Source organism: Mustelus asterias, chromosome 17 (genome assembly GCF_964213995.1).
Source record: "Mustelus asterias chromosome 17, sMusAst1.hap1.1, whole genome shotgun sequence".
In the NCBI taxonomy this organism is placed as follows: Eukaryota; Metazoa; Chordata; class Chondrichthyes; order Carcharhiniformes; family Triakidae; genus Mustelus; species Mustelus asterias.
The window spans coordinates 5374196-5487192 of NC_135817.1; the positions used below are offsets into that span (position 1 = coordinate 5374196).

At 45.1% G+C, this 112997-nt stretch overlaps 2 protein-coding genes across 3 annotated transcripts; one reads left to right on the forward strand and one right to left on the reverse strand.

Annotated features, from left to right (window-relative positions):
• Positions 1 to 13660: 13660 nt before the first annotated feature.
• On the reverse strand, positions 13661 to 52903 carry cdadc1 (cytidine and dCMP deaminase domain containing 1). 2 transcript variants are annotated; one of them, XM_078232181.1, is made up of 9 exons: positions 52672 to 52903; positions 49287 to 49378; positions 42899 to 43076; positions 41486 to 42064; positions 32693 to 32742; positions 30399 to 30571; positions 27902 to 28091; positions 18723 to 18777; positions 13661 to 16200 (listed from the first exon to the last, which is right to left on the reverse strand). In XM_078232181.1, the coding sequence occupies exons 1-9, from the start codon at positions 52754 to 52756 to the stop codon at positions 15350 to 15352; spliced, it is 2253 nt and encodes a 750-aa protein (XP_078088307.1). In that variant the 5' UTR covers positions 52757 to 52903; the 3' UTR covers positions 13661 to 15349. The 2 variants fall into 2 exon arrangements, with proteins under 2 accessions (XP_078088307.1, XP_078088308.1); XM_078232182.1 differs by lacking the exon at positions 32693 to 32742 and having other exon boundaries at positions 42003 to 42064; positions 52672 to 52902.
• Positions 52904 to 53252: 349 nt separating this feature from the next.
• On the forward strand, positions 53253 to 90653 carry LOC144506118 (dnaJ homolog subfamily C member 15-like). The gene is made up of 6 exons (XM_078231942.1): positions 53253 to 54102; positions 58639 to 58690; positions 76946 to 77019; positions 80549 to 80613; positions 84100 to 84170; positions 90423 to 90653. Exons 3-6 carry the CDS (start codon positions 76984 to 76986, stop codon positions 90491 to 90493), a joined length of 243 nt encoding a protein of 80 aa, XP_078088068.1. The 5' UTR covers positions 53253 to 54102; positions 58639 to 58690; positions 76946 to 76983; the 3' UTR covers positions 90494 to 90653.
• Positions 90654 to 112997: the final 22344 nt, after the last annotated feature.

A 112997-nucleotide genomic window follows, 5' to 3' on the forward strand; every position in this document is an offset into this window, starting at 1 on the left:
ATTATTTATGTCCTTTAGTGCACATGTCCCTAAAAATGGCCCGTTGTCTGATATGATGCCTTCAGGTATATCAAACAACCTGAATATTGTACTTATTGTTTCTGCCATGGATGTACTCGAGGTATCTTTCAGTTGTCTAATGATTGGAAATTTGGAAAAGTAATTTAGAAAGTCATCACCATGCGGAGAGTGAATAAATCCATTGTAATTTCCTGAAAGGATGTCCCGAGGCATGGTACATTGGGGAAACTATGCAGACGCTGCGACAACGGATGAATGAACACCGCTCGACAATCACCAGGCAAGACTGTTCTCTTCCTGTTGGGGAGCACTTCAGCGGTCACGGGCATTCGGCCTCTGATATTCGGGTAAGCGTTCTCCAAGGCGGCCTTTGCGACACATGACGGCGCAGAGTCGCTGAGCAGAAACTGATAGCCAAGTTCCGCACACACGAGGACGGCCTCAACCGGGATATTGGGTTCATGTCACACTATTTGTAACCCCCACAGTTGCCTGGACCTGCAGAGTTTCACTGGCTGTCTTGTCTGGAGACAATACACATCTTTTTAGCCTGTCTTGATGCTCTCTCCACTCACGTTGTTTTGTTTCTTAAAGACTTGATTAGTTGTAAGTATTCGCATTCCAACCATTATTCATGTAAATTGAGTTTGTGTCTTTATATGCCCTGTTTGTGAACAGAATTCCCACTCACCTGAAGAAGGGGCTTGGAGCTCCGAAAGCTTGTGTGGCTTTTGCTACCAAATAAACCTGTTGGACTTTAACCTGGTGTTGTTAAACTTCTTACTGTTGTCACTTGTATTGTCAGGTCAATTTTCTACAGTAGCTCTCCATAATGTCTTCAGCCGTGGATTATTTGTTGCTTCTGCATGAAGTTGGTTGTGTTTGTGTTGACCAACACTCATTAGATCAACATTGAGTACATCATTTACTTTGATATCTACCCCATTCATTTCTAGGTCCAAAACTATTTTGCTGGCTGGTTTTCAGTAGCCATCGAAGGCATAACACTTTATCCTTAATCAGATGTTTTGGTCAATTTCCACAAAGAATTGTTTACCAAGTAGGTACATGTGGCGCCAACTATCACAGTGATACCATAATGTTTCACATTCTATATTTGAATAATTGGATTGTCCTTGTGCTAGACTTGGAGTCAAAGGCAAATAGTTTGCTATCTTGTATAATGTATGCTCTTAATTCTTTTTGAGATGCCTCTTAGACTGCCTCTGGTTGTGGCACTGTAGAACTCGTCTCTTCCAACGATGCCGGTTTAAGTCACTCAAACACATCTTAAAGTTAAAGTTTATTTATCAGTCACAAGTAGGCTTACATTTACATTGCAATGAAGTTACTGTGAAATTCCCCAATTCGCCACACTCCAGCGCCTGTTCAGGTACACTGAGGGACAATTTAAGAACAAAGAAAATTACAGCACAGGAACAGGCCCTTCAGTCCTCCAAGCCTGCACCGACCAGGCTGCCTGACTGAACTAAAACCCCCTACTCTTCCAGGGACCATGTCTTTCTATTCCCATCCTATTCATGTATTTGTCCAGACGCCCCTTAAAAGTCACTAATTTAGCATAGCCAATTCACCTAACCTGCACACCTTTGGACTGTGGGAGGAAACCAGAGCACCCGGAGGAAACCCCCACAGACAGTGACCCAAGCCGGGAATCGAACCCGGGTCCCTGGCGCTGTGAGGCAGCAGTGCTAACCACTGTGCCACCGTGCTGCTCAATAGTCTTCCTGCCATATATATGGAACATTCTTCCTTAAAAGTTCTGATGATGCTTTACCTGCAAAGCTGGGTACGTATGGCAGTAAAATGTTGAAAAATACGAGACATCACTGAAAATCCTCTTTGTTTAGAAGTAGGCATGTGTCATACATCTTTAAGTTTGCCTGGGTCAGCTGGAACTTGAATAAATAGAACTGATTATGTTAACCTGACCTACATTTGCGTGGCATTTCTTGCTGTTGAAGAACGTGCTGTTCACAACGTGCTGTTGCCATCAGTGAGTGTAAGGTTTGATCGTACCCTCCTTCGGTTTTTTCCATCACTGCAATATCTTGGCAATGCATATGCATCCAGGAATAATTTCTGTAATTCCATCCATATGCTGCAGGAAGTGATTCTGACTAATGGATAAACCAAATGGTAATCTCTAGAAGCAACATCATCCAAATGAAATTAGTGGTTTCTTGAGATTCCTCTACCAAATTAGCCAACCAATATCTGGGTTTGGCATCCAACTTGGAGAAAAACTTTGCTCCTATGAATTTGGGAATCAATTCCTCTAATTGGATTCTTGCATAGGCATCTCTTTGGAGCAAAATTTAGACATCTTGGGTCCAAACATACCAGCCTGCGCCATCTTTTTTCAGTATGCATGTGATTGAATTGTAGCAGTTGTTGTGCTGATGCACATGACATAATGCCGTTACACTCCATGTCATTCAATTCACTCTTCAGTTTCTCTTATACGTGCACACTGTACGTTCTAGGAAGGTCAATCGAAAGAATTGCATCTTCTCTGAAGTGTTGCAACAGTATCACCTCTAAAGTTTCCTATAGCATCAAATCTGTCTGGTTGTGTCTGTTGTCGGTCAGGACTGAGTTAATGAGATTATTCTTGGTCTCTTCTGCCAGAGCAGGTATATTAGTGATTGTATGTATTGCTGCAATGTTGAGTTCCGTACACACTGGTAATCCTGCTATTGATAGCCCATTCATCCACCAGGTAAAATACTTGTGGTTTCTATGCAGACTTGCCCGAGCTGCGTTTCAATGTCAATGTAGTTATACAATGAATGGGTGACCCATTGTACATGGTTAGTTTGATTGTTTCATAGGCTGCATCATTGATTTCCAACGTTCCAGGTACATTCAGAACTCTGGTAAGGTGTTCACACTCACTTCTGTGATTATGTTGGCTGTGAGCATGTGTTTGCCGCTTTTCTTCAGGCATGTGAGGCTCATAGTTAAAGTTTATTTATTAGTTACGAGTAAGGCTGACATTAACACTGCAATGAAGTTACTGTGAAATTCCTCTAGTCGCCGCACTCCGGCGCCTGTTCGGGTCAATGCACCTAACCAGCATAATGTGGGAGGAAACCTTAGGAAACCCACACAGACACGGGAAGAACATGCAAACTCCACACACACAGTGACCCAAGCCAGGAATTGAACCCGGGTCCCTGGCGCTGTGAGGTAGCAGTGCTAACTAACCATTGTGCTACCATGCCGCCAGTGACAACCTGTAATTGTTTGACTTCACACGCAAATTGTGTCACACTCACAATCTAGAAAGTCTGTTTGCTTCCCAGTTCAAGATTTCTCCAGTCTGAATCTTTACCCTGGTCTGTTTTGCTACTAACCTCATGTAGATGCTTGTGCTCATGTGGGTATTTGGCGCACTCTCTGTTGTTGCTGCCAACGCATTGCACATGCTTTTTATTTGATTGTATCTTATTGTAACTTCTGGCCACCAGGAACCAGATTTCCTGCATGAACGAGCCCAATGTCCTTTTACATACATACTAGGCCAAGATTTTGGGACACATAACGCTTCATGGTGGGTGCAGTAGGCTGCACATCACACACGGCTTTCTTACTTTCTGCTTCCTGACTATCACGCCATGTTTGTGTCAACATTGTGACATTTCGTTTTTTTCAGAAAGGTCTTTTTGAAAGACTTTAATTGTCCTTGAAGCTGTAACCAGCTCCATTATTCATTCAGCTTCTGAAACATTGCAGCCCTCACCAGGGCACCGGCTGATGAACTGATTGATTCTCATGTCTACTGTCTGGCCATCAGCTCCAATGCAGCATGTTCCATAGCTTAACACGATCCTTCTGATCCTCTTCAGTCAGCTGCTGTCTTTTCCCGTTTTGCATGCAGGAGTGGCACCTGACTCATGACCCTGTTGCTTTTACTGCCAATTTAAATCTGACTTGCTCCCATCATGTGGAGATGCTCCATTATGTGATTATGCTCCCATTGTGTGGCTTTTGCTACCAAATAAACCTGTTGGACTTTAACCTGGTGTTGTTAAACTTCTTACTGTGTTGCTCCCATTAACCACAGATCTGACTATTCTACAAATCAAGTACTCATTGTTGTGCAAAGCACCATCTGTAGAGGAACTCTGCCTCCTGGAATTTCAATGGATATGCAGCCTTAAATATTAAATCAAATATTAATAGAATCCCTACAGCGCAGAAGGAGGCCATTCAGCCCATCAAATCTGCACTGACTCTGTGATTATAGCATCTTACCCAGGCCTACCCCTTGCTCTTTTCCCATAACTCCACACACTTATCCCACTAATCCCATAACCTACACACCTTTGGACACTAAGGGAAAATTTAGCACCTAATCTGTACATCTTTGGACTATGGGAGGAAACCGGAGCACCCGGATGAAACCCACGCAAACATGGGGAGAACATGTAACCTCCACACAGTCACCCAAGGCTGGAATCTAACCCAGGATCCTGGCGCTGTGAGGCAACAGTGTTAACCACTGTGCCAACATACCTGTAGTTTGTCCAGTTGTCTCCAAAATCCTACTGTTACCACCATGTTGTGTTTCTATATCTGCTTTACACCATCACACCAATCTTACAGCAAGACTAATAAACTATACACAGGTTTGGATTGTTTGAAGAGGCAGTATAGGATGGTTCAGTCGATAGATGTACTTTCGGATTCGGCAACTATTACTCACAGCTGCAATTCCTATCCCACCCATCCTCTCACTCTCTTACACACTCAGTCATGCACACATACGTGTACGCACACACACGCACACACACATACACTAGTAGCTGCTTGTCACATGCTGTTTTACAGCCTGGTAATACATATTCCCTCAGTGATATCACAACAATGTGAAGCTTGCGATAGTTTGGCTTCACAGCACCATCCATTGTGGGTATAGTCGTGTAGCGATCATGTCTCCGAACTAGAAATCACTGGTGAGCAGGAGAACAGGAGTTTGTAATCCTATCTTGAGAAATTTAATTCAGTTTTAAGAGTTTCAAAATAAAAGGCTCGTATCAGTAAAAAGTACAATGAAAGTACTGCACAATTGTAGAACCTCCAACTGACTCCCTAATATTCTTCCTATTTCCTTATCTGCTCTGGCTTTGTGTGACTCCAGTCCAACACCAATGTTGTTGACTCATCGCTGTCTACTCTGAAGTGGCCTAGCAAACCACTCAGTTCTGGCAATAGTTAAGCAATAAATGTTGACCTTGCTATTGGTATCCAAAACCTGAGAAACAAAGTAATTGGCTTCAGTAAAAGTGCTGGTAAAGAAAAAAATAGGAGAGAACCTTCCAACAGTTACCAGTAATCTGAGTGGTTTGACATTTTTATATGGGGAAAAAAATGGTTGTTTGATGGGATATTTCCAGTGACATGAAGTCAGGAGCTGCCTTGTGGGAATACATCCAAGTTTTGATTAAAATCAGCTGCTTTTCGATTTGCATGTGATGCTAACTCCTCTATAATTCAGTTGGTTGGATAATTTTTTTCCAATTATTTAAATGGATGGATCAACAGTTTGGGCTTTTCCCTCGTAATTTTCCATGTTTATGGTGGGTATTATAAGCACATTGTATTTTTTATTCGTTGAAACATATGTATTGTCTTCACTCTAACCCTGGCCTACCCCAACTCATATTAATCAATAACTGAACCTCACCACGAGTTGCTTACTGGAAAATATGTTGGTTTCTCACTAAGTCCTTTGTCAGTCCCAGAAGGTGGGAAATTCTACACCTCTGAAGTAAGACGCACAAGGCCCATTTATATTCTTTGGTTGATGTCAACACCAATTTTTTTTTACGTCTGTCCCATTTTTGGATTAGGAACTTCACTGCAGAAGTCTTTCATCTTCCCCTGCCTGAGATACATCTGGAAATTCGTGTAATCTCATAGGAAAATCTTCCCTGCTGTGTCCTGTTTTTATACAAAATACAATACCCTCACACATTAGGTGGGGCCTGCCCTATTTCTGATCTATTTTCACTCTTGAGGGTTGTGTGTACGTTCTCCCCAGCCGCTAACTTTGTTTATGTGAAGGGTCATTGCTGCTCTAGGAGCACCCTCTAGTGGCTTGTCTGAGAACTAGAAAAATTCTGTACTAAATGCCGAATTATTGGAAGACTGGCTGCACTAAGATGTTCTGTCAATTTACCACAGTACATTTAAATACTGCTTCCACTATCTCAGGATGTCTACCATTTTCACAGTCAATGAAGTACTTTGTGTAGGGACTGTCATAATATAGGAAATGTATAGTCAAGTTGTGAACAGCAAGGTCCCACAAACAGGACTGTGGTAATGCTTATTGAGAGATAAATAGTGGCCAGGAACTCCTATACTGCTTCATCAGTGTGGCATGGGAATTTTTATGTTCATCTGAGGGAAGATGGGTTCTTAGTTTAACATCTCACCAAAAGATGGCACGTCTAACAAGTTAAGTTTAAATGTATTTATTAGTCACAAGTAGGCTTACATTAACATTGTAATGAAGTTACTGTGAAAATCCCCTAGTTGCCATACTCTGGCGCCGGGTAGACTGAGGGAGAATTTAGCATGGCCAGTCCACCCGACCAGCACATTTTTCAGACTGTGTGAGGAAACCGGAGCACCCGAAGGAAACCCACACAGACACGGGGAGAACGTGCAAACTGGCAGTGATCCAAGACAGGAATTGAACCCAGGTCCCTGGCGCTGTAAGGCAGCAGTGCTAATCACTGTGCCACCGAGCCGACAAGCACTCCCTCAATATTGCACAGTCTAGATTGTATGCTCAAGTGATGAGAAGGCTTACCATTATTTCTATGAAGCAATTGTATTGCCATTACATCTTTTGCATTCCCTCTCCTTCCCTGGAGGGAATGATTAATGCTGAAAACTATTTATCAGCAGCCCAGATGACGCGGTGGCATGTGGTTAGCACTGCTGCCTCACGACGCTGGGGACCTGGGTTCGATTCCTGGCTTGGGTCACTGTGCGGCGTCTGCACGTTCTCCCCGTGTGTGCATGGGTTTCCTCCGGGTGCTTTGGTTTCCTCCCACAGTTTGAAAGATGTGCTGGTTAGGTGCATTGGCCGTGTAAATTCTCCCTCAGTGTTATGAACAGGTGCCGGAGTGTGGTAATTCAGGGATTTTCCCAGTAACTTAATTGCAGTGTTAATGTAAGTCTACTTGTGATGCTAATAAGTAACTAAAATCATGCCTTGCCAAAGAGATAATGGCCCATATTTTCCTTCTGTAGAAATTGGGGAAAAAATTATGAACTTACCTGCATTTAAAAATCTTGATTGAACTCCTGATCGCAGTAGCAGCCTTCGGTCTGCGACAGTACAGTCCCGCAGGCCCCAGCATGGCTCAGGCGAATCTAGCCATGCACCCTTCAAACAGGGCCATTTTGGGAGCACTTATTAAGCTTCTGCTTTGAAATAGCAGTTTTGTATTGAAGACAGAGAGCAAAAGGATTCCCTGCTACTTTCAAGGTATGTTAAAGCATTTTTATCATTTTTGCTGATTTCTTTTAAACAGTTAATGCTATTGGTATTAGCTCATTTAAAGTATGTTTTTATTTTATACGATTGAGATTATTATTCAATATTTATAAGTGAATGTAGGTTTTGTTATTTATTTTAAATCTGTGAAATTACCATGTAAATCTGCATTGTATGATTATATAACTTTACATGTGGTGTTTAAAAATATTTGTATGTTATAATTTAGAATATGGCAACTGAAAATTTAGTCGTGAAGAAAAGTTCATGGACTTTGATGCTCTGAGTATTATAGGTAAGATTAATGAGTTAGCGGCGTGGATTGACATGTGGAATTGTGATATTGTTCGTAGAGGGAGGGGCAGGACCGGCAACTCCACATTCCGGGGTGTAGGATCTTCAGACACGAATCCACTTTATTATATATGAAAGTATTTTTTAATGGAATTAAAAGCCTTTTACTTTGTGCATTCTAAACATCTTTTAAAGACATTTACAAAAGATTCTTCTAAAGAATCTCTCCGACATGTCTCCTGCCTCTGCTCGCTGTAGCTAGAACCAAAGAAAAAGCTGTGTAAATAAACAGGCATCAATACTTACTAACATCGGCAAGCACATGAAGTTAGCGCTGTCCCATTAGGTCAGAAGTGGGGATGTTCGCCGATGATTGCACAATGTTCAGCACTATTCGTGACTCCTCAGATACTGAAGCAGTCCATGTTCAAATGCAACAAGATCTGGACAATATCCAGGCTTGGGCTGACAAGTGGCAAGTAACATTCGCACCACACAAATGCCAGGCAATGACCATCACCAATAAGAGACACTTTAATCACTGCCTCTTGACGTTCAATGGTGTCACCATCACTGAATCCACCACTGTCAACATCCTTGAGGTTACCATTTACAAAAAACTCAACTGGACTCACCACATAAACACAGTGGCTACAAGAGCAGGTCTGAGGCTAGGAATACTATGGCGAGTAACTCACTTCCTGACTCCCCAGAGCTGTCCACCATTTACAAGGCACAAATCAGGAATGTGATGGAATACTCCCCACTTGCCTGGATGGGTGCAGCTCCAACAACACTCAAGAAGCTTGACACCATCCACAAACATTCACTCCCTCCACCACCAACACTCAGTAGCAGCAGTGTGTACTATTGACAAGATGCACTGCAGCAATTCACCAAAGATCCTTAGACAGCACCTTCCAAACACACGACCACTTCCATCTAGAAGGACAAGGGCAGCAGATACATGGGAACACCACATCTTCAGGTTCCCCTCCAAGCCACTCACCATCCTGATTTGGAAACATATCGCCGTTCCTTTGCAGTTGCTGGGTCAAAATCCTGAAATTCCCTTTCTAACGGCATTGTGGGTCAACCCACAGCACATGGACTGCAGGGATTCAAGAAGGCAGCTCACCACCACCTTCTCAAGGGAAACTAGGGATCGGCAATAAATGCTAGCCAGCCAGTGACGCCCATGTCCCACAAATGAATAGAAAAAAAAGCAGAGGCCATGATTGTCCAAAACCAACTCTGCTGGGCTAACCACATGCTTCGGATGTCAGAGTCCCAACTGCCAAAGCAAATCATCTTCACCCAGCTCTAGGAAGGCACCTGAACAAGAGGATGACAAAGGAAGCACGTCAAAGACACCCTGAAGGCTCACTTCAAGAAGTGCTTGGGATACCCTTGCTCAGAAGAATCTCACCTGGAGGACACTTCTGATTGAAGGGACACAATTTTTCGAGAACAAGGAGCTTGAGAAATGAATACCAGCGACCTCCAGTCCATGGACCAATTCCACCTTCCGGAAATGCTTTCCTAGGGTGTGGTCAGAGACATGATCCTAGAGTCGGGTGCATCAGGCACACAAGGACCAACGGAACCCATGATCAGTGCCACACAGTTTCTCAGGTGGACAATCATACTTGTTAGCGAGTGATTGCTGACGAGAAGATCCTTGGTTTTCATCTCCAGTGAGATTTCTCCTTTATTTGCATTCAGCAGCTACTGCACACTTGGGATTGAAGGGAACAAAATGTACTTTATGCAGATTGCTGGAAGCCCTTTCCACACAAGGATCAATGCAATGAGCTGTGACTGGCCTTTTAAATCTGATTTAATAAAGGTTTGGTGCCTCTGAATTGTAGCAGGAATCACATTCTATGGGAGTGACTGACCTTGTCGATAGGTTATTTCTATAGATGACTTTGCTATAGCACGGTGAAAAATAAATATTTGGTTTGAATAGGTTTGCCTTTCCATTGCACATCCATCAGTGCTGACTCATCATTAAAAACGTATTGTTCTGCTTATGAAATTAAATTGCTAGTCACGTTTCCACTTCAATTTCTGGCTTCCATTGTCATATTAATGTATTAACTTGTTGATTCTTTATAAATTTCTTAATTCTATGGTGTCTGCTGCTTCATTAATTCACTGATGTCTATGTGGCTGTGCAGGTGCTCATCAATAACTCTTTCCTGTCCTAAACATAGAATATAGAAGCAGGAGGAGGCCTTTTGGTCCTTCGAGCCTGCTTCACCATTCAGTATGATCATGGCTGATTGTTCAACTCAAATAGCCTGATCACACCTTTCCCTCATATCCTTTAATTCCCTTCACCCCAAGAGCTATATTCAACTCCTTCTTGAAAACATACGTTTTGGCCTCAATTGCCTTCTGTGATAGCGAATCCCTCAGGCTTACCATTTTCGGGATGAAGAAATTCCTATTCATCTCTGTCCTAAAAAGTTTACCCCATATCAGGGAGACGATAGCCTAGTGGTATTATCACTCAACTATTAATCCAGGAAACCCAGATAATGTTCTGGGGACCTGGATTCGAATCCCGTCACGGCAGAAGGTGGAATTTGAATTCAATAAAAAAAAATCTGGAATTAAGAGTCTACTAATGACCATGAAACCACTGTCGATTGTCAGGAAAAAACCCATCTGGTTCACTAATGTGCTTTAGGGAAGGAAATCTGTCGTCCTTACCTGGTCTGGCCTACGTGTGGCTCAAGAGCCACAGCAATGTGGTTGACTCGCAACTGCCCTCTGAAATAGCCTAGCAAGCCACTCAGTTGTAACAATCGCCACAAAGTCTTAACAAAGAAATGAAACCGGACAGACCACCTGGCATCGACCTAGGCTCCGGAAAAGACAACAGCAAAACAAACAGCCCTGTCGACCCTGCCAAGTCTTCCTTACTAACATCTGGGGGCTAGTGCCAAAATTGGGAGAGCTGTCTCACAGACTAGTCAAGCAACAGCCTGACATAGTCATTCTCACGGAATCATACCTTACAGATAACACCCCAGATACCACCATTACCATCCCTGGATATGTCCTGTCCCACCGGCAGGACAGACCCAGCAGAGATGATGGTGGCACAGTGGTATACAGTCAGGAGGCAGTTGCCCTGGGAGTCATTAACATCAACTCCGGGCCCCATGAACTCTCATGGCTTCAGATTAAACATGGGCAAGGAAACCTCTTACTGGTTACCACGTAGCATCCTGCTTTGGCTGATGAATCAGTATTCCTCCAACACTTGGAGGAAGCACTGAGGGTGGCAAGGGTGCAAAAAGGACTCTGAATGGGGGATTTCAATGTCCACCACCAAGAGTGACCCGGCAGCAGCACTACTGATCGAGCTGGTTGGGTCCTAAAGAATATAACTGCATGACTGGGTCTGCAGCAGGTGGTGAAGGAACCAACAAGAGGAAATAACATACTTGACCTCATCCTTACCAATCTGCCGGCTGCAGATGCATCTGTCCATGACAGTACCAGTAAGAGTGACCACTGCACAGTCCTTGTGGAGACAAAGTCCCGCCTTCACATTGATACAACCCTCAATCGTGTTGTGTGGCACTATCACCGTGCTAAATGGGACAGACTTCGAACGATCTAGCAACTCAAGACTGGGCATCCATGAGGCGCTGTGGGCCATCAACAGCAGCAGAACTGTACTCCAGCACAATCTGCAACGGCATACCCCACACTCAATCATTACCATTAGGCCAGGGGATCAACCCTGGTTCAATGGAGAGTGCAGGAGGGCATGCCAGGAGCAGCACCGGGCATACCTAAAATTGAGGTGTCAACCTGGTGAAGCTACTGAACAGGACTACTTGCATGCCAAACGGCAAAAGCAGCAAGTGATAAACAGAGCTAAGCAATCCCACAACCAACAGATCAGATCTTAGCTCTGCAGTCCTTCCACATCCAGTCGAGAATGGTGATGGACAATTAAACAATCACTGGAGGAGGAGGCTCCACAAATATCCCCATTCTCAATGATGGAGGAGCCCAGCACATCAGTGCAAAAGATAAGGCTAAAGTATTCGCAGCAATACTCCTCCAGTGGTCCCCAGCATTTCAGATGCCAATCTCCAGCCAATTCAATTCACTCCACATGATATCAAGAAACTTTTGGAGACATTGGATAATACAAAGGCAATGGGCCCTGATAACATTCCAGCAATAGTACTGAAGACTTGTGCTCCAGAATTTGCCGCTCCCCTAGCCAAGCTCTTCCAGTACAGTTACAACACTGGCATGTACCCAACAATGTGGAAAATTGCCCAGGTATGTTATGCGCACAAAAAAGGACAAATCCAACCTATCCAATTACCGCCCAGTCTACTCTCGCTCATCAGTAAAGTGATGGAAGGGGTCATTGACAGCGCTATCAAGCAGCAGCTGCTCAGCAATAACCTGCTCAGTGACGCCCAGTTTGGGTTTCGCCAGGGTCACTCAGCTCCTGACCTCATTACAGCCTTGGTTCAAACATGGACAAAAGAGCTGAATTCCAGAGGTGAGATGAGAGTGACAGCTCTTGACATCAAAGCTGTACTTGACCGAGTGTGGCATCAAGGAGCCCCAGTGAAACTGGAATCAATGGGTATCATGGGGCAAACTCTCCGCTGGTTGGAGTCATGCCTGGCACAGAGGAAGATGGTTGTGGTTGTGGGGGTCAGTTGTCTCAGCTCCAGGACATCTCTGCAGGAGTCCCTCAGGGTAGTGTCCTAGGCCCAACCATCTTCAACTGCTTCATCAATGACCTTCCCTCCATCATAAGGTCAGAAGTGGGGATGTTCGCCGATGATAGCACAGTGTTCAGCACCATTCACGACTCCTCAGATACTGAAGCAGTCCATATTCAAATGCAACAAGGTCTGGACAATATCCAGGCTTGGGCTGATGAGTGGCAAGTAATATTCGCACCACACAAATGCCAGGCAATGACTATCACCAATAAGAGACACTCTCACCACTGCCCCATGACATTCAATGGTGTAACCATCACTGAATCCCCCACTGTCAATATCCTTGGGGTTACCATTGTTACCACTGGACTCACCACATAAACACAATGGCTACAAGAGTAGGCCAGAGGCTAGGAATACTGCTGCGCGCAACTCACTTCCTGATTCCCCAAAGCCTATCCACAGTCTACAAGGCACAAGTCAGGAGTGTGATGGAATACTCCCCATTGCCTGGATGGGTGCAGCTCCAACAGCACTCAAGAAGCTTGACACCATTCAGGACAAAGGAGCCCACTTGATTGGCACCACATCTACAAACATTCAAGCTCTCCACCACCAATGCTCAGTAGCAGTAGTGTGTACTATCTACAAGATGTATGGCAGCAATTCACCAAAGATCCTCAGGCAGCACCTTCCAAACCCACAACCACTTTCATCTAGAAGTACAAGGGCAGCAGATACATGGGAACACCACCACCTGCAAGTTCCCCTCCAAGCCACTCACTGTCCTGACTTGGAAACATATCGCCATTCCTTCGCAGTCGCTGGGTCAAAATCCTGGAATTCCGCCCCTAACGGCATTGTGGGCCAACCCACAGCGCCTGGAGTGCAGCGATTCAAGGCAGTTCACCACCACCTTCTCAAGGGCAACTGGGGATGGGCAATAAATACTGGCCAAGCAGCGACGCCCATGTCCCACGAATGAATTAAAAAATATATATTCTTAGACTATGAACCCTAGTTCTGGACATCCCTACCATCGTGCGGTTCAAGTTTCCCAGTGTGCAGAATTTTTAAAAAAACAACATTTGAAATTTAAACTCTCCAGTTTATTTCTTTTTTAATCTTCACAATAATGCTATATATTGTCATCACATTCTTTGGGAACATTGATACATATCTTTCATTATTGTTCAAGTACTGACTGCCTTCATCCTCTGTTGCATTGTCACAAGGTCAATTCATATTATAGATCCTGAACACTTTGGTATGTTATGACAGAGCTGAAGAAATTTCAGCAGATTATAAAGCATGCAGCAGGAAAGGTGATTCAGTCTGTTTTGCACAGTGCACATTAAAGAAATTAGAGCAGCTCAAGTTATCATGGAGAACGTAACATATTTACATAGCACAAATCCAGAAACTGTAATGAAGAGAAAACACAGTTCTATACAAATCAGCCATATTGCTGGTAATGTTAGAGGTCTAAAATATTTAGGTAACTGGGAAGGTCTGTGGTGAGGGGTTTTCTGGGCTGTCATGGATCAATGCACAGACCCTGTAGTGAAGCTGCCAAAAAACTTTAGAAAATAGGAACAGGAGGAGACATTCAGCCTCTTGAACCTGTTCTACGCCATTCAATTAGGTCAAGACGGATCTGAACCTCAGCTCCATTTGCCTGCTATTGCACCGTGTCCTTTACTGACTGTGCGTTAAAATCTTCAAACACAAGTTTAACATTTTCAAGATGAAATAAAGAGTTCCAGATTTCTACCACTTTGAAAAAATGTTTGCTGTCATCACCCCTGAATGATCTGGCTCTAATTCAACGTTATGCCCACTTGCTCTGGACTCTAAGGAAATAATATTTCTCTTGCTACCATTTCAACTCCTTTAACCATCTTATACACCTCAATTAGGTCTCACCTTCTCCAATGAATACACATCTGATAGGATGTTTTAACTGGAAGCCATGGGGGAATGTGATATCAACAAAACTGCCCATTTGTTTGCTGGTTAACGACCCAATGCAGTAGTCAAAATACTGAAGCACAGATATTAAAGACACTGGAAAATCTTTTTGCCCAAAACAAAATGGGTCAAAGGTAGAAGACTCATGAACATCAATCCCCAGTTGTCTTTCAGTTGAATCAAGCATACATAGAAATAGCATATTTTTAAAAACTCTTCCATAAAGCTTCAAACTGTTTACTAAGCTGTGGTTGATTACTTCTGCTGATAATTTCCAAACAGCAAAGAAGCCGAGGGCAGTTTGATATACCGGTCATCCCATTCAAGACTCACAATCAACATGAATGTATTGAAGTGCTGCAGCAAAGAACGTATAAATCCTGTGGACAGATGTGATTGTTATGAAAGTTTGCAATGAGCAGTTAAAGAATCTGGCAGAGTACATTGCCAAGCCTGCTTTTAGATTGGTGAACTGTGGAAGGGTTTGGATATAGAATGCTTGCTCTTAAACAAAATCTCTATAAGGCGCAAAGTAACACAGTGAGAAGCAACACAGTAGTTGGAAAGCTATTGTAATATGAAAAGAACATTAAATGAACTATGGTGCTTAATCAATGATTTGTGCAGAATTAAAATGTTGCGTGTTGCTGGAACAGTAATAGGGTAGTATTCGTCATCATTAGACATCACCTGCTTCATGCCCATATTATTTAGTTCAATAACATTCTCAGGTAGTTTATTCCATACGTCAATTAGCCTTCATGTAAAGGAAGTCTTTTAGACTTCCCTTCTTACTCTAGCCTCCCTAGATTTTTGTGCCTCCAGGTATTTGAGTTACCACGGAGGGAGTCCTACTTTCCAGTGAGGAGCCAGGTGAAAGCTGGCTAGGGTGGTGCAATAAAAGGGGCTGGCTGACATTGTGAATTCTGACCTCTTGTGATGAGTTATTCAGTTCCTCAGTGGGTGAAGCATCTTCATTTCTATTACATATGTTTCGGCGAGAAGAGGCGTGTTCCGTTATCAGACTGGCAAAACCCTCTCTCATGGTTGACTGTATTTTTTCCCCAAGGTTTTCAAATCCCACTTGTAGGCTTTCTTGTACTTTGCAGCCCACGTCAGATACAGCAGCAGTCAGGGAATTTTGAAGTGATGCTCCTATGTTGCTCAGTCCCTGGGTAAAAGAGCTTTCCACCACAGAGACTGTCTGAGACGATGCTCCCTCCCTACTAGACTGCAACACAGCCAATTGTTGGTCCAGCACATTTTGGATATCAGAAAAGGAGGTATTTAGCCTTGACACAGTCATCTTCATTTTATCCACCATATCATTCATCACAGTATGCATTGAAGTCACAAGACTCTGCAGATCGAACGGTTGCTCCACCACCCTCCTTTTGAAAGCTGGTTCATTGATCTCCAAAGTTAGCAGCTCCTCGCTTTGAGATTCAGGTTTAGGAGTCTTGAGTGGCCTTTTCAAATCACCTTTGGCCAAGGGAGATTGGGGGTCCTCCACATTTGCCATGCACCCTAGTGCTGATGATTCTACAGATGGCACAGATTCTGGGCTGGAGCCCATTGCACACATGCTAGCTGTATTCATTATTCCTGTGGAGGGGGTGCTCTGCAATGTGGAAGATTTGTTTTGTCCTCGCTTCCCTGTGGAGGAAACACAAGTCGAGATAAAGTGTGCTGAAAATTATTGAGCGAGAGTTTAAAGCTTATTTATTAGTGTCACAAGTAGGCTTACATTAACACTGCAATGAGGTTACTGTGAAAATCCCCTAGTCGCCACACTCTGGCGCATGTTTGGGTACACTGAGGGAGAATTTAGCATGGCCAATGCACCTAACCAGCATGTCTTTCAGACTGTGAGAGGAAACTAGAGCACCCAGAGGAAACCCACGCAGACACAGTGAGAACGTGCAAACTCCACAGTGACCCAAGCTGGGAAGCAAAACTGGGTCCATGGTGCTGTGAGGCTGCAGTGCTAAACGCTGTGCCACCATGCCGCCCCTACAGTCGTCCACAGTATTGAATCAAGTACCATGAGGAAGACAAATGTCCTCCATGGAACTGCCACTAACACTTTAATTGTCGGCATCCTGTCTTATTCAGTGAGGTACATGCTAGGTGTGACATAAAATTTGAGGTATTTACCAAAGTCGGTGATAATGTTCAGGGTTTGTGAGAGATCCTATGTGTGCTTAGTCCTGTTTGCTTCAGTCTATGCAAATATTTCATTTTAAGATATTTCTGCCTATGCAACTAACTCTGCTAAGCTTTAAAAAATGACTGCTAACTTGACTACATTTTAAAACTCAGAAGGCTAAAGGTTCGCTGAAAATTGACTGCACTCCTAAACGGTACACAGCAGGGAAACAAGTTTTTCATAACAGCTGGACGACTTGTTTTTCTAGACAGAGACAGCCTGTGAAGGACACTTACAATAACGAGATAAGGGTTGAGATATATTGTGGATCTTAGTGTACGTTTTCAGTTTGTTTCAAGATCTGTTCAATGTGTTCAATCTGTTCAGACATCAAGTTTCTACAAAAACCTGTTGGACTTTAACCTGGTGTTGTTAAACTTCTTACAATGTGATCAGTGCAGGGATTGGCTTACTTAGAAGCCAATCTCCAAGCTTTGGAGATCACATGGTCTGGAATGGGGGGGTGGGGGTGAGTTAATAGGTTGTGATGAACAAAGCATCGTAGCTGTGAGGGACAGCTCGGTGGATAGGATATTAGGATGTAGATAGGCTGGAAAATTGGGCGGGGATCCTGGATTCAGGATTCAATCCTGGACCGGGGAGCGGCGCAGGCTTGGAGGGCCGAAGGGCCTGTTCCTGTGCTGTATTGTTCTTTGTTGTTCTTTGCTTTTTCTTTTCATTTTGTCATGTTAATTTAATTCTTTTAAGTTTTGTTCAATGAAATAAATTAATTTTTTTAATTGGTACCGGTGCTGTCCTCTCGTCCATTCAAAGGAATGAATGGACACAACAGTTTGGCTAACATGCTCTTGAATTTGACGGAGGCCAGAGGGGCGACCTGATCAAATTGTTTAAAATAAGGTAGAAGGAAGAGGAAATCAAAAATGGCAGGGGCAGCAGATAAGTTTAAAATGTGAGCTAGGCCATTCAGGAGTAAAAGCAGGAAACAGACAAAGGATAGTAAAAATCAGGAATTCTCACCCTCAAAAGGCTGTGAATGCTGGGGATAAACTGGAGCCTTCAAGGGGGAGATTGATAGAATTTCATGGAGTAAGGATTTCAAGGGAAATGGAACAGAGAAAGGTAAATGGAGTTGTGGCTTATTAAGCATGATGCAATTGAAAGGCAGAACGGGCTTGAGGGGCAGAACAGCCTATTCCTGTTCCTAAAGTTGTTATGAGGGGTTGAGGCAGACAATAAATGATGCACTACAGCTGGATATTGTTACTCTAGTTCATATGCATGTCCTGTGGCCTTTCTGTAGATCACATGGTAATAACTCTAAGGAATCAGATCAGCACAGCAGTTCTGTTGAACATCTCTTTTTCCAATGTTGAAGCAAAAAAAAGCTGTTGGATGATAGCTTTTGGAAATTATTGAACCTTTGGAAAAGAGTGGCAACCATAACGTTGTTGAGAAAAGACTGTAGAGGACTTATGAATTCTTTGCATTATAACTAATTGATCCAAAGGGAACTTAAATTGCTAACATACACTCTCCAGGGATTCACTTCAGAGACTCAACAAACCAAACTCTGGATTTGGAATCCCAGTTGTGACAGGTGTACTTAACTTTCAACTACAGGTGGCTCCTTTACCTGACTCAAGACAGCTTTCTCTCTTTCTGATTGCTCCGAATCTACAAATGAAAGAATGGGCAGGGAGCCTGAAACAATATCCAACAAAGATCCTTTCCTGAGTCAGTATTTTGTGGCCCCTTCAACAGCAGGAGCCGGAAAGATCAAATAAACGAACTGAGGATGGGGTACCAGAATGGGCAGGAGACTAATCTTCCATGAAGTTATTACGTACAAGCAATGTAAATGTATCTTGGAAACAGCACACACATTACACAACTGTCGCTCTGTTTGACAGTGCACTGAGCACTCGTAAAAGTGCAACCTTCTACCTAAACTACAGGTTTATCCAGTCATAAAGGTTGTGTTTCACAGCAAAGATCAGATACTCACTGTGAACAGCTCGCTTAGTTGATGTTAAACTATTGTTGGTTGGAGCTTTCTGCCACTGTAAAAAAAAATCAAATTGGAAGCTTTATGTAACTCATTTAAGATACAGTATTGAATGAATTTCCTCGAAAAAATGTTCTTAATCAGTTATTTTGTTCACACATCTCACCTCACTGACTGGAAATTGCTCATCAGTTTTAGGTTTTTAAAATTCACCTATTCTAAAATATTGGTAACAGTAGATTTAAATAATGGCATTCATTTTAATCCTTTAATTAGAATCTAAGGGATCCTTGTGATGTTTTGTGTTGGGTACCACTAGACTGGTGTGGGTCAGATTTAGGGGTTCTAGACCTGACTCCTTGGTGAGATTTTAACCCATTCACAATCCATCCATTTAAAGTTAAAATTGAGTCCACATGTGAATCTAATTCCCATTTATGCAGAATCCATATTGGGATGATGCCTAGGCAAATTATAAATATATTATGTTTGAGCATATAGTCTGATTATGAATATTCAGGATTAAGACTATATTGAAGCTTCCAACACCATATATTAGGTGGCACAGGGCAGCATGGTGGCACAGTGGTTAGCACTGCTGCCTCACAGTGCCAGGGATCCTGGTTCGATTTCCAGCTTGGGTCACTGTCTGTGTGAAGTTTGCACATTTTCACCATGTCTGTGTGGGTTTCCTCCCACAATCCGAAAGACATGCTGATTGGGTGCATTCGCCATGCTAAATTCTCCCTCAGTGTGCCCGAACAGGCGCTGGAGTGTGGCGACTAGGTGATTTTCACAGTAGCTTCATTGCAGTGTTAATGTAAGCCTACTTGTGACTAATAAATAAATAAAGTGATGTGGGGCAACAGGATTTCAGGGCACTGTCCTACAATAGTAAGAAGTAGCTCTCACACTTATCCGTCCACACGGAGAATTTTGATCTCAGCTGAAGAAAATGGAAGCCAGACATTTGTGCACAAGGATTGAGCAGAAAGTCAGAGTGCGCACCCAAGCTGTTTTCATACACTTTCTAGTCTCTGGTTTCAGGCAGAAATTGGAGGGGGCACCTTACTGGCTTTTTGTTTCAACAGCAAAATAGACCAATAAACTTAACCAGTATGAGCTATTAAACTCATTTGCCTTAGCAGTGGAATAAAAATCATATTGAATATAATGAAATCATTATCTGTAGTGATTGAATATTTTGTTTTTAAGTTAGTTTTCCTTTTTTGGGGTGGAATTGGGTGTGGGGGGGAAAACAAAATGTAAATCTGGCAATGTGATATTCTCTCTTCCAAAAATGCTATTATTGGGTCTACATAGATATGAACATTATATACACAAGTATTTTACATATATACAGAATTGGGAAAACAGACTTACAGTGTGCGCCCAGTGTAATAGGACCAGGAATGTTTCTGGTTGAGATCTTGTAATAGGTGAACTTCCAATGAGTTGCAAGGTACATTTAGAGTGGAAGGATTTTTTCATTATATACTCCCCCATGCAATATTTTATTTATACAATTAGCTATTAGGGATTAGTGGGTAAATATATAGGGATGTGAGGGTGGGGCCTGGGTGGGATTGTGGTCGGTGCAGACTCAATGGGCCGAATGGCCTCTTTCTGTACTGTAGGGTTTCTATGATTTCTATTACAACTGGGAAGAAGAAGAAATGTTGAATGGAAAAGGTTTGAGGGTGGATACCGGGAGGATATTTCTTCTTGTGGGAGAGACTACAACTAGAGGATAGAGTTTAACAATAAGAGGTCTCCCTTTTAAGATGAAGATGAGGAGAATTTGTTTCTCCAAGGGTCGTTTGTCCGTGGCAATCTCTCCCCCAGAAAACAGTGGAGGCTGGGTCATTGAATTTATTCTAGGCAGCGTTAGATACAAACGAGGGAGTCAAGGGTTATAGGGTGCCGGACAGGAAAGTACAGTTGAGAATACAACCAGATCCTATGGATTGAGTCTACTCCACCAAAGGGCCAAATGGCCTACTCCTCCTAAGTCCTATGATCCTATAATTTGACATACTACTATTTAGCTAAAAATGTAGGGACAAAATATATTTTTATTTAACTGGAAATGAACACCTCAGGAAGAATGCAACATAACTTACCTACATCATCAAAAATAGTACCATTCACAGTTAACAAATTTGAAGATGATATCAAATTGAAGAAAATTGAAGAAAAATAGGATAATTCCATAAGACCATAAGACATAGGAGCAGAATTAGGCCACTCAGGCCATCGAGTCTGCTCTGCCATTCAATCATGGCTGATATTTTTCTCATCCCCATTCTCCTGCCTTTTCCCTATAACCCCTGATCCCCTTATTAATCAAGAACCTATCTATCTTTGTCTTAAAGACACTCAATGACCCGGCCTCCACAGCCTTCTGTGGCAAGGAGTTCCACAGATTCACCACTCTCTGGCTGAAGAAATTCCTTTTCATCTCTGTTTTAAAGGATTGTCCCTTTAGCCTGAGGTTGTGCCCTCTGGTTCTAGTTTTTCCTGCTAGTGGAAACATTCTCTCCACGTCCACTCTATCCAGGCCTCGCAGTGTCCTGTAAGTTTCAATAAGATCCCCCCCTCATCCTTCTAAACTTCAAAGAGTACAGACCCAGAGTCCTCAACCGTTCCTCTTACGACAAGCTCTTCATTCCAGGGATTATTCTTGTGAACCTCCAAGGCCAGCACATCCTTCCTTAGATACGGGGCCCAAACCTGCTCACAATGCCCCAAATGGGTCTGACCAGAACCTTATACAGCCTCAGAAGTACATCCCTGCTCTTGTATTCTCAACCTCTTGACATGAATGCTAAAATTAATTCCACAAAAATGAATGGCAGGTAGAAGATTGGACAGAATGTAAAGAACAACGAATGACTAAAAGATTAATAAGAAGGGAGAAATTAGAGAACGAGAGAAAGCTAGCCAGAAATATAAAGAGATAGGAAATGTTTCTACAAGCATTTGAAAAGGAAAAAAGTAGTGAGCATTGGTGAGAATGGGGAAATAATAATAAAGGAAAGAATTGAACAGATCTTTTGTGTACGTCTTCATTGTAGAGAATACAAATAACATCCCAGAAATAATTGTGAATCAGAAGATGAAAGGGAGGGAGGAACTTAAAACAATTACAATCACCAGGGTAAAGGTACTGATAAAGTTATTATAACTAAAAGCTGATAAGTCCCCAGGCCTTGATGGACGTCATCCCAGAGTCTTAAAAGATGTGGCTACTATTAGTTTTAATTTTCCAAAATTTCCCAGACTCTGGAAAGGTCCCATCGGATTGGACAATAGCTAATGCAATTCCTCTATTTAAGAAAGGAGGGAGGTAGAAAGCAGGAACCTACATATTTGTTAGCTTAACATCTGTCATAGGGAAATGCTGGAATCTATTAAGTTGGTTATAGGAGCCACTTGGAAAATTTCAATGTAATCGGGCAGAGTCAACATAGTTTTGTGAAAGGGAAATTGTGTTCTTTGAGGAAACAAGCAACATGTATAAAGGGGAACCTGTGGAGGTACTTAGATTTCCAGAAGGCATTTGACAAGGTGCCACATCAAAGGGTACCACATAAGAGAAGAGTTCATGATGTAGGCAGTAACATTTTAGCATGGATAGAGGATTGGTTAATTAACAGGAACAATGAATAGGCATAAATGGGTCATTTTCCATTTGGTAAGGAATGACAAGTGGAGTGTCACAGGGATCAGGGCAGAGGCCTCAACTATTTACCATTTTTATCATTGACTTGGATGAAGGGACCAAATGTATGGTTGCTAAATTTGCTGATGACAGTCTGGAAGAGGACACAGGGAGTCCACAAAAGGATATAGATAGGTTAAGTGAGTGGGCAAAAATTTGGCAGATGGAATATAATGTGGGAAAATGGGAATTTGCCCATTTTAGTAGAAAGAATAGAAAATCAGCATATTATTTAAATGGATAGAGACTGCAGAATTCTGAGGTTCAGAGGGATCTGGGTGTCCTGGTACATGAATCACAAAAAAAAAATCAGTATGCAGGTACAGCAAGTTATTAGGAAGGCAAATGGAATGTTGTTGTTTATTGCAAGGGGAAAGGAACATAAAAGTTTTGCTGCAGTTGTACCAGGTGTTGGGGAAACCATATCTCGAGTACTGTGTACAGTTTTGGTCTCCTTATTTAAGAAAGGATATAAATGTGTTAGCAGTTCAGAGAAAGTTCACTTGACTGATACCTGGGATGGAAAAGGGTTATCTTATGAGGAAAGGTTGGACAGGCTAGGCCTGTAACCATTGGAATTTAGAAGGTTGAGAGGTGATCTTATTGAAACACAGGATCTTGAGGGGACTTGACAGGGTAAATAGAGAAAGGAAGTTTCATCCTGTGGGACAGTAAGATGGAGGGGGAGGAGAATTTTTTAAATCTTGGGTCACAAATCTTTGGAACTTTCTTCCCTAGAGGGCAGTGGACACAGGGTCATTGGATATTTTTTAGGGCAGTGGTAGATAGATTTTTGACTAACAAAGGTGTCAAAGGTTATTGGGGTTAAGCGGGAATTCGGAGTTGAGGCCACAGTCAGATCAGGCATGATTTTATTGAATGACAGAGCAGCCTCGAGTGGCTGAATGACCTACCCCTGCTCCTAATTTGTATGCAGGTAGGAAGATCCTCATAATTCTAATAACTTTATTAAATATTTCTCAATATTAAAGATAGCTAAGAATCTACAATATAAGCAAGCTCTAAGTGGTCATGTTCAGGACAAGATAAGAATCAGTCAACAGATATTAATGGACCCATAATCTGCAAGTACAAATAAGGATGTGGTTTAGGCATTGAGCCAAGTGTACAAATACAATAAACTAATAGAGAAAAGTTATGAAAAGGTGTTTATAGGAATTAACAGACTATGATAAAACAGTGAATGTCAAGCAGGTAATTGAAAGAGGTACAATATTGTTGCATATTAAAGTTAATTTAAAATAATCAAAACTCGTAGGGCGGCACGGTAGCACAGTGGTTAGCACTGCTGCTTCACAGCTCCAGGGACCTGGGTTCGATTCCTGGCTTGGGTCACTGTCTGTGTGGAGTTTGCACATTCTCCTCGTGTCTGCGTGGGTTTCCTCCGGGTGCTCCGGTTTCCTCCCACAGTCCAAAGATGCGCGGGTTAGGTTGATTGGCCATGCTAAAATTGCCCCTTAGTGTCCTGGGATGCGTAGATTAGAGGGATTAGCGTGTAAAATATGTAGGGATATGGGGGTAGGGCCTGGGTGGGATTGTGATCATTGCAGACTCGATGGGCCGAATGGCCTCTTTCTGTACTGTATGATTTCTATTCTATGATTTCTAATGTTAGTGTCATGCTTGCAAGACATTACAACACACAAATGTTCAGTGGAACTTGAATTTCCACTGTTGACCAATATAAACAGATTAGAACACTGTGCTTTTATTCTTCCTGATGGGTCCCTGCCATGATTAACTCTCTGTACCAGTAACCTCACAATCACTACATGGAGTACGTATGATTAAAATGCATTAAAGCAACATCTCATTGTTTCCTAGTTTTTGAGCTGCTTCCTAGTTTTTGAGCTGGTGTAAAGGGGGTTTACGTATTAATGATCCTGTAAAACCCAACAGCCCAAACTTTCTGCACTTGTAGCACCCATTTTCTTGATGCTAGGGATGCTGTTTTGAATGAATAGAATAGAATCCCTACAGTGCAGAAGGAGACTATTTGGCCCATCGAGTCTGCAGGCCATATCCTCGTGACCCCATGTATTTACCACGCTAATCTTCTTGACACTAAGGGGCAATTTATCATGGCCGGTCCACCTAACCTGCACATCTTTGGACTGTGGGAGGAAGCTGGAGGAAACCCACACAGACACGGGGAGAATGTACAAACTTCACAGTCACCCGAGGCCGGCATTGAACCCGGGTCCCTGGCGCTTTGGGGCAGCAGAGCTAACCACTGTGTCACTGTGCTGCCCATGCCAGATGCCATTTTGGTGAGGGCGTAGGGTAGGCATAAAGAGCATGTGCTGGAAGTGTGCAGAATAAACAGATCATGACAATGCTGATTTGATTCTAACGGTGCAATTTTTGATTGTATCACTCCTGCTCATGCACTCTCAACTTCACATGTGTTCAACAGCGGAAAGAACCTCTACTGGCACTATTTAAAGGGATCATCAACTACTTTCAGGCTTGTTGCTGATTAATATCTACTGGCTGCTACTGACTTTGTGGAAATATTGAGAGTTTTCTTTTGGTGAAGTCTACAGGAAGTGGTTCTATACATGAAGACGTTGATTCTCACTTCAGGGATTCTGCTCAGATCTCTTGCTCCCAGTCACTGATTCTGTATTCACCAACCTTTTGGCCTGCAGCAGGGAGATTCACAGTAAGAAGTTTAACAACACCAGGTTAAAGTCCAACAGGTTTATTTGGTAGCAAAAGCCAAATAAACCTGTTGGACTTTAACCTGCTGTTGTTAAACTTCTTACTGTGTTTACCCCAGTCCAACACCGGCATCTCCACAGCAGGGAGATTGAACAGAGGCAACACAGCAGAGAGCCTTCAGCTGGAGGTCGTATCCATCCAGAGTCTTCAGGTTGCAATTCTCTTACTTCTGCCTCAATCAGTATTAGAGCCACCACGTCAAACAATAAGATGGTTCCTGGGTGATAAAAGCTATCAACTGACCACTTGTTCACAACCAATATTACCTCTATACTGACAGCCATGATGTCCCACAAAGTATCAAACAGACCACCAGAGTGCTTACCAACAATTCACTGTCTGGACTGTTTTGGAGGAGCCCTCATTTTACAGTTCACTTATGGAGTCCAAGTTGTTGTGGCAACATGTACTTTTACATGTATGTTGTAGTTTGGGTTGACTGGCTGACAGGTAACAATAAGGGCACTGGCAGTGTGGTAGTGATAGGAGGACGAATATTGTCATCCTGAGGGTGTACAGCAGATTTGTGCTTTGCAGACGCAATACCACCTCCTAGCACAGTGCCTCAGCAACCTCATAAATCGACTGGAGGACAGATTGCTGAGGTGAGAGCCAGCAAATCCTTTTGAATATTGGTATCTGTGGTTATGATGGCAGCAAACTGTGCTGGCATAACTTTAGTCTGAGCTTCCGCTGCAACACTCTAGACGTTGGTTGGTTTCTGCTGGTGCTGCAATGGAAGCTGAGACATTGGCCATCAGAAACGACATCAAGGTTGGATCCAGAAGTATTCACGAAGATGTCCACTGCTTCCATTTTAGAAAGACAGGCTCCAAGCTCTGTGCACAAGTCCTGTCTTGGTGCCAGACTACTCCATGCTGCTCAAAAATTACTATTCATTTACTTGCAGGCCTGCCAACATACTAAGAATTTCAATCAACCTTTCCAGTACACCAGCTCATCAAAAGTCTCATCTGTTTGCCCTGTAGTAGAACTCATATGTGACCTCACCCTCCAGAGAACTGGTACGCCGTTCCTCCTGCCTGATTGCAGGATACATGCCTGATCCATCACCATTTGCAGATCCTGCCTCCTCGCTACCCTCCAAAGTACACACAGTGCCAGTATCTGATCTGGTGGCGGAGAGTGAGAGATTGAATGTTTAATAACATCTGTTCCTTCTTCCTCCATCACTTCACACTCTCACTATTGCCTGGCCAGGTGGCAGTTCAAAGGTGAAAGGCACTAAATGGGATTGAAAAAGAGCAAAGGCAGGTATATAGAATTAGGTCGAGATCATCCATGATCTTAGTAAATGCCAGAAAAGGCTAAAGGGACTAAACGGCCTCCTCCTGTTACTATGGGTGGGCTGCAATGAGTGGAGTGGGGATGAAGTGAAATGTATGCTGAATCCATTTAGGATTTTAAAGTGTTTGGGTGATGAGAGGGAACTGGGATTTGAGAAGGAGCATTATGTATAAGGACTCTGCTGACTGTGGTCTCAGTCATGGCTGTTCTGAGAATGGGAACAACTATTTCTTTCTTAGGGTAAGGCCATAGAGCCATGTTTGACCCCTGATGGTCAGCTCCTGCTGCCTTCAGTTATGTTCTGTCTTCTGCAACAGCGAGGGAAGTGTGTCAGTGAGTGTGGGGCAATGTGCTTGGATGATGTAGTTGTCATGGTTGACAACAGCGTGCACAAGCTGTGAAATGTGGGTGCACCTTTTGCATCAGTGCTAATTGAGGGTAAGATTAAGCACATAGGAATCTGAGAATTTATGAGGAGTAGAACATTCAACTCTCTGCTGCACCATTCAGTAAAATCATGCTTGATCTGGTTGTCATCTCAACACCACTTTGTCATTTGTCCTCCATGACCATGAACTCTCTTATCAAAAACCTGTCTAACTCTGTCCTGAATAAACTAAATGATCTAGCCTCCGCCAGCTTTCTGGGCAAATAATTCTACATGCTAACAAATCTTTATGAAAAAATATCTCTCCTTATCTCAGTCTTAAATGGTAAACTGTGTCCCCAAGTTCTAGCTTTCCCAGAAGTGGAAACATCCTCCTGGGATCTATCCTGTCAAATCCCCTCAGGATCTTATACGTTTTAATGAGATCGCCTCTGGTTCTTCCAAACTCCAATGATTAGAGAGGCCCAACCTGTTCAATCTTTTTTCATAAGATAAGCCCCTCATCCTAACGGACACAAGTAAAACTTGGATTTTTAAGATAATTGGACCGAATCAAGGCCACTTTCACTTCTAATTTCCAGAGTTAACCAATTCAAATTGTTGTGCTAGAATTTGAAGCCATGCTCTCTATATTAATTGTCTAGTTGCAATTATTCAGGAGAATCATAGAATACCTACAGTGCAGAAAGAGGCCAGAAAGAGTAGTGCAGTTTAAGAACACAATTCACTCATCCAAAGCAAACATATAAAGTTGTATGAATTGTGTAAGTAGTTGACAAAAACAGCTGGAAGGTGAAAGATTCCAAACTTGCAATCTCATAAACAGCTTGCAGTACTAAATCGGTCTTTCTGCAGCAGAGATAAAAGTTGAAAAAACATTGTAGTTATTCAAAACTATGATTAGATGCTGTGATGTGATAGTTAATGTGTGTTAGGTAAAGGGATGAGAATCGATGGATCTTTTACAATCCCGGATTTTTGTTATACTCTTAGGGTTTGTGATGCGGTACTTACCGTAAATTTCCTCACTCCTTGTAGACCAGAGAATTTCTGATAAGATATATCTGCCTTTACTTTGCCAGCATCGAGGTCACCTGTGTATATCTGTTTGATACCGGCATTGTTTATTAAAGGTACGCATTCATCACATGGACATTTGGTAACAAAAATCATTGTTTTTTCATCAACTTTAATATCTTGACACCTGCAAAAAAAACACATTGAACATCTAATAAATGGAGGTTGCACAGTGAATTGCCCATTCTTTGCCGTGATAAATCACTAGACCATTGCTATCTATTGGCAAGAACATCCTTGGGGCTCAATAAAATTGTGAGTGTCCGCATTCCCCACTGTGTGTTCCAATTATACACACCATGAGAATACTTCAAAAGAAAACTTTTTTTTCAAATTTTGCATCTGGATCACTTGGGTTTTGAATTACACTCGCCGGATAAGGTTGTTTGGCATCTTTATTGCAAAAATCATAATATCTTAACCTTTATATCATAATAAAATTAATAAAAACATGTGTACGGTCAGGTGGATTAAGCCTTGGTAAATGCATGGGGTTACTTGGATAGGGCAGAGGGGAGGACCTGGGTGGAATGGTCATTTGGAGGGTGGATGCAGACTCGATGAGCTAGATGGCCTCTTTCTGATTCTTAACGTTACTTTAATGTGTTTTAGTCTTGGTCAATTCTTATTTGAGCTTACTGAAAATAGGTCAAGCTTACATTATGATGCAAATAGGTACAAACCAAGAGGATGCTTTCCATCAAATTACACATTTACCTGTCTCAGAAGTGTGTGCCCATTATCTTACTAATCTTGTAAGACCGCAAAGGAGTAGCACAAATGGAAAATTCTGGAAACTCTCAGCAAGTTAGGCTTAGCATGGTCTGAAATGTTGACATTGGCCAGAATTTTCCAGCTGTTCATGTTGGCGGGATCCTCCGGTCCCATCGACGGTGCACCTCTGCCAGGGGTTTTCTAGCAGCAAGAGGTGCATTCAATTTTTAAAAATTCAGTCATGGGACATGGGTGTCGCTGGCTTGCCCATCCCTAGTTGCCCTTGTTCAGAGGGCAGTTGAGTCAACAATTGTTGTGGCTCTGGAGTCACATGTAAGCGAGATCAGGTAAGGACAGCAGATTTCCTTCCCTAAAGGACATTAGTGAACCAGATGGGTTTTTCCGACAATCAACAATGGTTTCAAAGTTATCAGTAGATTCTTAATTGCAGATATTTTTATTGAATTCAAATTCCACCAGCTGCCGTGGCAGGGTTCGAACCCGGGTCCCCCAGAACATGAGCTGAGTTTCTGGATTAATAGTCTAGCGATAATTCCACTAGGCCACCGCCTCCCCTAAACCTTGTTGACAATGGCGGGACCAGAGATCTTGCTGCTGTGAAACACATGGCAGTTTGTGTTTCTTCATAGATGTAGTGTTTGTCTTATTGAGGATTTCTGGCATTTTCAGCTTTTGTTTCATGTTTTCAGTTTTACAGAAACATAGTTTTGATGGAAACCCTCTGGAGATTTCCTGCATAATTGTTGAAATATTACTTTTTAAAAATTAGTTTATGGGATGTGAACAGTACTAGCAAGGCCAGCATTTCTTGCCTATCCCCAGTTTTCAACAAAGAAAGAACAAAGAACAAAGAACAATACAGCACAGGAACAGGCCCTTCGGCCCTCCAAGCCCGCGCCGCTCCCCGGTCCAGGATTGAATCCTGAATCCAGGATCCCCGCCCAATTTTCCAGCCTATCTACATACCAATATCCTATCCACCGAGCTGTCCCTCACAGCTACGATGCTTTGTTCATCACAACCTATTAACTCACCCCCACCCCCCCATTCCAGACCATGTGATCTCCAGGGAGAGGCGAAAACCCAGAGTGAAAACCCCAGGGCCAATATGGGGAAAAAAAAAATCTGGGAAATTCCTCTCCGACCCCCTGAGGCGATCGAAACGAGTCCAGGAGATCACACTGGCCCTGATCAGAAAATGCTTCCCAACCCTATTCATTTCCACTTCTGCTTTACGAACACCATCTGAATTCCCTGCCCCCGAGACAGGTTCCCAACTATCCGCAGTCTCACTCTGTTCCTTCAGGAGGTGGTGGTGATTGACATTTTTGAACCACTTCAGTCCACATGGTATGGGTGCTATCTTTCAGATGAGACATTAATGGAGGCCCCATCTGTTCTTTCAAAGCAGACGCAAAAAGTTCCACACAACACTATTCTGAAGACAAGCAGGAGATTTCTTCTGCAATCCTGGCTGATATTTATTCCTCAACCAACATCACCAATGATAGATTATCTGATTGGTCATTTCCTTTTGTGGAATCTTGCTGTGGCCAGATTGGCTGCCGCGTTTTGTTTGTTACCCTGAGATTATGGAATGAGCCATAGAAATGTGAATCTTTCCTTCTTTCAAGTATAGGCAATTTCAGAGTATGAAAGCCAGTAATATAAATTGTTCCAAGGTGTTGAGGGTACCTACCGGAAGGTTAAGGCATTCTGCTCAGCGTGTACAATATACCGAAACTTCCTGGCTTCTCTGTCCTTCTGCTGCTTCTCATCCATCTGAGGGTAGTCTGCATATTCAGACCCCATTGGATAGGCATTATAACCACATCCAATAAAATACCTAGCTCCTGTTCCATCACAATTACTCTGTAAGTAAGCGAAGATTGATTATTTTGACAATTATAGAAATGACAAGATCCATCAGGATGTACGCAGGCTGTGCCTGATTTAAAGTTCATGCCAAAGCTCTGACTGAATTCAGGCAGATGTCCTCACTGAGATATAAATCTATGGCACTTGGCTTCATGATCCATTTTGCTTTAATGCATGTTAAAATCAATCAGCTGGCAATGGATGGAACAGTTCATAATGTTCCTTTCCCAGACAGTTTCACGGTGAGGCATTTAGTCTCTTGTACCATGGGGACTCTAAAATAATTTTCAGATAAAATCTTAAACAGACTGATAAAATATGATCACTGTGAAATGTAATATTAGGGCAAGAATAGCTTCACACATGCTTATAGAGGAAACACATGGTGAGGTGACACCATAGAGATGGTCAACCTGAATACATATAACCCAATAAGTGACTCAACCCTAAAACCATCAAATCAAAGGGAATTAAGCAGTCAGATATTAAAGGCCATATTCTTTCCTCTGTGTATAAGGCTGGTGAAAATAAATGAGTCAACAGTTAAGCAAAACCTCTAGAAAGTAATCCAACTTTTGCATTCTAACTAAAATACATTTGCGAAAAACGTGAGTACACACAGACCCATTAATGCAAATATATAGAATATGGTTGTTGTCATGGATTTTGGGCACATGGGTGGTGAGGCTCGGTTCAAATTGGTCAGGTGCCGTGCAACAGGAAAGGGTGGATGGATGGATGGAAGTTTGCAGAAAACAAATCCTTAAAGTACCACTTGGGTAGTAATTTGTTTGAGTAGGATACTGCATTTTAAAACATTCATATCCTGTACAAATATCCAAAAAAATATATAAGTATTGGTTGTTTTTTTTTGTAGTATACACATTCTAAAGTTGATCACACTTTATCCATTGTTGTAATCTGGAAAATTTACAGGAAGCTGCTGCACTATTTGATGATGATCAGAGAATTTCTCCTTGGTGACTTGGCCAATATTTATCCTGCAGACCAACATCACAAAAACAGATAATCTCATCTTTATCACAATACACTTTCTGGGATCTGTGTGTGTGCAACGTACTACCCATTTCCTACAAGTGACTACACTTCAAAAGTACTTCATTGATGTAAAACACTTTGCTTTCTTTCTTTTGCCCCACAAACTCCCTTAAAGTGTTACCCAACCCTCAACTGAAAAAAATAATGAATGATATCATATGCTTTTGCTGCTTCCTTCATTAATTGGGAAGAAATATTTCATCTGCATTTTTTGGGCCACAACACAAATTAAATTCCTATATGCTGTCAATTATTTTAAACTATAAGATCATCACGGTGGCACAGTAGTTAGCACTCCTGCCTCACTGCACCAGGGACCCAGGTTTGATTCCCGGCTTGGGTCACTGTCTGTGTGGAGTTTGCACGTTCTCCCAGTGTCTGCGTGGGTTTCCTCCGGGTGCTCCGGTTTCCTCCCACACTCCAAAGTTGTGCAGGTTAGATGAATTGGCCATACTAAATTCTCCCTCAGTGTATCCGAATAGGTGCCGGATTGTGGCGACTAGGGGATTTTCACAGTAACTTCATTGCAGTGTGAATGTAAGCCTACTTGTAGCTAATAAATAAACTTTAACTTCAACTTTAATTAAATGGCTGAGTTTATATTGAGCCACACGAGATTTATACGGGTGGAAATTTTTCCAGGCACAATTTTCAGTGGATGATATTATCAAATTCTTGTTTGCACTATTTTAACAAAGCCACAAACCCCTTTTCTCCCTAGTCTGTGCTCATTAAAAGGAGGGTTGAGGGATGGGGAGGTGCAGGGTGAAAAAGATACTACAATTAGTTGAAAGAAGAAAGGGAAAGCAAAAATCAAAGTTGCCGTGATTTTCTGCCTAAAGGTGCTCGTTATTAAGAGCAGAATTGATCAACACTCTGCACACTTGAATACTTTGCTTTCACTGTTTAGACTTTCTCATACAGCAAAGCCATCAAGTGAAATGGTGATCGTGGTTGTCGTGTCACAACCAAGCAAATGGTCAAATGGCTTCAGCAGAAAACTCGTAGAATTTATCTTTCAAAAAATATAATGAAAGAAAACTAAAAAAAACTTACCGACTTTCCTTCCGCCCAGATCACTGCCCCAACACCAATTTTTTGATCCTCTGAAATATATTAATGCTGGATGTTATTTAATGTAAAACAACTATTTAAATATTTCAGCCCACTGTCATGATTCAGCCAAAGGAATTCTTGCCTACTGTAGGCATGTATTAGTTTTAAGAATCAAATATAAAAGGAAACATGGAGCTTACTTGAACCATGTGCAAATTGGCAAAGAGTACGAAAATGTGGCTGAAAGACTGGTGTGGAAGAAGTGGGCGTCAATTCATGGGACATTGGCATCAATACTGCAGAAAGTGTGGGCTATATCATTGAGACGGCTTACATCTGATCAATACTGAGACGAGTGTTCCTGCGGATCCTCTAACTGGGGAACTCGGGAGGGTTTTAAACTAAAGAGTGGGGGTGAGTTCAGTTGTTTGGAAAATTAAGAAGATAAAGTTAAAGGTAGGAGTGCACATTAGTGATCAGTCTGAATGTCAACAGCAAACTACAGGTAGGGACAGAATATATGAACAGGAATATACAAACTACAGGTAGGGACAGGATAGCGCGGGGGAACTTGACTGTCAGTGTGACAGGCTGGGGCAGGAAACGTACACAAAAATATGCAAAACGGAAAATCTACGTTGTAAACAACAGTAAAAAAATCAAAGCTAAATGTACTTTATCTGAATGCATGAAGCATTCATGCATGGGGTGGCACGGTGGCACAGTGGTTAGCACTGACGCCTCACAGCGCCAGGGACCCGGGTTCGATTCCCAGCTTGGGTCACTGTCTGTGTGGAGTTTGCACATTCTCCCCGTGTCTGCCTGGGTTTCCTCCGGGTGCTCCGGTTTCCTCCCACATTCCAAAGATGTGCAGGTTAGGTGGATTGGCCATGCTAAATTGCCCCATAGTGTCACGGGGACTAGCTAGGGTAAATGCATAAAGTTGCGGGGATAGGGCCTGGGTGGGATTGTGGTCAGTGGAGACTTGATGGGCCGAATGGCCTCCTTCTGCACTGTAGGATTCTATTTGCATCAAGGTAGAAATGTTGATAGCACAGATTGCAACATACAAGTATGATGCATAAGCTGTTACAGAGACATGGGCCGCGATTCTCCTATCGCGACCCACAACTTTTCTGGCAGTGGGGGTGGGAGATGCGCGTCGCTGGCCTCGTTCCGGGATTTGCGAATGTGCCAGAAACGCATCTCCCAGAGCTGGCAAACAGTCGCTGGTCAGACCACGCTGGAAACTGGCGGGGAAGGCAGTTAAGTAATTTGAATTTTTAAAAATATGTTCTAAATGTCATTTAAATCTAATTATCGGGAACTTACCGGTCCCGATTGAATCTCCCATCCCCCCAGGAGTATTTCATTCCAGCGGCGTTTAGACTAGCTCCCCACGTTCGGGGAACTAGCGGGAGACCCCGCCAGAATGAAGGGGGGGGCAATCGGGACCCCCCCAGGAGGTCGGGCGGCAGGGGTTGATGCCCCCTGGGCATGGGCCAGGCTGTGGCCCCTGGCACTGCCCAAGGGGCAAAGTGTCCATGCCCAGGGGGCACCTTGGCACTGCCTACTGGACATCGGGCAGTGCCAAGGGGACAGGGCCTATTGTGGGCAGGGCCTAAGCGCAATCGGTGGGGGGTCCTGCTGCCATTCTGCAGACAGGATCAGTTCGGGATGGAGGGAAGGCAGTGATTGGGCAGGCTGGAGATGGGGTGGTCTGCTGGAGGGGTGGGGACCTGTCTCCTGGGGGAGCGCGGGGGGGGGGGGGGGGGGGGTGGTCTGGTGAGGGGAGTGGGTGGGATGTACATCGGGGCACTGCAGGGCGGGCAGGATCAGGGCTGGCCCCGGAATTGTTGTGTGGCCGTGATCGGGCCGTGGGGAGGGCTCGAGGGGCAACACTGTGGGAGTCCTGAGCTGGCCAGCGATTAAGCTGGCCAGCAAACAGGGAGACTGACAGTTCGGGACCACTGCACATGTGCAGAATTCCAGAACTATCAGACTCCGGCGTGAATAGGTCCCGCCCCTCCTGGATTTTTAATGATATTCACAATTGGGACCTCTGCAGTGCACTGAGTGGGGAGATTCAGGTGAGAAGCTGAACTGACAGAACTGTTGGGATCTAGAACAGTTTTCCCGCCAATTCAGCACTTTTGGGAGAATTGCAGCCATGGTTGCAGGGTGCTCAACATTCCAGGGAATACAATGTTCCAAAAGAACGGGCCAAAGGGGAAAGGAGCTGGGGTAGTGTTGTTAATTGAGGAAGGTTTCAGAGCAGTGCCAAGTCATGATAACGATGTAGAATCAAGTGGGTTGAAATTGTGAATAGCAGGGGAAGGAAACAAGGTTGGGAGTAGTCTATCGACCCCCAAAATGTGGCCTCTCAAAGTCAGTGTATAAATGGGGAAACATCTGGGGCATGTTTGAAGGGAACTGCAATTCCATGGGAGATTTTAATCTGCATATTGATTGAACAAATCAAACCAGCAAGGGTGGCAAAGAAGCAGCATTTTTGGAGTGCATCAGTGATTGCAGTGATTTTAAGAGCAGTACGTTGTGGAACTTACCCAGGAACCAGCTATTTTAGATTTGGTTTTGTGCAATGAAGGAGGATTAATAAGGTTAAGGATCATGATCGCATTGAATGACAGGGCAGGCCTGAAGGGCCCAGTAGCCTACTCCTACTTCTATTTCTTGTACGTACAATTCAAAATAAAATCAAGTGCTGGAAAACCTCTGCAGGTCTGAGGTGTGGAGAGGGAAACAGAGTTAACGCTTCGAGTCCAATATGATTTTTTTCCCCAGGATTATAGAGTCTATAATTTAAGATCTTGAGTACAGCACATCAAATGGAAGGTAGTGAGAGGGGTGCACATTAGGTGTATCTGTTGCAGAAAAAACTGTCAAGCGTTAGAGTCTTCCCAGATGAAGAATCTCACCCTATCAAAGATATCTCAGCGAATCAATTTAAAAGCTCCAATTTGAATGAACCACATTTTGTTCAGTGATTCTAGCAATTATCTGGATTGTATTATATAAAAACGCAAAAATAAATAATATGCACCACAATTTGTATTTACACTGTCTTTCATATGGAAAAATATCCCAAGGAACTTCATAGAAGTATAACCAAATAAATAACAAAACAAAGGAGGAATGTGAGAATGGATTTTTAAAAATATATTTCTGTAGAGTATTGTGTTATTCTATAAAGAAGGCTTTGTGTTTAAATGATTTAATGAAGATGGAAAAAGTTTAATGGAGACCTTTTGTCTGGAAGAGGAAAAAGAACTAAAACTTCTTGATACATACATTTGTAAGGAGACTTTCCTGGTCAAATGGTTTATAAGTAAGCAGGCTAGGTTTAGAAATTTGCATTAGGAGATGCCTAGGGATCTGTAGTTTTCAGCTGTTAAACTTCAAAGGGGAGTAAAAGGCCTTTTACAGCTTGCAAAGGTTTTACAAGTGAACAAGGGGCAAAAGTTTCATAAACAAGGGAAGTAAAGTTTTGTTTGACCCAAAATGGGGGGCCATAGAAAAACATTAAAGATTTTTATATTTTGGAAAAGTTCAAAGAAGTGCTAAGGACAATGGAATTATAGATGAAGGGTAAAATGGATATTCAAGGAAATATGTTAAGAGTTTGGGGGTTGGCTAAGAGAGGAAGACCTGCTGAAATTAGCTCTGGGCTGAGGGAAGATACAGTTTGAATCAACTATCCAGTCAAGCCAGAAAAGTTAAGGCTATAAATAGCAATCTTGCTAAAGTCTTGGATTTCCACAGCAGAGTGGAAGCAAATTTGAAAGGGTGTGTGGTATGCCTTATTAAAGTGACAGCAGTCTTGCCTTGAGGTAATATTACTGGATTTGTATTGTTAAACATCTATAAGGGAGTGTTGGGTGGGGTTTACTTGTGGGTTTGACCAAGTAGGGAGTCATAGAGCTTTACAGCATGGAAATAGGCCCTTCGACCCAACTTGTCTCTGCTGCCCAGTTTTTACCATTAAGCTAGTCCCAATTGCCCATGTTTGGCCCATACCCCTTTATACCAATCTTACTCATGTAATTGTACCCGCCTCTACTACTACCTCTGGCAGTTTGTTCCAAACACTAACCACCCTGTGTGTGAAATATTTGCCCCTCTGGACTCTTTTGTATATCTCCCCTCTCACTTTAAACTTATGCCCTCTAGTTCTAGACTCCCCAACCTTTGGGAAAAGATGTTGATTATCTACCTGATCTATGCCCCTCATTATTTTAAAGACCACTATAAGATCACCCCTAAGCCTCTTGAGAGTTTTTTTGGGGGAATGTTTTGTGAGTTTAAGTGTAAGAGTTTAAGTGAGCTTAAGTATTCTTTTCTTGTTGTTAATACATCCTTTACTTTTAATTACTGGGCTTGTTGCTGAGGTTAGTTTTCTTCTTGTTTTAGATACAAAAAAAAGTATGGCCCAGTAAGCCAAGTTTCCCACTGAGGTTTTGTTAACTTTGCAATTTACAGCAGCTGCGGTCATAACAAGAGATAGTAGGAAAAGTCCACCAACCTCTTGTTCAAAGAAGTTGGTACTATGGAAGGCCTTGAAAGGAGCCAAGAGGTGATATAGGCATGATTGAGAGTTTCAGCAGATGTGCTGCGGCAGGGTAGAGGAAAACAATGTTACCTAGTTAGAATGTGGTCTTTATTTTGGCGAGGGTATGGGATCAGTAGGTGAACTCAGGGTTGAATGGGCATAAATGGCACAAACTGTCTGGTCAGCCTTGAGATACTGACTCAGGAGGGGAAATGGAATCTGCAGCAAGGGTACTGAGCTTGTGATGTAGGCCAAAGATAATGTCTTTATGGTCTTCCAAACATTTTACTGGGATAAATTGTGACTCAACTGAACTGACACTGGAATTTACGCAAGCGGTCTCTGGAGGCAGGGGAGAGGTTGAGAGTGTTAACGGAGAAGAAGACCCAAATGAGTTAGCATACATGTGGAGACCTATGCACGTCAGGGTATAATTTAAAATACCAGAAATCAACAAAAAAAAACTTTATCTGCAGAATGAGACATTTCATGTTTGATAAACCTGCAGAAACTTAGCTTTCATTCTTATGAATTGGCATGGTATTCTGACTCACTTCCAAGAGTTGGAAATGTTATCGGAGGTTTGGATACACAGAATATATCCAGCACCTGTGGACAAATGTATTGTGAAGGTTTTAGTTTTCACCTTACCCTTTGAAACTACAATCTCCAGAATGCAACCGCCATGTCACCACAATCTGGCAGAAAATGTATAGGTGGTTGGATGAGGGTATATTGACCAGGAAAGACAGGGTTTTATCATAGAATCCCAACTGGGCAGAAGTAGACTATTCGGCCCATCAGGTCTGCACCGATTCTCTGACAGGGTGCCACAGTGCTTAGCATTGCTGCCTCACAATGCCAGGAACCAGGGTTTGAATCCTGCTTAGGTCACTGTCTGTGAGGAGTTTGCACATTCTCCCCGTGTCTGCAGGGGTTTCCTCTGGGTGCTCCGGTTTCCTCCCACAGTCCAAAGGATGTGCTGGTTAGGTGCACTGGCCATGCTAAATTCCTTCTCAGTGTACCCGAACAGGCGCCTGAGTGTGGCAACTAGGGGATTTTCACAGTAACTGCATTGCAGTGTTAATGTAAGCCTACTTGTGAAAATAATAAATAAATAAACTTTAAACTTACGCAGGCCCTATTCCCGTAACCCCACATATTTACCCCGCTAATCCTCCTAACCTACACATCTTGTGACTGGGTTGAAGCAGGAACAGACAGATAATCTCAAAGAAAACATTTCAATGGTTCATGTAAAAATTATTCAATTTAAAAGACATTTTTGATGCTATTTTGGGCAAAGATACTTCCATGTTACTGAGGGGGACTGGAGGTTACGTTGGGGTCTGAGGAGATCTTTATAGGGCACCTGAATAGAGGTTAATTGCGTTGGCAGAATTCCAAGTAGCTGTTTTCCTCCCATTATAAAGTTACACACGGCTCTTGATGGTGTGGTTATTTTTTTCTTGCTGTCAGTCCAAATATTACCAACTTTATTGAATAAAATTTCATAACCTTTCGTGGGCAAATTGTTGTGAAATTCAAATGCATAATCTCTTGCATTATTTGTCCAACCACACGATCCCCAGTACAACACAGTTCTTCGAAGTTTACCATAATTTCACAGCAGCCTATATACAATGGCAGTTTGCCTATCATGGCAGTGGGGCAAACTTGTTGAAGCCATAACTGACAAGTTAAAAACATAGTATGTTATTGATACTGAAAGATATAGATTTGAGATACAACAGTTAATAGTATTAGCTTGAAAACGACTCATCAAATAATTATATTCTTCCTTTGCCAAAATTTATATACAATTTATTTTGCTAGACCACCAAAGCATTTGGTTGAAGTGTAATGACTTAGTTGATGCCTCCTTCTCCAGAATTATTCTCTCCATTCTTCAGAAATATTTCCCCCTTCAGCTTTGCCGCTCACAATGGAGTTAAGGTTCCTGCAGTTGCGATCGCAGTGCCCAGTGATGTTTGCCCAGCATCAAGTCTCTACTGTCTAGAACTTCCAACCTGTTCAGCATGGTCTGGGTTTGATTTTGGTTGCAATCTTTGAGCTCAAAGCAACTCAAACACTTCCATCCAGCCCTAATTAAAAAATTAGTCCCCCTCAGTGACAAAGACAAACCTCCTAAACAGCACTTTACCGCAGAAATGTTACATTACAGTTCAAACTGTATAATTGCCAAAAATAAGTGCTCATTTTTGATTTTCTTTCCTCATGCTACTCATGCCTCTGGATTATTTGTGCATTTCCAACTGATTGGGTACTGAATTATACAGGAGATGGGCGAAAATTACAATTCTCATACGCATCTCTCCCATTTACAGAATTTAAGAGCTAGATCTTTCAATTATTGGATCCTTTTCTATCTGGTTGACATGCAATGCAAGTTATCGCAATGCACTCTAGGTACCTGTAGGTTCACAAGGGAGAGTGAACTTTTTTTGTGTTTTATTTTATTTAAATTTCAAGTGTTTTATTTTCTGCCCGTTTGCCAGGTTCTCTGAGAATTACAATTCCACAGGATACCAATAAAAACAAGCTTTAATAAAACATCTAAATACAGAATTTATAACTTTGCACTTCAAATGCAGGATTCAAGCTTGAGGAACTGAGCAGAACCCCAGCACCAGAGGGTGAGGAGTGGAAGAGAGAAAGAGAGGGCAGAAGTGGACTGGGAGAAGGAAGAGAGGGAGGGAGTTAAAAGGATCGGAAATGAGAAGGTCAGAGGTGGGAGAAGTGATAAAGGGAAAAACGAAGAGAGGGAGAAGAGGTGGGAGAAGAAAGTGCTGATGAAAACAAATTCAGATGGGGGTGGGTAGGTAAACTGAGACATAGAAAAGCTAATCTGAAGGGACAAATACAGCCAATAGAGTGTGGTGCTATGATGAGAAATGCTGGGGATGGTAGTGTTGGGGGTGGGATGGGAAAGAGGTCACAACCTTGTTCTGTGAGAGGCAAAAGGCCTCAGCTTCAAACTTGAGCCAGAAAAGAATCTGGAGATATATCTATTGTTGCTACCTGGGATGAATAGTTTTATAAGGGTCAGAAAATTTGGGGAACAAAGGCATCAGATAGTGATTGCCACCCTGTGAGGAAAGAATTTATCAGCATAAATGTTGTACTACTATTTTACCATTCACAATTATAAATATTCAAAAGAAAACAAAAAGACTTGCATGCATATAATGCCTTTGATGACCTCAGAACATGCTCAAGTGCTCTACAACCACTGTAGTTTGTTGTTTTAAGCACCAATGCAGAGGCTGGATATAGCATAAAATCTAGGTTGATACTTCAATGCCGTAATCATAGAATCCTACAGTGCAGGAGGCTATTCGGCCCATCAAGTCTACAATCCCACCCAGGCCCTATTCCCGTAACCCCACATATTTACCCTGCTAATCCCCCTGACACTAGGGTCAATTTTAGCATGGCCAATCAACCTAACCCGCACATCTTTGGATTGTGGGAGAAAACCGGAGCATCCGGAGGAAACCCACACAGACACCAACAAACTGTCCTGGTAGTGCAGGACTATTGTTTATCTGAAACATTAAACTAAGGCTACCCTCTCAGGTTGACCCAAAAGATATGAAGATATGATAAGAAAAGCAGGGGAATTCTCCCCAGAATCTCGACCAATATTTATTTCTCAGCCAACATCACGAAACAGAATATCTGATCATTGTCACATTGCGGTTAATGGAAATTAATTGTGCACAAACTCACTGCTGCGTTTTCTGCATTGGATTCAATTTGAAACACCATTGGCAGTAAAGCACTTTGAGATGTCCTGGCATTGTGTATGACACTTCTTAAATGCAAGTTAAAGTTTATTTATTAGCCACAAGTAGACTTATATTAACACTGTGAAAATCCCCTAGTCGCCACACTCCGGCGCCTGTTTGGCTACACTGAGGGTGAATTTAGCATGGCCAACTCATCTAACCTGCACGTCTTTGGACTGTGGGAGGAAACCAGAGCACCTGGAGGAAACCCACACAGACACAGGGAGAACGTGCAAACTTCACACAGAAAGTGACCCAAGCCGGGAATCAAACCCGGGTCCCTGGCACTGTGAGGCAGCAGTGCTAACCACTGTGCCACCGTGCCACCTTAGTTAGTTAATGTTAAAGATGACACTTTAGAATCATATATTAGCTTCATATATCTGTAAAAGACCAAACTGATCCTCTCACCTGTCCGATAAGCCAATAACCTGGCTTGAACCATGCAGTGTCTTGCAAAGTCTTGGAATTCATTGTTTGTGTGCTCGTCACATGCTCTGTCTGAATCACAATAAAATCTGAATGTCTCATATTTTGGAACACTACAGTCGATGGTTGCTAATAAAAAGACAAGGTCTTCCATTTTATGCCTCAAGTTAGTGAAGTGAACATCGTCACAAACATTTTCTAAGCCAACTGTTTTCAAAATTTCTTTGTGAGCCTCGCTGTTGGGAATCAAAAACAATTTCTCAAATTCCTGCAATCGATTTCTTCTGCACTTGGTAAAAAAGTCCTCAAGTTTAAAATCTGGGTCCAAGTCGACTATGCTTTGCAAAAACTCACACTTCTTTGAAGTTTCTTCGACAAACTGAAGCATGTTATAAGCCAGAGGCTGAAGCAAGGTGCAGACACGTGCACGACTATTGGATTTGAGTCTTTCCACAGCTTTAGCGTCTAACTTTGCATCTGAGCAGAAATCATTCAGTACCTTGTCCTCAGCTAGACTTATCTCAGGATCACCAGGCCAGTATGATATTCGATTGACTCCAGCTAGAATTAAATTGTTTAGAAAAAAATGATGAATAGAAATAAAAGCGGACATTTGTTTGATTGCAATTATATTTAATGGAATCATAATACAGAAGGAAATTATTTAGCACAAAGTGCCTATATTGCCGTTTATCCAATGAGTCCCAATCCTCTGCTCTTTAACCATAACCCTGCAAACTATTCCTGTTCAAATATACATTCAATAACCAATTTTGAAAGTTCATATTCACTCATTTTTGCTTCCAAAATGCATCACTTCAAATTTCTCTGCATTAAATTTCATCTGCCGTTGGACTGCCCATTTCATCAGTCTATGTCCTCCTAAAATCTGCAACTATACTCCTCACTGTTGACTAGATTTCCAAGGTTTGTGTCCTCTGAAAAGTTTGAAATTATGTCCCCATACAGGTTGTTACTATATAGGTAGAGTTGCCATAGTCCCAGATGACCATAGGCTGCTCTCCCATTTTGAGGGGGGAAGCTGGCGATTTTAATCTGAGGGTCACCACATCTAGGGGCAAGGTTGAGAAGGCGGGGCTTTCAGGAATGACTTCAGCCACTATGGGAATTGAACCTGCGCTGTTGACGCCGTGCTGCATCGTGAACCAGCTGTCCAGCCAACTGAGCTAACCGACTCTCCTAACCTCTGGGAAACAACACACTATATTTTCCTCCTGTCCAAAAACAGCTGTTCACCATTACTCTCTGCTTTTTGTCTCTTAGCCAATTTCATGTCCACACTGCCACTGACCCACGGATGCCCATGAGGGTGCAATTTTGTTAATAAATCTATTATGTGGTATTATGTGTTATTAAATATTTCTTTGAACTTACCATTCAAGACCATCTTTAAACAGGTTGAGCATGGTTTCCTTGAGAAATAGAGATCACAATCTTTCATCCTGGACCCGTGTTTGACAACAGCAATTTGGCCTGCATGCAGCTCTGTGCTTGAACAGTGTAGGCCAATAATCTTTGAACTGTGCACAACAACTAGGCCATTTCTTCGCCTCTAAAATTGAAAAACACTCAATGAATAGGAAATAAAACCAGAAATTACTGCAAATAAGATGTCTGACGTGAAAGTTCTAAACAATTAACAGCTAGGACTTGACAAACTGGATCAGTCACATAAATGCCATAGGTATAACAGCGGGCCAGAAGTTGGGTAATATGCGGCGAGTAGCTCGATTAGTGGCTCCCCAAGACCTAACCACCAATTCAGGAATGTGATGGAATACTCTCCACTTGTCTGGATGGATACACCTGCAACACACTCGAAGCTCGACACCAGCCAGGACAAGGCAACTCAAATCCAAGACCGCCACTACCAAAAGGGCAGCAGATCCATGGAAACACTGTCACTTCCAAGTACCCCTCCAAGTCACACATCAACCTGACATGGACATATATTGCTGTTCCTGCATTGTTACTGGATTAAAATAATGGAACTCCCTCTCTCCCTAAAAGCACTGCGTCTACCTACACTACATAGACCTACAGTAAGGTCACAGCTCACCATCTTCTCAGAACAACTGGGCAGGACAACAAATACCAGTCTGCCCTGTAATGCCCACATCTGAGATTTAATTAAAACAACTGAGGTACAAACAAATAACAGTGGCATTTTTCCCTTATGTTACATTATTCTTCATCATTAATGATATACAGAAAAATGGTAACTGTAGCAATTATCAGAAAATTGGATAAAGTCAAAATACTGTGGATGCTGGAATCTGAGGTGATGGTGGGAGACAACAATTTTGAATGGGTATCTCATCCACTCACTTTGATTTGATTTATTATTATCATATGTATTGATATGCAGTGAGAAGTATTGTTTCTTGCACACTATACAGACAAAGCATACCGTACATAGAGAAGGAAAGGAGAGAGTGCGGAATGTAGTGTTACAATCATAGCTACGGCGCAGAGAAAGATCAACTTAATGCAAGGTAGGTCCATTCAAAAGTCTGATGGCAGCAGGGAAGAAGCTGTTCTTGAGTCGGTTGGTATGTGTCCTCAGACTTTTGTATCTTTTTCCCGACAGACGAAGTTGGGAGAGAGTATATCCGGGATGCATGTGGTCCTTGATTATGCTGGCTGCTTTACCGAGGCAGCGGGAAGTGTAGACAGAGTCAATGGGTGGGAGGCTGGTTTGAGTAATGGACTGGGCTTCATTCACAACCCTTTGTGGTCTATTGCAGTTTTAGATAGAGCAGGAGCCATACCAAGCTGTGATACAACCAGAAAGAATACTTTCTATGGTGTACCTGTAAAAGTTGGTGAGAGTCGTAGCAACATGTCAAATTTCCTTAGTCTTCTGAGAAAGTAGAGGCGTTGGTGGGGCTTTCTTAACTGTCATGGAGGGACCAGGACAGATTGGTGGTGATCTGGACGCCTAAAAAGCGCTCGACCGTTTTTACTTCATCCTCATTGATGTAGACAGGGGCATGTCCTCCACAATGCTTCCTGTCTTGCATGATTGATACACACTTGGATTCATTAGAGAGAGAGCAACCAAAGCTGGTATTGCCATTCTGATGGTGTCTTCAGGCGAGAGAACAGAAATTTGAGGGGGGAGGGAGGTGAATGGGTATGTTCAGGTCAAATTCATTACGTGCCTGAATCTGGGAGGAGTGGAGAAAGAGAGAAAAATGCTAACTTTTATTTGTACAAACTAAACAGTGGCAAGCTGTTTAGTTTGTACTCCTTCATTTTGTTGATATTGAGGGAGAGGTTATTGTCATTACACCAGTTACTCAATGCTCTCTTTCCTGTACTCAGTCTTGTCATTGTTTGAGGTTCGACCCACTATGGTGGTGTTATCGACAAACTTGAAAATCGAGTTGGAGGGGAATTTGGCTACACAGTCATAGGTACATAAGGAGTATAAAGTAAGAAGTCTCATAATACCAGGTTAAAGTCCAACAGGTTTATTTGGAATCACAAGCTTTTGGAGCGCTGCTCCTTCATCAGGTGAGTGATGTTTTAGCAGCACTCCGAAAGCTTGTGATTCCAAATAAACCTGTTGGACTTTAACCTGGTGTTGTGAGACTGCTTACTGAGCCCACCCCAGTCCAATGCCGGCATCTCCACATTATAAGGAGTATAGTAAAGGGCTGAGGACACAGCCTTGTGTGGTACCAGTGTTGAGGATGATTGTGGAGGTGTTGTTGCCTATCTTTACTGATTGCAGCCTGTGGGTTAGGAAGTCAAGGGTCCAGTCGCAAAGGGAGAAGCTGAGCCCCAGGCCACGGAGTTTGGAGATGAGTTTCATAGGAATAATGGTGTTGAAGCATGAACTGTAGTCAATAAGTAGGAGTTTGACATAGGTGTCTTTGTTATCTAGGTATTCCAGAGTTGAATGTAGGGCCAGGGAGATGGTGTCTGCTGTGGACCTGTTGCAGCGGTAGGCGAACTGTAGTGGATCCAGACAATCTGGGAGGCTGGAATTGATTTGTGCCATGACTAACCTTTCAAAGCACTTCATAATGATGGATGTCAGAGCCACTGGCCGATAGTCATTAAAGCATGCTGCCTGATCTTTCGTTGGTACCAGAAGAATACTGTGATCCTTCAAATAAGATTGAAGCAAGTTTGTCTGCTTTGGGCGTTCACCAGAGTCTTAAAGAGCTCAGGATATTATTATTTACACAACAGACCTCTCTCAACATCCCAACCTCAACTTGCAACATTCAACCCAGTGCTAATTCTGAGATCATCTATGTACTCAACGGCAATAGCATGAGTGATTGGCAAGAGAATAATGGGTATTTGGGACCAATTATAAAGGGGAAAACATATACCCAAGAGCAACACAATTTCACTAAGAGGTTTCAAATATTTTTCAGTTTATTCTAAATGGGTCAAAAGATTGGATCATTTAGAGTGCATCCTTACAAATGTGGGTGTGTATATTTTTTAAGCTTGCCACTGTTTAGTTTGTACAAATAAAAGTTAGCATTTTTCTCTCTTTCTCCACTCCTCCCAGATTCAGGCTCGTAATGAATTTGACCTGAACATACCCATTCACCTCCCTCCGCCCTCAAATTTCTGCTCTCTCACCTCAAGATACCATCAGAATGGCAATACCAGCTTTGGTTGCTCTCTCTAATGAATCCAAGTGTTATCAATCATGCAAGACTATCCTGGGGTAGGGTGAGGACTGGTAGGAGAGCAGCTGGGAAACATTGCAGCCCAGCCCAATTCTAACCACATGCACATATTTCCAGTAGAGGTTACTGTATAACTATAAGGAGCGAAAATCTTCCAGACTTGTGCTACCTATCCACTAAGGCACTGTGGCATCGCAGCGCCCAGCTACTGCGACCACTGAATTCAGCACAGGCTAGCAGCAAACTTGGGATTTCCTCGTCCAAAGAAAACACAGATTCGAAGCTATCATGGAGACAGCATTCATATTTGAAACTCATGCTCAATTCTTAACCCATTTCCAAAGTTAACTAAATATACAAAGTATTGGAAATGATTACTTTCTGTTCTGACGATATTAAATCAACAATTGGGGACTGACGTGGTAACTGTGTACACGTCCAGGTTGTTTTTCACGCTAACATTTCATTCCTTTTCCTGCACAACTGGTATTTAACTATTTTCCCTGGGTTATTTTAGCTTTCCCAAGATTATATTTTAAATTCCATTGTCAAACTGTTAAGCACCAGTCCCACCTACTGATGATGCAACTCAGGAGTGAATTGCACAAATTAAATGACCTCCCTTTGGGATAGTAACATTCTTGGAAGGTATGCACATGTACTATTTTAAGCTGAGCGTTTCCTACTAAATGACATTCCAAGAACATGTACGCAACTGTAGGCGTTTTTCAGTCACTACTTAATCACATTGTGGCCATCTATAACATGGTTTGTGAAATCATTCAGCAATGTGGGTAAGGCAGCAACAGAGGAGCTATAATGCAGAAGGAGGCCATTCAGCCTATCAAGTCTGCACCGAATCTCCGAAACAGCATTTTACCAAGGCCCATTCCCCCACCCTATCCCTGCAAGCCCATGCATTTAGCATGGCCAATCCACCTAACCTGCACATTTTGCACTGTGGGAAGATACCGGAACACCCAGAGGAAACCCACGCAGACATGGGGAGAACATGCTGACAGTCGGCCAAGACTGAAATCGAACCCTGAATCTTGGCGCTGTGAGGCAGCAGTGCTAACCAAGGTGCCACCGTGCCGCCTCTTCAATGAAGAGGCTACAAAGGAAATACCTTGTCTGAGCTTAATGCAATCATGGGTGGCAACAATAGAGACTTAATAAGATTTACATACTCAATAGATGTGACGTGAAGTGTGCAAATAGCTGCCAGGTGGCAACAGAAGTGAAAGAGATCAACACTGCAGTTTAATATGGCTGACCTCAATTCCTTAATAGGAAATTCCAAACATATTAATCCATTCAGGAATGTGGTCCAAATGGAGCATAAATGTAACTTACATAAGTGTGAAGTAAAGGAACAGGTTAGATACACATGGACCTGATAAAATGTTGCAAGTCATAGATAAATGTCTAAATACGAATATACAAAATAGGAGCAGGATATAGCTTCTTGGCCCATCGAGCTTGCTCCACCATTCAGTAGGAATCATGACTGATCGGACTGTAACTTCAACCCCACATTTCTGTCTCCTCCCAATAACCTTAATATAGCTTTGCCTTAAAAATATCCAAAGGCTCTACTTCCATTGCCTTTTGAAGAAAAGAGTTTCAAAGACTCATGACCCCCAGGGAAATTTTTTTCCCCTCATCTCTGGTTTAAATGAGGGACCCTTTATTTTTAAACAGCGACCCCTAGTTCTAGATTCTCCCACAAGAGGAAACATCCTCTCCATATCCACCCTGTCAAGACCCGTCAGGATCTTAAAGATTTTGATCAAGTTGCCTCTTACTCTTCTAAACTCCAGTGGATACAAACCTAACCCTGTCCAACTTTTCCTCATAAGACAACTTGTCCATTCCTGGTATTAGTCTAGCAAACCTTCTCAGAATTGCTTATAACACACTTACATCTTTCCATAAATAAGGAGACCAATACTGTACACAATACTCCAGATGTGGTCTTACCAATGCCCTGTACACCTGAAGTGTAACCTTCCTACTTTCGTAATCAATTTCCCTCACAATAAATGATAACATTCTATTAGTTTTTTCTAATTATTTGCTGTACCTGTACAGTAGCCTTTTGCTATTCATACAAATATCAGTACATATACCAATAACAGACTAATTTAGGCACTAACATCCCATTAGTGCACTAGCAAAGTCACGGATTTTACCTTGGTACTGTATTCACAGTCTCAGACCGATTCAAGAATCACTTTTAAGGAAGAAAGAGAAGTTGATACAAAACTTTCTATGCACTACTGTGCTGTTTGTGGTCCTTGTCCGGCAGTGTCCTCCTGGTTTTGCAAGGTTCCTTACTGTCGCTCAACAATTTCAATAGTAAGGCAAGTCGGGAAACCTTCTCCAGGCCATATTATACAAACAAAGCAGCCCAAAACATCCATGGCATTGTCACTTCAAACATTTAGTCTGCAAGTCACCCATTCTATGCATGATTATCCGGCACTCGTTCTATGCAATTTCAACACATACATTAATATAACATCCTGTGAAAGTGTACTAAATGGCAACAAGTATGCTGGTAGCTGCTCAATTGCTTAGTAATTCAATGTATTATCGTATGTAACATATGCAATGCATGCAAAAATCCAATGTTGTGGAAATTTACACATGGTCCCCTTAATTGCCCTTTAATAAAGTTTTAGCTCAATAGGCAAAACGTATTTCACTCACATGTATATGCAAACGAAGAATTTCCTGAAAAGCATGTTAAGTCCCCTTTCGGGGCAAAGTCCATCAATTGATCTGCATTAATACCCCATTTATGTACTTATAGGCCTGTGGAATTTCATAGTACCCAGCCTGTGGCCGTATATAGTCAACATACAAAAACTGCTCATGTGCAGAAAAATGTACAGCAGTGAATCTGACTAGGATTACACGCAAAATGATTAATAATGTAAGAGCTATCTTAATCGCTGACTGAAATAATGAGAAAATTATAATAGAACCCAATGCGTTGGCGTTAAGTGATATAATATATCAACCAACATATAATCCATGCACCTTTTCATAATATTTAGCTGCCATCTTGAGTATGATCAGTTGGACAAATACTGTACCTGAATTGTCTTTTGTTCATTGTTTGGAAAAAGTTCCATCCACAAACTAAGGAGTGTGAAAAGGTTTACTTTTGAAAGCCTAGGGCTGAGACCTGGGAAATAAAAAAGTCACTGTTAAATTGCACATTACTAAATTAAGTCTCTGTGCTGATGAGATTAATTTATCAAAAGTGAAACCAGTACTGAAGTAATCAAGTGCAGTAAAATACCATGACCTGCCTTCCTACAGAAACAGCTTGTATTTATGCAAGTTCCTTGAACAGAAAAATGACCAAAGGTGCTTCAGAGATGTGTAAGCATTCAAAAAATTGAATGCAAAAACAAAGGAGAAATATTAGGTGGGGTCAAATATGTAGGTTTAAAAGGAAGATCCCAGAATAGACTGGGAAAAAGGGGTGGAGAGATTGAGGAAGGGAATTTTAGAGCATGGATCTACTGTTAAAGGAACAGCTACCAATTGTTGGGTAAAGCAAGGACAGGTTGTACAAGATGTGATAAGTGAAGGAAAGAAGAATTCTGAGTCAAGGCAGTGAGGTTGAAGGAAGTTACAAATTTTGGGATGGAGGGGTGGCAGAGCAAAAACATGAATTTTAACTTGAACATGGCCTTTGGGACCAACATAGATCAGTGAATGGGATTTTTGGATGAGCTCATATCTACACACTGCAGAAGTTGGGAGAATGGTCATAAGATTGGATTGGTTGAGTCTGGAAGTAACAAGCACATGGATGAGGTGTCAGCATTTGTTAGGCCAAAGTGTTTTTTTATTTTTCATGGGAAGCAAGTGTGACTGGCAAAGTCAGCAGTTAATGATCATCCCTAAATATCCTTAAGATGATGGTGAACCTTCTTCCTGAACTGTTACAGTCCACCTGGTGTAGGTGCATCCACTGTACCGTTAGTAAGGGAGTTCCAGGTTTTTGACCCAGCAGCAAAGGAACAGCAATATAGGTCCTAGACAGGATGGTGTGTGTTTCTGGGATACTTACAGATGGTGGTCCCATATGCCACCTTTCTAGGTGGTAGAGGTCACATGAATGAAAGGTGCTGTTGAAAAAGCCTTGGTGAGCTGCTATAGTACACTTTGTAAATGGTACACTCTACAACTATAGTATGTCTGTGTTGGAGGCAGTGAATGTTTAAAGCAGTGGATGGGGTGCCAAACAAGTGAGCTGCTTTGTCCTGGATGGTATTGAGTTTCTTTGAGTGTTGCACTCATCCAGGCAAGAGGAAAGTATTCCGTCACATTCCTGACTTGCACCTTACAGATGGTGACCAGTCACTAGAGAGCTGAGTAAGTCACCACAAAATACCCAGCCTCTGGCCTGTTCTTAAAGCCACAGTCAGAATTTTACCAGCATGCCCCCCCCGAGGCTTGTAAGATCACACCTGAGGCCAACAGAAAATGCTGTTCTTCAAGTTTTTAGGCATCCAGATCATCAACAACTGTCCTGGTCCCTCCATACCGACACTATAGTTAAGAAAGCCCACCAACGCTTCTACTTTCTCAGAAGACTAAGGAAATTTGGCATGTTAGCTTCAGCTCTCTAACTTTTACAGATGCACCACAGAAAGCATTCTTTCTGGTTGTATCACAGCTTGGTATGGCTCCTGCTCTGCCCAAGACCGCAAGAGATTACAAAAGGTCATGAATGTAGCCCAATCCATCACGCAAACCAGCCTCCCATCCATTGACTCTGTCTACACTTCCCACTGCCCTCGCAAAGCAGCCAGCATAATTAAGGACCCCATGCACTCTGGGCATACTCTCTTCTACCTTTTTCCATTGGGGGGGGGGGTGAAGAGAGACAAAAGTCTGAGGTCATGTAGCAATCGACTCAAGAACTGCTTCTTCCCTGCTGCCATCAGACTTTTGAATGGACCTACCTCACGCTAAGTTGATCTTTCTCTACACCCTAGCCATGACTGACACTACATTCTGCACTCTCTCTCGTTTCCTCCTTTATGAACGGTATGCTTTGTTTGTATAGCACGCAAGAATCAATACTTCTCACTGTATACTAATACATGTGACAATAATAAAATGAAATTAACTTCATGGGATCCAGAGTCAAATGTTACATAAAAAGTCCCAGGACAACTCCGTGTCGAATATATACTGCACCATCGCTTCTGGTGGATTTGGATATGCGGAATTTCTTCAGCCAGAGAGTGGTGAATCTGTGGAAATCTTTACTGCAGGAGGCTGTGGAGGTCAGGTCATTGAGTGTCTTTAAGACTGAGATAGATTCTTGATTGACAAGGGGATCAGGGGTTTATGGGGACGAGAAAAATATCAGCCATGATTGAATGGCGCAGCAGACTCAATGGGCCGAGTGGCCTAATTCTGCTCCTATGTCTTGTGGTCTTATATCCAGAAATGGCGATGGAGGAGCCTGAATCAGTCGTTGTACAGTACGATTTGCTTGAAGGAGATCAACTAGGACACCAAAGTTGCAGTTTTGTTCAGTCTAAAGGCGGCAGAAAGATGAAATTAGTGGCAAGGGAACAGAGTTTGAGGTTTATGTACTGAGTGATGGCCTTGGTTTTCTCTATTTAATTGGGACATTTCAGCTCATAAAATACGGGTTATCAGACATGAAGATTGATAACCGGAATGATTCATTTAAGTAATTCCATTACAACTCCTAGGTGCCAAATGGTTTGTGAGGTTGTCAACACAATTAGTTAAGGTCACGGTGGACGTTAATGCTACCAACTAGTTTAAAAAAAACTATTGACTGGCACAAAAATAGAGACAATACACATCTTTTTAGCCTGTCTTGATGCTCTCTCCATTCACATTGTTTTGTTTCTTAAAGACTTGATTAGTTGTAAGTATTCGCATTCCAACCATTATTCATGTAAATTGAGTCTGTGTCTTTATAAGCTCTGTTTGTGAACAGAATTCCCACTCACCTGAAGAAGGGGCTTAGAGCTCCGAAAGCTTGTGTGGCTTTTGCTACCAAATAAACCTGTTGGACTTTAACCTGGTGTTGTTAAACTTCTTACAAAAATAGAAGACACAGAATCCTGATGCCTTGGTCCTCTTAATCCTTGGCACCCTGGCCACAGTCTGACCTTGGCATCAGTAGTCCCCGACACCAGCCCCAGGGAGCCCTAGACCAATCCTGAAGTGAAAACCCTCACATCTGGTCCCTACCACCCCCCTCCCCCTCTTGACATCTGGTCCCAGTTCCTTAACTATGGCAGCAATCCCTGGTCCCATAGCCTCAGTCCCATGATCCTGGCAGAGTTCCCCAGCTGTGGCCTAGACCCTGGTCACGTACCTTCCTGACCTAGTCGCCAGCCCCAGTCCATGGCACCTGGTCCCCCCTGACAGGGATCAGCAGGAACGACTCACTGCCCTCCTCTTCCCACTCACCTCTGGCGTTACATTCGGTCTGTGTGCTTGTCTCCTTCTGCCCTCCAGCCCGAGCCGTGTGCGCTGGCTCCTGGAATTGATTCATGGTCTCAGTGCGGCTGCCACTTGCGGGGGGGGGGGGTGTGCGAGCTGTGGCCGACCCGGGGGCGCTGACACACTGTGAGTGACCCGGGGAGGAGAGGCAAGGGAACAGAGCCAAAACAGACCAGCAAACGTCGCAGCTTCCCCCTAGCAATCCTCAGTGCGTCATGACGTGTTATCCTCGAGTGTGACGCGGGTGGAGGAGGGGCCTCCTAAGGGGCGGGGAAGGGGAGCGGCCAATGAGAACGGGGGGGGGGCGGGGCAAAGGAACGTGGCGGGGAAGGTGGGCAAGGAGAGCGTGCCCGTGACAAGGAGAGCAGGGGGCGTGGCAAGGGGATTGGGCGGGGAAAGGACAGGGGCGGGGCAAAGGAATGTGGCGGGGAAGGTGGGCAAGGAGAGCGTGCCCGTGACAAGGAGAGCAGGGGGCGTGGCAAGGGGATTGGGCGGGGAAAGGACAGGGGCGGGGCAAAGGGGGGAGGGGGGAGAGGGAGGAGTTTAGTGGGGGGGAACGGCTAGTGTGAGCATGGGGCGGGGCTAAGGAGAGCAGCAGTTTAAAGTGCTCTGCAACCTGACAGAGAGGCCAATAGAGGGTAGCTTTTAGGTGGTGTCCTTCATTGGTATTTGCTACCAAATAAACCTGTTGGACTTTAACCTGGTGTTAAATTTCTCACTGTCCTTCTCAGTGACAGAGCTGGCGGCCTTGGAAGATGCTGCAGTTGGTAGCCACTGCTGCCGCTGTGTGTCGGCGGAGGGTGACGACATTTTTACAATATTTAATCGACTGTCAACCACAGTTGGGACTTACTGTGATTGTGAAAGTCGTTGCACGTAAGAACTAGGAGCAGGAGTAGGGCCATCTGGCCCCTCGAGCCTGCTCCGCCATTCAGTAAGATCATGGCTGATCTTTTTGTGGACTCAGCTGCACTTACCCGCCCCGCTCACCATAACCCTTAATTCCTTTACTGTTCAAAAATTTATCTATCCTTGCCTTAAAAACATTCAATGAGGTAGCCTCAACTGCTTCACTGGGCAGGGAATTCCACAGATTCACAACTCTTTGTGTGAAGACGTTCCTCCTCAACTCAGTCCTAAATCTGCTCCCTCTTATTTTGAGGCCATGCCCCCTAGTTCTAGTTTCACCCACCAGTGGAAACAACTTCCCTGCTTCTATCTTATCTATTCCCTTCATAATCTTATATTTTCTATAAGATCTCCCCTCATTCCTCTGAATTTGAAAGAGTATAGCCCCAGTCTACTCGATCTCTCCTCATAAGCCAACTCTCTCAACTCCGGAATCAACCTCGTGAATCTCCTCTGCACCCCCTCCAGTGCCAGCATATCCTTTCTCAAGTAAGGAGACCAGAACTGTACACAGTACTCCAGGTGTGGCCTGGAGGGGGGTTGAGGAGGGAGGGGGGTTGGGGGGTTGAGGAGGGAGGGGGGTTGGGGGGTTGAGGAGGGAGGGGGGTTGGGGGGTTGAGGAGGGAGGGGGGTTGGGGGGTTGAGGAGGGAGGGGGGTTGGGGGGGTGAGGAGAGAGGGGGTGAGGAGGGGGGTGGGGGGTGAGGAGGGGGGTGGGGGGTGAGGAGGGAGGGGGGTTGGGGGGTGAGGAGGGTTGGGGGTTGAGGAGGGAGTGGGGTTGGGGGGTGAGGAGGGTTGGGGGTGAGGAGGGTTGGGGGTGAGGAGGGAGTGGGGTTGGGAGGGTGAGGAGGGAGGGTGTTGGGGGGGTGAGGAGGGACGGGGTTGGGGCCGGTGAGGAGGGAGGGGGTTGAGGAGGGGGGTGAGGGGTGAGGAAGAGTGGAGGTGAAGAGGTGGGGGGGGGGTGAGGGAGGGAGATGGGTGGGGAAGGGTGAGGAGGGAGGGGGTGTTGGGGGGTGAGGAGGGAGGAGGGTTGGGGGGTGAGGAGGGAGCGGGGTTGGGGCCAGTGAGGAGGGAGGGGGTTGAGGAGGGGGGTGAGGAAGAGTGAAGGTGAGGAGGTGGGGGGGGTGAGGAGGTGGGGGGCTGAGGGAGGGAGGTGGATGAGGAGGGAGGTGGGTGGGGGGGTGAGGAGGGAGGGTGGTGGGGGGGTGAGGAGGGAGGGGGAGTGAGGAGGGAGGGGGAATGAGGAGGGAGGGGGGAGTGAGGAGGTGGGGGGGTGAGGAGGGTGGGGGTGACGAGGGAAGGGGGTTGGGGAGGGAGGGGCTGAATTTGATGTCAGCGATAGCATTCTTAGCTTTGAGTTAGAAGGTTTAAATCCTCTTTATGAGACTTTAGTGCAGGCTTGAATCTAGCCCAATATTTCAGTGTAATACTAAGGAACTGTTGTCGAAGTTGCAGACTTTCAGATGAGATGTTAAACAGAGGCCACATCCACCGTCTTGGATGAATGTAAAATCTGGCACAATTTAGAAGATGAGCAGAGGAATGATATCTGGTGTCGTGGCCAAAATTGTGCTTCACTGGTTATAAAGTGCTTTGGGAGGTCCTGAGGCACTCTTTCTTTAGTGTTAACAGCTCCTATTTACAATGAGATCTTGGCTTGGTGATCCTTAGAGGGTGGATGTGGAGATGATATTTCCTCTTGCGGGAGAATCTAGAACTGTGGGGCGGGTGGCGGGGGAGGCATTGTTTAAAAATTAAGGGGGTGCTCATTTATGACAAATTAGAATTCTTTTCTCAGTCGTGGGCCTTTGGAACTCTTTTCCTCAAAAGGCAGTAGAAGCAGTCTGAATATTTTTAAGGCTTATTGAGTAGCAATGGGTGAAAGATTATCAGGGATAGGCGGGAATGTGGAGTTGAGGTTACAATGAGATCAGCCATGACCTTATTCAATGACAGAACAGGCTTGAGGGGCTGAGTGGCTGAGTGGTTCACTCCTGCTCCTAATTCCTATGTTGGGTCTAGGGTAGGTGATTAGGGTTGTTGGTTAGGTATGAGAGTTAGTGGTTGGCGCTATGGAATTAGAGTTGGAATATAAGAAGCTACGGTTAGTGGCGGAACCCTTATTGACACCGCCATTATCATTAGATTTTTCATAATTTTAATGTGTGTGTATATACCTGCTAGTAATAACAACCTCTCTTACAAAACTGGATCAGCATTGCTTCTACTGTTGCTAACCACTTGAGTCCCTGTGTGAAATTAACCAAAGACAGCCATACCGTCAAGTTACTAAGAGCCTGAAGCTGCAAGACAATAAGGCCTGTGTTGGCCTTTCAACATATAAACGCTGAATTAGGTCAACTGGATTCAATTTCAGAAGTTTTGCAAAGTGAGTCCAGCAATTCTTATGTTCTTGTGCCTACTTCTGGGCTACTTATGAATCCATATTCCCACTAATTTGCATATAACTTAAAATTGCCAAAACAAAATATGGCTCTAAATGAGGCAACTACCTCTTTTTGACATTCAATGACATTACCAGCACCCACTATCAACATTCTGGATGTCATCATTGATGAATAACTCAGTTGGACGGTTCACATACATGTAATGGCTACTAGAGCAGGCTTCCTGACATTCCGAGTTCTCCATCACCAGCACTTCTCAGGCACGTCAGGAGTATAAGGGAATACTGTCCACATGTCTGGATAGGTGAAGCAGTGGCATTGGGAATAAAGTAGTCTGCGAATGGCAGCTCATTCACCACTTTAAGCATTCATTCCTGCCACCAAAACCAATGTACTGTGGTTGCAATGTGTACCATCCAAAAGATGCACTGCAGCAACTCACGAAGGCTTTTTTGGCAGCATCTCCCAAACCCACAACTGTAACCACCTCAAAGGACAAGGGCAGCAGAAGTATGGAAACACCACTACTGTTAAGTTCCTCTTCAAATCACAAATTATCTTGACTTGGAAGTACATTACTGTTCTTTCATTGTTGCTGGGTCAAAATTCCAACATTCTAAACCTAACAGCACTGTAAGTAGTTTCACAGCACCAGGTTAAAGTCCAACAGGTTTATTTGGTAGCACGAGCTTTCGGAGCGCTGCCCCTTCATCAGGTGAGTGCAGGATTTGTTTCACAAACAGGACATATATAGACACAAACTCAATTACAAGGTAATGGTTGGAATGCGAGTCTTAACAGGTGATCAAGTCTTTAAAGGTGCAGACAATGTGAGTGGAGAGAGGGTTAAGCACAGGTTAAAAAGGTGTGAATTGTCTCCAACCAGGACAGTTAGTGAGATTTTGCAAGCCCAGGCAAGTCGTGGGGGTTACAGATAGTGTGACATGAACCCAAGATCCCGGTTGAGGCCGGGATGTGTGCGGAACTTGGCCCTGTTTGTGAAACAAATCCTGCACTCACCTGATGAAGGGGCAGTGCTCCGAAAGCTCGTGCTACCAAATAAACCTGTTGGACTTTAACCTGGTATTGTGAAACTACTTACTGTTCCTACCCGAGTCCAACGCCGGCAACTCCACTTCATAACAGCACTGCGTGGGGGACAATCAGACCATTACAGACTGCAGTGTTCAGGGACAAGTACCACCACCTTTTCAGTCCAACTGGTGATGGGCAATATATGCCAGCCTTGCTAATGATGCCCATATCCCCAGAATGAATAAAAGAAAAATGACCTTGATGCCCTCCTGCCCTGAAACCTAAAGAAACTATCCCTTTTCTGCCTCATGTTTTTAAGAACACACTCAGCCTTATGGTTCCATGTGTTTTCCAGCTTTTACGAGGTTTTCTATCCATTCCCCCATGTAAGAAAACATCACTGGTGGGACTCCCATTGTATATGCCCAACTACTTTCTACAGATAATCCCTAGAATAATAGGTGAATGGGAGAGGGGTTCTGAGAACACATGGGCTAGAGTAGAACTGCTTGGGCAATCCCAACTAAATGTCTTGTTATTTTGAAACTGGGCTTTCATCAAAATTTTGGCACAAAGTCCAGATGATTGAAGTTTCTTTAACATATTGTGGTTAGAATATTTATACAGAGAATATTGAATTTTATGTTGAGCAGGCCTGACAATGAATCAACATGGTTGAGTTGCCAAACCCACTGCTAAGTAGTCCACAAAAGTAGGTATCATTCACCTGATACGCAGTGGAATCTCTATCAGCAATGAAATACTCCAACATAGTCTGAAAGCGATAATCTCGAACAATCTGCACTTACCTGGGGGCGGCACGGTAGCACAGTGGTTAGCACTGCTGCTTCACAGCTCCAGGGACCTGGGTTCGATTCCCGGCTTGGGTCACTGTCTGTGTGGAGTTTGCACATTCTCCTCATGTCTGCGTGGGTTTCCTCCGGGTGCTCCGGTTTCCTCCCACAGTCCAAAGATGTGCGGGTCAGGTTGATTGGCTATGCTAAAATTGCCCCTTAGTGTCCTGAGATGCGTAGGTTAGGGGGATTAGTGGGTAAAATATGTAGGGATATGGGGGTAGGGTCTGGGTGGGATTGTGGTCGGTGCAGACTCGATGGGCCGAATGGCCTCTTTCTATTCTATGATTTAGGCCTGCGTTATGGACGGTGCCTTTTGTATGTACCCTTAACTATTCAGCTGATTCAACCAGATCAGAAAATGCTCAGAACTTTCTCCAATCCTGCAATGAGACATCCCATTTACCCAAGATCAGAGAGCATAGGGGCAGATTTGTAAGAACCAAACTTAAAGCTATCAACTACATAGTTTACCGATGCCTAGTACCAATAATTGTGCAGCTAGGACTGTTATTAGTTTCTCATTTATACCATTTATCTATGTGTGGAGAAATCTGATGCAATGAGAGACAATACCTACCTCTACCTGATATGTGATTGTGCATTCCTGGTTTGCAAAATGAAGATGCAGTTTCACCAGGGAACAATGAGTTTGTTGCTCTGTTTATTTGTATCTACCTATTTTAAATTGCATTTTTCTGAACAAAGATTTTTTTTGTTCCGTTCACAGGGTGGAAAGCTGATAGCAGTTGGACTTGGTGTTGCAGCTGCAGCATTTGCAGGTAAGGCAATGACTTTGCACCTCTGCAGTTCTTAACAAACTGGTGTGGTCCTTTATCTATGCTGAAAGAAACAAAGTCTTGCATTTATATAGCCCTTAAAAGCTTCCCAAAATAGTCCGCTAAGTATAGCTTTTATTGTGATGTAGGGAACATTTAGCCTGTTTGCATACAGCAAGCTTCCACAAACAAGAATGAGAAAATGACCAGATAATCTGTTTTAGTGGTTGACAAATGTTAGGCAGACACTGAGGATAATCTCCCTTGAATTTTTTCAAACAATGGCACAGAACCTTTTACATTCAGATGCTGATGAGGCCTTGGTTGCACATCTCATTCTAAAGTCAGTACCTCTGACTGTGTAGTACTCGCTTAGTATGGTACAGAGCTAGGGTGTTAGCCTGAATCAAGTATCAAGGGGCGGCACGGTAGCACAGTGGTTAGCACTGCTGCTTCACAGCTCCAGGGACCTGGGTTCGATTCCTGGCTTGGGTCACTGTCTGTGTGGAGTTTGCACATTCTCCTTGTGTCTGCGTGGGTTTCCTCCGGGTGCTCCAGTTTCCTCCCACAGTCCAAAGATGTGCGGGTTAGGTTGATTGGCCATGCTAAAAAAAATTGCCCCTTAGTTACCTGAGATGTGTAGGTTAGAGGGATTAGTAGGTAAATATGTAGGGATATGGGGCTAGGATTGTGGTCGGTGGGATTGTGGTCAGTGCAGACTCGATGGGCCAAATGGCCTCTTTCTGCACTGTAGGGTATCTATCTATCTAAGTACTGAAGTCTCTGAAGTGCGTTCAATCAGAGCAACTTGGTCTGCCAAACATTCATCAATTTAATTAAAGGATTGTTTCTTTCCTTACTCTCTGAGAATCAGTTGAATATATTGCTCTGGCTCTGTAATGACTTCAATCAGGCCATTGAGGTTGGCTTATTGGAATATGAACTCTCTGATTAAGGAATCAATTGATGGGCCAATCAGGGAGTCTCTTCCTTGTATTTACCAGGAGTTCCTCTGGGACTTTCTGAAGGTAGACTGCTGACTGAATACACACTGTGAACTGCTGTTGGAATTGTAAATAAAGGGATTTTGGTGAAAGGATTTCTGCCTCCGAAGACTCATTACAGTGGTGACGAGGAAAAAGAGACTACCCGAAGGAACTTGTTTGCGATCAGCTGCTACAAGTTGGGGGAAAGCCATTGCCTGGCAAACATGCCTCTATTTGGGAAATTGGATGCTTTTGACCCTGCCGTGGAAGACTGGGCCCAATATGTAGAACGGATGAGGTATTTCTTCAGAGCTAATGACATAGCCTCAGATGAAAATCAGCTGGTTATTTTGCTGACCACTTGTGGACCAGCAGCTTTCGCTGTTACGTGCGATTTAACCTTTCTGGAGGCACCGAACACCAAAAACCTTCCAGGAATTGACAGACGTAGCGAAAGAGTATTATGACCCTAAGCCACCTCTGATCCTGCGAAGGTACCGGTTTTACTCAGCCTTCCGAGAGACGGGGGAGCCAGTCACTTGTTTCCTGATGAGATTAAGGCAATTAGCAGAGGCTTGCGAATTCGAATTGACATTCAGTGAGATGTTCCGAGACCGATTGGTGTGCGGGATCAATTAAATGACCATACAAAAACGTCTGTTGGCAGAGGCTGAGCTGGACTGCAAACAAGCATTACAGCTGGCTTTGTCCTTGTAAAAAGCAGCGAGCGGAGTACATGAGTTGCAGGGTATTCCGTTGGAGGTAGACACCCACACCAGTGCAACTGAGTTAAGGGACCTCCACCTGCGGGGCAGGCAGCTATATAGCCATGCTCAGGAAGGATTCACATACAAGGGAACCCAGATCTGCCCGCAGACAAGGCCGAATTAGGATTAGATAGACAGCAGCCCCTGCAGAATTCCGACCGGAAAGATATTGCAACTGTTGCCAGCATCCAGAGTCGGAGAGGAGAAACAAAATTCCAAAACCGACATTTCGGAAAATGACATGTAGGCCTGGGTACAGGAGAATGCACACCGTGGAAGCTCCACCTACCACTGACGAGGAACAACTACTTTGCATAGTAATGACTAAATTTGAACCTATTAAATGCAAGACTGGACGGATGTCTATTACTAATGGAGGTCGACACAGGCGCAGCTGTATCCGTGGTAGGGGAAACAGTGTTCACCAAAATTTGCATTGGACTCCAACCCCTATCCCTAACTGAGACTTCAGCATGACTGAGGACTTATACAGGGGAACCACTGAGAGTGTTGGGCACGACCCATGTGCCTGTTGCTTATGGAAACCCACTGGTTAGGCTACCATTGGCAGTGGAAGGTTCGGGACCAAGCCTATTGGGACAGAATTGGCTGAGGGAGATCCAACTAGACTGGGTAAACATTTTTCAGTTGGAAAATGGTCGCCTGAGCGAAGTCCTGCTCAACTATCCGGAGGTCTTTAAGACTGTAAGACATAGGAGCAGAATTAGGCCATCCGGCCCATCGAGTCTGCTCCGCCATTCAATCATGGCTGATTTTTTTTTGTCATCCCCATTCTTGTGTCTTTAGAGAAGGACTAGGAACAATTAAAGGAGCAAAAACGACATTACATGTTGATCCGGAGGCAGTCCCAAAGTTTTGCAAGACCCGGCCGGTACCGTTCGCATTAAGGGAAAAGGTGGACATGGAAATCAAAGGATTGGTGTGCAAAGGTATAATAAAACGGGTCCAGTTTGCAGAATGGTGCCTATTCTAAAGCCGGATGGCTCGGTTCGTCTTTGTGGAGATTTCAAACAGACAATACTCACATCTTGATAAATACCCAATTCCCTGGATTGCGGATCTATATGCAAAGCTGGCAGGAGGACTCTTATTGTCTCTAAACTAGACAATGAGTCACGCATACCTAATGCTGAAACTGGAAGAAGATTTGCAAAAATTTTCCACAATCGCCACACTGAAGGGCCTTTTTCAGTATACAAGATTACCCTTTGGGGTATTGCCAACCTGTGTGATATTTCAGGGAACGATGGAGAACATGCTACAAGGGTCACCACAGGTCACCATTTACCTGGACTTATCACTGGGAAAATGAGGACAGAATGCCTGCAGAACCTGGAGGAAGTCCTTAGAAGGTTTTCAGCAGCAGGTGTGCACTTAGAGGGAGAAATGTGTTTTCTTAGTACCGCAAGTAAGCTTTCTGGGTTACAAAGTCGATAAGTCAGGCTTACATTCTCTGGAGGATCGGGTGCAGACAATCAAAGATGCCCCGGCCCCCACCACAATCCTGGAGTTACGGTCGTTTTTAGGGTGGTGACATTTTATGAGAAATTCATGCAAAATGGGGCCTCCATCTTGGATCCCCTACATCAGCTACTAAAAATGGGGCAAGCCTGCGAATGGTCTGCCCGCCAAGACCGGACCTTTAAGAAAATCAAACAACAGGTCTCCTCAGCAAATGTTTTAGCGCATTATGACCCCAGGAAAGAGTTGGTGCTCACTTGTGACGTGTCTCCATACGGTGTGGGTGCGATTCTGACACACATTTGGCAAAATGGAGAGGAACACCCAATAGAATTTGCCTCCAGGACCCTAGCAATAGCAGAATGGAAGAACTGCCAGATTGAAAAAGAAGGACTGGTCATAATTTTTGCGGTAAAGAAATTCCACCTGTACCTATATGGGTGGAAATTCACGATTGTCACTGATGATAAACCGTTGCTGGGTTTGCTAAAAGAGGACAACACGGTGCCACCAATAGCATCAGCCTGGATCCAGCGCTGGGCATTATTATTGGCAGCATTCCAGTATCAGCTGGAGCACCGGCCAGGAACTCGAGTGGCAAATGCCGATGCTCTAAGCATGCTACCATTGCCAGACACCCCACTGTTGATACCCAGATTAGAAGAAATGGTGATGACGCTGAACTTTCTGGACACCCTCCCGGTGGCTACATACAACATCTGCCTGTGGTCACAAAAGGACCCGGTACTAACAGGGAAACTGGAAAGACTGTTCCAACCACAATTCACCCCTATTGGAGCAGAAGAGAGCAGATCACCATCGAAGATGGGATATTGCTATGGGGGAGGTGGGAGGGGGAACACTACCACGGCAATAGTACCGGTGGAACTATTCATGAGCAGACAGCTTGAAGTACCAAGAGGCCTATTGCAGAGGCCACAACAACTGTCGCTGACAGAAGCATTTCGATGCAGATGAAATGGTCCTGTATGGATAACGGGAACGGTCGAGTCCAGGACGGGACCAGTATCCTATGGGGAATACGTGGGAAAGGCTGTCTTAAGAAAGTACCTAAACCAGGTGCAGGGCTCAAGTTCATCGCCCGTCCCAGAGCCGACTCTGCCCAGCGGGCCAAGGACCGAAGAGAGTCGTCCCTCGTGACAAGCCCCGCTTCTCCAGCACCCTTGGAAAGAACCTCAGAGTCTGAGATGGACAAGGGTGAATGAAGCCGCAGCTGTCTCCCTACCACCCGAGGAAGAGGGCGAACCGACCCTATGGCATTCACGACGGAAGAGGCGGGCGCCTAGAAGATATACCCCTCCCGCATTGGATGCTGAATTGGAGGATCCAGACCTGGCGCGGAAACAGACCTGTGAAGCGCCCAGACCACGGGGATTCCGCAGACTTTGAGGGGGGGGGGAGGGTAATGACTTCAATCAGGCCATTGAGGTTGGCCTATTGGAATATGAGCTCCCTGATTAAGGAGTGAATTGATGGGCCAATCAGGGAGTCTTTTCCTTGTATTTAACTGGGAATGTCAGCTCCTCTGGGACTCCTGAGGGTTGATTGCTAACTGATAGCGCTCTGTGTACTGCTGTTGGAGATTTTGGTGAAGGGTCTTCTGCCTCCGAAGACTTATTACAGGCTCTAAACATACAAGGGAAACATTTGGCAATTGGTGTTCAGTTATGCATGTGGTATAATCTTATGAACCAATGTCCTTGATCAATAGTAACGCCAAGATCCTCGTGGCCAATTTTAGAAACAGCTCCAGGAAATTTCTTTCTGAAACTCAGCACACTCAGGAATGTGTGGCTTTCAATGTTACATGTTACAGTGTAGCGGGATCCCCTTTTTAACTCCACTGGGCTTATTTTAGGTTTGGTTCTCCGTTACCCAAACCCCACCAATGCCCGAGTGATTCTCTCTCTCACCGATGGAACAACGGCCACCTTGCGTCTATTTCACTAGAGTAGCGCTCCCAAGAGAGAGAAAAGGAAACTGCTGCCTATCCACTACCTGGCAGCCTTTCCTGAGTGGGCGGTTTCGAAGCGCCCAGGGTACCCTCAGTTCTAAACTCCGGAATTATGGTAAGGGATATTTAATATTGGGACTTAGTCAGAGATCGTTGGTGAGAAATTGAAAAGATCAAAACGGACTCCAATGGAAGTCAAATATATATATATATATATATATATGAGAAAAGAGAGAGAGACCAGAGCTTGCTTGTCCCTTTTTAAAACCTGAACCAGTGATTCTCTCACAAAACAGTTTCTGATCATTGATAGTTTCGATTGACTGGGACAAAAGGGCCGGAACTGTCGGGACCGCCCTTAATTGACATTTTAATGTCTTTTAAATGTTCTCTGAGTCATCCTGATTGGAATCCCATCAGCGAGCTGAATCATTGATGTTATCTGTGGATGGAATGATCTCTGTTCTCATTGTCCTGCTGCTGGGCGATTTACTTCTTGTCTGCTGGCCATGGTTTCTCCTTTGTTTCCTGTTGATTAGATTATCCCTGTCTCGACCTTCTCGTTGTTCCCAACCTCTTGCATATTCATGCGGCTGTGAAGGTTCCTGACGTCCAGTCGGCCATTTTCCTTACCCCTGGGTTCTTTAATCATGGAGGATTTGCCCTAAAACTTACAGATGCCCCTACGATACATCCAGACTTGCTCGGACTGTATCGTTTCAAAGTTGGTAGGCAACACCTCCAGGCTCAAGAGCTAGAAGCACCCCTGCCGGCTCCGTGAAGCTATGTACCCGAAGAGTCCCCTTAATCTGAGCTACACCCCTTTTATATACAGCAACACAGAGAAAGGTGACATAGGTAGGTACATTACAACAATCCCTTGCAATATGCGGGATGGAAAAACATTAAATACACCAAGTACAGCAATAAACCAGCGGCCCCCAAACGTAGGGGTTACCGCATATATATATATATATATACAGAAACTTCACAGCATTGGGATACAGTAGCGGTTTTTGTTAAACTGGCGAGGTTCGGTTCGGGCTGTGGAGGTTTGATCGATTTAATAATATATCTTTTAACAACGGCTGGTATAATAGCTCTGTCTCGCGAGGACACCATGCTGGTAGACGCACTTCAGTCAAATTTAACACAACAGAGGCAACAGCGTAAGGTACCCCCTGGTACAATACCTTCTTGGTGGGGACGAGCACTAGGCCATTCTCGGGCCCCTTGGTGGTTGTCGGACAGTTGTGGGGGTTGATCGGTTGGGCCGTGGGCAGGGGTCTCTTTACCTGAACCAGCAGTTCGGTAGCTTTCACAGTCATCCCAGCCCAGGGAGTTACGCATCCCTTCCCACCGCGGTCCCAATTTATCCCGCCCCCGGAGTCTTGCCACCACCTCACGAAGGTGATCGATGCCCCTTGTGGACATACCCTGGCAGACCCCCATAGGCACAAATATATCCCCTGGTCATAAGCCCACCACTTCTCCCAACATACAGTAATCCCTCATGGTGACCCCGTGATGGTCCGGTAGGTATCATTGTCCAGCTGTTCCCACTCCGAGGATCGATCCGTCATGCCCGGGCTCAGCTTCCTGAGCCACCGCCACCTCCCCAAAGGAACATCCCCCTTACAGGTTCAACACACCCGCCTGCCCTCAGTCACCCTAACCCGGTCAGTCGCCACCTGTATCTTTTTGCAGAGTACAGAGGCCTCTCCGTATGTGAAGCTCTGGTGGCTGGGATACCTGGTCGAGTTCGACCCCAGCCACCCAGGCCACCTCCCCACATGGGAGTAGCGTGCCTGCTCCGAGGCCACCAGGTCTCCCTGACCGGTAGTTACGAGGGGTGCCCTGCCGCCAGAGCACCCATATACCAACGACTCCTCCATTTCCCCTCTGCGGGTCTCGCACATCTCCAGGCACATTGTTATACTCAGTATCCATATGGCAGGACGACCCATCTGTAAAACAAAACAGAAGACCTCCTTGCCTCCACATTGCCGTCCACCCTTCCTGAAACCACTTCACACGGAAGGGCGCCATTGTATTCCTCGCTTGCAGTTACCGCTTTTGAAATTGCCGCCGTGCAATTTCACAAGCTGCCGGCTGCGGTACTGTATTTCGCAGCCTGGCTCCCCAGGGTCCTAGTGCCCTGCGTCCATTCTTAAACTGTGGAAGTTCCCGACATCCACACTACTGTTCCCAATTCGGAAAACATCACATACACAGAATAATCTACACGGAAAACTACTAAAACAACCAGAACGTGAATCCTATATCTATTTACACCGCCACCCGTCTCCGGGTGGCCAACTTAAAACTGATCCTCACCCTGCTGAGGCCAGTCGTCTGCCTGGCCCGACTGTCCGGTCCGGACCTCCGTGGGCCGAGGGTCCTGACTGCCCCTGGCCTCCCCTTCCCCCAAGGGTTTCCGGAATCCCTCTCCATTCCCTGCGGAGACTGGGCTACCCGTGGCCGCACTTGGTAGTGCTCCACGCCTTCTACTTTCCACCCGGGCCCTTTTGCTGCGGGGTCGGGCCCCGAGTGCCATGTGTGAGGGAGACCACCTTACCGGGGGTCTGGAGACCCTGATGCTCCGACGACCCCTCCCTGACTCCCATACCAGAGGTGATAGCTCCATCTCCTCTGCCTCCCTAACTTCGGCCTCACTGAGGCAGTTGACCCGGCTGGTGAGCTGATGCTCGGGTAGTTTAAAATTACCCGGGCTGGGTGCTTGTATCACCATTAACCGCACTGCGGCCGCTACCTCCGGTGCTGCCCAGCTGGGACAGCACATTGTCACCTGTTGGGTAACGGTGGGGTCGGGTATTTCCCCTACTGTTTCCACCTCTACGGGGGCTTCCTCACTTGCTACCCCCTTCCTCACTCCCTTCTTGCTCTTCCCGGCCCTGGTGGGGTCGAAGAGCTTGCATTGGTTTACATGAAACCATTTCAACTTACGGGGGAGCTGGACAGCATATACCATGGGGCTGGCCTTGTCCACTATACTGTACAGCCCCGCGTACAGTGGCTCGAAGGTCCCCACCCGCGCAAAATTGCGGACCATCACCTGCTCTCCTATGGCCCACTCATGAGTTGTGCTGGGCTCCAGCAGCAGCCTGTTTCTGCGGTGCTGGGCCCCCATGTTACTGGCTGCCTGCCAGTGAACCTGCTTCAGCTGTTCCAACAGCTGTTTTGCGAACTTATCCCTATTGACCTCCCTGAGCTGTCCCTCTGTCAGGGCAGGTACCATGACATGAATCGGAGTCCTCATGACTCGCCCGGTCATGAGCTCGTGTGGGGAATATTATGTACTCCTGGACTGACTAGCCCGGATCCCTATGAGTACTAGAGGCAGAATTTCCACCCACCGGTTAGGAGAGTTGCCGGTCTCTTTCCGCAACCTCTCTTTAATGGTGCGGTTCAACCTCTCTACAGGACCCGAGGACTGGGGGTTATAGGCCACTTGCCATTTTGCCCTGATGCCCAGGACCTTAAGGTTCGCCTGCATGACCTGCCCCGTGAAATGACTCCCCTGGTCCGACTCCACAAACTGCGGGAGTCCCCACCTGGAGAACACCTCCCTGACTAGGATCTTGGCCGTGCCTACAGCGGTGGCTGTTCGGCACGGGAAGGCTTCCACCCACTTCGAAAACACATCCACTAATACAAGGCAGTACTTGTATCCCCCTGCGGCGGTGGGAAGGGGTCCAATATAGTCGATCTGTACCGACTGCCAGGGCCCCTCCACCCTATGGACGTGCCCCAGCGAAACCTTCCTCTTTTGGGGATCGGGGTTATTCGTGGCACACACTAAACAGTTCGCACAAAAGTCGCGAACGTCCTCCCGGAGGCCAGGCCACCATCCTACCTTCTCTACCCGCTGCCAGGTGGTCTCGGGACCGGGGTGTCCTGCTCCCGGGCTCTCATGAGCTACCTCTATGAATTCCCTCCTATGCTGGGAAGGCACTATCCACTGGTCCCCTCTAAAGAGCATGCCTTCCTTTAAGGTCATGTCCTTCTCTCCATAAGGACCCTCTACCCTTTCCTGCCTACCCAGGGCTGCTATGGCGGTCTTCAACTCGGGGTCCTGTGCCTGAACAGTGGCTAAGTCTGGGGCCAAGGTCACTCTTGGATCCCCTCTCCGGGGCTGTCCCTTGACTGCTGCCACTTGTCCTTCCCCGTAAGGATCCCACTCTACCCCGTACCTAGCCCCCTCTCTGGCCAGACTGTCTGCCCTCTGGTTCCCCTCACCCCGTGGCTCTGTCTTGGAGTGGGCTTTAACCTTATGGATGTACCTATCCCCGCCCTCTCCTACAGCAGCCACGCTCCTCTCAAATAGGGGTTTTGTGGCGAGGGGCTTCCCATCCGAGGAGGTGTACCCTCGGCGGGACCAGATACTCCGTGCACGAGTTGCACGTAAACATGCTGTCCGAGCAGATGGTGTACGGAATGGGGAAACGCTCCGGATGTGTGACCACATACATCACTGTGGCCAGCTCTGCCTGCTGAGCGCTCAGTATGTGGGGGAGCTTGAGGGCCAGGGCTATCTCTGCTTCAGGGTCCCAGATCCCACAACCCGTGAATCTGATGCCCCTCGATACGGAACTGGATCCGTCTACGTATATCTCCCTACCCGTGGGATGCAGCCCTGCCCGAAAACCAAAACCTACCTCCCATACCCCCTCTACAGAACAATGGTGTGGCTCCCCTGGGTACACCAGGTTGGCTGCGAGCTGTGGCTCACTCAGCCCCTTCACCCATAGCGCCATTTCGGACAACAAGAGAGTCTAACGGGTGATCCTGGCGCTACTGACCGTGCCATCTTTAATCTGGCCGTTTAACAACATTTGGGTTGGGGTGTGATGAGTCAGGAGGGTGATGGGTGCCATTGTAATAAAAACCTGCACCCACTTCACCGCCCAGTATGTGGCTAGCAGGTGCCGTTCACAGTTGGAGTATGCCCGCTCCACTTCTGTGAGAACTCGGGAGGAATACACCACGGGCCTAAGCTTGCCATGCCGTTCCTGGAGGAGTACAGCGCTCAGGCTATCACTGCCTGCTGCTACCTCCAGGAAAAATTCCTCCTGGGGGTCAATGGCTCCCAGAGCTGGGGCCTTTTGCAAGTCCTCCTTGAGTCGGACGAATGCCGACTCGCACTTGCTGTCCCACTCCCATTCCACCCCCTTGTGCAGCAGCCTGAGCAGAGGCGCTGCAGTCGCGGCGTAATCTTCAATGAAGTCACGGCAATAGCCTGTGACTCCCAAAAAGGATCGTACCCCCCTAACGTCTACCGGGACAGGGAGTTCCTGCGCTGCCTGTTTCCTGGCCGCATCTATCCCTCTCTCCCCAGCCCTAAGGGTTAAACCCAGGAACTTGACCTCCCTCAACCCGATTTGGTCTTTCTTGGGGTCAACTTTTAACCCTCCCTTACGGAGTAACCCCAACAACTCGTCTACCAGGGGGCCATGTTCCTCGCTACTGTCTGTGAACAGTAGTATATCGTCCACATACTGGACCAGTCTGTGGGGCTCACTAAACTCTTTCAGGCATTCGGCCATGCACTGGTGAAAAATGCGGGGGCTGTTGTGGAAACCCTGTGGGAGACAGCTCCATGTATACTGCTGCCCCTTAAACGTGAAGGCGAACTTATACTGGTCCTCCCGCCTGACTGGGATGGACCAAAACCCATTCGAAATATCCAGCACTGTAAAAACAGAGGCTGACGCTGGAATTTCTCCTAACAGGTCCGCCACCGCTGCTACCGTTGGGGCGCATGCCGGAATATTCTTATTAAGGACTCTGTAGTCCACTGTGGCCCTCCAGGAATTATCTGGCTTCCTCACCGGCCAGAGCGGTGAGTTCACATGTGTAGCAATTGGCCTCAAAATGCCTTGCCTTACCAGTGAATTTAGGGCCACCTCTAAATCTGCCTCCGCTTCCCGGGGGAAACTATACTGTTTCTGGGGTCGGGACATGGGGTCTCCATCTATCCTGACCTCTGTCCCAGTGACCCTCCCGCAATCGTGCTTGTGGGTCGCAAAGGCGGCCAAATTCTTCCGGACATACCCCCCATATTCCTCCGAGGTATTCCCTACCATGGCTTCCAAATCATACCCCTCCTTGGGTTTCACTACACACAAAGCCCCCCTTTCTTGTGCCCTCTCTATGACCATGACCTCCTTCTCAGCCCCTTCCCCTGCTATGCCCCACAAACAGTGGTTCCTCAGGTCCACCAAGACCTGATGAGCCACTATAAAATCGGCGCCTAGGATCCCCTTTCCCTCCTGCTCCCATCTCATCAGGACGCATTTCCACCGCGCCTGGAGTGTCCCCAACCTGATGGACAGGGGAACAGAGAAAAAACCAGTCTTCTCGTTTCCCGTGAAGCCGACAAGACTGTAGGGCGCCCTGCTGGATAGAGGGGATGTTCGGGGATTGTCCGTGTGGACAATGGTACTGGAAGCACCTGTGTCCAGTAGGTAACTCCCGCCACATCCTGGACCTCCATCCTGACCCAGGGTCTCCCGCATTCGCCATACTCTAATGGACATAGGAAGGTGGGCTGCCCTGCTGGCAGTCATAAGGGAGGTCGTGGTGCGGGTGTGGGCTGGCCCTGGCCTGATGCGACCGTTACCTGCCAGGACCCTGTTGCCTTGGTCTGCAGATAAGCCAGCAGATCCTTTACATCGATCATCTCCGGGGTAAGTGCTCCTACCACCGGGGTGGTGTCTTTTTCATGGGAGCCCTTTTCTCCCTGCTTGGGTTCCTACACTCCCTCCTGAAGTGCCTGGGCTTCCCACACCCGTAGCACACCGGCCTCTGGTCTGAGGCCCGGCTGCCTTCCTGCTTCCACTCCCTCCTAGGGAGGGGTGCCAGTGCGACCTCATGCACCTTGCCCTTATGGGGCTTTTCCTCACTTCTCTCCCCGTTGCGATACGCAAGGGTGAGCTTTCTTATTACCTCCGCCTCGTTAAGGTTGGGGTCCAGCGGGTCGAACCAATGCTCGGCCTTTGCCCTAACTCGCGGAAGGCAGTTAGCCACAAGAGTCTTCAGCCAGTGGGCTGTCCTCTCGTCCAGATTTTGCCTGTCTAAGGGAGTCCCACACGCTCCCTCATACACCGTCCACAGCCTGTCTGCGAACATGTCCGGGGACTCTGCGACTTGCTGCTTTGTCTCCCACACCCTCGTGAAGGGACTACCCTGATTTAACCCCATGGCCTCCAGAACCGCTGTCTGTGCCGCTACCCATGTGGCAGGTCTTCCCCCTTCCCTGGAGGTCACTGCCTTACATAAATAGGAATCCAGGGTCATCAGCAGTAGTTTCACCCGTTCCACCTCATCACAATCATTTATGTTGGCTGCCTGTTGCACCTCCATAAAATGTAACGACGGGTCTCCCGCCCGAGTCAGTCTTGGGATGTGGGTTACCATCTCCCTGAGCACATGTGCCCCATGGGGAATTATTATATCGCTCTCTATCGGTCCCCTTGCGTCCCCTCCCACTGGGGGACCATACTTTCTTTGTCTAACCGGGCACATCTGCCCCACCTGGGGCTGTTGCCCCCCTGCCTCATCGGCATCCGGCTCTCCCTCCATGCTCGGTAGCCCCACCACTCCGGGGTGTGCTACCCATGTCGGAGACACCACAACCTGGGGATACTCCACTGACCCCCCTTGGACCCTTCCCTCCCTGGACGTCCCGAACCCTACCTGCTGACCCGGACACATTACCGGCATCTCAGGCAGCGGTCTGTTCCCTTTCCCAAAGGAATGGTGCGCTATACCCGGCGGACACGCCGCCACCTGGGGGTACCCCGTTGACCCCTCTTGGACCTGCCCCTCTCTGGACAGCCCGAATCCCACCTGCCAACCCGGACACGTTTCCGGCGCCTCAGGAGGCGGTCTATTCCCCTTAGCGCCCGGGGAATCATCCGCTGCGAGGAGCCCTCTGCCCCTAGGGGACCCTCCTGGACCTCCCAGGTGCACCCGTCCCCTGACCTTGGACAGAGCCTCCTCCAGCTCTTCTATCCGTGCCTGGCACGGCCCATGCTCGCCGTCACCTAACTCGTCGCAAGCCACCCTGTACGCTGCCTGGATGTCCCTGAACCTCCCTTCCAGCTCTTTGTACCTCTGCGCACCTTGAGCCAGGAGTTCCTGGGCCTTCCGTTCCCTCTCCTTTGCCTCAACTACCTGGCATTGGAGGAATTCCTTTTCGTATCGGTGTGACTCGCTAGCTTGTAGGATGCACTGCCTCGCATCAGTTAATTCATTAAATAACTGTTCCTCTGCTCTAGCGCTGTCCCCCGCGCTGGCCCTAACTTTGCTCAACTCTTCCTCCAGAACAGCAATTCTCCTTTCCATTTTGGCTACCTGCTGGGACAGGCAGGCTAGCCAAACTGCCTTTTCCAACCCTTTAGTGTATTCCTTGCTCTCTGTCCATGCAGCCGGAGCCATTACGGGCTGCTCTGCATTGATTAGTGCTAATACCCACGTTTTGGTGAGGTTGACCTTTTTCCACAGATATGAGGAGATTCTCTCCTCCATTTTGCTTCATTCCCTCACCCCCTCTGACAAGTCACATATTCCAGACTACCGGAGTCCTGTCGCGGTCGCCATTGTAGCGGGATCCCCTTTTTAACTCCACTGGGCTTATTTTAGGTTTGGTTCTCCGTTACCCAAACCCCACCAATGCCCGAGTGATTCTCTCTCTCGCCGATGGAACAACGGCCACCTTGCGTCTACTTCACTAGAGTAGCGCTCCCAAGGGAGAGAAAAGGAAACTGCTGCCTATCCACTACCTGGCAGCCTTTCCTGAGTGGGCGGTTTCGAAGCGCCCAGGATACCCTCAGTTCTAGGCTCCGGAATTATGGTGAGGGATATTTAATATTGTGACTTAGTCAGAGATCATTGGTGAGAAATTGAAAAGACCAAAACGGACTCCAATGGAAGTCAAAGATATATATATATATTTGTTAAAACATCAAGGTCAATCACCAAACACCAGGAAAACAACACACCATGCCTTATGCTCTATAAGACTATAGCTATGGAAGGAATACTAAAATGGGCACAACGGAATGCTTAATTTACACAAGTTTACCAGTGTCTTAAACTATGAAAGGTGCATGCAAAAGCCCCCCCTTTCCCCAAAGCCTCATCCACTATGATGATCTCGGGAACTTCGCGAATTACCGGAGGGTACTCATAATCCTAGTTTAAATTGCTCAGTGGGCTTCGGGCTGCGTGCTGGAGACGAACGAGAGGCAGGAACAGGAGAAGAGAGTGGAGGGTGCTGCCATGCTGGTCCGAAGAGAAAGGAAAGAGAGACCAGAGCTTGCTTGTCCCTTTTTAAAACCTGAACCAGTGATTCTCTCACACAAAACAGTTTCTGATCATTGATAGTTTCGACTGACTGGGACAAAAGGGCCGGAACTGTCGGGACCGCCCTTAATTGACATTTTAATGTCTTTTAAATGTTCTCTGAGTCATCCTGATTGGAATCCCATCAGCGAGCTGAGTCTTGGTATTGTCTGTGGATGGAATGATCTCTGTTCTCATTGTCTTGCTGCTGGGCTATTTACTTCTTGTCTGCTGGCCATGGTTTCTCCTTTGTTTCCTGTTGATTAGATTATCCCTGTCTCGACCTTCTCATTATTCCCAGCCTCTTGCATATTCATGTGGCTGTGAAGGTTCCTGACGTCCAGTCGGCCATTTTCCTTACCCCTGGGTTCTTTAATCATGGAGGATTTGCCCTAAAACTTACACAGACATCTTACCTCACTGGTCCTCTGTTTAATACCTTCTATCATAAATTTTTCTAATGCCCTTAACATTCTTAATACTGTGTTTGCCTCTACCTTTTTGGCTGAATTTAAATTTTAACTGCCCATTCACTTTTCCTCCTAGTTTTACTAGTCTTTTTTATTTACACCATTTTATTTATTGAAATTGAAAGTTTTTAAGTTAACAGTAAAATTAAAAAATGATTTTAAAGGTCCTTTTCTGTTAACAAAAGGGAAAAGATCTCAATTGGAGTTAATATATCTTGACCGTCCCTGGTGGTTAGAGTCCATCTGTACAATCCTGGTACACACTCCTTGATTTTTAAATATCTTCTATTTTCCAGTTGAGCATTTTATAGGCTAGTTCATTTCTTATAGTGTATTTATTTCCCCCTTTCTCCATCCCTTTGTTTTGTTACTTTTTAAGTGCATTTGAAATACCTTCCAGTTTGTCATTTGTCAACAGTTTGGTCTTTCTACAGATTCATAGAATCGCTACAGTGCAAATGGAGGCCATTCAGCCCATCAGGTCTGCACCAACTCTCAGACAGAGCATCTCACCCAGGCCCACCCCCTGCCCTGTCTGCGTAATCCCACACATTAATGTCATTAGTCCCCCTAACCTACACATCTTTGGACACTAAGGGACAATTTAGCATGGCCAATCCACCTAACCAATGCTGCCTGATCCGCTGAGTGTTCCCAGCATGTTTCTGTTGTGGTTTACATTGTTTTCTGAACTGATCTCCATTTTTTCCTTTGTGACATTTCCAGCGTGAATACTTTGCCATCTATGGCTGCTTATCAAACATGCTATTTTCTAACTGACTATGCGGCAAGCTTCCATTCTTTCTTTTACCTTGTGGGTCTAAATTGCAAACATTGGATGCCTGAACACGTTAATGTTCTAATAAGGAAAATACCTTATTTTCGGCATTCTATATGTAGGCTCAAAAGCAAAGTGTCATAGTCTCTCTTAAGTGTTTAGGATTAGTAGTTCAGGTCCACTAATGCAGCAGAACAGATGAATCCAACAGCTAACGTGCATGATGAAATTACTCTAATTGAGTGGAATGGGTTAATGTTCTGTGCATTCGACATGATCTTTCATTAGATCATTTAGTTTTCACTTCATTTTTATATCTGTGGAAAAGTTTGGGGGATCCGATACAGGGGAGTATTTGCCTTTGGAAGAAAAGCTTTCTTACCTGCTTGTTTTGACTAACTAGGTAGATCTTTCTACTGAAAAGTGAAAAGCTGCTCCTAGGTATATCAATGAAAAATATGTTTGAAAACAAGTTGCCATTTTTGCATTTGCTTCCAAAATTTGAAAGAAAAGCTTAAAATATTTTTTCAATTGCTCCAATCATATGTCTTCCTTCCTATCGAGAGGGGGCCTTCAATCAGTAGATGGGAAGAAAGACTGTCTTTTAGCTTTGTGTGGATTTGTTGCCATGATCCCATTTGGTGCATTCCTTGATCATAGGAGCTGGTGAATGCTTGACTGCTCTTATATGCCACAATGCATAAAGACATTCTGAGGTGATTTAACTGTTGTCTCTGTGGCAGCATGGATTTCACATACCAAGTTCAGTTTGGTATGAAGTGAATAAATCCTCAAGTGAAATCCTCTGGCTGTAGGTGCTCTATATGGGATGCGTTTGGCCAGTCTCAATTCAGTGCCTAATTTCCTTATTTGGTTCCCTCACTCAGCCAGGCCGCTGGATGTCTGGTGTGGGACATGGAAAGAATTAAAGCATGCTTTTCTGAGATTGAAAACTGCAGAACTTTAATTGATCAACCCTGGGAATTCTTGATGCCAACATTGGTGCCTAAGGTGGGAAAAGTTTAGCTTCCCAGCAATAACATCCTTCAGCTTGGTGCGCACAAACATGCAAAAAAAAACCCCTCTGATAATATTCTTCTGAAATAAAAGCAAAATACTGCGGATGCTGGAAATCTGAAATCAAAACAGAAAAACTGGAGTTCTGCGGAAGAGTCATACGGACTAGAAAAGTTAACTGTATTTCTCTCTCCGTAGATGCTGCTAGATCTGCTGAGTTTATCCAGCATTTTCTCTTTTATTCCTAAATATTTTTCAATGTGTTTGCCTGAGGACATGACCAAGGGCAGAAACTTGTGTTGGATGTTATGTTATGATATAACCCGTTGGATAAGTAACAAATCATTCTTTATATGGATGAATAGAAAAAGGAAATTTGGCATGTCAGCTATGACTCTTACCAACTTTTACACATGCACCATAGAAAGCATTCTTTCTGGTTATGTCACAGCTTGGTATGGCTCCTGCTCTGCCCAAGACCACAATAAACTACAAAAGGTCATGAATGTAGCCCAATCCATCACAGAAACCAGCCTCCCATCCGTTGACTCTGTCTGCACTTCCTGCTGCCTTGGAAAAGCAGGCAGCATAATTAAGGACCCCACGCACCTTCTGTCTCTCACCTTCTTCTGTCGGGAAAAAGATACAAAGTCTGAGGTCACATACCAACTGGCTCAAGAACAGCTTCTTCCCTGCCAATAGACTTTGAAATGGATCTACCTCACACTAAGTTGATCTTTCTCTACACCCTAGCTATGACATTCTGCACCCTCTCCTTTCCTTCTCTATGAATGGTATGCTTTGTCTGTATTGCACGCAAGAAACAATACTTTTCATTGTATACTAATACATGTGTCAATAATAAATCAAAATCAAAGAAATAAAGAAAATTGTGTAAAGAGATATCTCCTCCAGTATTTTGATGTAGAATCAACCTAGTTGATTCCAGGTGAAATAATACAATATGCTGAAGCTGTCTGAGTTGATTTTATAGTTTTGTCTAACATGACTGCTGAACAGAGAGAGCTGTCAGCAGTGTAGATCTTAACATAATTGTGAAATGCTGTTGTAATTTTCAGTGATTCTGCAAGGAATGAAAGATAAATTAGAGCTACACTTTTCCCACTGTGTGGGTGTCTAGGATAATGGGACATAAGTCGAAGCCAGGCCACTTCAGAGAGGGGTTTGACAACCCTTCTTCATGCAAAGGGTGGTAGAAGTGTGGAATTCGCTCTCAAAAAAACAGAAAACACTAACTCAATGAATAATTTTAAATCTACGATTGGTAGCTTTTTACTCACCGAATGTGCTAAGAGAAATGGAGCTAAAGGGTCAGGATAGATCATTAAAGGGTACTATTTTACCTTTAATACTGAAAGGACAATGCGAAATATGCTTCATTTTTTTGTTTCAGGTCGCCATGCATTTCGATTGTGGAAGCCTCTTCAACAAATGATCATCGAAACGGCGAGAATTGTCCCTAGTCCTGTAAGTGTACTAACAACAGAACTTGACTTTTCAAAAATTGCACTTGGATATTTGACCTGTTTCAATTTGCACATGACTCAAATATTTTGGGTGTTCTGAACTGGTGTGTATCCTGAGCAAGTTAATTTGTATAATGACTTCTGGGGGGGTGTTCTGTGAAGAATTTGGCTCAGTGGTAGCACCTTGGAGTCAGATGTTCGTGGATTCATGCTACTCTCAAGGGCTTGAGCACATTGTCTAAGTTGACAGTAAAAGACTGAGAGAATGCTGAAATATCAGAAATGCCATCTTTCAGTGAGACGTTAAACTGACTGCTCTCTCCAATTTCCATTTAACATCAAGGAATAACAATAGAGATTTGATTTTAATTTATTATTGTCACATGTATTGGGATACAGTGAAAAGTATTGTTTCTTGGGGAGAAGGAAAGGATAGGGTGCAAAATATAGTGTTGCAGTTACAGGTAGGGGGAAGAGAAAGATCAGCTTAATATATGATAGGACCATTCAAAAGTCTGATGACAGCAGGGAAGAAGTTGCTCTTGAGTCTGTTGGTATGTGTTTTTAGACTTTTGTATCTTTTTCCGATGGAAGAAGGTGGAAGAGAGTATATCCAGGGTGCATGGGATCCTTGATTATGCTGGCTGCTTTTCCAAGGCAGCAGGAAGTATAGATGGAGTCAGTGGATGGAAGACAGATGGACTGGGCTACATTCACAATCCTTTGTAGTTTCTTGCGGTCCTGGTCAGAGCAGGAGTGATACCAAGCTGTGATACATCTGAATAGGATGCTTCCTATGGTGCGTCAGTAAAAACTTATAAGAGTCATAATGGACATGCTGAATTTCCATCGCCTTCTGAGAAAGTAGAGGCCTTGGGCTTTCTTAACTATTGCTTCGGCATGGAGGGTCCACGGCAGATTGTTGGTGATCTGGACACTTACAAAGCTCTCAACCATCTCCCCTTCATCACCTTTAATGTAGACAGGGGCATGTCTTCCACTGTATTTTCTGAAGTCGATGACTAGCTCCTTCGTTTTACTGACATTGAGGGAAAGATTATTGTCATTGCACCTGTTCACCAGATTCTCTATCTCTTTCCTGTACTCTGTCTCATTGTTGTTTGAGATCCAACCCACTACAGTGGTATCATCAGCAAACTTGAAAATGGAGTTGGGGCAGAATTTGGCCACGCAGTCGTAAGTTTCTAAGGAATATAGTAAGAGGCTGAGGATACAGACTTGCAGTGCACCAGTATTGAGGATAATTGTGGGGGAGGTGTCGTTTCCAGGTGTCTGAGGCAAGAATTGATCCTTAACCAACTCTGCAAAGAATGAATTAATCTGTTTTTTGCCTTGATTTTTGGACCTTTCTATGTGCAAATTGGCTGGTACGTTTGTCTTCATTATGGACAGTGGTTATATTTCAAGTATTAGTTCATTGACTGAGAAACACTTTGCAATGACCTGGGAGTATGAAAGTCATCCTATCAATGTAAGTTGTTTTTCTTACAAACCTGCAATAGTCACATATGGTGCCCTTTGAAGTACGCTGTTCCATGTTTGTTGTCCATATGGCTTTCAATCTGACTCATTTTATATAGTAATTATGTGAAAATGAGATGACTTTTATTATGTAATTTGAAGACTGGTACAATAACCTTTGATGTTACAATGTTTTTTTTATTACCTAGTTATGTAAAGTCAGGTGCATCATGTAGTCATTAAAGGAGCCACCATTAGAACTAACAAACAATGAAGTAATTGCTCTAATTGAGTGGAAGGGGTTAATGTTCTGTGCGTATAAATTATATCCATTTATATTTCATTTTCATCCTGTTTTTAACCTGCATTAGGGTGAAATTTGGCCCTTCTTACCTACTGGCTTACATTTTTTACAGATGACTTATTATAAAACATTGATTTGTTGCATGACAATACGATTTTTTTGTACAGCACCCATTTAAAACTCTTGTGGGATCCTTCAGAAAATGTGAGAGAGAAGCAGAAATGTTCATCTGTGTATGTCATGGAAAAAGTGGATTTAGAACAAAGATGAGGCCAGCATGATTTATTTTATTTCCAAAGTTGCTTGTTTCTCCATTCCAATTCAATTCTACACTTCCCTCCATCTACTGTGATTCCAACTAGGTACTTAGTGAATGGTTCACACATGTTAATATTCACGACAGTGAAGTTCTGTGGTAAAAGGCTTGTTTAAGTATTATCTACTTTTGTCCTTGAGTGTAATTTTTGGAGTATACAAATATCTTGTACTGTTTGTTCCTGACTGTCACTGCTTCCTTTGAAATTTGAGCGCTGTAAAATTTCTACCTCAGAAGTTGAGATAGCTAAGCACAAGCTGTTGGCAATGATACTCTAGGTGTAGCAGTTATGTTACTGGATTCATGCTGTAGGAACCTAGACGAAGAATGCAAAGAATAATAAACCACCCATTTATTTCAAACTTTCAGGGTAATTAGATGGGGCAATAAATGCTGAACTTGCCAGCATACCAGTATCCCAAGAATTGATATTTAAAAAAAATTTACATTTGAGGACTTTCCTGAAGTTACATGGGGCAAAGATGAACCATTTTTGTCACTGGTGAGAGGCACTATTGTACCTTGTGATGGAATTAAAAATTCACTTGGAGGAAATGGCACATTGAACACACAACAGCTTAGAGCATAAAGGCAAAATACTGTGGATTATGGAGATCTGAAGTAAAATTTATTTGGAACTGAAACAATTCTGAAGATGATTCATTTTGGACTGGAAATCTTTGACTCTGTTTCTTTCTCCATAGATGCTGCCAGACCTGCTGAGTTTTTTCAACACTCTGATTTTAGCTTAGGACATGGTGGCTTGCTTGTATGAGCATTGATGAGATATTTCTAAAAGGCATTTGAAAAGTTGCCAAAAATTCAACAGCAACCAACACAAAATCACAAACTCACATTTATGTAGTACCTTTATCATAAACATCTTAAGACACTTAAAAAGTACAAGAGGAAACGTAGCAACATATGGAGGAACTTGATTGACAGGAAATAAATAATTGGGTATAGTGGCAGTCACTTGGACTCAAGAACAATGAAAATCGTGTTATCTGTTTCTGAAGATGGTTGCAAGTAATATGGAATGTTCTGCTCCTGGATTAGGCACAGTTTTGAACTGGGAGGGGATATTTAAAGTATTGAAAAAACAGGAAAATTTTCATTACCCAACAGTTGTTTACACACTAATAAAATAGTGAGCTTGGAGGTGCAGTGAGAACTTAAACCCACTCTTGAATAACTTTTTCTTGGAGGCTGTTGATTACACTATTTTCTTCCTCCTCGACCATCGGTTTACTTTGATGCTTAAGTCATGTGTGTATTTAATGATCAAATAATGGGTCAAATGGTAATTAGAACCATAGTTGAGAGGATTTTGTAGAATTGTGAAACATGGAATAGCAGAAATTAATCTAGTAGGATATTTTTTATCATTAATAGATGGGTTACTACAAGAATTGTCTTATTTTACAGAGCTTTTCAGCATATTACAAAGGAGGATTTGAAGGATTTGAGGCCAGTCTTGTATTAGGTATCAGGTAAGTGTCTTCACTTATCCTTATTTAGATACTATTCTCTCAATGACTAGGGCGTTACAGTTTCTGAGTGATATCTCCTGATCTATTGCTGTAACCTCAGCAGAAAATTGTCAGGAATCTTTAAGAAATGGGATAAATATTTGTTTATCCACGGTCCATGATGATTGTGTAGGGAATCAGAGCCACTGCAAGAATTTTACCACTGTTGGGTCCAAATCCTTTGATCCCATGTACCATAACCAGTTACTTTAAATAGTTTTAGACAGAGTTAGTAAAAACACCCTTTTAAAAAAAATCTCCAATGCAAAGCTGTACATTCACAAACATTGGCTGTTTCTAGAGTATCGTAGAATCCCTACAGTACAGAAGGAGGCCATTCGGCCCATCAAGTCTGTCCTCCACCACAATCCCACCCAGGCCCTATTTCTGTAACCCTCATTTACTGCTGATCCCCCTGACACAAAGGTCAATTTACCATGGCCAATCAACCGAACCCGCACATCTTTGGACTGTGGGAGGAAACTGGAGCACCCGGAGGAAACCCACACAGACATGGGGAGAAAGTGAGGCTGGAATTGAACCTGGGTCCCTGGCGCCGTGAGGCAGCAGTGCTAACCACTGCGCCACCGTGCCGCAGTAAATACATAGCTACTGAGAAGTTTGTTCACATTGTTTTATTAAACTCCAGATTCTGAATGACCATCTGAACCTTTTTACCATCCTCCACACAGCCACATGCTGTAAAAGTTTGATTAGTCACCTATGATCATCCCCAACAGCGCACATATATGTGACATAGTTTGCAAGGGGATTCTAGATTAACTCACAACACGAAATCTTCAAAGATTGGTAAATATTTATCCCAAGAATGTGAAATGATGCTGGGCAAACAAAGAGCAGATGGCCATCATGAAACAGCAACTGAATACAGTTTTCAACCAAAGTAACATAGTACCTATTTTAAAGAAAAAGATGACAAAACAGAACCTGGGCAACTACAGAATCATTTACCTTGTATCCATAGTTCCAAATAGTGAAATTAGTAAGATTGCTTTCTTGAAAATAACTTCCAGCGAGGGACAAGATATGACTGATATTTGAGTTCAGCCATTTGATGTCACTTCAGTATTGAGGAAGGGCTTCATTTTCAGGGGTGTTATCTTCTGAATGAGATGTTAAACTGAGGCCATTGTAGACATATAAAGGATCTTGGACACTATTTCGAAGAAGGAAAGGAAGGTTCCTCCTGGTGTACAGATCAACATTTATCTGTCGGCCTACATCATCATTAAAACCGGTTATCCGATCACTATTTTGTTGCTGTTGTCTGACATTGTTGTGCATAAATTGGCTGTTGTATTTCATACATTATAAGTGACTATAGCTAAAACTACACCTTTGGTTGTAAAGCTTTGGGACATCTCGCGGTCATGAAAAATGTTATAACTTCCAAACGTCGGGGGGGTACCTTACAACTCCTTCCCAGGTAAAGATTGCATGGCAGTTTCTTGGGAAGTGCAAACATCCTTTGGGAAATTGCCTTGCGCGGGAACCATCTGAAAATGCGATTTCAATTGCAATCTTTGGTTGTTCTAACTGTCTTTAATCGATAGTTACTCAGAAGAGGTTAAAATAAAAATTACTTTGTTTCTGGGTAACTATTGTACTGATTCACATCACCCCAATTCCCCCAGGGAATGGCCGACCCAGCGCTCTCCACCCAGACAACTTCCCGACCTTCACCCACTTCCTACCCCCAAGTGCTAACCGCCTACCTGACAAACCGACCTTCTCCCTGGATTGAAAATGGCTGCACCTTTACGGCTGCCAGTGCCCTAAAAATGGAAGTGTGGCTTCCACACGCTCCACTCTGCAGCCTTTGACAGAAGGCCCCAGGAATATGCTGCCCTTACAGTTCTTGGCCGACCTGAGCCAGAAGGTTGGATAAGAACGGTTTGGAGGAATTTGAAGGTATGAAAGCAGGAGCAGAGTGGCAATCTGTCTCTGCCATTTTGTGGCACTTTCAGGCCCTTTGTTTCTTAATGTTTCAGGATATTGACTTCTTTGTGATGTTCCACAAGAGGCATCGGGACATGTAAGCCATTTAGCCCCATGAGCTGTTCCACATTCAATCAGACCATAGGTAATCCGCAGTCTAACTCCACATTTTGCTTTTGCTCCAAGAGGTTAAAAATCAGCTCTGCTCACGATGAGCAAGACAGATTTTCATAATCTTTATGACCAAGGGGTTACTGTTTGAGACAAAAATACAAATTCGTGTTTTTTCCCGGATATATAACATCAATTTGTGTTGAAATAGTGCCTTTGATAAAATGTCCCAAGGTGCTTCACTGAAGCATTATAAAACATAATTTGACACTGAGCTACATAAGGAGACATTAGAGCAGATGGTCAAAAGCTTGGTCATAGAGGGAGGTTTTAAGATGTGTCTTAAAGGAAAAGATGTGGAGGGGTTTAAGGAGAATCCCAGGACCTAGATAGCAAAAGATTAAAATGGTGGAACCATTAAAATATGTGCCTGGTTGGTAGTTTTTTTTACAATTAAACTTATTAAATTTATTTTTGTTGGGTCATTTTCTAGTAAGTATTTCATATTTTGCCTTCAAATTGGAGAGCTCATCAAACAGACAATTAGGCCATGTAGTTTTCTTGGACGATGAGAAACATTAACTGGCAACTCAGATTTCAATGTTCTTAGTCCAACAGTCATGTTGAATTCATTGGAGGTTAATTCCTGCAAACACCTCATTTTGAGGGAAAAAAATGACTTGTATTTATATAGCTCCTTTCACGACGTCGGGATGTTCTAAAACACTTTACGGTCATGTACTTTTGAATTGTAATCACTCATGGTGAGAAAAGTAGCGGTCAATTTGAACACAGCAGGCCCTCACATTCAGCAGTGAAATGAATGATCTGATCGATTTCGATGATGTTGATGGAATGTTAAATACTAATCTGGACACCCTGAAGAGCACACTCACTCTTCTTTGAAGAGTGCCATAGAACATTTTATATCCACTTGAGCGACTAGATTGGGCCTCAATTCATCTGAAAGGCGATCCCTCCAAGAGTGTAGCTCTCTCTCAGCACCGCACTGAAGTGTCAGCATAGATGTTATGCTCAAGTCTCTGGTGTGGGATTTGGACCCACAGCCTTCTAACTCAGAATCCCAACCAGTTCACAAAGCAATGTAGGAGCAAAGTTCATAGGCCACATTACCGCCAACTGCCCACGAAATGAATGACTGGACTTTTTAATGACAAGTAAGGTGGTGACTTGTTCTGTTGATTGAGGGAGTTGGGCTTTTAAATAAGTTAGTGTAAACATACTGGTTAGTTTGATGAATAAATCAGTGGTTCGATTCTAACTTCACAGGGTTTTGCAGTTGTGGGAATATTTCTTATCCTTGAGAGACGTTCTAAGTGAGCACTGAATATAAATTGATGATGTTTCTCTCTTTAGTCCATCAGCCAGCCAAACAAAAATTGGAGAAGCCCACAAGAGAATTATGCTACTGAATCATCCTGACAAAGGTAAGAATAATATTTAATGGAAACTTTAAATAAGTGGGTCATTTTGAATTCCTTGGCGATTAACTCCACCTATTGGAGCTGGACTGGAAAGTCACATAACTTTTGAATGTTTATATTGCTTATAACATTCAGCTCGCACTTGTCAGCCACTTCAAGAAGTTAAAACACATGATTAATCAGATGTCTTAAGATCATAAGTTAATGTTTGAAGTGCACCCTGTGGTAAATTGGGAGTGCTAAGCAACCCAAACCTGTCCCTAATTTCTCAATGATTTGGATATGAAGTCTTAAAGCCTCTCGCCAGCATGTTAATGATAAGTGACTGATTCTTCTCCACATTTCAGTTCATTAATTGGGAGTGGGGGAGGGTGGTGTTGCTGCAGCAGCCATTGAGATTCCTTACCTAGTACTCTTGTACTTGTTGACCAACATTGCCTCCTAGTTACTATGCTTGCATTTTATAAATTTTATCCTTGTGTTAAAATCCTGTGGCCTTGTCCCTCAGTAATCTCTCAGGCCAACTGCTTTTCTCCAACTCTGTTCTTGTCCGTCCAGCCCGCCCCACCATCCAACTCTTTCCACCTCCCTCTTAGTCGTGCCCTAATTTCTCTTTCTTTGACTTTGGGGTAGGACTTTTGAAGCCTATTGGTAATAGGTCTGGAAATATCCTGCTGCTGGTCAGTGTGCTAGTTTACCGCAACATCCTGTTTGAAGCTATTTTTGAAAATGTTGCGTTGGGGTGAAATAGTTACCCACCTACAAATGGTGGGTGGTCAACTGAGGTAATTAAGAGGCCCAGTTTTAGAACGATAGAACCATAGAACATTACAGCACAGAAACAGGCCTTTTGGCCCTTCTTGCCTGTGCCAAACCATTTTTGTGCCTAGTCCCACTGACCTGCACCTGGACCATATCCCTCCACACCCCTCTCATCCATGTACCTGTCCAAGTTTTTCTTAAATGTTGAAAGTGAGCCCGCATTCACCACCTCATCTGGCAGCTCATTTCACACTCCCACACACTCTGTGTGAAGAAGCCCCCCACTAATATTCCCTTTAAACTTTTCCCCCCTCACCCTTAACCCATGTCCTCTAGTTATTTTCTCCCCCAGCCTCAGTGGAAAAAGCCTGCTTGCATTCACTCTATCTATACCCATCATACTTTTATACACCTCTATCAAATCTCCCCTCATTCTTCTACGCTCCAGGGAATAAAGTCCTAACCTATTCAACCTTTCTCTGTAACTCAGTTTCTCAAGGCCCGGCAACATCCTTGTAAACCTTCTCTGCACTCTTTCAACCTTATTAATATCCTTCCTGTAATTAGGTGACCAAAATTGTACACAATACTCTAAATTCAGTCTCACCAATGTCTTATACAACCTCACCATAACATTCCAACTCCTATACTCAATACTTTGATTTATAAAGGCCAATGTACCAAAAGCACTCTTTACGACCCTATCTACCTGTGACGCCGCTTTTAGGGAATTATGTATCTGTATTCCCAGATCCGTCCGTTCTACTGCAGTCTTCAGTGTCCTACCATTTACCTTGTATGTTCTAACTTGGTTTGTCCTTCCAAAGTGCAATACCTCACACTTGTCTGCATTAAACTCCATCTGCCATTTTTCAGCCCATTTTTCTAGCTGGTCCAAATCCCTCTGCAAGCTTTGAAAACCTTCCTCACTGTCCACTACACCTCCAATCTTTGTATCATCAGCAAACTTGCTGATCCAATTTACCACATTATCATCCAGATCATTGATATAGATGACAAACAACAATGGACCCAGCACTGATCCCTGTGGCACACCACTAGTCACAGGCCTCCACTCAGAGAAGCAATCCTCCACTACCACTCTCTGGCTTCTTCCATTGAGCCAATGTCTAATCCAATTTACTACCTCTCCATGTATACCTAGCGACTGAACCTTCCTGACTAACCTCCCATGCGGGACCTTGTCAAAGGCCTTACTGAAGTCCATGTAGACAACATCCATTGCCTTCCCTTCATCCACTTTCCTGGTAACCTTGTATGTTCTACCTTGGTTTGTCCTTCCAAAGTGCAATACCTCACACTTGTCTGCATTAAACTCCATCTTTGACTGCTGTGACTAAAGTATCACAGATCTGCAGGAGCAGAGCAATCGATATGCTGGTTGGAAAGAAACAGCAGAGACTGGGCAAAGTGGAGCCGATAATTTTGGCGGATTGGGATTTTGCATGGGGCATGAATATAACATGCTGCATGGGGCATGAATTTTACTATTTATACTTGCACCTGGAGGAGACAACTGTCCATTTTACTTCAGGGAATTAATGGCTGATGCAATCTGGCCATTTAAATTATCTGCCTACTCTTAATTCAAATTATTTCTGTATTCTTCGTCTGCCGCAGGGGTATAGAAACATGGCAAAATTTCCCTTCCTTTATCTTTTCACTGAACTCTGCCATACATACTGTGTGATAGAACAAGCATTACTAGGCTATCAGTATCTGTCAAAGGTCTTCATTAAATGATTCTCTTTGTAGTTGTTATTTTCTCTAAACTGTACTCTTGCTGATCAGTTCTTCCTTGTACTTGGACATGGATTTTACGTATTGGTACTTGAGAAAATATTGTTACCAATCAGTCTCTCTGCTATCCCAGCTCCACATATCTGGCAGTGAGGAATATTATGAATCAATGCGCTATTTATATTGAGTATCTCTACTCCTGGAACCACAGATGTAAATCAGTTTAAATAATGACCTTTATATAGCCTTAAATGCTTCATGTACCCTTTAAAATAAAAAAGTTAGATTCATAAAATGAGGAGATAGCTATTAAACTTTTAGCTTTTAAAATGGTCTGTTTATAGGATGATTAAATATAACCAGATTTTGCAACATAATCATTTTGGACAGTCATTTCCCCACACAGTAGTTCCCATACATTATAACATTAAGTCCTTCATGATAAGGCATTTAAGGACTTTGTAAGGTTAAGACATTTTTATAATTGTGATAAAATCCAGAAATCTAACAAGAGTATCTAAACATTCTTGACAGCCCGATTTGAAGCAAATATTCAAAGCTGGTCTGCAGGGAAAAATGCTTTGTTTCAGATCATTTTGACTCGTTTTCTAAGTAATCAGCTAATACTGTAACTGAAATCACTTTTAACCAAGCTAAAAGAAAGTGATTTTTCAAAGTAATTTTAGTATGTGAAGCATGTGTTCACACTAAACTTCAATATTGTTGATCAAGTGATTTTCACTTCTTGGACAAGTCAGAGTTTGGTCAGAAAGAACATTGGCACGAGATCCAAACTAGGTTTAAAAGCTGCTCTGGTTGGAGGCAATTTAGATTTTCAGGCACTAAACACTTAAATTTAAATTAATTGCTCGAAGGGAAGGAATGGAAATCTGTCTGCTTGGCTGGAAAGTTGGACATCCAGCCATGCAATGTTAATACCAGCATTATTGTATTATTAAACAATATAATGGTAATAGACGCGAGCACTGCACATTGTTGTAAATATCAGTTTATGATTTGTGTGTTTTAGTATGTAAATTTTTGTTTTCGAAATTAAAGTTTAACTAGATATTGCAATTAAAGCAACTTGGAGTCTATTACAACTAAATGGTTGGGGCCATGTTGCTTTAGGAGATTAACAGCTCGAAAGGTAAGATTGTAGGCGAGATCTTCCAACTGTTGATGCTGGCAGAATTTTCTGGTCCCACTGATGGTACATCCCCGCCACGTGGGGTGGATTCAGTGGGAAATCCCATTGACAGCGGCGAACCCAGAAGATCCTGCTAACAACAGCCTTCTGCTGCTGAGAAACACACTATGGGGAGGCCAGAAAATCTCACCCCATAAAAAAACAGGTGGGCTTACCTAGCTCAAGAATTGGAAAATTGGATCTGAATTTTGACGTCTTGAGGCTAAGTGCCCACACCGGTGAGAAAGTAGGAATGTTTCCCGCTGGCACTGGCAGGTTCTTTCAGGTGGGATTCACTCACCTGAAAGGTGCTAAGCTCATTTCGTGCAACCCGCCAGCCAGCCCCACAGTTCGGAAATCGGGCTACCATTTTTAAAGGGCGGCCAAATCTCCGTGCTTGGAGACAGACACCTTTCCACCCAAAATATGCATCAGGCCAGGGTTTCAGTGCCAGGGTGCTGCCAAGATGTGTGGTCTGAAGTGGGGCTGAATGAGGGGTCTTAGTGGGAAGGGGGCCTGAGTGGGCAGTCTGAGGCGGCAGGCGGATCAGGTCAGGTCTCCCTCATGCCTGTGTGGTGTGAGGGGGGAGAGAGTGACCTCTTATTTGTGGGTGAGGGGGAGGATGCTCCTCTTTGGTGAGGGATTGGTGGTGCTACCCTGGACATTCGGGGTCCAGCATGCCATGTCCCTACTTGTGAGTAGCACATGTAAAGCTTGTCTGGCGCCTTTCCCACTGGGTGAATGGCCTGTCAAACCCACTAATGATTGTTTGTTTATTTATAATCAGTGTCGCAAATAGGCTTACATTAACACTGCAATGAAGTTACTATAAAAAATTCCTAGTTGCAACGATCCAGCGCCTGTTTGGGTACACTGAGGGAGAATTTAGTTTGGCTAATGCACCTAACCCGCACATCTTTCGGACTGTGGGAGGAAACCGGAGCACCCGGAGCAAACCCACGCAGACACGAGAAGAAAGTTCAGACTCCGCACAGACAGTGACCCACTGGGAATTGGACCTGGGTCCATGGCGCTGTGAGGCAACAGTGCTAACCACTGTGCCGCCCCAAATTAGCACGTTTGCACAAATATCAGGTGGGCGGTAACCAGATCGGGGCCACCGGGGCAGGTCGGGTGAATCCTGAGAGCCCTCACGCCCGTCGGGAATCCTGACCTTTCTTGGCTGACAACCCATTCACCGGGGATTCCCACTGGCCATCTGAAGAGGTTGGAGAATCAGTTCTGTGAGGTCGACGCTGCTTGCAGTGAGATGCATTCCAGAGAGATTTATTTTGTTTTAGGAGGTTGAGCTAAATTAATTTAAAAGCATTCAGTGATCCTGAAAGGTTATAAAACCCATTTACTTTGTCATATCAAAAGTTAAATTGTAAATGAGAAATAATTAACTTGAAAGGTCGGTTTGGTGATAGGCCAGGCTATGTCATCATCATAGAGGTGGATGGAGCTTAGGAAGACCCCTGACTTCAATTTATCTGAGTGTTTGCTGAAGAACCCACTGAAAGAATTGGTCAAAATAAATGACAGATAAACCTGAGTAAAGTACTTCATTGATTGCATTGAAGGCAGGTGAGACGTAATCGCAGTTTGAATCTTGTGAGGAACAGAAGATGGAAGATTAGTGTGAAGCTGGTGAGAGAACCCACAGTAGACCTTAAACTGTCTTATTGCAAAATAATATAACTTGCAGATTAGCTTGGGAGTATTAAAAAATAACCAGAACTGAGGCCTCACAGTCAAGAGATGGTAAATGAAGGTTTTGCCTCTGAAAATAGCTATATAAATAAATAACTTTAAGATTAATGTGCCTTATTTTGAGGGAAGTAGGAAGTAAATCTGAATGCATACATATATAGTCATAAATCACATTGTTCAGTTAATAGTGCTTGTTTTGGTTGTCTTGCATATGAAATAAAGTTTGTTTCTTTTAAGAAGTGAAATCATGTGGGATAGTTCTACTGGTGAAAACGAGGTATTCGAATTTTTAAAAAATGTTGACGTGCTTTATGGGGTCATAACAAAATCCATTTGTGCACTATTTCTTGAGGGAGTGGTTGGGTAAATCTAATTTATTGCTAATAAGATTAATTTATTGAATTTGAGGTGCTATAAGTGCACATTTTCATTTTAGAAAATGCATGCAGTGGGTTATGATGATCTGGAATGCACTGCTTGAAAAGATCATGGAGGCAGATTTAAAAGTAACTTTAAAAAGGGAATTGGATATATCCTTGAAAAAGAAAATCCAGGGCTATGGAGGAAGAGTCGGGGAATGGGAAAAATTGGATACCTCTTTCAAAAAGTTAGCACAATTGACTCACCTTCTGTTAATAAAATTCTATGGTTCTGGAAATGGAAACTTGTCTTTGAGTGTATGTTAATTGAGATTACACAGGTTATTTTGTGAAATTGTATTGTTTATTTATTGCTGATCATTTTTGCAAAGAGAACTGAATGAAAAATCATTGATGAGAGGACAGGAAACCAAATTTTAAAACAAATCGTTTGTTTCCCTGTAATTTTAGGAAGATCACCATTCCTTGCTGCAAAGATCAATGAAGCAAAAGATCTATTGGATTCTTCCAGCAAAAAATGATTCTTCATGGTTGTGTTATTTATTATATAATTTAGCAGCAAAGTATTATGCACTTACTGAATAAGAAAAATTGCTATTAAAATTGAGTGGTGGGCACTATCATATAACATGATTTAAATGTACAGTTAAATAAGTATGTTAATAAAATCAGGTTTGAACCATAAAACATGTAATTTTCTTTTACACAAGACATGGATTAAGTTCTGTGAAAGTCTTCATTTGGAAGAGCGAAAGCACATTTAGGCATGTGCACTATCTGGTGAGTGTAATGTCAAACCAAAACTGTTTTAATGGCTTCATTTTGATTGCTTGTACATAGTCTATATGTGTTTATTTATTACTCAATTAGCTACCAAAATAAGGGTGGAAACAGTTGTATCTTTTAAGGGACAAATAGGATAACACTTGAAGTAGAGGAATATGCAAGGCCCACAGGGAAAGAAGAGGATAGTGGAACCACTGATTAGTGAGTGAGTCCATGTTATAGTCAAACCTGAGCTTGTCAGTTGTCTAATCATCAACTAGTGATCATCTGCCAAAGGGGAGAGGCAAGTGGATCTTATCAGAGTTGAAGTACCTCCAGGATTTTGTGCCAGGCAGTGAAAGTTCAGACCAAGTCAGTACTCTGGTAGACATGAATTGTTTTGAATTGACTGGCTGGGTTGGCTTAATAGTTGATATTGTAGGCATAGAGTTTCTAGTGGAGGGTTGAAATTTTTCCTGTTTTTGCCAAATAATTGAAAGGGTAATTAGAGCCTGATGCTGAAGTGGGAAGCTCACCCCAATGCTCTATACGTTGGGGATTTCTGGCATAAGGGGAATATATAGGACCAGGAGTAGGCCATTCAGCCCTTTGTGCCTGTTCAGCTATTTGACAGTCATAGAAGGGCAGCTTCAAGATCGGTTAATGGTTCCTGGCACGGTTAACCAAAACATTTGCAGTTCACTTTCACCTTGACTAGAGCAGCTTTTACAAATGCAGCAAAAATGCCACCCATACCAGCTGCCCTGCCTTTTGCTTGAGAAGCCATGATGTGGAGATGCCGGCGTTGGACTGGGGTGAACACAGTCAGAGTTTTAACAAAACCAGGTTAAAGTCCAACAGGTTTATTTGGTAGCAAATACCATTAGCTTTCGGAGTGCTGCTCCTTCGTCAGATGGAGTGGAAATGTGCTCTCAAACAGGGCACAGAGACACAAAATCAAGTTACAGAATACTGATTAGAATGCGAATCCCTACAACCAACCAGATCTTAAAGATACAGACAATGTGGGTGGAGGGAGCATTAAGCACAGGCTAAAGAGATGTGTATTATCTCCAATACTCTATCCTATCTGGAGACAGGATACACTGGAAAACACTGGAAGTGATGCAAATGTGAGCGTTGCAGAGCCGACATCCACAATTGAAACAAATTTGGAAATAATTTGTATTTTTCACTTTAAATACCTTGCTATTAAATAATTAAAAGGCATAATTATGTTTTCAATTTTTTTGTGGCGACCCAAGGTCCAGTTTTGGTACACACCTTTGTGAGACCTTTTGGTTAACTTTTTAACAAGGGGCCTCCAAGCTTTATATAGCTTAGGGCCTCACCAAGTCTAAATCCGGCACTCTGCAGAGGTCACGCGCATGAATCACTCCAGAGGTCCACGGGCGAGCCATTTCTGGGAGATTGCTAAACAAGTCCTCCCACCATTGAAATCACTGGCCTCAACCCCCGATGGACATCATTGGCCTCTCACTAACCTCACACACATCGTTGGCCGGATTGCTGGCCTCTCTCACCACCCCCCTGCCCCCCCGACATCACTGGCTTGATTGCTGACATCTCACCCCCCCCCCTCCCCCCACAGACATTACTGGCCTCCCCATCCCCCAGTGAGCCGGACATCGCTGACCTCCTGGCCCTTCACACACACAGCACTGGCCTCACTGCTGCCTTGCCCACAAATAGCGCTGTGCTGCCATGCACGCCCCTTGCCTGCAAGCATTCCCCCTTGTTGAGTCAGAGGCTTGAGCATTCCACCCCCTCCCCCTCCTGGACTTGTTGACTTAACTCGATCAGCACTTTTGGAGATGGCTCACCCTTTATTGAAAGCAGACTGCCTGTACATTTCTCTCAAGGAAATTTAACTAACAGGTCCATGACTGGCCCAAACTGAGTGCACCTGGATTCCCCTAACAAGCCAGAGCTGTATATAAGCTGGAAATCTGTTGTTAATTTTAAATGATCTTAGCCCAGTCTCACAGGGCTAATGCTGAGGGGCTCCAGAACCTGGCTCGCTCACAGAATGCTGCAGCGGAGGGTCTCAATATCTTGGCCAAGTCTGAGGGCCAGGGCTGAGGGATCACAGACCATGGGGCAGACGCTGGCAGAGCCAGGTGATGCCGGAGCTCAGTCCGGCTACCTTGGCATCTCATGGAGTGTCCCTGGGGCCTCTGGAAACCCCGAGGGAGGAGGAAGGGCTTGAGCCCATGCAGGGGCCTTCCACCCAGGAGACTCCGGACGTCTGGAGACCTTTTGATTTCCCCCTTTGCTCACACCCGGGCATCTCAGGGCCAACTGGATGAACAGGGTGGCACAGAAACATTAGTGTCACCCACATGTCAGCCGGGAACCTGAAGGTCCCGGTCACCCAGGGGACAGCTGCCAAGGGCATCACAGGCAATGGGGCACGGATCACAGCTGGGCATCACCTCCGATGTGCATCCTGAGGGTGCACCTAGATGAAGCAGTCGGCCACACAAGATTAGAAAGTTGTAGTTTCACTAAGAGGGCACAGGTGAAGGTCACCAGTAGTCAGGGTTAAGTTTTGGGAAATGTTAAGAGCACATTAAAGTATTATTTTCATCTTACAGCTGCGACTAATCTGTCACTGATTCCCTCCCACCAATAGGGCTGAGTGTACCCCAATCCCACGTACCGAGGCACAGACTGCTGTGCTGTGCAATACCGGCCCCTTGGTCAAATATTATAGATTGCCTGCCCTGCTTTCCCCAGCATCCACTGGACCCTTTGTCAAACACGACCCCCTTTCATACCCTCCCCCCACTGGCACCCCTGACCATTGCCCTACACAAGCGTGTATTCTAACCCCTTACTGCTATGTGGGCCCAGCTGCCACTTAGGAATCAGACTTTAGTGGCACCAGAGGCAGGATTCCAGTGTGCCTTCCAGCGAGTTGTCATCATCCCCCAGCCTTCACCAAAGACTCACTACCAGTGCCAGCCCGGGCCCATTAATCTGTTGTGATGTTTCTTGAGGTCGGGGGTTGGGCTGAGAGAGGGTGGGGAAGGGTCATGTGGTTTGAGGGGCCAGCTTTGGGTTGTTGGGGGCTGCAATGGCTCCTGGGGTGTGATGTAAGGGTGTTTCAAGCAGTCCCCACGCTGCACAGCACCAGCAAGGTGAAGTGGGCTCCTAGAAGGGCCTCCCTTGCTGCCCTGCCTAGCCGGATACCTACTATCGCCGCCCAGGTCTTCCATTTTGATCATGGTCGTGGTTGTACTCCTTATCCTCCTCCATCATCCAGCACACCACTATAAGGCATGAGGCTCACACAGGGTCGTACTGGAGGGCACCCCCAGAGCAGCCCAGTCAGCGGCACCAGATTTATAGCAGGCCTATGCACTGCTCTACGATGGATCGGGTGGCAGCGTGGGCCTCATCATAACGGGTCTCTGCCTCAGTCTTGGGCCTCCATACTGGCGTCATCAGCCATGACCTCAGCATGACCCCTGCCCTCTTGCCTGAGGGCCTGCCACTGGCTGCTCCTGGGATGGCCTCCCCATGACCTCCTCCTCCTGAACTGCCTCCTCCTCCTCAGCTGCCACCATGATGGCCAGCTCTCGATCAATTAGCCCAAGATCCATTCTGCACACTCGGGGTTAGAAAGTGAAAGATTGATAGATTCATGTCATTTTTTGCATCTACCCCCCCCCCCCAATCCCTCACTGGGTCCAGTAGCCATCTTGTTGGTGCTGGCAACACAACACAATCTGGTGTGCCAGGCATCACCTGATTAGTTTGCCTGCCATTGGCATCGTGAACACCTCCGGAAGGGAGACTGTGCAGGTTGGTGTACGGGCCATTGCGCACACTTGAGCCATTGCTATGGTGCTACGACAGCATTCCCTTCCTGACGTGTTGCAGGTCAGGGGCATGAGGCAGAGACAGGATCCTAATTGTCACAAGATGGGTTCCCATTCACTGCAGAGTACATGCAGTATGAGTGTCTGTGTTAACCTGAGCACCCCTGCTTGGAGCACCAGCTGCTTGAACTGATAAGCCCTCAAGAACTCCCCCACCCACCGCCTCTCCCTGAAACCCCAGCACTCAATCGAGTCCCCCACCACACCCCAAACACTGTAGCAGCACAGTGGCTGCAGAAGCAGCCCGACCAGCTCTGTTAAGGGCCCCACCCCAGAGGAACAGCCCAGCGGCTTCAGGGAGCAGCCTGACCAGCAGTCAGTAAAGGAGCCCACCCACCCCACAGATAGTACGTGAAAAATCCCTGGGCCTGGGAACAGCACCTGAAGCTCTCCAGGAACTTCCCCACAGCAAGCAGCAATTTTCCAGGCCCTGCCTCCAGCCTCCCCAGCACTCTGGGGGCTGCAGCACAATAGCACTTACCTCCTTACTCCTGTTCAATGCTGCCATGCCAGGTCCTGACTCTTATAGAGTAAACCCTGCCAGAGTGACATCATGCCAGAGAGGGGGGAGACGCTATCGGCGGTTCCGGTCCAGGACGTCATTCGAAGGGCTGTAGGAGGTTACGTGCCATTGCCAGCTCTGCCTATCCAAGGGCGCAGTCCGGCACTTGTACAAGGTGCTCGAACACCTGAGGGGAGGGACGACCACCCGCTCCAAGTAGAAATTAAGTCGAGATTCTAGTCGCGCACCTGCTAATCAGGTGGTAAGGTCTGGTAACAAATGCGAACGGCTGTTATGCTGATTTTCAGTGTGGATCAGTTGACACCAAAAAGCTGAGGCTGGGAGACACGCGGAGGCCTCCACCCCCAGCGCGAAGCCTGCGATTCGGCCGCCACTAGAATTTCCCGGCCCACTGCGCTAAAAGATCAGCGCAGCGGGATGGGAGAATCGTCTCCAACATTTTGGTTTTATAAATAGTGGCATGGACTACAAGAATTTCAGAAAGATGGCTCATCACCTCAAGGTAATTTAGAAATGTACCATAAATGCAGACCTTGTCAGTAATCCTTCCATATCTGGAAAATTAGTAGAAAAGGTACAGAGGCAATGATAAATATGTACAGTACAAGGCAATGGATAGGCTCAGTTAGATTATGTGTCCAGTTTTTGACATCGCCTTGTAGAAAGGACATTACAGGCACATAGGGAATGCATCACAGTTCACCAGGGTGCCCAAATATGAGGAGACTTGAGATATAGGGCTTAATTCCATTGCAGTATTGAAGGCTAAGAAAAGTTTCAATGGATTTTCAATTGTGAAGGATTTAAATGGGACACACAGGGAAAAACTATTTACTTTGGATAGTGAATCTGTTGTTAATTTTAAATAATCTTTGCGAGAGAGGGGAGGAATTAAAAACCTTTCTTGTTCTGATAGAGTGGTGTTGATGGAGATTATGAGTAAGTGTGGACTCTTGGTGAGAGGTTAGTCCTGTTGTAATACCTGCCATTATGGAGGAGGGAATATAGAGTCATCGAGGTTTACAGCATGGAAACCAGGCCCTTTGGCCCAACTTGTCCACGTCGTCCGCATTTGGCCCATATCCCTCTATATCCATTTTACCCATTGATGCGCGATTAATCCACTCGGGAGGCTAGATCGTACCCAGGAATAAAGGCTTTTATTTGCAACAAGAATGGAGCATACTGCTTAACAATACTATCCCAGACTAAGGGTCACTAGGAAGTGGCAGTGACCTTTATACTCCTATAAGAAGGCGGAGCCAAACGGAGTGTACTACAGAACAATGCTAACAGGTGGAACACCCAAACCCTAACCCAACAGTAACAAGAGTAACATATGTACAAGTACCCATAGTGGTAACCATCTATGGTTCAGTACCCATAGTGGTAACCATCTATGGTTCAGTACCCATAGTGGTAACCATCTATGGTTCAGTACCCATAGTGGTAACCATCTATGGTTCAGTACCCATAGTGGTAACCATCTATGGTTCACCACATTCACCCCTCCTTTAAAAACAAAGGCCGGTGGGGTAAAAAGACAATACGAACTGTCCATATGTTCACAAGTTCAGTCGTATTGGAGGTCCGCACCGTCTCTGCGACCTCCGCAGCACTGGCTCCAGTGCCGGTTCTGGTGACCGTGGTGTCCCTCTCTCCAAGGTGGTGTCCAGTGACTCCTCTAGTTCCTCACGCACCTGTGGACCTCGAGGTGGCGACAATCTCCTGGACTCAGGCAAGCTGTACACGGGAATAAGAGGATTAAGTGGAGATTCCGATGCTGCCCGCGCCGTGTCAGGAGGGGAGAGAATGGGCAAAGGAATCCTAACCAGGGGTGGGGGAGTGACAGGGGTTTCCAGGTCCCCTGCAGGCGCCAGATCTCTGATAGAGACCGTGTCCTCTCGCCCGTCAGGATATGCCACATAGGCATATTGAGGGTTGGCGTGGAGGAGATGGACCTGTTCAACCAAAGGGTCGGACTTGCGGGCCCTAACATGCCGCCGCAGGAGGACAGGTCCTGAGTACGTCAACCAAGACGGCAGTGAGGTCCCAGAGGAAGACTTCCTAGGGAAGGTAAACATCCGCTCATGTGGGGTAACGTTGGTTGCCGTACACAGGAGGGACCGGATTGAATGGAGCGCATCAGAAAGTACCTCTTGCCAACGGGAGACTGGAAGACCCCTGGACCTTAACGCCAGTAAGACAGCCTTCCAGACTGTAGCGTTTTCTCTTTCGACCTGCCCGTTACCCCTGGGGTTGTAACTCGTAGTCCTACTTGAGGCAATTCCTTTAGAGAGCAGGTATTGCCTCAAGTCGTCGCTCATAAACGACGAACCCCTATCACTGTGGATATAACTAGGGTAGCCGAACAGGGTAAAAAGACTCCGCAGGGCTTTTATGACCGTGACAGTGGACATGTCAGAACAGGGGATGGCAAAGGGGAATCGGGAGTACTCGTCAACCACGTTGAGGAAATACACATTCCGATCTGTCGAAGGAAGGGGGCCCTTGAAATCGACACTCAGTCGTTCAAAAGGGCGAGTGGCCTTAATGAGGTGTGCCCTGTCAGGTCGGTAGAAGTGCGGCTTGCACTCTGCACATACCTGGCAGCTTCGAGTTATCGACCTGACATCTTCTATGGAGTAGGGCAGGTTTCGGGCCTTCACAAAATGGAAGAGCCGAGTGATCCCTGGATGGCAGAGATCACTGTGGAGGGCCTGTAGCCGGTCCTCCTGCACACTGGCACATGTTCCACGTGACAGGGCATCTGAGGGCTCATTGAGCTTCCCCGGACGGTACATGATATCATAGTTGTAGGTGGAGAGTTCGATTCTCCACCTCAAGATTTTATCATTCTTAATTTTTCCCTTTAACGTGTTGTTGAACATGAAGGCCACGGACCGCTGGTCCGTGAGCAGAGTGAAGCGTTTTCCCGCCAAGTAATGGCGCCAATGCCGAACGGCCTCCACAATGGCCTGGGCCTCATTTTCCACCGAGGAGTGCCGAATTTCAGGGCCTTGGAGGGTGCGAGAGAAAAAGGCAATGGGCCTGCCCGCCTGGTTAAGTGTGACGGCCAGGGTGAAATCAGATGCATCACTTGCCACCTGAAAGGGGATGGACTCATCGACAGCGTGCATCGTGGCTTTCGCAATGTCGGCTTTTATCCCTTCAAAGGCTAGACGAGCCTCTGCTGTCAGGGGAAAAGAGGTAGACTTTATGAGCGGACGGGCTTTGTCCGCATAATTGGGAACCCACTGTGCATAATACGAGAAGAAGCCTAAGCATCTTCTCAGTGCTTTGATGCTAGTGGGTAGGGGAAGTTCAAGGAGGGGGATGCATATGGTCTGGATCGGGGCCGATGACCCCGTTTTCCACCACGTATCCGAGGATTGCTAGGCGGTGCTTGTTAAATACGCACTTCTCCCTGTTATAGGTCAGGTTCAGGAGAGACGCAGTGCGTAAAAACTTCTGGAGGTTGGCGTCGTGGTCCTGCTGGTCATGGCCGCAGATAGTGACGTTGTCCAGGTATGGGAAGGTAGCCCGTAGCCCGTTTTGGTCCACCATTCGGTCCATCTCACGCTGGAAGACCGAGACCCCATTAGTGACGCCGAAAGGGACTCTTAAGAAGTAGTAGAGACGGCCATCCGCCTCAAAGGCCGTGTATTTTCGGTCCTCTGGGCGAATGGGGAGCTGGTGGTAGGCTGACTTCAAGTCGATGGTGGAGAACACCCGGTACTGCGCAATCTGTTTGACCATGTCAGATATGCGCGGGAGAGGATACGCGTCCAGCTGCGTGTACCCATTAATGGTCTGACTATAGTCTATGACCATCCGGGGCTTGTCTCCAGTCTTGACCACCACGACTTGTGCTCTCCATGGGCTAGTGCTAGGTTGAATGACCCCTTCCCTGAGGAGCCGCTGAACCTCAGATCGAATAAAGATCCGATCCTCAGCGCTGTAACGCCTGCTCTTAGTTGCGATAGGCTTGCAGCCTGGCACGAGATTTTCAAATAAGGAAGGCGGGTAATTTTGAGTGTCGAGAGACTGCACGTGGAGCGCGCTGGACAATTTGGAGGCTGCTGTTCTCCCACTGAAAGTGGAGGGAGTGGCCCATCGTACTGCAGGGTCACACTCTTCAGGTGGACCATAAAGTCTAGCCCCAGGAGTACTGGAGCACAAAGGTGCGGTAACACGAGGAGCCTGAAGTTCTCGTAAACTGTGCCCTGCACCGTTAAGGTTACCACACAGCTCCCAAGAACAATAACAGATCGGGACCTCAACGCCATAGAGATTGTCTGCCTGACAGTTTGCACACGGAGACCGCACCGTTTCACTGTATCCGGATGGATGAAACTCTCCGTGCTCCCGCTGTCAAACAGGCAATGTGTCAGGCGCCCGTTTACCTCTATGTCCATCATGGACTTGTCGAGTCTGTGAGGCTTGGCCTGGTCCAGGATGATTGATGCCACTGTTGGATCCCGAGTGTAACTGCAGGCAGCTGAGATAGCCGATGACGAGGACCCCTGCTGGTCTTCTGCGGCCGGTGTCGACCAAAATGGCTGTGCCCACGGATCGCACGTGGTCGATGGGGTTGAAAGCGGTGGCACCCGGAGGTCGCACGTGTCTTGCGTCGTCGTCATCAGAAATGGCGGCGCCCGTGAATCACACGTGGTTGAAGACATCGACGAGGCCGGAGACGAGGAGACGGCTCCTGGGGAGTCACACGCAGCACTGCTTGGCTTGGAAGGGGGCTTTGCTCGGCACACTTTTGCATAGTGCCCTTTCTTCCCACAAGCGGGGCAAAATACTGTCCTGGCCGGACATCTCTGACGAGGGTGCTTCGCTAATCCACAGAAATAGCACTGTGGGCCTCCTGGAGCTGCCGCAGCTGTCAGGTCTGAAGTTGAGAGCATGATCGCGCAGTTCCGAGGAGCCGCCGGGTACAGTTGAGGCGGTGGCTGTACTTGCCACGATGTTCCCAGGTGGTCGGTGGGGTAGGTTTCAAGACTTCTGGAGGCCGTTTCCATCGCATCGGCCAATTCTACCGTCTTAGCCAGGTCCAAGTTACCTTGCTCTAGCAGCCGCAGGCGAGAATAGGATGAGCCGATTCCCGCCACGAACGCATCTCGGATCAGATCGTTGGTGTATTGACTAGACGACACCGGCTTGCAATTGCAGGCTCTGGCTAGCTGTTGAAGTTCGCGCAGGTACTGTCCCGTCGTTCTGCCGCCGTCGAGTGGCTAATAGGTGACGAGCATGAATTTCGTTTGGCGGTTTATGGTACAGCTTCTTGAGTAATTCGATGGCCTCTTTGTAATCTTGGGAATCACGGATTGTTGCATACACAGTGTCGCTCACCCTTGCGTGGAGGACCCGCAATCTGTCAGCGTCGGTCTGGACTGCTGTCGAGGCGTCGATGTAATCCTGGAAACACTTCAACCAATGGTTGAAAGTGTTCGACGCTCCCGCGGCACGCGGATCCAAGGTTAGCCGATCGGGTTTCAGCATCTGCTCCATTTTTTTTTCCTGAACAAAATTTGTTGCGAATAAAATTGATGCGCGATTAATCCACTTGGGAGGCTTGATTGTACCCGGGAATAAAGGCTTTCATTCGCAACAAGAATAGAGCATACTGCTTAACAATACTATCCCAGACTAAGGGTCACTAGGAAGTGGCAGTGATCTTTATACTCCTATAAGAAGGCGGAGCCAAACGGAGTGTACCACAGAACAATGCTAACAGGTGGAACACCCCAACCCTAACCCCAACAGTAACAAGAGTAACATATGTACAAGTACCCATAGTGATAACCATCTATGGTTCAGTACCCATAGTGGTAACCATCTATGGTTCACCACACCCATGTAACTGTCTAAACGCTTTTTTAAAGACAAAATTGTACCTGCCTCTACTACTACCTGTGGCAGCTTGTTCTAGACACTCACCACCCTCTGTGCGAAAAAATTGCCCCTCTGGACCCTTTTGCTGTCACCTTAAACCTATGCCCTCTAGTTATTGACTCCCCTACCTTTGGGAAAAGATATTGACTATCCAGCTGATCTATGCCCCTCATTATTTTATAGCCCTCTATAAGATCATCCTCAAGTCTCCTGCGCTCCAGGGAAAAAAGTCCCAGTTAATCCAGCCTCTCTTTATAATTCAAACCATCAAGTCCCGGTAACAGCTAGTAAATCTTTCCTGCTATGAACATGTACCCCTAGATCTCTTCGTTCTATAACTCTCCCCAAGGGGAGTCTGTTATAATAATGCCTGTCAAGCGATAACCAGCAGCAATATGAGGCAACAGCAGTAATAAATAATATTTCACATGTTGCCTGTATCTATAAAATGGATAATTCCACACTTGCAGATGAAAATTTATGCTACAAGCATAAATGTCCTCCAAATTTGAATGATATTTTACGATAAGTGATGTTAACATCAATACTATGAGAAGTCTACTAGTCAAAGCTTAGTACCAGGCATGAAGGATGTCAGTTACATGAAAGGGCTGCAGAAGCTGTGATTGTTTTCCTTGAAGCTGAGGTAAGGGGGGATTTAGAGGTGTTCAAAATAACGATGGGTTTGAATAGAGCAAATAAAGACTTTCTGCTGGTAGTAACCAGGGGATACAGGCAAATGAACCAGAGGGAAAATGAGAGATTTCTGAAATTCTGACTTGAACGTAAACCTTTACATCTGGTGTGTCCAAGTCTTTGTGGGCAAGGAAGGAGGCACAAATGGGACTGAAATTCTGTTGGGGTAGCAGATCTTTTATAGCCTTTTATACATCTTACCCGATTTCCATTTTCACTGAAATTGATGAAGCAGAGATCCAATATGGCCAATTTTGTGGCCCCTCCATAGTTGAATTTCACCCCCTCAGTGGGAAGACACTAAATGATGACCTGATCAAAAAGAATCAGAACTCTCCTGTCTATAACCATTCTCCCTGTCATTCAGCTTTTAAATAGTATTTAATTTCACTTAGACTTTTCCTCATTTTGCACTCAATGATTAAGTCCATTTAGACCCTAGGTCAGCAGCTGTTATCTATTTTCAGATTTGTAAGTAAATAGATTCATATCATTTTTATTCCACAAGCTTCATTAGTTTCCTGAGGCAGTGTCACGTTAGAATTGAAAATGATTGCAGTCACTTTGTAATATGTTTGCAGTAAAATTAGGTTACAGTCCAGCAACTAATTTCATTATGTCTTTTATCAAAGAAGAAATCAATCTTTACGTAACATAACGTTCATGGTTGTGTTATCAAACTAATAAACTGAGCATCAGAAATCTATTTCAATAGAGCACTTATTCATTAATAGACATATAAATCAGCCCAATTTGGAAACCTGGAAATAAAAATGGAAGATGGCCCAAGTTTTATATTACATAAAATTTGTAATACCAAACACAGCATTAGGTCCAGTTAGTCTGTGGTGGTTTTTACGATCCACATAAAACTTCATCTAATCATATCTGAATATCCCATTATTTTCTCCCTCATGTACTTACCTAGCCTTTCTTAAATCAATTTACCTCAGTTATTTAATATGATAGCAAGTTCCACATTCTAACCATTCCATTGTTAAAAAAACTCTAAAAAACAACCTACTGAATCATTTATTGGATTTATTTGAGACTATCTTATATTTATGGTCCCTAGTTTTGGAGTCTTCCTACAAGTAAATATATCCTTTCTATGTCCACCCTATCAAACTTCACAATTTAAGATCTCAGTTAGATCAACCCTTACCCTTCCTGTTCTGTCTTTACTGATATAACCTCTCAGCTTTGGTGTCAACCTTCTAAACCTTCTCAAGTGTGTCTGTTTCCATTTTGTAACATGGGATTCCGAATTGTCTACAGTCCTTTAAAGGACAGAGTTTTCCATTCTGGAGACCAAGCCTGGCGTGATTTCCGTTACTTCATGAGGTTTTTAATGGGCGGCCAGACAAAGATTCACTCACTATAGGCCAGGAACTCCACATTACTCATCCAGAGTTATTGTGGCTGGAGTTGATGCTGGAGAAGTTCATACATATGAACAGTTATGTCCCGGGATATGCGAGGGCGCCTCTGGCGTTGCCTTTCACTCATCTCTAGATAACAGCATTGCCAGTAATGACCCATAGTTGAGCCAAAGTTTACTGTTTCATGTTTCAGCCTGTTGACCTTAGAGAAGCCCCACTGCCTCTTGCTACTCAGGCCCTTACTCCTCATAACCATGTGCCAAAAAGCGATGGGACCTCCTCCTCCTCTGAATGAGAGCCATTCCCAAGGTGGAATTGCCTGCAGGCTGCATCATTGATGCCTGAATGGATGAATTGAAATGATACATTCAGTGAGAATGTCCTTCACAGGTTTCCCTCCCTCCATCTCAAAGCCGGCAGACAAGTGCTAAACTCTTCACCTGAACTGTGTCTGGACATGGCATCCCACACAACCCCTTCCAGGTAAAGGACACCCGAGAGGATCGGGGATGGGGATTCCTCCTGTTCATACACAAATGCATATCGAGACATTGCTCTTTGACTAGGATGACGGGAACCATTTGCAAGAAGCATTACATGGATACTTTTCCGCTTGTATCCACTACCCTCGAGGCTCTACAGATTATTACCTTGGCATCAACCCTTGGCAGCCATGACCATTCACCCAGGAGCATGGAGGTTTGGAGTTGTGAGTCAGCTGCCCTCCACCAGCTGTGCCCCTTGTAGGCACCCACCTCCCTTCACCCTGCCTCTGACTGCAGCCGATGGCAAATGGCACAGAATGAACAGCTCCACACCCTGCTGGAATCTTCATGTTATGAGGCTCATGAGTCAGGAACAAACCTGCTGCAATGAGGATTTCACCTCGGAGAAGAGAACACAACTCAACATCCTTGACACCCATTTGCCTCGTAATTATGAAGGTGTCCGTTTAGTCAGCCTCTTGTGCTGCCCTTAAACTCCATCCACCAGAAGGCATTTTACTGACTGACTAACTGCGTGGTCATTAGTTTGAGAAAGATGGTGTGCGTCACCTTTCAAACTTGTTCCACCACCTTCTACCTTCCCATGCCACCCACCAACTTCACCCCATCACCGTAGACCCACCCAATATCACCTTTCCTCTCCCTTCTATCACCCTAGAACCTTGCTCCATTACGCTGGACCCTATCACAATCCACCTCCATGTGCCTTTCCTCCCCTCAGAGCTGGCACCCATTATCACCTCCCCCCCTTCCCCCATGTCCACCCTGACTCTGGCTCTCCCCTTATCCGAGCCACCTGTCTTGTTCACCCCAGTAACCTACCTGATGAGAATTTCATCAACCAGACTCTAACCCTGGATCTGCCACTCTACCGCTGTGCACTCTGATTGAGACTGTTCCCTTCTATCAAAAGTACCCCCTTCCCCAGATACACTCCCCACCCTCCTGCCTTATCTAGCTCTGCCTTACAAATAGTCAAAGACTCTGCTTCTGCTATCTTTTGAGGAAGAAAGTTTCAAAGACTCATGACCCTCTGAACCACAAGAGTTTTCCTCATTTCTGTTTTAAATGAGTAATCCCTTATTTTTAAACAGTGATCCCTAGTTCTAGATTCTCTCGCAAGAGAAAACATCCTCTCCAATTCCACCATCAAGACCCCTAAGGATCTTAAAGGTTTCAATCAAGTTGCCTCTTACTCTTCTAAACTCTAGTGGATTCAAACCTAACCCTGTCCAACCTTTCCTCATAAGACAACTTGTCCATCTCTGGTATTAGTCTAGCAAACCTGCTGTGAATTGCTTATAACACATTTGCATCTTTCCTTAAATAAGGAGACTAATACTGTACACAATACTCCAGATGTATAAACAGAGATGTCTTGCTGCATCTGTACAGGGCATTGGTGAGGCCGCAGCTGGAATACTGTGTGCAGTATTGGTCCCCTTATTTGCGGAAGGATATATTGGCCTTGGAGGGAGTGCAGAGAAGGTTCACCAGGTTGATACCAGAGATGAGGGGTGTTGATTATGAGGAGAGACTGAGCAGATTGGGTTTGTACTCGTTGGAATTTAGAAGGCTGAGGGGGGATCTTATAGAGACCTATAAGATAATGAAGGGGCTGGAGGGTAGAGGTGGAGAGATTCTTTCCACTTAGAAAGGAAGCTAGAACTAGAGGGCACAGCCTCAAAATAAAGGGGGGTCAGTTTAGGACAGAGTTGAGGAGGAACTTCTTCTCTCAGAGGGTGGTGAATCTCTGGAATTCTCTGCCCACTGAAGTGGTGGAGGCTACCTCGTTGAATATGTTTAAATCACGGATAGATGGATTCCTGATCGGTAAGGGAATTAGAGGTTATGGGGATCAGGCGGGTAAGTGGAACTGATCCACTTCAGATCAGCCATGATCTTGTTGAATGGCGGGGCAGGCTCGAGGGGCTAGATGGCCTACTCCTGCTCCTATTTCTTATGTTCTTATGTGATCTCAGCAATGCTTTGTACAACTGAAGCATAACCTTCCTACTTTTGTAATCAATTCCCCTCACAAACTATAACATTCTATTAGCTTTCCCAATTACTTGCTGCCTTTTGTGATTCATGCACAAGGACACCTAGATCCCTCTAAATCTTTCGGAGGCTTCCAGAGATCTGATATATACACAATACAGAAATTAGAGAATAGTTCGACAACTCTTATTTTTGCTTCTCTAGAGATCAATGTATTCAAGGGGCGGCACGTGGGATGAATGGAATCAAAGGTTGTGGGGAAAAAGCAGGATTAGGCTATTGAGCTGGATGATCTGCCATGCTTGCAATGAATGGTGGAGCAGGCTCGAAGGGCCAAATGGCCTCCTCTTGCTCCTATCTTCTATGTTTCTATGATACATCTACTGACTCTGACCCGTTGTCATGGATTAGCAAGAATTGAATTGACGTATATACATTGCACCACTGAGGAACAGTCATCCAAATAAAAATCAAGTTACCAAATACAGATGGGCTACTCAAATTCTACATGGATTCATCCCTGTTATCCATTAACTCAAATTTGCCTTTGTATTTTGTAGTAACAGATTTTAAACACTCCAGCGTTTGCTGAAAGAAATATAGATTGTAATTTAGCAGGCTCATTATCTGCAGGTGCAAATCCCATCATGGACACTAAATATTGCAAGAGGTCAAAAACGGGATTTGCGCTGGTGAGATTTTGGAACACAATCTTCCCAAGCCCTCCCCGATGAAGCAATCAGCTTCATGCCCAGGAAGGGTAGGGACCTGATAAACATGATTTTGTATCTATTAGCATTTATTTAGCGGGCTTAGCATTGTACCTTCAGCCCTCATTGAATCTTCCCACTCACCAGGCATGCCGTCTCGCCAGCGTGAATTATTACTGCTGTTTTGAAAGTGGGATGTGGAGATGCCGGCGTTGGACTGGGGTAAACACAGTAAGAAGTTTAACAACACCAGGTTAGTGGTGTTGTTAAAGTGGGAACCAGGCACCATGACCTCCGAGAGGGAATGAGCACCCACTGAGCACCAGGGTGTCCAAGGGGATAGAGATCACTGGACAGCTCCGGGAGTTGGGGGGCGGGGGGCAGGTTGAGAGGGAGAGAAGTGCAGCTTTTCTCGGGGAGCGGGGTGAGGGTTGCAGTTGGTATCGGAGGTCCTGGAGTCTGCTTTCACTGCTGTGTTATGCTTACAGTGCTGTAGAAGTCTGCAGTCTGTTGTGAAAGAATGCAGTGGAGTCTGGGGTGGGGCAAGTGCTGGGCGCGTGGGGTGGGCCTAACCTGAGCCGGGCCTAGTGGGCTGCACGGATCACACCCTGAAAGAGAAAGCTTCATGGTGCCCATGTGGTGCAGGAGGCATGACAGCTATGAGCTCTCTGAATTATGTAACCTGACGAAGAAAGATGTCTCTTAGCTCTGCCTCTCCCTGAAGGAGAAACCAATTAGAAATAGAAATAGAAACCCTACAGTACAGAAAGAGGCCCTTCGGCCCATCGAGTCTGCACCGACCACAATCCCACCCAGGCCCTACTCCCATATCCCTACATATTTACCCACTAATCCCTCTAACCTACACATCTCAGGACACTAAGTGCAATTTTAGCATGGCCAATCAACCTAACCCGCACATCTTTGGACTGTGGGAGGAAACCGGAGCACCCGGAGGAAACCCACGCAGACACGAGGAGAATGTGCAAACTCCACACAGACAGTGACCCGAGCCGGGAATCGAACCCAGGTCCCTGGAGCTGTGAAGCAGCAGTGCTAACCACTGTGCTACCGTGCCGCCCAATTGTGCCCCGTTACTTTCCTGAAACTCATGCTTGTGAAACTAATTGACCATCAAGAGTTCATCCTTAGCAATGTCAGCTCTCAAGTCAAGAAATGAGATGAATCCTCAGGGTCTAGGGCTCAAAGCTTGGGGGCATGGGATCAAGAGGCGATGGAGTCCCTTCTCTGCCTGGTCCCCAATGCCTGTCAGTAAGGATCAATCAGCCTCCCCAAGGAGGGCATAACTACCCAATTGACCTTGGTTAGCTGGTGTGAGGGAGCACACAGCCCTGCTGTAAAAACTCCCAGTGATGGTGGGCTTAAGGGAGGGACAACCCTGATGAAGAGACAGGTCTAAGTGGGTGATTGCATAGGCCAGAGCCAGTCCTGTTCTGGAGTTGACAGACTACCTGAACTGTGAGTGTGCAATCGCTGTCGGCAAAGCTCTGGGACTGGCTGCTTTCAGGTCAGGGAGGCCAATGGGTCAGGGGAGATAATGATGGTCAACAGCTGCGCCACCAGCCTGACTCTCTCTCTCATCCCTCACAGGATTGTGATTGATATCAGGATGGAGTCAGTGGCTATCTTACTAATCACTACACTGGAGGAGCACAGACTGTAGCAGCAACATGCAGTGGCTCCAAGACCCTGCAGCAGGGGACTGGGGAGCCGCAGAGATTTGGCCATGCTTCAGAGTTCTCCTGCCATGGAACTGACCTCGAGCCACAGGCTTTCCACTGCAGACGCCACCCTTGCAATGTTGGCTTGGGTGCCACGTTTCACTGGCACCATCTCCTGTGACTGAAGGCTTTAGGTCTCCTCCATTCGAGCTTGCAGATGGAGTATAGGTGACACCCTTTCCTGGTATTCTTGGCTCCTTTGCATCTCAAGAAGACAAGGGACAAACATGTCCAGAGGAATGGCACCTGGCTGGGGCACAACTGAATCCTGGGATCCAGCAGACCTCTGACTGTCTGATCCCTGGGACGTGCATCAGAAGCAGTGTGCTCACCAAGATCGCACGCCGTGTTGCCGTGCTGGCAGATACTGGGGGTGACAGCCGTGACGCATCTTCTCTGTCCTCCTCCGAGGTCATGTTGAGGTTGGGTGGTGAGACACTGTTGCTGGACGGGCCAGGCTGATGGGATGGTGTTCCGGCGAGGAAAGGGACATGGCATTTGTAAATTACCAGGTCAAAGATCAGGCATACACAGAACTCACTCGGGTTTGGTCATCTGGATGAATGTGCAGTGGCTCCTCACTTTTCTGTCAGAGGCCTGCCTCACTCTCAGCGCAGGCCCGCCTGGCTCTCAGCGCAGGCCCGCCTAGCTCCCAGTGCAGGCCCGCCTGGCTCTCAGCGCAGGCCCGCCTGGCTCCCAGTGCAGGCCTGCCTGGATCTTAGCGCAGGCTTGCTTGGCTCTCAGCGCAGGCCCGCTGGGCTCTCAGCACAGGCTCACCTCGCCTTCAGCACAGGCCCGCCTCGCACTTAGTGTAGGCCCGCCTCACTCTCAGCACAGGCCCGCCTGGCTCTCAGCGCAGGCCCACTTCGCTCCGAGCGCAGGCTCGCTTGGCTCTCAGCGCAGGCCCGCCTCATCTTCTGTGCAGGCCCACCTGGCTCCCAGCACAGGCCCGCCTGGCTCCCAGTGAAGGCCCACCTCGATCCCAGAGCAGACTCACTTGGCTCTCAGCACAGGCCTGCCTTGCCTTCAGCGCAGGCCCGCCTCGCCCTCAGCACAGGCCCACCTTGCTCTCAGCACAGGCCTGCCTCACTCTCAGCACAGGCCTGCCTCACTCTCAGCTACAGGCCCGCCTCGCTCTCATCGCAGGCCCGCCTGGCACCCAGCGCAGGCCCGCCTCGCTCCCAGCGCAGGCCCGCCTCACTGTCAGCGCAGGCCCGTCTCACTCTCTGCAGAGGCCCACCTCGCCCTCAGCGTAGGCCCGCCTCGCTCTCATCGCAGGCCCGCCTGGCTCTCAGCACAGGCCCACCTGGTTCTTAGCACAGGCCCGCCTGGCTCCCAGCGCAGGCCTGCCTTGCTCCCAGCGCAGGCCCGCCTCACTGTCAGCGCAGGCCCGTCTCACTCTCAGCAGAGGCCCACCTCGCCCTCAGCGTAGGCCCGCCTCGCTCTCATCGCAGGCCCGCCTGGCTCTCAGCACAGGCCCGCCTGGCTCCCAGTGCAGGCCCGCCTCACTCTCAGCGCAGGCCCGCCTCACTCTCAGCGCAGGCCCGCCTCACTCTCAGCGTAGGCCCACCTCGCCCTCAGCGTAGGCCCACCTCACTCTCAGCACAGGCCCGCCTGGCTCTCAGCACAGGCCCGCCTCACTCTCAGCACAGGCCCGCCTCGCTGTCAGCGTAGGCCCGCTCCTGCTCCTCCCCTACAATCTCCAGGGCTCTCTCCCCAAAAGGAGTCAGGATTTTCAGCTTGGGCATCCTACTGCCCTTCTCCTCTCGCTTGCAGCAGTTGTGAGCAAGCTTATCCTGCAGGAACACAAATAGGTGTGATGTTAACTGGCTACCTGGTGGGTTAGCTGTTGAAAATGCCTGACATGTGTGGGCACGACTTGTAAGCAGGGAGGGGTTGTGAGAAGAGGAATCTAGGGGGCGTGAGGAAGCTTGTGCTGGGGCCCTGCGAGGTGTCAGCACGTGGGGTCGAGGTAAGACTCCAATGGGTGACGGCAAGATGGAGTGCAGAAAGAATAGAGGCATCACTTACCCTGGCAGAACGGAGTAGGTTGTTCATAGAATCATAGAATCCCTACAATACAGAAGGAAGCCATTCAGCCCATCAAGCATGCACCGACCACAATCCCACCCAGGCCCTCTCCCCATGTATTTACCCTGGCTAGTCCTCCTGACACTAAGGAGCAATTTAGCATGGCCAATCCACCTAATCCGCACATCTTTAGACTGTGGGAGGAAACCAGAGCACCTGGAGGAAACACGAGGAGAATGTGCAAACTCCACACAGACAGTGACCCAAGCCGGGAATCGAACCCGGGTCTCTGGCGTTGTGAGGCAGCAGTGCTAACCACTGTGCCGCCCCATCTTGCAGCATTGGAGCCCCGTCTTCTTGTGGAGGGTGCTGGCATTAACCAGTGCTGTCACCATCGTCCAGGCGGAGTTCGCTATCCTATTGAAGGGGCTCCTGCCAGCCTGAGGGCAGATTGTTCCCCCTTTCTATGATCAGGGTGGGGGACCCTCTCTCTGAAGCGGACAACAGGCTTCTTCACTGCCATCCTCCTGGCTTGACTGTGAGCAAGTGCAGTGGAGTTGTTTAAATGCAGCTTGAAGTATCTCAGATGACCCCCTGGGGTGTGCGAATCAGATACTTCATGAAACATTTTTCATGTAGGGAATTATTTTTTTCAAAAATTGCCTGGGAATTATGGTCGGGATCATGTCGCTGGGACAGCGGGATTCACATCAGTATTTTTTTGTGCCGAAAGTGACACATTGCTATTTACTCAGAAAATTCCACCCACAGGAAGAGTACAAGAGGAGAGCAGTCAGCATCTTGAGCCTCATCTGTCATTCAATTAGATCATATTTGATCTGTATTTAAACTTAATTCGCTTGACTTTGATTCCTATCCCTTGGATGCTTAGCTAATAAAAATCTTTCAATGTCACTATCGCAAATGTTAATAGATTCAAAATCCTGAGCATCCTCAGGTTAGAATTCCACATTCTCATTCCCCGAGTGGAGCACAGCCAAGCTGACACAGAATACTGTACAGAATCTTCAGCACTCTCTCCACTTTAACTCTTTCCTTTCAGACCTACTGCATAGATTGACAGAAAGGAAGTGAATAACCCAAGGACTCCCCGACAACTGCACACAATAATGTGAAGTGAGATCGACAGGAAATCACAGATGTTGCCTTCAGTTAACGTTTGCCCCAGTTGTTCAACTATTTCATGTCAAACCCTGAGATAACTAGTTGGTGGCTGCCCTGAATGACTCGAACATATCAGCTCTGTGACAACCAATCACCATGACATCAACAGCATGGCACAGTGGTCAGCACTGTTGCCTCACAACGCCAGGGACCTGGGTTTGATTCCTGGTTTAGGTCACCGTCTGTGTGGAGTTTGCATGTTCTTCCTGTGTTTCCTCCGGATGCTCCGGTTTCCTCCCACAGTCCAAAGATATGCAGGTTAGGTGCATTGGCCATGCTAAATTCTCCCTCAGTGTACCCGAACAGGTGTGTGGTGACACAGTAACTTCATTACAGTGTGAATGTAAGCCGACTTGTGACTAATAAATAAACTTTTAACTTTAATTGCAGCTTACTAATAGACCAGCATTTGCCACCTTATTTCCTTCTGCCTATTTCAACTGTATGGAACGACTTAGCAACAGCAGTGTATAGGTAGTGAGCGATAAGGTTTGTGAATGGCATTCCTGATAAACCTACAATGCTGCATGAAACACAATGGCTATCTTTAAGTTGCTTGGTCTTCTTTTAAGTGCACTGGTGTCTTTAAGTGGTACTGACAATGCAAATATGTCATGATCTATATTATGTTTTTATTTTCGTCACTATTTGAAAGTTACGTTTTTATCGGGACGTGTAGCTATTGAGATTATCGAATATATATGGTATGCATGTTACCAGTTTTAATTATTATACAGCTGTTATTATTACAATAAGAGTCATTAAACACATCATCACGGAACAAAAGACTTTTTCTTGTACAACTAGGTAACAATTTTTTGGAGAATGGTTACATTTTCCTCTCATTTTACTTCTTACACTGAAACAACTTCTAAATCACACACCAGGCTGATGTGTGACAAAAGCCCCATTTGCCCAAGGAAGTGTTTTATGCTGTATCCTCGCTAGACAGCAAGGAGATCCTTTTTAAAAATTCATTCACGACATGTGCATGTAACTGGCAATGTTAGCATTTATTGTCCAACCTTTAACAAATCTTGAGAAAGTGGTGGTTGGCCCTTTTCTTGAACAATTGCAGTCTGTCATCGCAGCGTTGTTAAGTTGGTAATTCCAGAATTTTGATGATAAAGCCATAGAGGAATAACAAAAATGTCTAAGATGGTGTGTGTCTTGGCTGGGGCAATGGAGGCGGTGGTGTTCCCACCTTTGTCCTTCTAGGTGGTAATAATCATGGGTTCCGGAGGTGCTGCCAAAGAAGTCTTGGTGAGTTGCTCTAGTGCATCTTGTAGATAGTACACACTGTAACCACTGTGTGCTGGTGGTGCATAGAGTTTAGGACAATCAATGGGGTGTCCATTGAAAGGGATTGCTCTGCACTAAATGATGTTGAGTTTCATGAGTGTTCTTGGAGCTGCATCCATCTAGGCGGATAAAGAGTATTCCTTCACACTCCTAATCTGGAGATAGTAGAGAGGCTTTGGGAGGTGATTCACTGGTTACAGAATACCCAGTCTCTGCCCTGCTCTTGGTAGCTACTACATTTATGTAGCTGGTCCATTGTAGTTTTTAGTCAAAGTTTATCTCTTATAATGTTGATTTCATCGGGAGGTGTTTAGGCTGTTTTTCTTTTGGAGATGCTCATCGCCTGACACTCGATTCCTATTGAATCTTT

Coding starts and splice junctions, on each gene's coding strand:
- cdadc1 (XM_078232181.1), bottom strand. CDS start 52,756: ATGAATCAATTCCAGGAGCCAGCGCACACGGCTCGGGCTGGAGGGCAG. Junction 43,077..49,286: donor ATGAACAAAAGACAATTCAG/GTACAGTATTTG, acceptor TTTCAATTTTAG/AGGCGAAGAAATGGCCTAGT. Junction 42,065..42,898: donor TTTAAAGATGGTCTTGAATG/GTAAGTTCAAAG, acceptor ATTTAATTCTAG/CTGGAGTCAATCGAATATCA.
- LOC144506118 (XM_078231942.1), top strand. CDS start 76,984: ATGATCATCGAAACGGCGAGAATTGTCCCTAGTCCT. Junction 80,614..84,099: donor AGTCTTGTATTAGGTATCAG/GTAAGTGTCTTC, acceptor TTCTCTCTTTAG/TCCATCAGCCAGCCAAACAA. Junction 84,171..90,422: donor ACTGAATCATCCTGACAAAG/GTAAGAATAATA, acceptor CTGTAATTTTAG/GAAGATCACCATTCCTTGCT.